Raw genomic sequence first — 138195 nt, forward strand, 5'->3', positions numbered from 1 at the left:
CTTGGTTTCAAAAAGGTTGGTGACCACTTCATTAAAATACACTGTTTTATTTTCCTACATTCATACACTGTTCAAATTGTATGTAATGTTAAAGTGGCTGAAAATATTAAATATACTTGTTAGATATGACCTCCGTCTTGTTTTTAATGAATACTTAGGCGTACTATGCAACTGTATTTTAATGTCGGTAAATAGGGTGGTAATTGGAGAGCCAAGTTTTTTATTAGGTGGTGCTTTGGAAAGAAAAAAAAGTTTGAGAGGCACTGCAGAAGAAAAAACAAAAACAAAAAAGAAGCTTAGGAGTATTTGGGCTTTCGGGACCATGGATATAAGAAGATAGATAAGCAGCTGCCACCTTGTCATTAAAGGCAATGCATTGTACATAATAATAATACAAACCCCGTTTCCATATGAGTTGGGAAATTGTGTTAGATGTAAATATAAACGGAATACAAGGATTTGCCAATCATTTTCAACCCATATTCAGTTGAATATGCTACAAAGACAACATATTTGATGTTCAAACTCATAAACATTTTTTTCTTTGCAAGTAATCATCAACTTTAGAATTTGATTCCAGCAACACGTGACAAAGAAGTTGGGAAAGGTGGCAATAAATACTGATAAAGTTGAAGGATGCTCATCAAACCCTTATTTGGAAAATCCCACAGGTGTGCAGGCTAATTGGGCACAGGTGGGTGCCGTAATCGGGTATAAAAACAGCTTCCATGAAATGCGAAGTAGTTCACAAACAAGGATGGGGCGAGAGTCACCACTTTGTCCACAACTGCGTGGGCAAAGAGTCAAACAGTTTAAGAACTGAATTGATTAACGTGGACCCCGACTTAAACAAGTTGAAAATCTTATTCGGGTGTTACCATTTAGTGGTCAATTGTACGAAATATGTACTGAACTCTGCAATCTACTAATAAAAGTATCAATCAATCAATTAATCAAACAATGTTTCTCAAAGTCCATAATATCATCAAAAGGTTCAGAGAATCTGGAGAAATCACTCCACGTAAGCGGCATGGCCGGAAACCAACATTAATTGACCTTCGATCCCTCAGATGACACTGTATCAAAAACCGACATAAATCTCTAAAGGATATCACCACATGGGCTCAGGAACACTTCAGAAAACCACTGTCACTAAGTATAATTTGTCGCTACATCTGTAGATTCAAGTAAAAGCTCTACTATGCAAAGCGAAAGCCATTTATCAACAACATCCTGAAACGCCACAAGCTTCTCTGGGCCCAAGATCATCTGAGATGAACTGATGCAAAGTGGAAAAGTGTTCTGTGGTCTGACAAGTCCGTTTTTCAATTTTGTTTTTGGAAATATTCAACATTGTGTCATCCGGGACCAAATATATATATATATATATATATATATATATATATATATATATATATATATATATATATATATATATATATATATATGTATATATATATATATAGAACAAACCAAAAGTAGTGAAACAAAAATGAATATTATCAACAACAGTATCAATATTAGTAATAATTTCAGCATAGCAGTGATTAAAAGGCCCTTACTAAAAATTATCATTCGCCATTTATAAAAATGAAAAAAAAGAACAAAAGTGTCACAGTGGCTTACACTTGCATCGCATCTCATAAGCTTGACAACACACTGTGTCCTACGTTTTCACAAAGATAAAATAAGTCATATTTTTGGTTCGTTTAATAGTTAAAACATATTTACATTATTGCAATCAGTTGATAAAACATTGTCCTTTACAATTATAAAAGCTTTTTACAAAAATCTACTACTCTGTTAGCATGTCAGCAGACTGGGGTAGATCCTGCTGAAATCCTATGTATTGAATGAATACAGAATTCTTTTAAATCGTGAAAAAATTGTTTTTGAATCGAGAATCGGGTTGAATGAAAAAAAAATCGATTTTGAATTGAATCGTGACCCCAAGAATCGATATTATCAATCAATCAATCAATGTTTATGTATACAGCCCTAAATCACAAATGTCTCAAAGGACTGTACAAAATCGAATCATGGGACACCCAAAGATTCGCAGAGCCCTAATCTATATATATGTATATATATATATATATATATATATATATATATATATATATATATATATATATATATATATATATATATATATATATATATATATATATATATATATATATATGTATATATATATATATATATATATATACACAGTACATATACACATATATATAAAGAATATTACAACAGACTATACATATATTCTGTTGTAATTTTATTTTCAGAGTATATATATATGTATGTATATATATATATATATATATATATATATATTTAGTAATATTCTTTTCAGAAAATACAACAAATAATACGTTAATGTTAAATCTTACTTCTGAAAAGTAATCCACCGATTCCTATTTTCACCAGTTTTGGCTGCTCGCCGGCTCCTCGTCACAACTTCAAGATGGCGGCCGAATTTCTCGCGTCACAGCAGCCAATGCTTCGTCTATTTAAAGCACGTCTATGGTCATTACACATCCTTCAGTTCTTTGTATACGCGCCCACAAACCCACCACGTGACCTTATATACACATTTCTGCTCAAGCAAACACATCTATTAAACAAAATGAATTACATATTTTAAGATGTATTTGTTATTTTTTAGTTATTATTATCTATATCAATTCATGTATTTTGATTGTTGTGTAATATTTTTCGTTATACTGCTGTCCAGTAGATGGCAGCAATGCGCCCAATAACGTGTTTGCCTACCGCCAATAAAATAAAAGAAGAACCCAAAGAACGCTTAAAGGGAAGAAGAAAAAGGCCAAGGTGGACAACATTCAGAAGGTTATTTGTTGTTTTTGAGGAGTTAAACGTCGGTACGTGGAACCTAAAATCGAGGCGTTGCTGTCAAGGTTTGGAAATGTGACTAAATGTTAAGCTTGTGTAACGCAGACACTCGGAAGGCTTGATGTGCTTTGAAATAGTTAATTGTGACGTCACCTACACGCGAATCTATCTTACTTGTCTTTCAGCATGACGTCATGTTAATGTCGGTAATTTTGACGTCACCTAAATGCGAATTTATTACCTGTCTTTCGGCATGATGAGATAGGCGCCAGCACCACCCGCGACCCCGAAAGGGAATAAGCGGTATAAAATGAATGAATGAATGAATAGATGGGAAGTAATGCCCGTGAAGACAAGTGAAATGCTGTCTCTATGTAAAATTCCAATTAAGGATAGTATTGAGTATTTCTGATTCTGATTAATTATCTAGGAATACTTATTATGAAAAATCTGAGTTCTAGTTCAGTCTTGAACTTAACCCAAATTGTAGAAAAAACAACAAAATATTCAACCAATTGTTGCAGAGAGACTTCTCTATCTTAAAGCAGAAGGTATCTCCATTCTTACTCATGTGGTTATTTCTTTAGTAAACAATAAAATCCATCCATCTTCTTCCGCTTATCTGAGGTGTTGTCGCGGGGGCAGCAGCCTAAGTCTTCTCTCACTATTGTGTTGGATCCACTATGGACTGGACTCTCTCACTATTATGCTAGATCCACTATGGATTGGACTCTCGCACTATTATGTTAGAATCTAACATAATAGTGAGAGTCCAGTCCATAGTGGATCTAACAGATCCACTATGGACTGGACTCTCTCTATTATGTTAGATCCACTATGGACTGGACTCTCACACTATTATGTTAGATCCACTATGGACTGGACTCTCACTATTATGTTAGATCCACTATGGACTGGACTCTCACTATTATGTTAGATCCACAATGGACTGGACCCTCGCACTATTATGTTAGATCCACTATGGACTGGACTTTCACTATTATGTTAGATGCACTATGGACTGGATTCTCACACTATTATGTTGGATCCACTACGGGCTGGACTCTTACACTTTTTTGTTAGATCCACAATTGACTTTGACTCTCACACTTTTATGTTCGATCCACTATGGACTGGACTCTCACACTTTTATGTTAGATCCACTATGGACTGGACTCTCGCACTTTTATGTTAGATCCACTATGGACTGGACTCTCACACTATTATGTTAGATCCACTATGGACTGGACTGTCACTGTTATGTTAGATCCACTATGGACTGGACTCTCACAATTATGTTAGATCCACTATGGACTGGACTCTCTCACTATTATGTTAGATTTACTATGGACTGGACTACCACTATTATGTTAGATTCACTACGGACTGGACTCTCACACTATTATGTTAGATCCACTATGGACTGGACTCGCTCACAATTATGTTAGATCCACTATGGACTGGACTCTCACACTATTATGTTAGATCCACTATGGACTGGACTGTCACTGTTATGTTAGATCCACTATGGACTGGACTCTCACAATTATGTTAGATCTACTATGGACTGGACTCTTGCACTATTATGTTAGATCCACTACGGACTGGACTATCACACTATTATGTTAGATCCACTATGGACTGGACTCTCTCACAATTATGTTAGATCCACTATGGACTGGACTCTTGCACTATTATGTTAGATCCACTATGGACTGGACTCTTGCACTATTATGTTAGATCCACTACGGACTGGACTCTCACATTATTATGTTAGATCCACTATGGGCTGGACTCTCACTATTATGTTAGATCCACTATGGACTGGACTCTCACACTATTATGTTAGATCCACTATGGAATGGACTCTCACTATTATGTTAGATCCACTATGGACTGGACTCTCACACTATTATGTTAGATCCACTATGCACTGGACTCTCACTATTATGTTAGATCCACTATGGACTGAACTCTTACTATTATGTTAGAATCACTATGGACTATACTCCCACTATTATGTTACACTACGGACTGGACTCTCACTATTATGTTAGATCCACTATGGACTGGACTCTTGTAATATTATGTTAGATCCACTCAATGTCCATTGCACCGATCGCCCAGGGGTTGCCCCACATCTGCGGTCCGCTCCAAGGTTTCTCATTGTCACATTGGGTGGAGTTTTTCCTTGCCCTGATGTGGGCTCTGAGCCGAGGATGTCGTTGTGGCTTGTGCAGCCCTTTGAGACACTTGTGATTTAGGGCTATAAAAATAAACATTGATTGATTCCTGTTGCTCTTTCATACTTCCACAAACAAGACTTGCTGGCATGGTCTCTTCTCTACAAGCACAATTGTTTACCTATAGAATACTTCATTTGGAACAATAAAGACATATGTTATTCAAGTAAATGTATTTTCCTCGACAATTGGTTGAAGACTGGTATTATTTTAGTGAGTCAGGTTTTCAAAATAGAAGGTAACATTTTTAATGACCAAGAATCACTCGAATATTTTAAGGTTCTTGTGACTCCCAAACAATTTGCCATTCTATTTGATGCCATTCTATTAGGCGTTGTTATTTTGTACAGGGTTTCCTTATTTCCTCTTTCAGCTGTAGCAATTGTGAATGATCCACTTGACACTCCTGCAGGGGAAACTTTGCTTTGATCAGAAAAATAACTGAAAAATCCGCAGCTTATTCCAAAATTAATGTCTGTCTTCTGTGTACAGTTGTGATCAAAATAATTCAACCCCCACACAATTTTGGTTTTTTAGCAAGTTGGACGTTTATTCCGTCGTTTGTTTATGGTCATATCAAATAAAGATGCATTTAATAGACGAATGCAACTTAAATTACAACATTATATTTTGTAACATACCAAACAGTGTCATTTCTCTTAATATCTCATTGACAAAATTATTCAATCCCTTGAAGATCATAACTCTTAAGAACAGAATTTGAATAAAGTATTTTCAATCAGGTGTTGAAAACATCTGTAGATGTGATTAGAACCATAACGAGCAACAATTAAACTGATTGAAAAAGACTGTGACGCTCAGCTTCTTGTAGATGGTCAATGGTGTATTTGCAACAAGGTGAAGTCCAGGGAGTGGTCAAAGAAGTCAAGAGAGGAGGTAATTTCTCTTTATAAGAAAGGATATGGATATAAGAAAATAGCAAAGACATTACACATTCCAAGAGACACAGTTGGGAGCATAATTAACACGTTTAAAGCTAAAGGCACTGTGGAAACACTACCTGGGCGTGGTAGAAAGAGGATGCTGTGTGTGTACAGTGGGGAAAAACCCCTGGGAAACAGCTGAGGTACCACAACTGGACATTGCAGGGGGGGGGAACGCAGGTTTCTTCCCAGACAATAAGGCGCGCACTACAAGATGAAGGCCTCCATGCCAGAACTCCCAGGCGCACCCCACTTCTGACTACCAGGCACAAGAAAATAGACTCCAGTATGCCAAAAATCATCTGGAAAAACCCCAAAGGTTTTGGTAAACTGTTCTATGGAGTGATGAGACAAAACTGGAACTCTTTGGGCCTATGAATCAACATTATGTCTGGAGGAGAAAAAAATTAAGCTTACAAAGAGAAGAACACCTTGCCTACTGTTAAGCATGGTGGGGAGTCAATCATGATCTGGGGCTGTTTCTCTGCCTCAGGTACCGGGAATCTCCAGCGCGTTCACGGCATTATGAATTCTATTTCCTACCAGGATATATTAGCTGCAAATGTCATAAAGTCAGTGACGAAGCTGAGGCTTGGGAGACGTTGGACCTTCCAACAGGACAACGATCCCAAGCATACCTCCAAATCAACATCAGCGTGGTTGCAGAAGAAGGGCTGGAAGACTCTGGAGTGGCCTTCACAGTCGCCAGACCTAAATCCTATAGAAAACCTGTGGTGGGACTTGAAGAAGGCAGTTGCAGCACGCAAGCCCAAGAATATGAAGGAACTGGAGGCCTTTGCCCAAGAGGAATGGGCTAAAATACCTGTAGATGGTTGCAAGAAGCTTGTGTCCGGTTTTGTGTCACGTTTGAAGGATGTAATTACTGCCTAAGGGTGTTCTACTAAGTACTAAAGATGCATGTAACTAGGGGGTTGAATCATTTTGTCAATGAGATATTAAGAAAAATGTCAATTTTTGGTATTTTGTAAAATACAGTGTTACAATTTAAGTTGCATTTGTCTATTTGACACATCTTTATTTGATATGACTATAAACAAAATAGGGAATAAATGTCCAGCTTGCTAAAACACCAAAATTGTGTAGGGGTTGAATAATTTTGATCACAACTGTAATTGTGCTCTGGGATAATGTTATGAATGACATCTGCTGTGTCAAAACATGGTCTCTCCTAGGGCTGGGCGATATGGCCTTTTTTAATATCTCGATATTTTTACGCCACATCGCGATATACGATATATATCTCAATATTTTGCCTTTGCCTTGAATGAACACTTGATGCATATTGTAGCGGCTACTTTGTCGTTCCAAAAAGGGTTCGAATAAATAAAAATAAAGTTAGCAGAGTAGTCTTGAGGAGGAGGTTTTATGACGCACTAAATTCCTAATAAGCACTCGCGGAGATACTTCCAGTTTCAAAATGTTGATCATTTATTTTCACAAACAAAAAATATTCACCGTGGTTGACTTTCCATATAATACAAACAAACTTATTTAGTGGTAAACAAACAATATCACTCCTCACTCCTTCAATATGACAGACAGACAAAGGCAGCGCCCAGCTGTGCTGTCTTCCTAATTATAGGAGGAGGACGTTGCACACCAGGAGGAGCGTGAGTAGCTGAAAACAATCAGTCAATATAATTTATCTGAAACATCCAATAATCCATCAATATTATCATTGGCATGATTCGATTCCTTTGTCAAAACAATCATTAAATAAATAATATAAATAGGCTCCAACACATATAATCACAGCAGTATGATGATTCTATGTGTCTACATTAAAACATTCTTCTTTGTACTGCATTAATATATGCTTATTTTAAACGTTCATGTTGAGAGGGAAATCACAACTAAGTCAATTTACCAAAACTGTATTTATTATACAGTTATTAAGCAGTTGCACAAACATTCATGTCATTTCCAAAACATAAAAGCGCAAGATTGTCGGAGACATTTTAAAACAAGCTATTAGTGCACTTTTGTGCATGATGTCACTAAGATGACATATCAAAATAACACTAAATTACCGGCACTTTTTGTACGGAACGCCACTACCATAGTTTAAAACAAATAACGTGCACTTTTGTGCATGATGTCCCTAAGATGACATATCAAAACAACCCTAGATTAAAGGCCTACTGAAATGAGATGTTCTTATTTAAACGGGGATAGCAGGTCCATTCTATGTGTCATACGCAATATTGCCATATTTTTGCTGAAAGGATTTAATAGAGAACATAGACGATAAAGTTCGCAACTTTTGGTCGCTAATAAAAAAGCCTTTCCTTTTACCGGAATTAGCAGACGATGTACGCGTGACGTCACGGGTTGTGGAGCTCCTCACATCCACACATTGTTTACAATCGTGGCCACCAGCAGCTAGAGCGATTCGGACCGAGAAAGCGACAATTTCCCTATTAATTTGAGCGATTATGAAAGATCCGTGGATGAGGATAGTGAGAGTGAAGGACTAGAAGAAAAAAAAAAGACGAGGGCGGTGGGAGCGATTCAGATGTTCTTAGAGACATTTACTGGGATAATTCTGGAAAATCCCTTATCTGTTTAATGTGTTACTAGTGTTTTAGTGAGATTATATAGTCATACCTGAAAGTCGGAGGGGTGTGGTGACCGCCAGTGTCTCTGAGGGAAGCCACGGAGGAGGCAAGGGCCTCTTTGACAGCTGCAGGAGTAACGACACAAGCTCTGCTCATGTCTACGATCAGAGCCGACTTATTACCACAATTTTCTCACCGAACCCTGCCAGTTGACCTGTGGTAGAGAACCATGTTCGCTTGACCGCTCTGATCCACATTAAAGCTTCACCGTCATCTTTAGGGAATGTAAACAAAGAAACACCGGCTGTTTTTGTTTTGCTCCAGCCGACCGCAATACACCGCTTTCCACCAACATCTTTCTTCTTTGTAGTCTCCATTATTAATTGAACAAATTGCAAAAGATTAAGCAACACAGATGTCCAGAATACTGTGTAATTATGCGATTAAAGCAGACTACTTATAGCTTGGATCGGGCTGGAAGAACATGTCCGCTACAACCGGTGACGTCACGCGCATGCGTCATCATATCATCATATCGCGACGTTTTCAACAGGACACTTCGTGGGAAATTTTAAATTGCAATTTAGTAAAATAATCAATAATTTTGATCACAACTGTACGTGCACACATAGGTGCCTACACTCCCACATACATACACAAACAGTATAAACCTACACACTCATAGTTTGTACATCCAGACACACATTCTCTGTACAAATATATATATTTCACAGCCTGAGTCAAAAAGTTTGGGGGCCCCTGAATTGAACTGTCTCTCACAGCCCAAAAAACATAAAGCATAAATAAAAACTCACCTATTTATCAACTACCTCATTTGTCATTTCCATTGTTCACTTTTTTTAAATTTGCACAGAAGACAATATTTTCAGAGAACTATATCAATGTGCAGTGTCTTATGCAGCATTTTAAGTGGGGTTACTATTTTTAATTTTTTTTATTTTACTCCTACGAGGGGGAGGAGCCATAGCCCCGCTTTATCATGTACTTGCTCGCCCCTGTATAAACAAGTTACTTGCCTAACAGATATACAGCGAGGATTGTATATTGTAGTGTCCCGGAAGAGTTAGTGCTGCAAAGGCTACTGGGTATTTGTTCTGTTGTGTTTATGTTGTGTTATGTTCTCCCGAAATGTGTTTGTCATTCTTGTTTGGTTTTGGTTCACAGTGTGGCGCATATTTGTAAAAGTGTTAAAGTTGTTTATACGGCCACCCTCAGTGTCACCTATATGGCTGTCGACCAAGTATGCCTTGCATTCACTTGAATGTAAGATAAGCCATAGATATTATGTGATCGGGCCAATAAACCTTTTAAAGTTTATTGGCGGTTTGTACTTCTCCCTACGTCCATGTACCATTCTGTACAGCGGCGTTTTAAAAAGTCATACATTTTTCTTTTCAAAACTGATACCGATAATTTCCGATATTACATTTTTAAGCATTTATCGACCGATAATATCGGCAGTCAGATATTATCGGACATCTCTACTATTTACATTGTAGATAAGTCATAACAAGTGGAGTTACTGTATGTACTTAACAAAAAAAGTGAAATAACTGAAAACATGTTTTTATATTTTAGTTTCTTCAAAATAGCCACCTTTGGCTCGGATTACCGCTTTGCACACTCTTGGCATTCTCTCGATGAGCTTCGAGAACACCTGTGTAGTGAAAGCCATTTCAGGCGACCGACCTCCTCTTGAAGCTCATCGAGAGAATGCCCAAGAGTGTGCGAAAAAGTTTATCAGAACAAAGGCTGGTTATTTTGAAGAAACTAAAATATAAAACAATGCTTTCACCTTTTTTTGTTAAGCGTTCATTCATAGTTTTGATGCTTTCAGTGACAATCTACAATGTAAATAGTCATGAAAATAAAGAAAATGCATTGACTGAGGAGAAGGTGTGTCAAAGTTATGGCCTGCACAGTATATAAAATTTGGTGTACACAAAAACAAAATAATTTGACCTGTTCTCTCCTTCAGACTGGATCTGGATCTGCAGTTCACTACTCCAGGGTCCGTGGACAGCAGCAGGGATGTTGGCGAGACACGTTCTGAGCCGAAGTTTCTCCTCCCACCAGCTAAGTAAAAACATCACCTTCTACATGAGCCAGGAAGTCCCCGGCTCGCCAGCGGGTCCCACGCAAGCCTGTGACCAACATAAACCTCTAACCCTCATGCTCCCATGGATGGGAGCGCGTCCCCAGGCTGTGGCGAAGTACAACGAGATCTACCTTCGCACCGGCTTCGACGTGCTGGTTGTGGAGAGCGAGGTAAGGGTCAATGTTGGACAGTGTTAGGCCCAACCCCAATATGCCCCCTCACCTGCTACCACTACACCAGGGATGTCAAACTGGTTTCCATTGAGGGCCACATGGCAGTTGTGACTCCCATCAGAGGGCCGCTTGTAACAGTGAATGATGTAGGAATATGCCTCTGGATTTCATAGAATAGAATATATCTTTATTGTCATTTTACAACAAAATTGCAAGCAAAAAGTAGTCCAGTGCAAATTCATAATAACACATAAGAACATAGATCAGGGGTCGGCAACCTTTACCACTCTGAGACATTTCGACCCGTTTCACAAAATGAGAAAGACAATGAGAGCCGCAAATATTCTTGTCAATATCTGCTGGTGGTCACCCAGATGACAAGAATAAGGGCATGCTATGTAGCCATTGCCTTAAACACCTTCTACAACATGTACAAACTGCTTGCCAGTCCAACATGTTGTGAGGGGCTTCCGCAGATGCACGCACACGACTGGAAGGCATACTGGGTGACAGAGTACACTGACGGTTGTGATACAAACACCTTTAACACTCCTACTAATATGCGCCACATTGTGAACCCACACAAAAGAAGAATGACAAAAACATTTCGGGAGAAAATCCTCACAGTAGCACACCATAAACGCAACACAACAAATACCCAGAATCCTTTGCATCCATGACAATTCCTGACTATGTTATACACCCCGCGAGCACCAAACCCCGCCCACCTCAACAACACAGGGAGGGGAGGAGGGGGTTTGGTGCTCGCGGGGTGTATAACATAGTCAGGAGTGTCATGGATGCAAAGGATTCTGGGTATTTGTTGTGTTGCGTTTATGTTGTTTTACTCTGAGGATTTTCTCCCGAAATGTGTTTGTCATTCTTCTTTTGTGTGGGTTCACAATGTGGTGCATATTAGTAGGAGTGTTAAAGTTGTTTATATCACAACCGTCAGTGTACTCTGTGTCACCCAGTATGCCTTGCAATCTCATACATGTACCGATAGAGGCAGCGAAATGCATGTGTCCGGTCGGTACGCGAATACCATTCCGTGAATGGCGGGCGTGATGACATTCAAGAGGACGCAAGTAGCATTCCATGAATGGCGGGCGCAATGACTTTCAAGAGGACGTTAAGAGTAATATCATCACGGCACGCCCTTAATATCGCAGTCCGGGTAAAAATTGGAGATGTCCGGGAGAGGCATTGAATTCCGGAATCTACCCGCATCAATCTGGGGGTCGGCGATTGTGCAGCTGAGCCGCATCAGAGTTGCCAAAGAGCCACATGTGGCTCCGGAGCCGCGGGTTGCTGACCCCTGACATAGATGAATAGATAAAAATACATTAAAAAAAAAAAAACAAGCACACAGCTCACATGCACAGTCATTCATTATTTATTATGTAAATTGTTTTAAGTAGACAGTCAATTTTACAGTAAAAATTTTACATTTACAAAATGTTACTGTAAAATATACTGTTTTTTTTTGTTTTTTTTACATTTTACGGTAAACGAAAAAAACAGTACCACAGTTTTTTGGGGGGGGTTTTACGGGATAAAGTGTTTAAAAAGTATTTGTTTAATTTACATTGTTTTTTTTACAACATTATATGTGTGGCCTAGGGCAGTGGTTCTCAAATGGGGGTACGCGTATTCCTGGGGGTACTTGAAGGTATGCCAAGGGGTACGTGAGATTTTTAAAAAATATTCTAAAACTAGCAACAATTCAAAAATCCTTTATAAATATATTTATTGAATAATACTTCAACAAAATATGAATGGCACTTCATAAACTGTGAAAAAATACAACAATGCAATATCCAGTGTTGACAGCTAGATTTTTTTGTGGACATGTTCCATAAATATTGATGTTAATGATGTCTTTTTTTGTGAAGAAATGTTTAGAATGAAGTTGATGAATCCAGATGGATCACTATCACAATCCCCAAAGAGGGCACTTTAAGTTGATCATTACTTCTATGTGTAGAAATCTTTATTTATAATGAATCACTTGTTTATTTTTCAACAAGTTTTTAGTTAATTTTATAACTTTTTTTCCAAATAGTTCCAGAAAGACCACTGCAAATTAGCAATATTTTGCACTGTTATGCAATTTACTAAATCAGAAACTGATTTTTAGTTATTTTTACATCTTTTTTTCCCAAATAGGGACGGCGTGGCGCAGTGGAAGAGTGGCCGTGCGCAACCCGAGGGTCACTGGTCCAAATCCCACCTAGAACCAACCTCGTCACGTCCGTTGTGTCCTGAGCAAGACACTTCACCCTTGCTCCTGATGGGTGCTGGTTGGCGCCTTGCATGGCAGCTCCCTCCATCAGTGTGTGAATGTGTGTGTGAATGGGTAAATGTGGAAGTAATGTCAAAGCGCTTTGAGTACCTTGAAGGTAGAAAAGCGCTATACAAGTACAACCCATTTATTTAAATAGTTCAAGAAAGACCACTGCAAATGAGCAATATTTTGCACTTTTATGCAATTTAATAAATTAGAAACTGATGACATAGTGCTGTATTTTACTTCTTTATCTCTTGTTTACAACCAAAAATGCTTTGCTCTGATTAGGGTGTACTTGAATTAAAAAAAATGTTCACAGGGGGTATATCACTGAAAAAAGGTTGAGAACCACTGGCCTCGGGGTTAGAGCAGGGGTCTCAAACTCAATTTACCTGGGGGCCACTGGATGCAGAAACTGGGTGAGGCTGGGCCGCAAGAAAATAATTCTTAAAAAATCTAACATACACTTTTTAATGAATTCACCTTCTTTGAATGGCTTTCCCGCCCTAGCAACATACTTGCCAACTCTCGCAATCTTTCCGGGAAATACCCGAATATCAGTGCTCCCCTCGACAATCTCCCGGGACAGTCATTTTCACGGTTTTCACCCAGACAACAATATTGGGGGTGTATCATGATGGCACTGCCTTTAATGTCGTCCGCTTTTCCACCATACACAGTGTGCCGGCCCAGTCGCTTAATGTATGAGGCTTCTGCAGACCCATGGAAGTGACTGCAAGGCATACTTTGTCAACAGCTATACAGGTCACACTGAGGGTGGCCGTATAAACAACTTTAACACTGTTACAAATATGCGCCACACTGTAAACCCACACCAAACAAGATTGACAAACACATTTTAGGAGAACATCCGCACCGTAACATAACATAAACACAACAGAACAAATACCCAGAATCCAATGCAGTCCTTACTCTTCCGGGCTAAAATAGGGGGCCGGGGGTGTATATTGTAGCCCGGAAGAGTTAGGGCTGCATGGGATTTTGGGTATTTGTTCTGTTGTGTTTATGTTGTGTTACGGTGCGGATTTTCTCCCAAAATGTGTTTGTCATTTTTGTTTGTGTGGCGCATATTTGTTACAAGATTAAAGTTCTTTATACGGCCACTCTCAGTGTGACCCGTGTGGCGGTTGATCAAGTATGTCTTGCAGTCGTTAACTGCGTCTACAGGAGCCAAATACAACATGTGGCTGGGCTGGCGCGCTGTTAGTTCATGTTGTAGAGGGCGCTAAAGATGGTTCCTCCACGATGCCCCTTTACTGTTGTTGTTAGGGTGAAATTCGGAGGAAATGATTACCCCTGGAGGGGCACTGAAAATTGGGAGTCTCCCGGAAAAATAGAGAATGTTCAAGTATGACGCTGTAAAGCACAATTCATATAAAACTTGTGGGCCGCACCAACATTAAATTTTCATATTAAGATGCGGGCCGCAAAATAACGTTTCGCGGGCCGCAATTGAGACCCCTGGGTTAGAGTGTCCGCCCTGAGTTGGGTAGGTAGTGAGTTCAAACCCCGGCCGAGTCATACCAACGACTATAAAAAAAAAAAAGTGAGTGTGTGAGTGACTTATATTTATATAGCGCTTTTCTCTGGGAGAAATTGTAATGGGACCCGTTACCTCCCTGCTTGGCACTCAGCATAAAGGGTTGGAATTGGGGGTTAAATCACCAAAAAATGATTCCCGGGCGCGGCCACCGGTGTTGCTCACAATCTCCCCTCACCTCACAGATGGGTCAAATGCAGAGGACACATTTCACCACACCTAGTGTGTGTGTGACAATCATTGGTACTTTAAAGCAGTGGTCCCCAACCACCGGGCCACAGCCCGTACCGGGCCGCAGAATAATTTTTTATTAATTTAAAAAAATTAATAAAATTAATATATATCTATATATTTAGTTAATCAACATAAAAAACACAATATACACTTACAATTAGTGCACCAACCACAAAAACCTCAATTTTTCATGACAAAAACATCCCTTTTTCATGACAAAGAAAAAAAAAAAAAAAAAAGGATTCCAAAAAATAACAAAAAAACAAAAAATAAATAACTATAAAACCAATATAAAAATAAATATGATTGAAAACAATTTTAAAGGTTAAAAGCAATTAAAACAGTAAAAAGGAAATCAAAATGTATAAAAAACACAGTTTAAACTTGTTTAAGTCGGGCTCCACGTAAATCACTTCAATCAATTCCTTTTTTGCTGCTTCAACACAGCTTAATAAACACAGATAAAGGTCAAGTGAAATAACTTAGTTTTTAACTGTAGGTCAATAACACTTGTCTTTCTCTCAGACATGGCTTTGCTGTCCGTAACACACACACCGCACAGTGAGCTAACGTTACGTTAAAAGCTAACAAGCCTTCACCTCAAGGACTGCGAGCGAGCTGAGCAGCCGCTTGTTTCTAGAACGTCAACAGGCTCATAGTGATGTTACTAGTAGTTGAATGGGAGGTGTTTATTATCATTTGGGGAGAGTCCGCTGCCTTTCCTGCTAAAAACACCTCTCTGCTCCCTCCACGTTACATGCGCTCTGAATACGCACTGCTGATTGGCTGTTACCACGCCGCTTGTAACCAATCAGATGGTTGTGTGGGTGTGACAATGGTGCAGAAACATACTGACAGAGGCAGACGCAGAACATAGCAGTGCAGCTTGTTAAGACCTTTTTTTTTTTTTAAATTATTATTCAATTTTTTTTTGTTAAGACTTTAGTAATCGGACCTGCAATGGCTCCCATTTTTATAGTCTTTGGTATGACTCGGCCGGGGTTTGAACTCACAACCTACCGATCTCAGGGCGGACACTCAAACCAACACTGCAAACTAACGTCTGGAAATACGTTTCCATTAAAGGAGTTCTTGAAGTGCTTACAATCATGCAGGGTTTAATTTCTGTAATCTTTGTTCCTCAAAGGACTCGGCACAGTCAACTTTCTAAGCTGTTTTTGTCCATTTCAAGATACAAACCTTCCTGTGGCCTCGCTTGAGTTTAGAGCGCGGAAAGAAGTTGCTGGAAGTGCTGCAGAGCGATCGCTTCGTGTCCCGGCCGCTGCTTGTCCACGCCTTCTCCATCGGCGGTTACACTTTTTCCCAGCTGCTGGTTCTGGTGGCCGAGGATCCGCAGAAATACCAGACTCTCACAGGCAGGATCAAGGGTCAGATCTACGACAGCCTGGTGGCCGGGTCCGTGGAGGTTATGGCTTCAGGTCAGTGCAAAAGGAACTCCTTTGCTCCTCAGTTTCGGCAGGACTCATGCAGCCCCAGACCAGGACTGTAGGCAAGACACACTTAACTTACCCTACTTTGCAGGCTATCATTTTAGAAGACCTAAATGTTTTTACTAGAGCTGTGCGATAATAGCTTTTTTGCCGATATTCCGATATTGTCCGACTCTTAATGACCTATTCCGAAATATGCAGTCGTGGAATTAACACATTATTATGCCTCATTTTGTTGCGATGCCCCGCTGGATGCATTAAACAATGTAACAGGGTTTTACAAAATAAATCAACTCAAGTTATGGAAAAAAATGCCAACATGGCACTGCCATATTTATTATTGAAGTCACAAAGTGCATGATTTTTTTATAACATGCCTCAAAACAGCAGCTTGGAATTTGGGACATGCTCTCCCTGAGAGAGCATGAGGAGGTTGAGGTAGGCGGGGGGTGTAAATATTGTAGCATCACGGAAGAGTTAGTGCTGCAAGGGGTTCTGGGTATTTGTTCTGTTGTGTTTATCAATCAAGCAATGTTTATTTATATAGCCCTAAATCACAAGTGCCTCAAAGGGCTGCACAAGCCACAGCAACATCCTCTGTTCAGATCCCACATAAGGGCAAGGAAAACCTCACAACCCAGTGGGATGTCAATGTGAATGACTATGAGAAACCGGATGCAATGGACGTCGAGTGGGTCTAGCATAGGATTGGGCGATATATCTATATACCCAATATATCGCGGGTTTGTCTGTGCGATATAGAAAATGACTGTATCGTGATATTTGAGTATCCGTTCTCACGCAGTTGCTTTTAGCTGCGGGCATTACATTACAGGCGTTTCTCACTCTTTCTTGTCTCTCCTCACAGAGACTTAAAACAAGCGCACCTTCTTACATATGTCACGTGTGCAACGTCGCACGCTCCCGCGGAACAGACAGGTCGCGACATGGTAATGTTAGCTGTGATGCTAACGGTGCGGTGCGGGTGGTAATACGAGAGAGAGAGAAGGTGCGAATCTGGTAACAAATGAAGGAAGAATTAATTCCCCCAAAAAACAGCAAGGGGTCCATCGTCTGGCGGTGGTTTGGCTTCAAGCGGAAAGATGTTGAACAATTATGCGGCAAAAGCGCTGCTACAAAAAGTAGCACCACTGATAATGTAGCATCATTTGAAAAGTCACCCGCTTCAGAATGAAGAGTGCTTGAAACTCCGTATGTCAACATCTTCGTTCGGTGTCACACCAACAAAATGCCGAAGCAACTATCTCCAGATCAACACCGTATGAAAAAAATAGTCAACAACAGAAGGAGATAACGCCCGCAGGAACCTACCACATAGCGAAGGACGAATACTATTTGATTTCATGTAATGCAGCTAATTTTTATTTGACAGTTATTGAAATATCTCAGTGTTTCCCACAGGTCAGGCATCTATTTGCGGTGGTGTGGTCGGGCGGCGGGGCGGACGGGGGTTTTGGGTGGCGGCGGCGATGACCAAGAAGAATGCAGAGTTGGAATATAATTACAACACTTTATGTACCTATTTATATACATATTTCTATAATATTTACATATTTATACCAAATGTAACTACAAGCTCCATTCAAAGACAGAGTCCCATTGCTTTCATGAGCGGTTGAGCGGGTCAAAAGCCGAAAAAATATTTAAATGTTTTAATTTTTTTTTATCTTTATTTTTTTATTTGTGGCGGTCGTAATTCTTTCGTGGCGGTGGCGGGCCGCCACAAATAAATTAATGTGTGGGAAACCCTGTATCTTGTGTGACATCATGCACAAAATTGCACTTTATTTGTTTTAAACTATTGTAGTGGCGTTCTGTACAAAAAGTGCACTTTAATTTAGTGTTGTTTTGCTGTCATCTTAGTGACATCATGCACAAAAGTGCACTCATACCTTGTTTTAAAATGTCTCTGACAATCTGGCATTTTCTGTTTTGGAAATGACTTGAATGTTTAATAAATAACTGTTTAATAAATACAGTTTTGGCAAATTGACATAGATGTGGTTTCCCTCTGCATGAAAGTTTGAAAGTAGCATATATTAATGCAGTATGAACAAGAATGTTTTAATGTAGACACATAGAATCATCATACTGCTGTGATTATGTGCATTAAGTGTTTATTCAAGGCCAAGGCAAAATATCGAGGTGTATATCGTATATCGTGACATGGCCTAAAAATATCGAGATATTAATAAAAGGCCATATCGTCCAGCCCTAGTCCAAAATTTTGGCCTATTCCATACAAAATAAGAAGTATAGTGAATGGAGAATTCCGGCCCTCTGGCCCTTAATGGAATATCCCTGCTGTTAATTATATTCAAGTTTAATTTTTATGTTTTTTTTTGATTGATTGAAACTTGTATTAGTAAATTGCACAGTAATGTACATATTCCATACAATTGACCACTAAATGGTAACACCCGAATAAGTTTTTCAACTCATTTAAGTCGGGGTCCACGTTGATCAATTAATTAAATTCCTTTTTTGCTGCTTCATTACAGCTCAATCAAAACAGAAAAAGGTCAAGTGAAATAACTTAGTTTTTAACTGTAGGTCAAAATTGCTTGTCTTTCTCTCAGACATGGTATTGTCTCCTGAGAAGATGTATTCAGATTGTTTTTGTGACGTACTCTACGTAGAAAGCTGAATCTTGGGTTGTCCGTCCTCTACTCAGGTGTGGCCAAGGTGGTGTTTCCGCAGTGGGAGACGGCAGTGAAACAAGCCAGCCTGCTTTACTTCAACGCGTTCAAGCGCCAAACCACCGACTACTACAACCGGAGCATCGAAGTGTTTTGGAACTCCCCCGTCACCGCCCCCCGCGCTCTTTTTCTACTGCGACAACGACCCGATGAGCGACGCGCGCGCCATGGAGGAAGTGATCGGTTTTTGGCAGAAGCGCGGCGTGGAATTGACCGTGAAGAAATGGGAGCGATCTAAACACGCCGGCCACCTAAAGACCCACCCGCAGGAGTACCTGGAGACTTTGGGTTCGTTCGTCCAGTCACTCCATATGGTTCCTCTGAAGGCCAAGATGTAGCGATGCAGCATTTGTCGATCTTAAAAACGTCTTTATTTGCCGTCTAACTTGAAACTAACTTCTCAGGTGTTTTGTACTACTTACAATAGGTATATTTATTTACAAACCGCGTTTCCATATGAGTTGGGAAATTGTGTTAGACGTAAATATAAACAAAATACAATGATTTGCAAATCATTTTCAACCCATATTCAGATGAATCCACTACAAAGACAAGACATTTGATGTTCAAACTCATAAACATAATTTTTTTTTGCAAATAATAATTAACTTAGAATTTCATGGCTGCAACACGTTCCAAAGTAGTTGGGAAAGGGCATGTTCACCACTGTGGTACATCACCTTTTCTTTTAACAACACTAAACAAACGTTTGGGAACTGAGGAAACTAATTGTTGAAGCTTTGAAAGTGGAAATATTTCTCATTCTTGTTGTATGTAGAGCTTCAGTCGTTCAACAGTCCGGGGTCTCCTCTGTCGTATTTTACGCTTCATAATGCGCCACACATTTTCGATAGACACATCTGGACTGCAGGCGGGCCAGGAAAGTACCCGCACTCTTTTTCTTTTTTTACGAAGCCACGCTGTTGTAACACGGGCTGAATGTGGCTTGGCATTGTCTTGCTGAAATAAGCAGGAAAAAGGCGGCACTTAGATGGCAGCATATGTTGTTCCAAAACCTGTATGTACCTTTCAGCATTAATGGTCCCTTCACAGATGTGTCAGTTACCTATGCCTTGGGCACTAATGCACCCCCATACCATCACAGATGCTGGCTTTTGAACTTTGCTTCCATGACGGTCTGGATGGTTCGCTACCCGGTGCGGATGACACAATGTCGAATATTTCCAAAAACAATTTGAAATGTGGAATCGTCAGACCACAGAACACTTTTCCACTTTGCATCAGTCCATCTTAGTTGATCTCGGGCCCAGAGAAGCCGGCGGCGTTTCTGGATGTTGTTGATAAATGGCTTTCGTTTTGCATAGTAGAGCTTTAACTTGCACTTACAGATGTAGCGACGAACTCTATTTAGGTACAGTGTTTTTCTGAAGTGTTCCTGAGCCCATGTGGTGATATCCTTTAGAGATTAATATCAGTTTTTTATACAGTGCCGTCTGAGGGATCGAAGGTCACGGTCAATCAATGTTGGTTTCCGGCCATGCCGCTTTTGTGGAATGATTTCTCCAAATTCTCTGAACCTTTTGATGATATTATGGACCATAGATGTTGAAATCCCTAAATTTCTTGCAATTGCACTTTGAGAAACGTTTTCTTAAACTGTTTGACTATTTGCTCACGCAGTTGTGGACAAAGGGGTGTACCTCGCCCCATCCTTTCTTGTGAAAAACTGAGCATTTTTTGGGAAGCTGTTTTTATACCCAATCATAGCACACACCTGTTCTCAATTAGCCTGCACACATATGGGATGTTCAAAATAAGTGTTTGATGAGCATTTCTCAACTTTATCAGTATTTGTTGCCACCTTTTCCAACTTCTTTGTCACATGTTGCTGGCATCAAATTCTAAAGTTAATGATTATTTGCAAAAAACTAAATGTTTGTCAGTTTGAACATCAAATATGTTGCGTTTTGTAGCATATTGAACTGAATATGGGTTGAAAATGATTTGCAAATCATTGTATTCCGTTTATATTTACATCTAACACAATTTCCCAACTCATATGGAAACGGGGTTTGTAGTTGCATTAGAAAAGCTAATTCCTAAGACTGTGGATGGAGACTCAACTGCACAGAATACGTGGCTTTTTTTTCCGAGCCATTCAATTTATATTTTGTAATAATTTTCCCTCAAATGATCGTACTCCTATTAACTCACTTTAGAGTCCAGTGAAAAGCAATTGTCATAACGTTGGACTTGGTCCTGATGGTTTCATCTGGCCAGGATCTTCAGCTCTCACTGGATCGGTTCGCAGCCGAGTGTGACGCGACTGGGATTAAAATCAGCCCCTCCAAGTCTGAGTTTGTGGTTCTCGCCCGGGAAACGGCGTGCCATCTCCGGGTTGGGGAGGAGACCTTGCCCCAAGTGGAGGAGTTCAAGTACCTCGGATTCTTGTTCACGAGTGAGGGAAGAGTGAATCGTGAGATCGTCAGGCGGATCGGTGCGGCGTCTTCAGTAATGCGGACGCCATATCGATCCCTTGTGGTGAAGAAGGAGCTGGGCCAGAAGGCAAAGCTCTCAATTTATCGGTCGATCTACGTTCCCATCCTCACCTATGGTCATGAGCTTTGGGTTATGACCGAAAGGACAAGTTCACGGGCACAAGTGGCAGGAAATGGGTTTCCTCCGCCAGGTGGTTCGGGCATCGGGTCAGGACCAGTAGGAGGCCACGGGGAAGACCCAGGACACGTTGGGAAGACTATGTCTTCCGGCTGGCCTGGGAACGCCTCGGGATCCCCCGGGAAGAGCTGGACTAAGTGGCTGAGGAGGGGAAAGTCTGGGCTTCCCTGCTTAGGCTGATGCCCCCGCGACCCGACCTCGGATAAGCGGAATATGGATGGATGGATGGAATAGCATTTGTGAGGGTTTTTTATTTTTATTTTGCATCGAAATGTTTCAGCTTTTGGGTAAAATCAGAAATGTGGCGTGGTATACAAACAAATGCTTTTAATGGGACATTGACAATAAGACTATAGTAAATAATCAATTATTATTAGTATCAGAGTGGAGGCCACTGTAAACAAAATAAGGTTGGCTGGATTTTGGTGTTGGGTTTCATCTCATTAACCAAAAAGCAACACCTTGCACAGACGATTTTATTTATTTCCTTGCATCAGTAACAGTGTTGGGTTAGTTACTGAAAACCAGCAACTACTTAGTTACTAATTACTTTATTTCAAAACTAGCTCAATTACCTACACCAACAAATAATGCGTTACTGTGAAAAGTAACTACTTAGTTACTTATTTTTTCTTCTTTTATTTTTAAGGCTCCCCTTAATGCCCTTTTAGCCTTCATTTCAGTACTGTTATTGCACGGAAGAATAATACAATCTGTTGATCAGCTGCAACATAACATACATAAGTAACATACCGCATTAACACAACATAGCTATAAAGCTGGCTCCACCCAAGGAAGGCACACATGACATACACAAAACCTAACCAGGCATTTTTTTTCTCTCAAGGAATTGTGAAATAAAATCATGTCTTCAGGAGATCAAAACTGTACTGAAGCCCAGAACACTCTACGCATTTCCCCAGTTTTAGTTTAGAGATAAGGAAAGATTGGCCTGGCCCACTAGGATCACTCTTTATGTTTGTGAACTTTATTGTCTATACCAGGGGTCACCAACGCGGTGCCCGTGGGCACCGGGTCGCCCGTAAGTACCAGATAAGTAGCCCGCTGGCCTGTTCTAAAAATAGCTCAAATAGCAGCACTTACCAGTGAGCTGCTTCTATTTTTGCTGGTCTCGCTTTGCTCAACATTTTTTATTCTGAGACAAAACTCAAATAGAATTAGAAAATCCAAGAAAATATTTTAAAGACTTGTTTAAATACATTCATTTATTTTTTTACTTTGCTTCTTATAACTTTCAGAAAGACAATTTTAGAGAAAAAATACAACCTTAAAAATTATTTTAGGATTTTTAAACAAATATACCTTCTTACCTTTTAAATTCCTTCCTCTTCTTTCCTGACAATTTAAATCAATGTTCAATTGTTTTAGAATAATAAATACATTTAAATTTAATTCTTCATTTTAGCTTCTGTTTTTTCGACGAAGAATATTTGTGAAATATTTCTTGAATCTTATCATGATTAAAATTCAAAAATATTATTCTGGCAAATCTAGAAAAACTGTAGAATTAAATTTAAATCTTATTTCAAAGTCTTTTGAATTAAAATTTTTGTTCTGGAAAATCCAGAAGAAATAATGATTTGTCTTTGTTAAAAATATAGCTTGGTGCAATTTGTTATATATTCCAACAAAATGCAGATTGGATTTTAACCTATTCAAAACATGTCATAAAAATTCTAAAATTAATATTAATCAGGAAAAATTACTAATGTTCCATAAATGATTTTTTTAATTTTTTCAAAAAGATTCGAATTAGCTAGTTTTTCTAAATTTTTTTCGGTTGAATTTTGAATTTTAAAAGGTCGAAATTGAAGATAAACTATGTTTCAAAATTTAATTTTCATTTTTTTCGTGTTTTCTCCTCTTTTAAACCATTGGATTATGTGTTTTTTTTCATCATTTATTCTCTACAAAAAAACTTACTGTAAAAGGAAAAAAAAATTACGACGGAATGACAGACAGAAATACCCTTTTTAAAAAAAAAAAAAATATATATAGATTTATTTATTAAAGGTAACCCTGCCTTCCGCCTGATTGTAGCTGAGATAGGCGCCAGCGCCCCCCGCAACCCCAAAAGGGAATAAGCGGTAGAAAATGGATGGATGAACAAATTGGCTTTTTCTGGCAATTTATTTAAGTGTGTATCAAACTGGTAGCCCTTTGCTAAATTTAATCAGTACCCAAGAAGTAGCTCTTGGTTTCAAAAAGGTTGGTGACTCCTGGTCTATACATTTAGTGATGTGATAATCAAACACTCTAGAAGTCTAGAATGAAAGAGTATATAAGATAATTGACAAGAGTGTGTGTACCTTCAGTGATGAATGATGAGCAGAGGCAGAGTTTGGAGTGTTTTCGTTAGCTCGCTCTCCATGTTTTGTTACTCACTGTCCACTCTGTCCAGGTACCTGAAATCGGGTGACTCCACTGTAGAAATAGCCTGCATGTCTTCTACTAACGTGTTAGTCCCAGCACTGATCAGTAATGCATTTTGCTGTGAAACATATGTTTACATCACTTAACTGCCTTTCATATGTTCCCCAAATAACTCTCTTGGACCTCTGATTGAGTATTTTGGTCACAATGGTCAACTACGTCGTCGAACTGACCCGTCTGCGCTCGGGATGATCACCTGCTGGCCCTGCTATGTACTGGACTCTCACCGTTATGTTAGATCCACTATGGACTGTGGCCTGGACTCTCACACTATTATGTTAGATCCACTATGGACTGTGGCCTGGACTCTCACACTATTATGTTAGATCCACTATAGACTGGACTCTCACACTATTATGTTAGATCCACTATGGAATGGATTTTCACACTATTATGTTAGATCCAGTATGGACTGGACTTTCACACTATTGTGTTAGATCCACTATGGATTGGACTCTCACTGTTATGTTAGATCCACTATGGACTGAACTTTCACACTATTATGTTAAATCCACTATGTACTGGATTTTCACACTATTATGTTGGATCCAATATGGACTGGACTTTCACACTAATATGTTAGAGCCACTATGGATTGGACTCTCACTATTATGTTAGATCCACTATGGACTTGACTCTCACGCTGGTGTTAGATCCACTATAGACTGGACTCTCACACTAGTATGTTAAATCCACTCTGGACTGGACTTTCACACTATGATGTTAGATCCACTATGGACTGGACTCTCACTATTATGTTAGATCCACTATGGACTAGACTCTCACTATTTTGTTGGATCAACTATGGACTGGACTCTCACTATTATATTAGATCCACTATGGACTGGACTCTCACTATTATGTTAAATCCACTATGGACTGGACTCTCACACTATTATGTTAGATCCACTATGGACTGGACTCTCACACTATTATGTTAGATCCACTATGGACTGGACTCTCACTATTATGTTAAACCCACTATGGACTGTGGCCTGGACTCTCACTATTACAGTATGTTAGATCCACTATGGACTCGACTCTCACTATTATGTTGGATCCACTATGGACTGGACTCTCACACTAGTATGTTAGATCCACTATGGACTGTGGCCTGGACTCTCACACTTTTATGTTAGATCCACTATGGACTGGACTCTCATTATTATGATAGATCCACTATGGACTGGACTCTCACACTAGTATGTTAGATCCACTATGGACTGGACTCTCACTATTATGTTAGATCCACAATGGACTGGACTCTCACACTAGTATGTTAGATCCACAATGGACTGGACTCTAACTATTATATTAGATCCACTATGGACTGGACTCTCATTATTTTGTTAGATCCACTATGGACTGGACTCTCACTATTATATTAGATCCACTATGGACTGGACTTTCACAATAATATGCTAGACCCACTGGATGTCCATTGCACCGGTCACCCCTAGAGGAGGTTGGGTTTACCCACATTTGCGGTCCTCTTCAAGGTTTCTCAAAGTCATTCTCATCGACGTCCCCCTGGGTTGTGAGTCATTCCTTGCCCTTATTTGGGCGCTGATCCCCGGATGTTGTCGTGACTTGTGCAGCCCTTTGAGACATTTGTGATTTAGGGCTATATAAATAAACATTGATTGATGATTGATTGAACTCTCTACCCGCTCCCGCCTATAACAATTACAAGATTCATGCCAAATCTAATGTTTTTATTTTATTCAACACCTAGTTTCCTGTTTCTAAATTAATCACTGATATTTTCTGTATGTTATTGCTTTATGTGCACTTATTGTAAGGTGTTTTCTAATTATATATTAAGACATCCATCCCTCCATTTTCTACCGCTTATTCCCTTTCGGGGTCGCGGGGGGTGCTGGCGCCTATCTCAGCTACAATCGGGCGGAAGGCGGGGTACACCCTGGACAAGTGGCCAACTCATCGCAGGGCCAACACATATTAAGAGATCCCAGTGAAAATGGCAAGTTGTTTTATTCTTTGGGATGTTAAGGCAGTAGAAACTCTGAAGTTTTCTCGCTATCCATTACTTGACTTCTAGGTTGTTCCTATTTCAAAACAACGTTTTCATGTTTACAAATAAGTGGCTTTCTCAACACAAAGCATTAATTTCTTGTCATAAGTTATGTCATTTATTCACATGTTTGGTTGGTTACATTCTCATGCCTTATGATATATTTGTTTGACTTACCATATTGATTAAAGTGGATGGAATAAATGATTGTGTTTGCCTTTTATTTCATATATATATATATATATATATATATATATATATACATACATTTATGTGTGTGTGTGTATATATATATATATATACATATATATGTTTATATATATACACGTATGTGTGTATATATATAGATGTGTATATATACATATACATGCATTTATGTGTATATATATAATTATATATATGTCTTTATGTGTGTGTATATATATAGATGTATATATACATACATTTATATGTATATATATATAGATGTATACATATGTATAAATGTTTATATATGTACATATATTTATTTATATGTATATACATATGTATGTATATTTAAAGAAAATGTGTATATATATATACATATATGTATATATATATATACATATTTATATATATATATATGTATGTATATATAAAATATGTATATATATGTATGGATATATATATGGGCTTCACGGTGGGAGAGGGGTGAGTGCGTCTGCCTCACAATACAAAGTTCCTGCAGTCCTGGGTTCAAATCCAGGCTCGGGATCTTTCTGTGTGGAGTTTGCATGTTCTCCCCGTGAATGCGTGGGTTCCCTCCGGGGACTCCGGCTTCCTCCCACTTCCAAAGACATGCACCTGGGGATAGGTTGATTGGCAACACTAAATTGGCCCTAGTGTGTGAATGTGAGTGTGAATGTTGTTTGTCTTATCTGTGTTGGCCCTCCGATGAGTGGCGATTTGTCCAGGGTGTACCCTGCCTTCCGCCCGATTGTAGCTGAGATAGGCGCCAGCGCCCCCCGCAATCCCGAAAGAGAATAAGCGGTAGAAAATGGATGTATGTATGTATATATATATATATATATATATATATATATATCCATCCATCATCTTCCGCTTATCCGAGGTCGGGTCGCGGGGGCAGCAGCCTAAGCAGGGAAGCCCAGACTTCCCTCTCTCCAGCCACTTCGTCTAGCTCGTCTATATGTATGTATGTATGTATGTATATATATATATATATATGTGTATGTATATATATATATACATATATATATATTATTGCCAAAAGTATTTGGTCATGCATCCAAATGCTCAGAATCAGGTGTACTAATCACTTGGCCCGGCCACAGGTGTATAAAATCAAGCACTTAAGCATGGAGACTTTTTCTACAAACATTTGTGAAAGAATTGGCCGCTCTCAGTGATTTCCAGCGTGGAACAGTCATAGGGTGCCATCTGTGCAACAAATCCCGTCGTGAAATGTCCTCCCTCCTAAATATTCCAAAGTCAACTTTATTATAAGAAAATGAAAGATTTAGGAAACAACAGCAACCCAGCCACCAAGTGGTAGGCTACATAAACTGACAGAGAGGGGTCAGCGGATCCTGAAGCGCATAGTGCAAAGACTTTCTGCACAGTCAGTTGCTACAGAGCTCCAAACTTCATGTAACCTTCCAATTAGCCCACGAGAGCGGCTGCATCTAAGCCATACATCACCAAGTCAAATGCAAAGCGTCAGATGCAGTGGTGTAAAGCACGTCGCCATTGGACTCTAGAGCAGTGGAGACGCCTTCTCTGGAGTGATGAATCAACACTTTTCCATCTGGCAATCTGATGGACCAGTCTGGGTTTCGGAGGTTGCCAGGAGAACGCTACATTTCGGACTGCATTGTGCCGAGTGTGATATTCGGTTGAGGAGGAATTATTGTGTGGGGTGTTTTTCAGGTGTTAGTTCTAGTGAAAGGAACTTTGTATGCTACAGGATACCAAAACATTTTGGACAAGTCCATGCTTGTGGGAGTAGTTTGGAGCGGGCCCCATCCTCTTCCAACATGACTGTGCACCAGTGCACAAAGCAAGGTCTATAAAGAAATGGATGACAAAGTCTGGAGTGGGTTAACTTCACTGGCCTGCACAGAGTCCTGACCTGAACCTGATAGAACACTTTTGGGATGATTTAGAACGTAGACTGAGAGCCAGGCCTTCTCGACAAACATCAGTGTGTGACTTCACCATTGCGCTTTTGGAAGAATGGTCGAAAGTTCTTATAAACACGCTCCGCAACCTTGTGCACAGCCTTCCCAGAAGCCTTCGACATCTTGTTGAACCTTTTTGGTTAGGAAATTGAATCTGAGTTGGGAAGGAGATCTTGCCCCAAGTGGAGGAGTTCAAGTACCTAGGAGTCTTGTTCACGAGTGAGGGAAGAGTGGATCGTGAGATCGACAGGCGGATCGGTGCGGTGTCTTCAGTAATGCGGACACTGTATCGATCCATTGTGGTGAAGAAGGAGCTACGTTCCCATTCTCACCTATGGTCATGAGCTTTGGGTTATGACCGAAAGGACAAGATCACGGGTACAATTGGCCGAAATGAGTTTCCTCCGCCGGGTTAAAGTTAGGGTGAGAAGCTCCGCCATCCGGGAGGAGCTCAAATTAATGCCGCTGATTGTCAGGTTCAAACACTGATGACATTTATGAAACAGGCAAGAAGCAAGGAATCAAGCAGAGACAGAGTTCAATTTGACTCATGAGGAGAATGCATGGATCTGCACACTTAGTCACAGTCTCGCCCTACGCTCTAAAGTTCAGCTCCCGCGTCCCTCTTTTTATTCAGAGTTCCATAGTCAACATCACTGAGGCCGCCTCTAAAAGGAGTGGTCACATATATTATGCAAAGCAGGTCCAGGACGCACAGTACGTGACGGAATGGGCTGGTGGCTTTGTGATTTTGCCTTGTCCCAGCTTTGTCTGCATGTTGTCATCTTAACTTCGTTGAGGTCCTTGAAGTCCTTGGCTGTTAGCGGCCTAAAAAAAAGATCACATCTGTGGCTGAGACCATCCCTCAGAAAAGAAGTTTTGTCCTTGCACAGATAGAAAATGTCTAACTTGATCCCAATAACAAATAACTAAAGCAACTTTAAGCATGTTAAAGTTGGTGTGATAATTTATACATAATTATTCTAACACTGATCCTCCACATCGAGAGGAGCCAGATGAGGTAGTTCGGGCATCTGGACAGGATGCGACCCGAACGCCTCCCTTGGGAGGTTTTTAGGGCACGTCCGACCGACAGGAGGCCACGGGGTAGACCCAGGACACGTTGGGAAGACCATGTCTCCCGGCGGGCCTGGGAAATGAACGAAGTGGCTGGGTGTTGGGAAATCTGGGTTTATATTGTTAGGCTGCTGCCCCCGCGACCTGACTTCGGATAATCTGATGAAAAGGATAGGAATCACTTTTAGTTTATATGTGAGTCAAGGAATGTGGACAAATATTTTTGGCAACATAGTGTTCATGAAAACTGCTTTCCTTTTTACTGGTACCACAAATATGTAAGCAGACCAGTAAAGAAATTGGATTACGGTAGCTGCCATTCAGTCTTGTCGACACTGAAAAGTATTGATGGCAGCGGTGGGATTTGAACCCACGCCTCCGGAGAGACTGGAGCCTTAATCCAGCGCCTTAGACCGCTCGGCCACGCTACCACTTGTGGAAATGGTGTCATTTTGTCTTTATATAGAGGACTGATACAATCTTCTGATACACTGATATAATGTGGTTACAGATGTTAGATAACAAATATAGACCGACATTGAATCCATTCTGAGCAGACTGTATCAGTATACACCACGAATAGTAAAATCGCGTCTCCTTTCACGCCGACCACTAGATGGCGAAAACGAGTTATGCGGAAATATGCGCAAAGAAGAAACCTGTGACGTCATATCCGTCATTTCCACGATGGCCGCCTCCAACATGTAAACATGCGACATGTTTTTGTCGCGCTCCGTGTAGCTATTTCCACATCTTTAAACATGTATTTGTATGAGGCGTCTCTTTAATATTGTATATTTCGTGGATTAATTTCTGTATTCACCCTTTGTAAGTTGTTATCCAGTCAGAAAGACTAACATTAGCGTGCTAACTTTAGCCCGGGCCAGCAGGGGAGAAGCATGCCGGCGCGGACGCTGTACGTCGGCTTGCTGCCTGAAACCGCCACGAACGATCGCCTGGAGGAGATTTTCTCCGAGATTGGTCCTGTCAAGCAGTGTTTCGTGGTCAAAGACAAAGGTGACTTTATGTTTTAACACGAAAAACAACTATTGGACAAAGCTTAGCGCAGGGGTCACCAACCTTTTTGAAACCAAGAGCTACTTCTTGGGTACTGATTAATGCGAAAGGCTACCAGTTTGATACACACATAGATAAATTGCCAGATATAGCCAATTTAACACTGCTACAAATATGCGCCACACTGTGAACCCACACCAAACAAGAATGACAAACACATTTCGGGAGAACATCCGCACCGTAACACAACAATACCTTTATATATTCATGAATACATCTATATATATATATAAAACAAATGGGTATTTCTGTCCGTCATTCCGTCGTACATTTTTTTCCTTTTACGGAAGGTTTTTTGTAGAGTAAAAAATTATGAAAAAAAACACTTAATTGAACGGTTTAAAAAAGGAGAAAACACACAAAAAAGGAAAGTCAAATTTTGAAATATAGTTTATCTTCGATTTCGACTCTTTAAAATTCAAAATTCAACCGAAAAAAATGAAGAGAAAAGCTAGCTAATTCGAATCTTTTAGAAGAAAAAAAAAAAGGATTTATGGAACATCATTGGTCATTTTTCCTGATTAAGATTAATTTTAGAATTTTAATGACATGTTTTAAATAGGTTAAAAAACAATCTGCCTTTTTTTTTAGACTATATAACAAATTGAACCAAGCTATATTTCTAACAAAGACAAATCATTATTTCTTCTAGATTTTCCAGAACAAAAATTTTAAAAGAAAGTCAAAAGACTTTGAAATAAGATTTAAATTTGATTCTACAGATTTTTTAGAATTGCCAGAGTAATTTTTTTTTTAATTTTAATCATAAGTTTGAAGAAATATTTCACAAATATCCTTCGTCGAAAAAACAGAAAATAAAATGAAGAATTAAATTAAAATGTATTTATTATTCTTTACAATAATAAAAACATAAATACTTGAACATTGATTTAAATTGTAAGGAAAGAAGAAGAAAGAATTTCCATCCATCAGTCCATCTTCTTCCGCTTATCCGAGGTCGGGTCGGGGGGGCAGCAGCCTAAGCAGGGAAGCCCAGACTTCCCTCTCCCCAGCCACTTCGTCTAGCTCTTCCCGGGGGATCCCGAGGCGTTCCCAGGCCAGCCGGGAGACATAGTCTTCCCAACGTGTCCTGGGTCTTCCCCGTGGCCTCCTACCGGTTGGACGTGCCCTAAACACCTCCCTCGGGAGGCGTTCGGGTGGCATCCTGACCAGATGCCCGAACCACCTCATCTGGCTCCTCTCGATGTGGAGGAGCAGCGGCTTTACTTTGAGTTCCTCCCGGATGACAGAGCTTCTCACCCTATCTCTAAGGGAGAGCCCCGCCACACGGCGGAGGAAACTCATTTCGGCCGCTTGTACCCGTGATCTTATCCTTTCGGTCATTACCCAAAGCTCATGACCATAGGTGAGGATGGGAACGTAGATCGACCGGTAAATTGAGAGCTTTGCCTTCCGGCTCAGCTCCTTCTTCACCACAACAGATCGGTACAACGTCCGCATTACTGAAGACGTCGCACCGATCCGCCTGTCGATCTCACGATCCACTCTTCCCCCACTCGTGAACAAGACTCCTAGGTACTTGAACTCCTCCACTTGAGGCAGGGTCTCCTCCCCAACCCGGAGATGGCAGGGAGAGAACCATGGACTCGGATTTGGAGGTGCTGATTCTCATTCCGGCCGCTTCACACTCGGCTGCGAACCGATCCAGTGAGAGCTGAAGATCCCGGCCAGATGAAGCCAACAGGACCACATCGTCTGCAAAAAGCAGAGACCCAATCCCGCGGCCACCAAACCGGAACCCCTCAATGCCTTGACTGCGCCTAGAAATTCTGTCCATAAAAGTTATGAACAGAATCGGAGACAAAGGGCAACCTTGGCGGAGTCCAACCCTCACTGGAAACGTGTCCGACTTACTGCCAGCAATGCGGACCAAGCTCTGACACTGATCGGACTGCCATAATAAGACAGTCCGATTCAGTGTCAGAAGAAAGAATTTAAAATGTAAAAAGATATATGTGTTTAAAAATCCTAAAATCATTTTTAAGGTTGTATTTTTTTCTCTAAAATTGTCTTTCTGAAAGTTATAAGAAGCAAAGTAAAACCATAAATGAATTTATTGAAACAAGTGAAGACCAAGTCTTTAAAAAAAATGTTCTTGGATTTTCAAATTCTATTTGAGTTTTGTTTCTCTTAGAATTAAAAATGTCGAGCAAAGCGAGACCAGCTTGCTAGTAAATAAAGAAAATTTAAAAAATTGAAGCAGCTCACTGGTAACGGTAAGTGCTGCTATTTGAGCTATTTTTAGAACAGGCCAGCGGGCAACTCATCTTGTCCTTATGGGCGACCTGGTGCCCGCAGGCACCGTGTTGGTGACCCCTGGCTTAACCTGTTGCTACTATAACAATCTACAAGGTTAATATAGTCTGTTTCTAGTAATGGGTTAATGAGGCGTCATGAAGCGTTTCGACACATTGCAAAACCGTATTGATACTGTGTCGATACTGTGTCACTAAATACTGACATCTGCTGGACATTACAAATCCCTACAGGCAACCTATGGACCGACTCAACTGATGCTGATTTTATGACCTAGTATATACAAACCCCGTTTCGATGTTGTGTTAGATGTAAATATAAACGGAATACAATTATTTGCAAATCCTTTTCAACCCATATTCAATTGAATGCACTACAAAGAGAAGATATTTGTTGTTCAAACTCATAAACTTTATTTATTTTTTGCAAATAATAATTAACTTAGAATTTCATGGCTGCAACACGTGCCAAAGAAGTTGGGAAAGGAAATGTTCACCTCTGTGTTACTTCACATTATCTTTTAACAACACTCAATAAACTGAGGAAACTATTTGTTGAAGCTTTGAAAGTGGAATTCTTTACCATTCTTGCTTGATGTACAGCTTAAGTTGTTCAACAGTCCGGGGTCTTGTTGTCGTATTTACGCTTCATAATGCGCCACACATTTTCGATGGGGGACATGTCTGGACTGCAGGCAGGCCAGGAAAGTACCCGCACTCTTTTACTACGAAGCCACGCTGTTGTAACACGTGGCTTGGCATTGTTTTGCTGAAATAAGCAGGGGCATCCATGATAACGTTGCTTCGATGACAACATATGTTGCTTCAAAACCTGTATGGACCATTCAGCATTAATGGTGCCTTCATAGATGTGTAAGTTACCCATGCCTTGGGCACTAATACACCCCCATACCATCAGAGATGCTGGCTTTTGAACTTTGCGCCTATAACAATCCGGATGGTTATTTTCCTCTTTGTTCTGGAGGACACCACGTCCACAATTTCCAAATATAATTTGAAATGTGGACTCGTCAGACCACAGAACACTTTTCCACTTTGCATCAGTCCATCTTAGATGAGCTCCGGCTTAGCGAAGCCGGCAACGTTCCTTTGTGTTGTTGATAAATGGCTTTCGCTTTGCATAGTAGAGTTTTAACTTGCACTTACAGATATTGCGACCAACAGTGGTTTTAAGAAGTGTTCCTGAGCTTCTGTAGTGATATCCTTTACACACCGATGTCGGTTTTTGATGCAGTACCGCCTGAGGGATCAAAGGTTGGTAATATCATCGCTTACGTGCAGTGATTTCTCCAGATCCTCTAAACCTTTTGATGATTTTACGGACCGTAGATGGTAAAATCCCTAAATTCCTTGCAATAGCTCGTTGAGAAATGTTGTTCTAAAACTGTTCGACAATTTGCTTACAAATTGGTGACCCTCGCCCCATCCTTGTTCGTGAATGACTTAGCATTTCATGGAAACTGTTTTTATACCCAATCATGGCACCCACCTGTTCCCAAGTAGCCTGAACACCTGTGGGATGTTCCAAATAAGTGTTTGATGAGCATTCCTCAACTTTATCAGTATTTATTGCCACACTTCCCAACTTCTTTGTCACGTGTTGCTGGCATCAAATTATAAAGTAAATGATTATTTGCAAAAAAGCGTTGGTGTTCAGCGGCTTTCTTCTTCCGGGTCGGCGGACTTATTATTTTTTTCCGGTCGGCGGACTGGGTATCGAGACTAGGAATCGAAATTTAAACTTTTGAACGATTCCGGGAGAATCGGAAAGTTAGTCCCTGTTCCAATCGATACTCGGTACCCAACCCTATTTGTAACAGTGTTAAAGTTGTTTGTACGGCCACCCTCAGTGTGACCTGTATGGCTGTTGACCAAGTATGAATTGCATTCACTTCTGTGTGTGAAAAGCCGTAGATATTATGTGATTGGGCCGGCACGCAAAGGCAGTGCCTTTAAGGTTTATTGGCGCTCTGTACTACTCCTTATGTCCGTGTACCACTCCGTACAACGCGTTTTAAAAAGTCATACATTTTATGTTTTGAAACAGATACTGATAATTTCCGATATTACATTTTTAAAGCATTTATCGGCCGATAATATCGGCAGTCCGATATTATCGGACATCTCTATATAAATCCATTTAATAAAGTAAAATACGAATAAGGCAACAAGTTAAATATCCCACACTTCTCTTTTGTAAAGTAAATTTGTACAGCCGGTATGGGCATTTACATCAAATTAAAGTTAAAGTACCAATGATTGTCACACACACACTAGGTGTGGTGAATTTTGTCCTCTGCAATTGACCCATCCCCTTGTTCCACCCCCTGGGAGGTGAGGGGAATCATTTTTTGGTGGTTAAACCCCCAATTCCAACTCTTGTTGCTGAGTGCCAAGCAGGGAGGTAATGGGTCCCATTTTTATTGTCTGTTTGGTTTGAACTCACAACCTACCGATCTCAGGGCGGACACTCTGACCATCATCATCGGCGGTCACTCGAACGAGTATGACGATTCCCCTGGTAGGGGTGTATCCCTTTATGGAGGATGCCTGTGCGTGACTTTGTTTAGCGTGGGGAGACTCGTGCACAGACAGTCACCACATGATCCTTGAGAGGATCGAGTCAGGGTCCGGTGGCATGGAATCCAAGACGACTTGGGACCCTTTTCTGCTGCAGCCTTCTTCCGCCATCGCAGCCGTTGTGGTATTTCTTAAATCTACCGTCTTCCGCCTGCTCCTCCGTTGAGGTATTCACCATATCCCTGACTAGGGGGCAGTCAGGTACTAGGCCTTTGCAGAGGGCCGCCTGGGGTAACAGTAGTAAAGGGGTTAACCTCCTAGTGCCCCAAGACACTAGGCCACTGAATAGGTGTGACAAAATGATTTGCCTGAAGAGCTGGACAGGACAAAAAAACAAGAATTTGAGTGTCTGTTCGTTCAACACCACGTTTCTGTTTACTTTACCAGGCGTAGCAAAATGTCGAGGGTTTGGCTATGTCATATACGCCATGGAGGAGGATGCACTACGAGCACTGAAAGAAATAAAGGATTACGATGGAAAGAAGCTTACAATTTCCGTGGCAAAGAAGAAATTGAAAGAACCAAAGAATCCAGGTGTGTAAGACAAGTCATAAGTCCATTCTGCACCAAGGCTATGTCTACCTTAAAGGAATAATTATTTAGCCTAAGGCCCGTTTCAGCCACACTAAACTATCGTTTAAGGTCCCACTCCTCGGACAATTTTCTACATGGGTAAGTGCGCCGTGTATTTCTTGAATTTCTGGCTCTTAGCTTTGTATGGACTCATTGATCGTTGACAAACTGAGTTAGGAGAGAAAGTGATGCCAGAAAAACTGCGCTCTACACAGGAAGTGACGTCAGAAAGATTGTGCCACTTCATAATAAATCGGTTTCGCAACTCTGAGGTAACCACTGGAAAATTGGAGGCGAGTCATCCAGACATGCCCGTGTTTCTCCTTCTTCTACATGTACAAACGCTTGTGGAATCACACATTAAGACAAAGCGATTGCAGCTATTTGGGATACAACACTTCTCAGACAACAAGAGAACTTTTCAATATCCAGGTCAGCTCTCCCGTCCAAAGGCAAAACCCAGTAACTCAATTTTGGTCAAAACTGAGCTGATAATTTTGGAGTTCTTAGGTGATATGCTTTACATTAGTGTATGCGATATTGTAATGTGTTCCGTAAGTAAGCTGTTACGCGCATGGCAGGACCTAGCAACTACCACATAACCGCGTAGATACAACAGAAAAACCTAGTATCTCAAGGGACCAATCGGAGCTTCTTTGTCAGCCGCCTCATTGTCTTTAATGAGACATTTGCACGAATGGGGGCCGACAATCAACCTGATTATGTGATTTTATGGCACGAGGGGATATTTGGAAGATTGGCCCAGGACGTTGCAAGCACCTTCATTAAATGTATTGTTCTTGATTCTCCCCCTTGCATACTCTTTAGGGCAGATAACTGTGGAGGTCAAAATAAGAAAACTGGACGCTGTACACGGCTCTTGCCCAATGTGCAAACGCAGAATGGGGCCCACCCGAGATTGTGATAAAATATCTGGAGAAAGGGCACACGTTCATGAGAGCAGATTCAATCCATGGCTCAATCGGCAAGAAAATGAAAGCTCAAGAAAACTTCTATACGTTTGATGACTTTGTAGATCTTTGTAAGACAGCATCAAGATAGATTAGTTTTCCTTTGTTTTCTCAAAATCAGCTAGACGTGAGTTACTAGGTTTTGCCTTTGGACGGGACAGCTGTGATTCTACTTACCGAAAAATTTGGTCTATTTGTGGAAGGAGAGTCAACGAGAATGCAGGCTCCCATGGATGTGATGAAAAAGGTACTGTGTGATTTGCATTACCTGGACGTCAAGGGAACACTTTGGAAAACAGCGAATGCTTTTGGAATGGCAAAGCAGACTGGATCAGTTATTGTCCGCCATGTATGTCGCAGACTCAACGTCAAGGTCCAGAGTTTATAAAGTCACCAAAAATGAATATACAATGAAGGTGAAGGCATAAGAGTGAGGAGTGTCCTGACCAGAAATCTACATCCCTAGTTTGTTTGATATAAAATGTTCTTTATCACATTGTTTACTTTCACATGTCCATTCAAGATTTGATTAATTAATGATGGCTCAGGTGTGATTCACTGTAATAGAGCACCACATCACACAGAATTCCAGTTAATTGAAATACCACAACACTGGATAGTGTTCAGGTAAGTTAAATTTAAGAACTTGCACACAAAGCAACACTGGAGGTGACTATGACGTGCGCCTTTTCCGCGCATGCGGACTAGGCCGCGTTGCATCGGCTGACATAGGGGGGAAGGGGGTCCTAAACGGTGGCATTGTTGTGTGTGGACACGGATAAGGTTAGGTGTGATTTACCCTGGATAAACTTATCCAGGTTATCCAGGGTAATTTCATGTTTGATGCTTTACTTGTCCACACATGTAAGAGGGATGTGTGCTATGGCTATGAGTTGTTTTTTCCCTTAGCCTCAGTCTGGACCCCCTCTCCAGGGGCAAAGGCTTAGACCGTTTAAAAAAAAAAAAATATTTCTCATCCAAAACCCCCCCACCCCATGCCCGATTGTTTACCTGTATCTCACCTTTTTTGTAAGGGGCGCCAAAAGTGTGCAGACCCGTCAGTGATCCTGTTCTGTTTCCCAGTAATGTTTGTCTGATCTTCAATGGGATTGTGCTGAAAATTGTAATTTCCTTTTGGGGATTAATTATTTCTGATTCTGATTCTATAAATCCCACCTCGCCTTATCCTTGTCCACACACACATAATGTTTGTTTAAGACCACCCGTCCCCCTCCATTAGCCGCACAAAAATGCGCACTTCATAGTCACCTTCAGTGTTGCTTTGTGTGCAAGTTCTTAAATTGAACTTACCTGGACAATATCCAGTGTTGTGGTATTTCAATGAACTGGAATCCAGTGTGCTGTGGGGCCAAATTGTAGTGAGCCATCATACATTTATCAAATCTTTAATGGACATGTTAAAAATAAACAATGTGATAAAGAACATTTTACATCAATCAAACTAGGGCTGTAGATATCTGGTCAGGACACTCCTCACTCTTCTGCCTTCACCTTCATTAGCCATTCGTTTTTGGTGACTTTATACTCTGGACCTAGACGTTGAGTCCGCGACATACATGGCGGACAATAACTGATACAGTCTGCTTTGCCCGTCCAAATGCTTTCAATGTTTTCCCTAATCTTCCCTCGACGGCCAGATAATACAAAGCACAAGCTACCTTATTTATCACATCCACGGGAGCTCGCATTCTCGTTGACTCTCCTTCCACAAATGGACAAAGTTTTTCTGTAAGTAGCATCACAGCTGATCGGGACATTGGAAAGTTCTCTTGCCGTCTGAGAAGTGTTGCATCCCGAATAGCTGCAATCGCTTTCTCCTAAGGTATTCATGTGGGATTTCCAAAAGAGGAAGGAGAAACACGGGCATGTCTGGATGACTCGTCTCCATATTTCCAGTGGTTACCTCCGAGTTACGAAACCGCTTTATTATGAAGCTGGTGTCGCTTCCTCTCCGAACTCAGTTTGAAAACAATCAATGAGTCCATACAAAGCTAAGAGCCGGAGATTCAAGAAATATCCGGCGAACTTACCCGTGTAAAATTGTCTGGGGAGGGGGACCTTAAAAGATCATTTAGTGTGACTGAAACAGGGCTTAGCCTAAATAATTATTGGTTTAAGGGGTTCTCCGGCTTAGTGTAGACATTGCCCATGGTTAACTTTTCCCACAGTTGCTGTTTGTTCATTGCATTATGTTTTTGTTTAATATGCAGCTACAAAAGAGAAGGATGCAGCAGCAGCAGCAGCAGCAGCATCACCACCAGCAGCAGCAGCAGCAGCAGCAGCAGCATCACCACCGCCAAAAAAGGAGACTGTCAAGAAATCACAAAATTTGGAGAAACATAACTTAAAAGCTCGACTAATCATTAGGAATCTTAGTTTTAAGGTATTGTCGGATGCTTTCATCCGCAGCTACTGTGAGAAGTATTGTGGGACTGAGGACGTGTTTTGTGTTGCAGTGTTCAGAGAACCATCTGAAGCAGGTTTTTGCAGCCTTTGGCTCGGTTCTCGAAGCTAAAATCCCTCTCAAACCAGGTAAAATGCTTGGATAAACATACTCAGACCTAAAAAGCACATATTTGCAATCTAATGATTTCCAGTTGTGGTAACAAATAATTGTATATTTGTTGTTAGGGGTTTTAAATTGTTAGCAGTGGTGTAGATTAGAGCTGCACGATTAATCAACATTAAGGTTTTAAATAGTGCGATAACATAACGGCAAGGGTCTTGTTTTTTTTTTATCTACCGGCATATCAGTGACGGACATGTTTGTCAATTAGAAATGTTGAGCCTTGCGTTTCTTTGTCTCTCAGCACCGTAGCGCTTTTATTTAACAGTCAAATTAACTGAACGCAGTGAGCCCTCTTTACAGTCGTCTACAATCTTTGGCGCGGTGGACGGAGCGCGAGAAAGGAAGCACGGGATAGAGAGAGCCTTGCGGCTCACCGGTGAGAACTTTTGCAAAGAAACAAAAATTAGGAGAGAAATAGCAATCATCAATCAATCGATGTTTATTTATATAGCCCTAAGTCACGAGTGTCTCAAAGGGCTGCACAAGCCACAACGACATCCTCGGTTCAAATCCCACATCAGGGCAAGGAAAAAAACAACCCAATGGGATAATGACATACCTTGGAGAGGACCGCAGATGTGGGGACCCCCCTAGGGCGACCGGTGCAATGGACTACGTTATTTATCACCGGACCTTTATGCCTTAATATATATAAAATATATGCATTTTTGTTTATAAAATATGTATAGGCAATTATATAAATAAAATATAAAAATCGTGAATCGCAATTTTGGAGAGAAAAATCGCAATTGGGTTTTTTCTCTAAATTATTTAGCCAGGACTACGTTATTTACCTCAGGACCTTTATGCATTAATATATGCATTTATATATATAAAATATGTATATGCAATTTTATATATATGTAAATTATAAAAATCGCGAATCGCAATTTTGGAGAGAAAAATCGCAATTGTTTTTTTTCTCCAAATTGTGTAGCCAGGACTACGTTATTTACCTCAGGACCTTGTTTATGCAATGGCAATAATGGACGTAATGTTAGATTAATATGGTTCTGACATAGTCAACTAAAATATAATAATGTTCTACTGCATAAACAGATGTTCGTGTACACTCCTTCTGTTGGATCACATTGGAGCAAACTTTTCTGTCTCTTTCCCAGATGGTCTGATGCGAGGTTTTGCATTTGTTCAGTTTAAAACAGTGGGGGAGGCATCTATAGCGCTTAAAGCCATGAACCTGAAGGAGATAAAAGGTAAATAAAATACCCGTCGCTATTTCTTTTATTTATTTGTAGCGTGGCTAAATTCTTATTGTGTAACCTTTAAAGGTCGGCAAGTGGCTGTTGACTGGGCTGTGCCGAAGGACAAGTATGTTGCCATGCAGACAACCTCCAGCTCAGGTAATTGGCGTTGTAAACCATCGATTTCTCGTTTTCTAATCAAGACCGTGACAAAGAGTCAAGTCAAAGACATTTCCATTTCACAGGGACTACTAAACCTGAAGGCACTGCTGCAGAACCATCAGAGCCTCAGTCGGATGCCGAAGACGAGGAATTGAATCAAGCAGGGAGTAGCAAGTACGGGCTTCAAATCATCACTAAAAGTTCAAATATGCTCTCGCGTCAGGTAGCGTGACTGACCCCGGCTGGCTCCTCCCTGTCCGAAGCCTTCGGCGGACCTTTTACGAGCGCCTCTAAAAAAAAATCTAGCTTTGTACAGCGGTCCGCAGGGCTGTGATTGGTCGGCTTTATTAGTACATGATTCAGTACAGAAATGTCCAATGTGCACCCCAGGGGACATTTGGGCCCCGCAGCAAAATTTTCAGTGCCCACGGCACATTTTAAAGAAGTCACAAAGTGCATTATTTTTTTTTAACATGCCTCAAGACAGCAGCTTGGAATTTGGGACATGCTCTCCCTGAGAGAGCATGAGGAGGTTGAGGTGGGTGGTTAGGGTTTTAGGTGGTGTATATTGTAGCGTCCCTGAAGAGTTAGTGCTGCAAGGAGTTCTGGGTATTTGTTCTGTTGTGTTACGGCGCGGACGTTCTCCCGAAATGTGTTTGTCATTCTTGTTTGGTGTGGGTTCACAGTGTGGCGCATATTTGTAACAGTGTTAAAGTTGTTTATACGGCCACCCTCAGTGTGACCTGTATGGCTGTTGACCAAGTATGCTTGGCATTCACTTGTGTGTGTGTGAAAAGCCGTAGATTTTATGTGATTGGGCCGGCACGCAAAGACAGTGCCTTTAAGGTTTAATGGCGCTCTGTCCTTCTTCCTATGTCCTTGTACCACTCCGTACAGCAGCGTTTTAAAAAGTCATGTACTTTAGTTTTTGAAACCGATACCGATAATTTCCGATATTACATTTTAAAGCATTTATCGGCCGATAATAAAGGACTGCCGATATTATTGGACATCTCTATTTTGAAGCAATAATGTTTCAAGCATAACTCCTCAACCAAACATGCAATATGTCTAATAATGCCCCAAGTCAGCCGGTGTAGGTTCCAGCTTTCCTCGTTTGGGATGAGCAGAAGGAAACGAATAGGGTTTTTCAGGTTGGCTTTGTGAACAAAGTCTTCAACATCCAGTTATGTGCCCACAGGGTTAGTGCTAAAAAATCTGAGCCACCGATGGAGCAGCCACAGCCTGATGATGATGAAAAAGAAGAGAGTGAAGATGATGAAAATAGTGAAGATGATAAAGATGAAAAAGACTCCCAGGAGGGAGACGACGATGACGACCATAGCCTTGATTCAGATGAAGATGACAGTGAGGATGAAGACGAGGATGGAGATGACACATCAGGTATTTTCCTTTATCCTGTGTGCTTTTGCATGTTTTTTCTTAGTGTTCCTCATAACTCTATTTCATTCACACTAGCTCCAAAGAAAAGAAAGCAGCAGCTCCCTTCAGACGTGCAAGAGGGCAGGACCGTGTTCATCAGGTCGGCAGCTTCTCTCGTTGTCTTTCCCTGTTTGTATTCACACGTCTTGTCCTTCTGTAGGAACCTGTCCTTCGACACAGAGGAGGAAGGCCTGGAAGAAGTTCTCCTCCAGTACGGCGAACTGAACTACATCAAGATTGTTTTCCATCCTGCCACTGGACATTCCAAAGGCGAGCCAACCACCGCCCATGCGGGATGCTCTCCTCGCCACTTTTTATGCGTCACACACTTATCCCGGCGCTGCTCTTTCTCTCAGGTTGTGCATTTGCTCAGTTCAAAGCAAAAGAGGCGGCAGACCGATGCATTGCTGCAGCAGAGGACGACAAAGAGGTATCATCCAATCTGTATGACTTCAAAGCACGGCGCACTGTTGCCCTTTTTCTAAAATCAGCCTTATGTTATCTCGTGCAGGCTGGCGGCATCCGAGTGGACGGTAGAAAGCTGCTGATTGTGGCTGCCGTGAGCAAAAACGACGCGGCCAAGCTGAAAGTAGATAGTAAAGTAAAAGTGCAGACGGGCACCAGGAACTTGTATCTGGCCAGAGAAGGACGTGAGTAACATGGTTCTACTCATCAAATCAAATCAACTTTATCTATAAAGCACATTTAAAATTTACCACAGGGGTAGCCAAAGTGCTGTACAATGGACAGGTTAAAAGATAATACCGAGCAAACAACACACAAACAGAACATGATAAAAAATAAATAAATAAAACATAAAAACAGGTTCACAGCAGGTGTATAATGGGGCGCCATTGCAGGATGGATATCACTTAGTGTTAAAAGCCAATGAATAAAAGTATGTTTTTAAGAGAGATTTAAAAACAGGAAGAGAGGAGGCTTGTCTAACACTCAGAGGTAGGTTGTTCCAGAGCTTGGGAGCAGCAGCAGCGAAAGCTCTCTCACCTCTAAGCTTCAGCCTTGTGTCAGGGATCGTCAGTAGTAGCTGATCGACTGATCTTAGGGATCGAGTGGGGCAGTAAGGCTGAAGGAGGTTGGAGAGATATGTTGGCGCGAGGTTGTTTAGACATTTAAAAACAAATAGACATTTCAGAGGCAATTAAAAATAAATAAAGAATAGTGAACAACAGGCTGAATAAGTGTACATTATATAACGCATAAATAAACAACTGAAAAGGTGCCTGGTATGTTAACGTAACTTATTATGGTAAGAGTCATTCAAATAACTATATATAGAACATGCTATACGTTTACCAAACAATCTGTCACACCTAATTGCTAAATCCCATGAAATCTTGCACGTCTAGTCTCTTACGTGAATGAGCTAAATAATATTATTTGATATTTTACGGTAATGTGTTAATAATTTCCCACATAAGTCGCTCCTGAGTATATGTCGCACCCCCGACAAACTATTAAAAAAAACTGCGACATATAGTCCGAAAAATACGGTACTTGTTTTTCCCTTCCCTCACCCCTCGAGTTATTATTTCATGCTAATTCGTGTTATATTTCATCCCTTAGTGATCCGTCCTGGAACCAAAGCTGCGGAAGGTGTGCCTGAAGCGGACATGATCAAAAGAGCCAGAGTGAGTTAGGTGTTTGAAGAAACCACATAAAAGCACGAGTTCCATGCGTTTATTTATGTCTCGTTTTCCCCCAGTTTGAAGAAATCAAAAGGAAAAAGCTCCAGGTCCTTAGTGTGTTTGTGTCCAAGAATCGTCTGTGCGTCCACAACTTGCCAAAGTTGGTGGACAACAAAAAGCTGCGAGCGCTGTGTCTTCAAGCAGTGAAAGGACCTAAAGGAGTGCGGATTCCAGAGGTGCGCTTTTAGCCCCCCACTCTCTTTGTCCACTAGAGGGCGGTGTTGTCACTTTGAATAACTCCCTGTGTTTGTGCTCATTCCATTTCTAGTGTCGCGTCATGTACGACAGGAAGCCTGAGAAGGGTCGGGTGGTGGGCCAATCCCTCGGTTACGGCTTTGTCCAGTTTCAGGAACACGAACATGCTCTGACCGCGCTTCGCTATCTCAACAACAACCCCGACATCTTCGGCCCACATAAGGTGACGGCGTCTTTCCCACTCGTTTTGGTCTATTCAGGCATGTGATTTTTCCGTCTGAAGTCGGAATTCCGTCTTTTTTAATCTCGGGGGAAGAAAAAAATTATCTTCCGTTTTTCCGTTTTTTTTTTCCGACCCTAAGTCAAGATTCGTTTACTTGCCGATTCGTCTTTTGTAATCGAGACGTAGCTTATATTAGGCCGTAGTTGATTGGTCGATATGTTCCTTCTGACCAATCAGGACATATGTTATGAATGATGACGTTATTACCGCCATTTTCAGTCTTTTTCATTGTGGTCAAATCACATGCCTGCTATTGCTTTTTTAGGTGGATGGGCAGGGTCCCCTTTTTTACTATTAAAAAAAGGATTGATTGTGGGGCGGCATAGCTCAGTTGGTAGAGTGGCCGTGCCAGCGACCTGAGAGTTGCAGGTTCAATCCCCACTTCCACCATCCTCGTCACTGCTGTTGTGTCCTTGGGCAAGACACTTTACCCACCTGCTCCCAGTGCCACCCACACTGGTTTAAATGTAACTTAGATATTGGGTTTCACTATGTAAAGCGCTATATGAATATAATTCACTAATTTCTACCTTTGCATTTTGTGTCGCACTCTAGAGACCCATTGTCGAGTTTTCTCTGGAGGATTCCCGGAAGCTCAAAATAAAAGAAATGCGACATCAAAAAAACAAGGTAGGCTGTTTGTTGTATAAGTTTTGAAAGGTCCATTTAACTTTGGATAATATCTAAACTGTTGTTTGTTTTCCTGCATGTTTTTAGTCTGAACAGTTTAAGAAACAGAGTGGCAAAGGCAGCGTGACGTCTCAGCCCCAGACAAGCAGAGACCGCAAAAGAAGCCAAGAAGGTGATACTCAAATGTCCTCAATGCAGCAGACTTGAAAGACTAAATCTATAAATCATGTATTTATCTAATGGGGCTTTTGTTTGTATGCTTGGACGCGGTATGGACAAAAGTACAGAGGCAATTAATTTATCAATAGGGTTTCATCTTATTCCTTCTAACTATAACATACAATTATCATTAGGGTTGTACGGTATACCGGTACTAGTTTAGTATCTTGGTACTAATTAATCAAAAACGGTACTATACTTTGTTTGAAAAGTTAAAGTTAAAGTACCAATGATTGTCTCACACACACTTTTGGTGTCGTGAAATTATTCTCTGCATTTGAATCATGACCCTTGATCACCCCCTGGGAGGTGAGGGGAGTAGTGGGCAGCAGCGGTGCCGCGCCCGGGAATCATTTTTGGTGATTTAACCCCCAATTCCAACCCTTGATGCTGAGTGCCAAGCAGGAAAGGAATGAGTCCCATTTTTATAGACTTTGGTATGACTCGGCCGGGGTTTGAACTCACAACCTACCGATCTCAGGGCGGACACTCTAACTACTAGGCAAGTTATTTCTTAATTTTTTTTAACTGGCATGACGGCGTGCCGTCCCGCGATGACATTGCTGGTTTTACGAGTAGGGGAGCATGTTCGGCAGCGCACAATCACAGAGTACACACAATCAGACACAGTGTAGGTAGACAGAAAAGGGAGAATGGATGCATTTTGGCCTAAAAACTGACAATAAAGGTGAAGTTATAACACTGAAACACCCTCAGGAAGAGTGCTTTAAGACACGGCTAGCTAGCGAGCAACTAACATCTATCCGCAGTCGGCAGTCTTTTAGCTACTTCTAAATCACTAATCTTCGCATCCATGGTGACAAATAAAAAAAGTTTCTTCCAAGTATCATCCCTGCAGGACGAGGAATATCTAGACATGCTTCACTACACACCGCAGGAGGATACAATGGATCACTGCTAACAAAAGATAGCGCTCCTGAATGTAAACAAATGCCATGGGTGGATCTACACCTGACATCCACTGTAATGATACCAAGTACAAGTGTGTATATAGTTGATACTACTCTAATTATATCTATAATTTTTATCGTCACAAAATCTTTTTTCCTATTTTGAAAATTTATATTATGTTTATAAACTCAGGAAATACGTCCCAGGACACATGAGGACTTTGAATATGACCAATGTATGATCCTTGGTACTACTTGGTATCGGATCAATACCTAAATTTGTGGTATCAACCAAAACTAATGTAAAGTATCAAACAAGAGAAGAATAAGTGATTATTACATTTTAACAGAAGTGTAGATAGAACATGTTGAAACAGAAAATAAGCAGATATTAACAGTAAATGAACAAATAGATTAATAATCAATTTGTACAGCTTGTCCATTGTAATTTTGAAAAAATAATAGAATGATAAATGACACAATATGTTACTGTATATGTCAGCAGACCAATGAGGAGCTTTTGTTCGTTTACTTACTAATAAAAGACAAGTTGTCTAGTACATTCGACAAAATTATTCTTCGATTCCAATAATAAATATATGTTTAATGTAGCGTAAGATTTTTTTGTTAAAATAAAGCCAATAACACCATTTTTTGTGGTCCCCTTTTATTTAGAAAAGTATCGAAAAACATTTTAGTACCGTACCAAAATATTGGTATCTCGACCACCCTGGATGTTTGATCCTATTTAGGCATCAAATTATGTTCTTATTGGTATGTGGGCCAGCTATCCTAATACTTACAGTAAGTCTATATGGACCAATGTTATTCTCCTGACTAAGTTAAAGTACCAATGATTGTCAAACACACACAAAAGGTGAGGTGAAATTTGTCCTCTGCATTTGACCCACCCACTTGTTCCACCCCCTGGGAGGCGAGGGGAGTAGTAGGCAGTAGCGGTAGCTGCGCCCGGGAATCATTTTTGGTGATTTACCCTCCAATTCCAACCCTTGATGCTGAGTGCCAAGCAGGGAGGTAATGGGGCCCATTTTTATAGTCTTTGGTATGACTCGGCCGGGGTTGGAACTCACAACCTACCCATCTCAGGGCGGACACTCTAACCACTAGGCCACTGAGTAGGTAACTCTGGCAATGTTCCTGGTCCTGCTCAGTCAACGTTTTGTGTTCCTCAGCTCGTCATGACGACCAAACTTTCGGCAAACACAGCGGTTTCCAGACCAAGCCCGAGGTGGAGCACGTCGATTTGGAGAATGGAAGGAAACGGAGGAAAGTTCTAGCGTTACCGTCCCACCGTGGACCAAAGATCAGGTACAGCTGTGATACTTTTTTATGTAAATGTTTGCAGTGCATCCCCGCATATTTGTCATTTAGTATTTGGGTCCCATCAAATTTGTGGATTTTATGGGGGGAAAAAACCCTCAAAACATTGCGGTAGTACCTCAACTTACAAGCTTAAAAATTAAACCAAGATCATGAGACACGAGCAAAAAAGGTAACATAAAGAGGTCTAAAAGAAGCTCTGAACTCAAAATCCATTTAATCAGTGTTTGCCCCACCCAAAACAGCACAACTTTAACAGAAAAGGTGAAACAAACTTTTAGATAACAAATCTTTTATGAAAACACTACAATATATTGTGTTACAGTAGTTTGATGTAACAATAATGGAGAGTAGATTTCTAAAGTATCTCCTTCCATCTGCTACTCTGTCAAACACAACATAAGCAGCTTTTCCATAGTTCCGTGCATTCATGTCTGCCATTCATACTTGCCAACCCTCCCGATTTTCCCGGGAGACTCCAGAATTTCAGTGCCCCTTCCCGAAAATCTCCCGGGGCAACTATTCTCACAAATTTTTCACAAATTTTCACCCGTGCCAGCCCAGTCACATAACATCTACGCCTTTTGGAGCTCGGTGCACAACTGCACATATATGTCTCCTTTATCCATAGGTTTATCTATAACCCATAAAGTAGGCAGGCACAGAGCTATTTCTCAGCAAGTATTCCAGCCGGCACGTTAATACACTGACACACAACATCCTTATTCCCATCATGCATTGCTTCAAAACTACGGCAAGTAGTAATGTCCAAAAACATAACAGAGACGAAGCAGATGAACGAGGAAGAGACATGGCGACGGCGAGTAAAAAGAAGTACGCTTGCAAGTTTCAAAATGATTGGCAAAAATAATTTCAGTTCATCCAGGACAGCTCGAAGGGGGAGGGGTATGCTGCCTGCAAATTTTGTAGATCATTGATTGATTGATTGAAACTTTTATTAGTAGATTGCACAGTACATATTCCGTACAATTGACCACTAAATGGTAACACCCGAATAAGTTTTTCAAGTTGTTTAAGTCGCGGTCCACGTTAATCAATTCATGGTATCAATTCAGACTTTGCCATTGAACACGGTGGACAATATACTTGTTCATGAATGGATTATTTATTTATTTATATATATATATATATATATATATACATATGTATACAAACCCCGTTTCCATATGAGTTGGGAAATTGTGTTAGATGTAAACAATGATTTGCAAATCCTTTTCAACTCATATTCAGTTGAATATGCTACAAAGACAACATATTTGATGTTCAAACTGATAAACATTTTTTTTTTTGCAAATCAATAACTTTAGAATTTGATGCCAACAACACATGGCAAAGAAGTTGGGAAAGGTAGCAATAAATACTAATGAGTTGAGGAATGCTCATCAAACACTTATATGGAACATCCCACAGGTGTGCAGGCTAATTGGGAACAGGTGGATGGCATGATTGGGTATGAAAACAGCTTCCCAAAAATGCTCAGTCTTTCACAAGAAAGGATGGGGCGAGGTACACCCCTTTGTCCACAACTGCGTGAGCAAATAGTCAAACGGTTTAAGAACAACGTTTCTTAAAGTGCAATTGCAAGAAATTTAGGGATTTGAACATCTACGGTCCATAATATCATCAAAAGGTTCAGAGAATCTGGAGAAATCACTCCACGTAAGCGGCATGACCATGACCTTCGATCCCTCAGACAGCACTGTATCAAAAACCGACATCAATCTCTAAAGGATATCACTACATGGGCTCAGGAACACTTCAGAAAACCACTGTCACTAAATACAGTTGGTCGCTACATCTGTAAGTGGAAGTTAAAGCTATACTATGCAAAGCGAAAGCCATTTATCAACAACATCCAGAAACGCCGCCGGCTTCTCTGAGCCCGAGATCATCTAAGATGGACTGATGCAAAGTGTAAAAGTGTTCTGTGGTCCACATTTCAAATTGTTTTTCGAAATATTCGACATCGTTTTATCCGGACCAAAGGGGAAGCGAAACATCCAGACTGTTATGGACGCAAAGTTCAAAGCCGGCATCTGTGATGGTATAGGGGTGCATTAATGTCCAAGGCATGGGTAACTTACACATCTGTGAAAACACCATTAATGCTGAAAGGTACATACAGGTTTTGGAACAACATATGCTGCCATCCAAGCGCCGTCTTTTTCATGGACGCCCCTTCTAATTTCAGCAAGACAATGCCAATTCACATTCAGCACGTGTTACACCAGCGTGGCTTTATAAAAAAGAGTGCGGGTAATTTCCTGGTCTGCCTGCAGTCCAGACCTGTCCCCCATCGAAAATGTGTGGCGCATTATGAAGCGTAAAATACGACAGCGGAGACCCCGGACTGTTAAACGACTGAAGCTCTACATAAAAAAAGAATGTGAAAGAATTTCACTTTCAAAACTTTATCAATTAGTTTCCTCAGTTCCCAAAGTGTTGTTAAAAGAAAAGGTGATGTAACACAGTGGTGAACATGCCCTTTCCCAACTACTTTGGCACATGTAGCAGCCATGAAATTCTAAGTTAATTATTATTTGAAAAAAAAAAAAAAGTTTGAGTTTCAACATCAAATATCTTGTCTCTGTAGTGCATTCAATTGAATATGGGTTGAAAAGGATTTGCAAATCATTGTATTCCGTTAATATTTACATGTAACACAATTTCCCAACTCATGTGGAAACGGGGTTATATATATATATATATATATATATATATATATATATATATATAGGAAATACTTGAAATTTGGACACTATGTGCCACTATCAAACATGTTTTTTTGATCATTTAAATTGGTAATACTAATTGTCGGGAGTTTTAACGTGGTCATTATTGTTGTTTATCCTTACATCCCTATTCAGTAGATATTTTATATTAAGATTCTGTCTTGGAGACTTTGCATATGTGACAGATAGATAGATAGATGTAATTGAACACACACATAACGCTACAATGTTGTAAATGGACTGCCGATAAATGCTTTAAAATGTGATACCGGAAATTATTGGTATACATTGATGACTTTTTCAAACGCCGCTGCACGGAGTGGTACACGGACCTCGGGAGAAGTACAGAGCGCCAATAAACCTTAAAGGCACTGCCTTAGCCCAATCACATAATATCTACGGCTTTTCACACACACACAAGTGAATGCAACACATACTTGGTCAACAGCCATACAGGTCACACCGAGGGTGGCCGTATAAACAACTTTAACACTGTTGCAAATACGCGCCACACTGTGAACCCACACCAAACAAGAATGACAAAGACATTTCGGGAGAACATCTGCACCGTAACACAACATAAACACAACTAACAAATACCCATAACCCCTTGCAGCACTAACTCTTCCGGGACGCTACAATATACACCCTCCGCTAGCTCGCTATCTCCTACCCCCCCAACTCAACCTCCTCATGCTCTCTCAAGGAGAGCATGTCCCAAATTCCAAACCGCTGTTGTGAGGCATGTTTGTGACTTCAATAATAAATATGGCAGTGCAATGTTGGCATTTTTTTCCATAACTTGAGTTGATTTATTTTGGAAAACCTTTTTACATTGTGTAATGCATACAGCGGGGCATCACAACAAAATTAGGCATAATAATGTGTTAATTCCACGACTATATATCGGTATCGGTTGATATCGGTAATTAAGAGTTGGACATCTGGTCGCTTATCAAGTTGTTCAGTGTGCAGCAGTAGCTTTGCCTCGGCATGCAACACCTGCTACCCGAGTCTATGGCGCCACAAAGGTTATGTTTTCGCCAGGTGTTGATGTTTGTTAACAACATAACTTTAAAAAGTTATGTACGGATTTTAAACCTGTTCATACAGGGGGAAGGGGACGGCGCCCGGGACAGGTGGACGGAGGAGGGGCTAGGTGGTTGTCAGGAACAGTGTTAATCACTGTGGTGAAGTAGGCCGGCTTCGTCGCGTGAAGAAGCCTACAGTTTATGGTCGTGTTTTCCGTTCTGAATGGCAATGTGCGATATATATTTCAATATTTTTTCCGTAAAGTAAAAACTAAACACAAATTATTCCTAGTTACTTGAGATACTAAGTATGTCATTATTTTGACTTAATAAATATTGACTTACTAAGACAAAATAATGACTAAGTCAAATTAATGACTTGCTGATAAGCATTTGCAAAAAACGTTTCAAAAAAAGAGTTAAAAGTGGGGCCACATGTTGACATATGCACAACTCATCATGTTTAATTTATTACAGCATTTGGGAAGCCTGTAGTTGATCCACAAACCACGTTAAACCCAGATTCCGATCTAACAAAGGTCTTAACTCATTCTCTTTCTATGCCACATCAATGTGGAATGCACTCCCAACAGGCATAAAAGTAAGTGCATCTCTATATTCCTTCAAAACCGCTCTAAAACAACACCTCCAGGCAACTTCAACCCTTTACTAATACCCTCCTCCATTCACATCCCATCTCCCCGGATTATAAACAACTCAAATGTACTTCTAATGTATATACTTGTTCTTATGCTATGTGAACTCACTATGTTCTCTGCTGGCTGTACATATCCTACTGTAAGACCTACACTGTTTCAATCTCCACATTTCTCTGTTGATGCAATTGTTGATGACTGAAGATCTGATATCAACCAAAGCTCCCCACCCACCCCCCGGATTGTAAATAATGTAAATAATTCAATGTACATACTATGATGATTAACTTGTGTGATGAATGTATTATGTTGATAGTATATATTTGTACCATGAATTGATTAACGTGGACCCCGACTTAAACAAGTTGAAAAACTTATTCGGGTGTTACCATTTAGTGGTCAATTGTACGGAATATGTACTGTACTGTGCAATCTACTAATAAAAATATCAATCAATCAAAAAACAATCAATTTTTATTATGTAAATGTTATATTTTTATCAACATGTGATTGCAGGCACCCTGTCATTCAAAACTAGACTGCTACATTACTAATGATTAATGTAACTATAGCTGAAAAAATAGTACAATAGCAATAGGAGAGACTATTCATCCTTGAACACCATGGAGTTCATGTCGGCTTTATGATGCAGTTACATTATTATATCAGATACAGTTTCAGGAAACTCTTAATTTATAATTTGCCTGAGAAGCTGGACAGGACCAAAAAAAAAACAATTTTTTTTTTTTTTTAAAGACTTTAGGCGATTGCTCTTTGTTGCTGCGGGAAACCCTGCAAGTTTAGTTTGGGTTATGTCATTTCTTAATGGGGAAAGACGTTATTGCCTCTTGTTTTCATAGTAGTATTTAAGCCAGCGAGCTTGCGCCTGTCTGTCCGTGAGTTTATCAAAGTGCGACTATCAATCACATTTTTTTAGATGATTTTAATTTAAAAATGGTAATGCATTGGGAGTTTTACCACGGTTATCAATAATATTATTTATCGTTATATCCGTGTATGTAAATGGGTTGAATGGGTTATACTTGTATAGCACTTTTCTACCTTTTTAAGGAACTCAAAGCACTTTGACACTATTTCCATATTCACCCATTCACATACACATTCACACACTGATGGCGGGAGCTGCCATGCAAGGCCCTTACCACGACCCATCAGGAGCAAGGGTGAAGTGTCTTGCTCAAGGACACAACGGACGTGACTCGGATGGTAGAAGGTGGGGATTGAACCAGGAACCCTCAGGTTGTTGGCACAGCCACTCTCCCAACTGCGCCACGACGTCCCCATATGTGACAGTCAACTAGTGTCTTGCTCAAGGCCACAACGGACGTGACTCTGATGGTAAAAGGTGGGGATTGAACCAGGAACCCTCAGGTAGTTGGCACAGCCACTCTTCCATCTGCGCCACGACGTCCCCACAGTCAACTATGTTACAATCCTCAAAATTTGCGGCGAGATGGACATAAACTAATCTCGTAAATTGAAATTAACGTGTGGATTTTGTGGTAGAAACGCCCTCTCAGAGACAGTTAGCTGGCACGACCCGTTAACCATTTACTAACGGTGGCTTCTTTTCTCAGGATGCGGGACAAAGGGAAGCAGAGGGCTCCGCCCCCCAAGAAAGCTCCGCAAGGAGGCGGAAGGAAGGAACGGCAAAGACGACAAATGGAAAAGCCCACACGGCCAAGAAATCAGGTTAGTTTCCAGAATCAACTGATGTGCAGATAAATAAAAATGTGTGTAAAAACTGAAAGTAAGACTGCGAAAAACAACATTAAGTTTACACTGGTCATCAATTTGTTTATTTGATTTAAAAAGCAAGTATAGTTGAGAAAACTATTTACAGTTGTGATCAAAATTATTCAACCCCCACACAATTTTGGTGTTTTAGCAAGTTGGACATTTATTGCGTATTTTGTTCATAGTCATATCAAATAAAGATGTGTCAATGCAACTTAAATTGTAACACTGTATTTCACAAAATACCAAAAAAAAGGCATTTTTGTTACTATCTCATTGACAAAATGATTCAACCCCTTAGTTACATGCATCTTTAGTACTTAGTAGAACACCCTTTGGCAGTAATGACATCCTTCAAACGTGATACAAAACCGGACACAAGCTTCTTGCAACCATCTACAGGTATTTTAGCCCATTCCTCTTGGGCAAAGGCCTCCAGTTCATTCATATTCTTGGGCTTGCGTGCTGCAACTGCCTTCTTCAAGTCCCACCACAGGTTTTCTATAGGATTTAGGCCTGGCGACTGTGAAGGCCACTCCAGAGTCTTCCAGCCCTTCTTCTGCAACCACTCTGATGTTGATTTGGAGGTATGCTTGGGATCGTTGTCCTGTTGGAAGGTCCAACGTCTCCCAAGCCTCAGCTTCGTCACTGACTTCATGACATTTGCAGCTAATATATCCTGGTAGGAAATAGAATTCATAATGCTGTGAACGCGCTGGAGATTCCCGGTACCTGAGGCAGAGAAACAGCCCCAGCCCACGATTGACCCCCCACCATGCTTAACAGTAGGAAAGGTGTTCTTCTCTTTGTAAACTTAATTTTTTCTCCTCCACACATAATGTTGATTCATAGGTCCAAAGAGTTCCAGTTTTGTCTCATCACTCCATAGAACAGTTTCCCAAAACCTTTGGGGTTTGTCCAGATGATTTTTGGCATACTGGAGTCTATTTTTTTGTGCCTGGTAGTCAGAAGTGGGGTGCGCCTGGAAGTTCTGGCATGGAGGCCTTCATCTCGTAGTGCGTGCCTTATTGTCTGGGACGAAACCTGCGTTCCCCCCTCTGCAATGTCCTGTTGTAGTTCCTCAGCTGTTACCCTGGGGTTTTTCACCGGTGTTGTCTAGAACAATGTTTTTCAACCTTTTTTGAGCCAAGGCACATTTTTTGCGTTGGAAAAACCCAGAGGCACACCACCAGCAGAAATCACTAAAAAACGAAACTCAGTTGACAGTAAAAAGTCGTCGCCGCAATTGTTGGATATGACTTTAAAGCATAACCAAGCATGCATCACTATAGCTCTTGTCTCTAAGTAGGTGTACTGTGACCACCTGTCAAATCACGCACTAACTTATTTTGTATTTTTTTCGTTTTTCCTGTGTGTAGTGTTTTACTTCTTGTCTTGCGCTTCTATTTTTTTTGGTATTTTCCTGTAGCAGTTTCATGCCTTTCTTTGAGCGATATTTCCCGCATCTACTTTGTTTTAGCAATCAAGAATATTTCAGTTGTTTTTACCCTGTGATGAGGTGGCGACTTGTCCAGGGTGTACTTTGCATTCCGCCCGATTGTAGCTGAGATAGGCTCCAGCGCCCCCCGTGACCATGAAGGGAATAACCGGCAGAAAATCACAGTATGCAAACCTCAGACAATTTTAAGGAAAGGCACTGAGGTCAGAAATCTCCCGGTAAATTCGGGGAGGTCGGCAAGTTTACAGCTGAGCCACACCCGAGTGATCAAAGAGCCGCTTGCGGCTCCGGAACCGCGGGTTGCCGACCTCTGGTATATAGGTATATAAGGTATGTAGAGGATAGGCGTAATATGATCAAACTTTCTTGTTCTTGTCAAAAGTCTAGCAGCCGCATTTTGTACCAACTGTAATATTTTAATGCTAAACATAGGAAGACCTGAAAATAATAGGTTACAGTAATCGAGAAGAGATGTAACGAACGCATGGATAATGATCTCAGCGTCGTTAGTGGACAGAATAGAGCAAATTTTTAGCGATATTACGGAGATGAAAGAAGGCCGTTTTAGTAATGCTTTTAATGTGTGGCTCAAAGGAGAGATTTGGGTCGAAGATAATACCCAGATTCTTTACAGAGTCTCCTTGTTTAATTGTTTGGTTGTTAAATGTTAAAGTTGTATTTTTAAATAGAGGTCGGTGTCGAGAAGAACCGATAATCAGCATTTCCGTTTTTTGGGCGTTGAGTTGCAAAAAGTTAGCGGACATCAATTGTTTAGTTTCATTAAGACAGTCCTCCAGCTGACTACAATCCTGTGTTTTGGTCAGCTTTAGGGGGATGTAGAGTTGGGTATCATCAGCATAACAGTGAAAGCTAACTCCGTATTTGCGTATAATGTCAACGACAACATGACTGCCAATTGTTTATTGCGTCTCTTGGACTGCTTTTTGTGCATGTGCCGTAAGTGACATGCTTGAACGCCAAACAAATTCCTTGGACTGACAAGCAGTTTTTATTCATTATAATTAGTAATTGTGAAAATTATAGACATTTAAGGGCGGCATGGCCTGGTGGGTTGAGCGGCCATGCCAGAAACCTGAGGGTTGCAGGTTCGCTCCCCGCCTATTGACATCCAAATCGCTGCCGTTGTGTCCTTGGGCAGGACATTTCACCCTTGCCCCCTGTGCTGCTCATACTGGTGAATGAATGATGAATGAATGATAGGTGGTGGTGGGAGGGGCTGTAGGCGCAAACTGGCAGTCACGCTTCCGTCAGTCTACCCCAGGGCAGGTTTAAATGAATGATAGGTTCCCACCTCTCTGTGAGCATTTTGAGTATCTAATAATAGAAATGCGTGATATAAATCTAATCCATTATTATTATTATTCCATTTTAAAAAAGTACTGTATTTTCCGGACCATAGAGCGCACTGGACTATAAGGCGCACAGCCGATGAATGGTCTGTTTTTTAAATATTTTTTATTAGACGCACCGGATTATAGGGTGCATTTATGGATTATTATTTTTTTCTAAATGTAAAATACTTCCTTGTTGTCTACATGACATGTGATGGTGGTTCTTTGGTCAAAATGTTGCATAGATGATGTTTTACACATCATCTTCAAGCCGCTTTCTGACAGTCGCTTCTGGACATGCCGTTTTGTGGGCGGTTTTATTTACGTGCCTCCACTTCGACAGCGTCTTCTCCCCCTTAATCTTTGTTGTAGCGGTGTAGCGTGCAAGGACTGGAGTGGAAGAAGTGTCAAAAGATGTAGCTAACTGTCTTAATGACATTCAGACTTTACTTCATCAATAACATAGCAGCAAGACCTCATCCGGAAACAACAACATAAAAAATGTGTCCCGTGAAAAAACGTACAACCGGAACTGTAATAACTAAAGTTCCTTGGGTGAATAAGGAATACGCCGTTATGTTTTAGTGCAGTGGTTCTTAACCTGAGTTCGATTGAAGAGTTTGGCAGAGTAGGTCGAGACACATCCAACTCATCCTTTTCTACCGCTTATTCCCCTTTGGGGTCGCGGGGGGCGATGGTGCCTATCTCAGCTACAATCGGGCGGAAGGCGGGGTACACCCTGGACAAGTCGCCACCTCATCGCAGGGCCAACAAAGATAGACAGACAACATTCGCACTCACATTCACACACTAGCGCCAATTTAGTGTTGCCAATCAACCTGTCCCCAGGTGCATGTCTTTGGAAGTGGGAGGAGGCCGTAGTACCCGTAGGGAACCCAGGCATTCACAGGGAGAACATGCAAACTCCACACAGAAAGATCCCGAGCCCGGGATTGAATCCTGACTACTCAGGACCTTCGTATTGTGAGGCAGCCGCACTAACCCCTCTTCCACTGTAAAAGGAGCACAAAGTATAACTAAAATATTCTCCCTATCGGCATATTATGGATACCCCCAAACAATGTTCCCTCTAATTTTCCATCTGATTTGCAGATGTGTAATTTGTCATGGTTCATGCACAGTTCATTTTGTGAAACATTGTTTTGTATTTGAAAAAAGAAATTGGGCGAGTTAAATGACAAATATAAGTAAGAACTTAGAAATAGCAACAGTGGAGGATGAATGTCACATAACAACTTTTCAGGATTTATGCAGATCCCAAATACAGATCAGCAGGTACCAGAAGGTAAAAAAAGTTGCTTTTGCATAATATTGCGAAACAAAACGCCGGATGATATGTTTTACCTTAAACACACATCTTAATAATACTCCTATGTTTAATGCAGCGACAATCCTTCAATTGATGCGGCTTCATAGCTTACCAAAGTCGTACTAAAACATTTTGATGGATTTTCGAGCACCGTGTGTAAGGTTCTATATTCTCAATGGAACATTTAAACCGAGGAGTTCCCATGTTCTCCCCATGACTGCGTGGGTTCCCTCCGGGTACTCCGGCTTCCTCCCACCGCCAAAGACATGCACCTGAGGATAGGTTGATTGGCAACACTAAATTGGCCCTAGTGTGTGAATGTTGTCTGTCTATCTGTGTTGGCCCTGCGATGAGGTGGCGACTTGTCCAGGGTGTACCCCGCCTTCCGCCTGAATGCAGCAGAGATAGGCTCCAGCACCCCCCGCGAACCCAAAAGGAACAAGAGGTAGAAAATGGATGGATGGTGTTGTTTACTTGATACCCATCATAGTGCAGCCGACACTTATCTCTTATGTTTGACTGCCATCTACTGGTCACACTTATCATTACACTATGTACCAAATAGAAGAGCTTCGAGGTCGGTAAGCTCAACCAAACTTATTCCTTACATTAGGCGCACCCGGTTATTAGGCGCACTGTCGACTTTTGAGGAAAAGAAATAGGTGTGCCTAATAGTCTAGAAATAGTTTTATTAGACCATTAATGTTAACATTGCAAACAGTGTCTTTAAAGGCGTTGACTAAATTTGCTGTGAATCTACAAAGCATCTGTATTCATAAATGCGTATCAATTATTCTACTTAAGTACTAATAATTCTGTTAAGATCATTTTTTTTTATTAGATTGTAATAATTGAAGCACTTTAAGAAAAAATCATAATATAGATAATAATAATGGTTATTGTTTTTAATCATTTTGAATTTTAGCTGACAACTTGTTTTTACACTTGTTCCCGAAGCAACTGTTACACAATGGTGGTGCATTGATTAGTCATTTTTTTAAAGTGTCATAATTCTTTGAAATTCTTATAGGATCGTACGGTATATCGGTACTAGTATAGAACAGCAATACTAATTAATCATATTTGGTACTATATCGCCTCTAAAAAGTACCGGTCCCCGCCCCTTGACTTTGTGTTGTCACGTTGCGACATTGCTGTTTTTACTAGCAGAGGAGCATGTTCGGCAGCGCACAATCACGGAGTACTCGCAAGCAGACACAGTGTGCAGACAGAAAAGGGAGAACGGACGCATTTTGGCTTAAAAACTGAAGATAAAGGTGAAGTTATAACACTGAAACACCCTACAAGAGTTGCTTTAAGACAGCTAGCACCATTTTAGCTACCTCTAAATCACTAATTCTCGCCTCCTGGGCGACAAATGAAGTAAGTTTCTTACAAGTATTATTATCACAGCAGGACAAGAAATAGCTAAGGAGCGTATCTAGTCGATACTACGATGATTACATCAATATTTTTTAGCATCACAAATCTTTTTTCCTTATATTTTTTAAATTTTATATTATGTTTATAAACTCAGTAAATACGTCCCTGGACACATGAGGACTTTGAATATGACCAATGTTTGATCCTGTAACTACTTGGTATCGGATCTATACACAAATTTGTGGTATCGTCCAAAACTAATGTAAAGTATCAAACAACAGAAGAATAAGCGATTATTACATTTTAACAGAAGTGTAGATAGAATATGTTAAAAGAGAAAGTAAGTAGATATTAACAGTAAATGAACAAGTGGATTAATAATCAATTTTTACAGTTTGTCCTTAATAATGGTGACAAAATAATAAATAAATAAATAAATGGGTTGTACTTGTATAGCGCTTTTCTACCTTCAAGGTACTCAAAGCGCTTTGACACTATTTCCACATTCACACACTGATGGAGGGAGCTGCCATGCAAGGCGCCAACCAGCACCCATCAGGAGCAAGGGTGAAGTGTCTTGCTCAGGACACAACGGACGTGACGAGGTTGGCTCTAGGTGGGGTTTGAACCAGTAACCCTCGGGTTGCGCACGGCCACTCTTCCACTGCGCCACGCCGTCCCTTTAGGTAGATAGGTAGATAAATGATACAATATGTCATTGCGTACGTCAGCAGACTAATTAGGAGCCTTTGTTTGTTTACTTACTACTAAAAGACAAGTTGTCTAGTATGTTCACTATTTTATTTATGTATAAATTGTTCTTTTGTTGCAGTAAGAAACGTATGTTTATTGTACTGTAAGATTTTTTTGTTAAAAATAAAGCCAATAATGCCATTTTTTGTGGTCCCCTTTATTTGGAAAAATATCAAAATACATTTTGGTATTGGGACAACCCTACATTCTTAATAGGCATACTTTGACTGGTTATAAGTGTCAAAAACTGTTCTTTTCAACTGGTAACTCTTTTCAGTTTTGATTGAGGCATTCATTTCTCAGTGTTTAGAACTGTGGTTGTAGTTAACATAGTTAACGTTGTAGTTATTGCTTAATGACATCAACCAGATATATTTGGTTATGTGCCTATTACTCTTATTGTTCTTTTTTTTTCCAGAATATTAAAGCTCCAAATAAGCCCCAGAGGAAAGGATCGGACCGTTTTGACAGCCTTGTGGAGCAGTACAAGAAGAAACTTCTCTCAAAAACGGAGAAAAACTCTGGTATGAGAAATAACAAGTGGTTTGATCGTTAATTTAAACGCAAAGTTTGTCGTCTGTACTTGAAGGCGACGTCGGTGATGCTGATTTTAGATATGGTTTTAAACTTTACAATGTGAAACCATGTTGTCCCACCACCAGCGAAGCAAACACATTTTTATTATACTTGTAAGCTTTTTATTAAATATATCAAAACAATTGGGTGTGCATTATTATTATTATTATTATTATTATTATATTATTATCATTATTGTGTTGGCCCTGCGATGAGGTGGTGACTTGTCCAGGGTGTACCCCGCCTTCCGCCCGATTATAGCTGAGATAGGCGCCAGCGCCCCCCGCGACCCCAAAAGGGAATAAGTGGTAGAAAATGGATGGATGGATCATTATTACTATTATCTGTTTGTCTATGGCAGGGGTCACCAACCTTTTTGAAACCAAGAGCTACTTCTTGAGTACTGATTAATGCGAAGTCTACCAGTTTGATACACACTTAAATAAATTGCCAGAAATAGCCAATTTGCTCAATTTACCTTTAACTCTGTTATTATTAATAATTAATGATATTTATCTTTGTGGAAACACTGATCATCTTAATGATTTCTCACAATAAATATATATTTTTGATGACATGTTTTAAATAGGCCCTGCGATGTGGTGGCGACTTGTCCAGGGTGTATCCCGCCTTCCGCCCGATTGTAGCTGAGATAGGTGCCTGCGCCCCCCGCAACCCCAAAAGGGAATAGGCGGTAGAAAATGGATGGATGGATGGTTGTTTTAAATAGGTTAAAATCCAATTTGCACTTTGTTTGAATATATAACAAATTGGACCAGGCTATATTTCTAACAAAGACAAATCATTATGTCTTCTAGATTTTCCAGAACAGATTTTTTTTAAGAAATTCAAAAGACTTGTAATAAGATTTAAATTTGATTCTATAGATTTTCTTGATTTGCCAGAATATATTTTTTTTATTTTAATCATAATAAGTTTGAAGAAATATTTCACAAATATTCTTTGTCAAAAAAACAGAAGCTAAAATGATAATTAAATAAAAATATATTTATTATTTTTTACAATAAAAAAAACAAAATACTTGAACATTGATTTAAATTGTCAGGTAAGAAGAGGAAGGAATGTAAAAGGTAAAAAGGTATATGTGTTTAAGTCATTTTTAAGGTTGTATTTTTTCTCTAAAATTGTCTTTCTGAAAGTTGTAAAAAGCAAATTAAAAAAAATAAATGAATTTATTTAAACAAGTGAAGACCAAGTCTTTAAAAATATTTTCTTGGATTTTCAAATTCTATTTGAGTTTTGTCTCTCTTAGAATTAAAAAAATCGAGCAAAGCGAGACCTGCTTGCTAGTAAATAAATACAATTTAAAAAGTAGAGGCAGCTCACTGGTAAGTGCTGCTATTTGAGCTGTTTTTAGAATAGGCCAGCGGGCGACTCATCTGGTCCTTACGGGCTACCTGGTGCCCGCGGGCACCGCGTTGGTGACCCCTGGTCTACGGTCATTAGAAAAAGTCACTTCATGAAACATGTTTTTTTTTTCCTTAAATAGTTATCAATAGTGTTTATTAAAAAAAATACAGTACAAAAATATACAAAAGGCGCATTTAAAGGCTACAAACAGGAAGAGCTGTGTGTGAATCTGTGATCTCTCCCAGCACAGATGAGCATTTGGAATTTACCGCGACTGTCTTTGCAGAAAAAAGTAAATACAATATATAAATAAATCCGAGCATTTAAATACGTGTGCATTAAAGATGAGTTTTTCAGCATTTCTCCAGCTGGTCCATGTTGTGCAGCAGCTGACCGAGCAGCTCCTTCACTCTCATGAGCGCCTCCATGCTTACGGTGAGGACGAAGGCTCGCTGACTCTGCAGCCGTTGCAGTGGACCGGATACTGACGGCTTGGGCTTGGAGTCGTTGCAGTGACCCCGCCTCCACTGCACCAGGTAACCCTTCAGGGACGAGATATCCGTCTTGACCTGGCACACATTCAGGGAGTCCGAGATGAGGTCGTTGTAGCCCTCCAGGAGCGCCACCACCGAGGACAGCCCGTCCAGTTGGTCCGCGGGCGACGCCAACGTCACGCCGGCGGGAGCCTGCGCCAAGATGGCGGCAATAAGTCAAGTTTGTCGGTTGATTGTTATTTCATGATGCTCATCCTGAGAGCGTTACCTGGATGTTTGTATTCAGCCTCACAACCAGCTGCTCGGCCATCCGTTTCACCTTGGCTTTAATCCTCATGGCGTCCGTCGGCAGGGACACAGCCGTGGTCATGCTCAGCACGTGGGAGAAGGACACCAGGAAGGCCAAGGTGACGTAGTCCATGTTTGCTCACTTTTATTTTCTGAGAGAAACACAAACATTAGATATGATGGAATAGAATAGAATACAATAGTTTTATTTGTCATTATTACAGTGAACAGGTTCAAATTTGCATACACAATAATTGAGTACTATAAGTACAAACCCCGTTTCCAAATGAGCTTGGAAATTGTGTTAAATGTAAATATAAACGGAATAAAATGATTTGCAAATCCTTTTCAACCCATATTCAGTTGAATATGCTACAAAGACAACATATTTGATGTTCAAACTAAAAACATTTTTATTTGCAAATAATCATTAATTTTAGAATTTGATGCCAGCAACACGTGACAAAGAAGTTGGGAAAGGTGGTCATAAATACTGATAAAGTTGAGAAATGCTCATCAAACACTTATTTTGGACACCCCACAGGTGTGCAGGCTAATTGGGAACAGGTGGGTGCCATGTTTGGATATAAAAACAGCTTACCAAAAAATGCTCAGTCTTTCACAAGAAAAAATGGGGCGAGGTACACCCCTTTGTCCACAACTGCGTGAGCAAATAGTCAAACAGTTTAAGAACAATGCTTCTCAAAGTGAAATTGCAAGAAATTTAGGGATTTCAACATCTATGGTCCATAATATCATCAAAAGGTTCAGAGAATCTGGAGAAATCACTCCACGTAAGCGGCATGGCCGGAAACCAACATGGAATGACCGTGACCTTCAATTCCTCAGACGGCACTGTATCAAAAACCGACATCAATCGCTAAAGGATATCACCACATGGGCTCAGGAACACTTCAGAAAACCACTGTCACTAAATACAGTGTGTCGCTTTATCTGTAAGTGCAAGTTAAAGCTCTACTCTGCAAAGCGAAAGCCATTTATCAACAACATCCAGAAACACCGCCGGCTTCTCTGGGCCCGAGATCATCTAAGATGGACTGATGCAAAGTGGAAATGTGTTCTGTGGTCTGACGAGTTTTTGGAAATATACAACATCATGTCATCCGGACCAAAGGGGAAGCAAACCATCCGGACTGTTATCGACCCGAAGTTCAAAAGCCAGCGTCTGTGATGGTATGGAGTTCCATTAGTGCCCAAGGCATGGGTAACTTACACATCTGTGAAGGCACAATTAGTGCTGAAAGGTACATACAGGTTTTGGAACAACATATGCTGCCATCTAAGCGCTGTCTTTTTCATGGACGCCCTTTCTTATTTCAGCAAGACAATGCCAAGCCACATTCAGCATGTGTTACAACAGTGTGGCTTCGTAAAAAAGAGAGTGCAGGTACTTTCCTGGCCCGCCTGCAGTCCAGACCTGTCTCCCATCGATAATGTGTGGCGCATTATAAAGCGTAAAATATGACAGAGACTGAAGCTCGACATAAAACAAGAATGGGAAAGAATTCCACTTACAAAGCTTCAACAATTAGTTTCCTCAGTTCCCAAACGTTTATTGAGTTTTGTTAAAAGAAAAGGTGATGTAACACAGTGGTGAAAATGCCCTTTCCCAGCTACACGGCTGCACGTGTTGTGTTGCAGCCAAAAAATTCCAAGTTAATTATTATTTGCAAAAAAAATGTATAAAGTTTATGAGTTTGAACATCACATATCTTGTGTTTGTCGTGCATTCAATTGAATATGGGTTGAAAAGGATTTGCAAATCACTGTATTCCGTTTATATTTACATCTAACACAATTTCCCAACTCATATGGAAATGGGGTTTGTACTAAAGATAAAAAAGAAGATATATATATATATATATATATTCACACATGTATATAGCCATACATATGCATATATATAAATATACACATATAACATTATTATGATGCATGTCCTTTTATTTATTTCCCTTCATCCCACATTTTCGCGTCACGTATCGTCCAATGACAAAGACCGTGAACTGTCTAAATGCAGACATCTGCTGAGGTATTGCTATCCCGATTTGGATTGTACATAACTTTAGCACACAATGCATGACTGCAAAGTATTGTAGTACACTGCAAAAACTGAAATCTAAGTAAGATTAAATATCTCACATTAGGGTGATGGTTGCTTATTTTCTGTCTGATTAGATCATTCTTCCCACTAAGCAGATTTTATGTTAGTGTCTTACTTGTTTTAAGTGCTGAGATTTGATGACCTATATTGAGTAAAACATGCTTGAAATTAGAATGTCGACTGTTGCAAAGCTGTGTCATCAACACTCACAAGTATAAAACTACTTTTTTAAAGTAATCATTTCTTATTTCAAGCATGAAAAAAAAAATCATGACTTTGACACAATTGTGAAGTGACGTGATTTATATTTATATAGCGCTTTTCTGTAGTGACTCAAAGCACTTTTACATAGCGAAACCCAATATCTAAGTTACATTAAACCAGTGTGGGTGGCACTGGGAGCAGATGGATAAAGTGTCTTGCCCAAGGACACAATGGCAGTGACGAGGATGGCTGAAGCGGGGATCGAACCTGGAACCCTCAAGTTGCTGGCACGGCCACTCTACCAACCGAGCTATTCTGCCCCAATTGTGTCTCATAACAGATGACAGCCAAATGAACTTTGTTGTTTTATTTTCAATGAAACAAGAGAAAATAGGTACTCATATAGTAGTACAGTTGTTATTAGTGAAAATATACTTATTTTACGGTATTTTTAGGTTCATTGAGGTTGGCTAATTTTACTTGTTTTTTAAAGTCTTGATAAGCCAAATTTCCTTGTTCTATTGGCAGATAATTTTGCTTAGTTCAGATAAAATACACCATATTTTTTTTTCTTGTTTTTGAACACTGACTTTTTTAAGTGTAATTAATATTACTAATAATTGTACACTTTTTTAAATTTGTTATCCCTCGCCACTCTGAGCTGCAAATATTGCGGTTTCACCACTTTGCATGTTTTCTTTAAATTTTTTTCAAAGCATATATTGCGGTCAAAATTAAGCACGACCAAGCTTTCAAGTTGCTAAATGAGTTAAAAATGGTAGTAATTGCCACACTGCAAAAAGTCAGTGTTCAAAAACAAGAAAAAAAACACACAAAGGGTATTTCATTTGAATTTAAAAAAAATTATCTGCCAATAAAACAAGAAAATTCGGCTTGTCCAGACTTTCCAAAAACAAGTAAAATCAAAGCTCCAAGCATCGTTGGTCGGGCCCGCTTCTGCTGCTGCCCCTGCGACCCAAGCCCTCGTCTAAGTCAGACCTACATAGAGGTTTTTGTTTCATGTCTACGACATTCTTAACTGAAGTTACAAGCAGTTTTGTCTGTGTATTTTCCTAACGGGGCGCAATTTTTATTTTTTTATTTTTTATTAAATGTCAATTTTCGCCAGTCCTGATGTGTGTGTAAAATTTGGTGAGTTTTAAAGCATGTTAAGGGGGTCAAATTACAGCTTGGCGTTTCTGGATGTTGTTGATAAAAGGCTTTCGCTTTGCATAGTAGAGCTTTAACTTGCACTTTGTAGTATTTTAAGGGGGTCAAATTATAGCTCAAAAAGGCAAAAATGAAATTTTTTAGGTAACTTTGTGCAGGGTTCTTTGAAGGCTCGTAACATCAAAACCGGAGCAGTTTTTAAAACTCTGTGAATAACTTTTAATCAGAACGGTTCAATCTCTGTCCCGTGCGAGTTTGAAGCCGACACGACAAACACGCTCAGAGGAGATAATGTTTGAAAAAAGGTGACGGGTTTTTACAAAACTTTTGGTTTCAAGGGGTAATTGCCAACTTCCTGTTGATTTTTGCTGAAAGTTGTCAATGGTTAAAATGCAGGTCTAAGTGAGACCTACGTAGAGGTTTTTGTTTCATGTCTCTCTGACGTTCCTACCGGAAGTTACAAGCAGTTTTGTCGTTTTTTTCTGTGTTTTATTCCTAGGGGGCGCTAGAGCGCAATTTTGAGTTTTTTTTTTTTTTTTATTAGATCGCAATTTTGGCCAGTCCTGATGTGTGTGTCCAGTTTGGTGAGTTTTGAAGCATTTTAAGGGGGTCAAATTACAGCTCAAAGAGGCAAAAATGACATTTTTTTAGGAAAATTTATTTTGAAAGGGTTTTTGCCAACTTCCTGTTGATTTTTGTTGAAGAAAGTGAGTGTATGAAATCAAGGTCTAAGTTAGACCGACATAGAGGTTTTTGTTTCATGTCTGTACGACATTTCTAACGGAAGTTACAAGCAGTTTTGTCTGTGTTTTCTTCCTAGGGGGCGCTAGAGCGCAATTTTTATTTTTGGGGTTTGGTTGCTTAATAAGTTGGGAAGGTTTGCCCTACCGATGTGTGTGTGAAATTTGGTGAGTTTTGAAGCATGTTAAGGGGGTCAAATTATGGCGCGAAGGTGCGTAATACGAAATACAATAGGGTCCTCTGTCCCTATTGTACCACTAAGGACATTGCGGTCCCTAATTAGCTAACCTCAATAAACCCAAAAATACTGTAAAATAAGTATATTCTCACTAATAACAGTTGCACTTTTCTTGGTAGAAAAAAAAATGAGACCTTTTTGCTCAATATGTTGAAAAATATTCTAAATGAAGTAAATGCTAGTACCATTATCTTGACATAAAGATATTCGTTCGGCATCATGATTTTTTTCATGCCTGAAGTAAGAAAGTCTTACTTTAAAAAAGTAGTTTTATACTTGTGAGTGTTGATGACACAGCTTTGCATCAGTTTTCAAGCATGTTTTACTCAATAAAGGTCATAAAATCTCAGCTACAAGCTGTAATATTTTACTGAGATCATTTAGGACCAAAACCCTTAAAACAAGTAAAACATTAACATAAAATCTGCTTAGTGAGAAGAATTGTCTTATCAGACAGAAAGTAAGCAAATATCACCCTTATTTAAGATATTTAATCTTACTTACATTTCAGTTTGTGTAGTGCACTAGAGGAGACCAAACCAATCAGTATCGTGGCCACTGATTGGCTCAGCCTCATTTAGCATTATTATATTGCATTAAAAGAATGTAAAGATGACTAAAGGGTGACATTTCATGTCCAGAGGGCTCTCATAATATTTAAGATTGATAATACACAAATAAAACAGGCAACAGATTCAAAATATGAAAATACTATTACCTGCTGCATGTAGCATGCATTTGTTTTTATTTTAATTCACGATTCACAATTTAAATAAAAACATACTTAAAATGGACCACACAGAGGTCCTGGAGGATACTATTTATTTGTCAAAAAAAATAGAAAATGCAGATTTCAATAATATATTTTATGTACAGTACCGGCCAAAAGTTTGGACACACCTTATTTATTTTTATGACTATTCACATTTTAGATTGTCACAGAAGGCCTCAAAACTATGAATGAACACATGTGGAGTTATGTACTTAACAAAAAAGGTGAAATACTTGAAACATGTTTTATATTCTAGTTTCTCCAAAATTGCCCTGATTAATTTTTTGCACACTCTTGGCATTCTCTCCATGAGCTTCAAGAGGTAGTCACTTAAAATGCTTTTCACTTCACAGGTGTCACAGTTTCGATGCCTTCAGTGACAATCTACAATGTAAATAGTCATGAAAATGAAGAACAGGAATTGAAATGAGAAGGTGTGTCCAAACTTTTGGCTTGTACTGTACATAATTATATTAACATCCTAAGTAATATTATACTAAAAATTATAGTTAATTTTTATTTTAGTTTATAGTATTTATAAATAAAAAATTGGAAAGTAACAAATAGGTAGAGAAATTATCTCATAAGTACCACAGATCAAAATGAATAATGACCTAAATCAAATCAATTGAGCCAATTGAACATAAAACACTATCACTCGAGTCACATGACTACTTATCCACAGGCATGCAGAGAAATGAAGGAAATAGTTTAAAAGTAATGACATAATTCCGTACTCACACTTTTACCCTCATAACTAATAGCTGATGTCGGTAACCGTAACCAACAAGGATGCTTTTACAGCTCAATACAACATTTAAGCGTCCCATAAAAAAAAGGCATGTATTTTACAAACACACATTAAAATGGAGCTGAGAAGAAAGTTGCGCTTACCTTTACTTGGTTGTGTGTCCACTGTTGGGCGTCCATCAGCATATCTTATAGTGGTGGGATGTTGAGTCATCTCTTACTCATCTCTTTCCCCAACCATTCCCCCCCCCCCCCCCCCCTTGTCCATCCCCTCACCTAGCTCTTCCCATCGCACCCCCCTGGTTGCAATGCAGAGAGGGGCGGGGTAAATATGCAACAAAATTTTCGGAACAATTACCGCGCCATTTTTGAGTCAGGGGTCAAAAATGCCTCCAAATGCGTCCTTAATGTTCTTTGAAGAAGCATAGCTCATGGATTTCCAATGCCTAATTAACCCAAAACCTATTAACAACAGTTTCATTTCACATAAAGTCCCACGTGCAAATAATCACCGTACGTGTTTTATGCTGTGTTGACCTCCTCTGTCTGTGGCTCATTCTAAATATTGCCCAACGCCACTAGGTCAGGTCTATTTGTTTAGAAAGAAACTTCACACAAGGCGAGTCGCTGAACTCTGCCGTAGATTATCATTCAGGAAAAATCCATCTACAATGTCAAAGATTATTGAGTTATCAAATTAATTATAATTGTATTTATTTGTTTTATTTCTGATATTATGTTGTAATATGTAATTTCGCTGTGCATGCGTATAGTGCAGGGGTCGGGAACCTTTTTGGCTGAGAGAGCCATGGAAGCCAAATATTTTAAAATGTATTTCCATGAGAGCCGTATAATATTTTTTAACACTGAATACAACTAAATGCGTGCCTTTTTAAGTAAGACCAACATTTTTAGAGCATAATAAGTCTCTTATTCTTTTTAATAACATTGATATTCTAAAGTTAACCAATGATAATTGAAATACTTCTCACCATTAATGCGACTTCTTGAACAAGTGCGGTAGGAAACGGATGGATGGATTAAAATGCATGAAATGTTTTATATTTTAAATGTTATTTTTAGCACTATGATTACCAGCGGAATTATTCATAATTATGCTGTTAAGCAATGTCAGCTAAGATTTATCTGAGAGCCAGATGCAGTCATCAAAAGAGCCACATCTGGCTGGCGAGCCATAGGTTCCCTACCCCTGGTATGGTGACAGTAAAATACATTTTGTTCTACAGTGGAGGGGAGTGGCTGGGTTGGTAGAGCGGCTGTGTCAGCAACTTGAGGGTTCCAGGGTGGAAACCCGCTTTTGCCATCCCAGTCACGGCCGTTGTGTCCTTGGGCAAGTCACCTAACCCACCTGCTTCTAAGCGCCACCCCGCATTGGTTTAAATGTGGTTTAAATATATAGATAATACATACATAAGTGTGCGTGTGTGTGTACTGTATGTATGTACTGTATGTATATATATATCTGTATGTATGTATGTACTATATGTATATACATATATGTATGTATGTACTATATGTATATACATATATGTATGTATGTACTATATGTATATACATATATGTATGTACTGTATGTAAATATGTGTATATGTATGTACTGTATGTATATACAGTATGTGTATATATATGTGAATATGTATGTATATATATGTATGTATGTATGTATGTATGTGTATATAGGTATGTGTGTATATGTATGTATGTATGTATGTATGTATGTGTATGTATAAAATGTGTGTATAAATATGTGTATATGTATGTATGTGTGTATATGTATATACATGTGTATATTTATGTACGTATATGTATAAGTGTATGTATGAGTGTATATGTATGAAATTGTGTGTATGTATATATGTATGTATGCATATGTATGTATGTAAATGTGTATATATGTGTGTATATGTATGTACTTGTCTGTATATATGCATGTATATGTGTATATGTATGTATGTATATATTTGTATATATGTATGTATATATATATATATATATGTATGTATGTATATATCTATATGTATGTAGATATGTGTATAAAAGTATGTATGTGTTTGTGTATATATATAATATATATATATTTGTATATATATTTTTTATATATATATGTATGTATGTATATAAGTATGTATGTATGTGTATATATATTTATATATATATATATATGTATGTATGTATGTATATATCTATGTAAGTATATATGTACAAATATACTGTATAGATGTATACACTTATTTTGCATATGTTTTTAATTACTTTACACCAGTTTATAAGAATCTGCCTTTATTTTGACTCAAAAGGAGCTTTTTTGAAGAAAAAAAAATACTGTTTAAAAGGCCACAGTAAATTGATATAAGGGTGAAGTATCCAAATGGAGTGAATACTTTTGCAAGGCACCATTTCTAATTTTATTATATCATATTTATTGGGGGCCTGCGATGAGGTGGCGACTTGTCCAGGGTGTACCCTGCCTACCGCCCGAATGCAGCTGTGATAGACTCCAGCGAGCCCCCCGTCACTCCAAAAGGAACAAGTGGTGAAAATGGATGGATGGATATTTATTAGGGGGTCCCAATACACATTTTTCAATACCGATTAGATACCAATATTGGAGTCTTGAGTATTGGCCAATATTAATCCGAAACAATAAAATCACAAATCCTTTTTATTATTTTGCAGTGTCAAATGTGATACAAAGCTTGCTGAAGTAAAATTACCCCGACAACAATGGTAGAGGTATGTAAAACATTTTATTCTTCCGCCCATTTTACTCCACTGCAGGGGGAAGACCTGTATACCAAATGTTCTTTTTGTTCTACAAACTCCGTTTCCATATCAATCAATCAATCAATGTTTATTTATATAGCCCCAAATCACAAATGTCTCAAAGGACTGCACAAATCATTACGACTACAACATCCTCGGAAGAACCCACAAAAGGGCAAGGAAAACTCACACCCAGTGGGCAGAGAGAATTCACATCCAGTGGGACGCCAGTGACAATGCTGACTATGAGAAACCTTGGAGAGGACCTCAGATGTGGGCAACCCCCCCCCTCTAGGGGACCGAAAGCAATGGATGTCGAGCGGGTCTAACATGATACTGTGAAAGTTCAATCCATAGTGGCTCCAAGACAGCAGTGAGAGTCCCGTCCACAGGAAACCATCTCAAGCGGATCAGCAGCGTAGAGATGTCCCCAACCGATACAGGCGAGCGGTCCATCCTGGGTCCCGACGAGCGGTCCATCCTGGGTCTCGACTCTGGACAGTCAGTACTTCATCCATGGTCATCGGACCGGACCCCCTCCACAAGGGAGGGGGGGACATAGGAGAAAGAAAAGAAGCGGCAGATCAACTGGTCTAAAAAGGAGGTCTATTTAAAGGCTAGAGTATACAGATGAGTTTTAAGATGAGACTTAAATGCTTCTACTGAGGTAGCATCTCGAACTGTTACCGGGAGGGCATTCCAGAGTACTGGAGCCCGAACGGAAAACGCTCTATAGCCCGCAGACTTTTTTTGAGCTCTAGGAATCACTAATAAGCCGGAGTCTTTTGAACGCAGATTTCTTGCCGGGACATACGGTACAATACAATCGGCAAGATAGGCTGGAGCTAGACCGTGTAGTATTTTATACGTAAGTAGTAAAACCTTAAAGTCACATCTTAAGTGCACAGGAAGCCAGTGCAGGTGAGCCAGTACAGGCGTAATATGATCAAACGTTCTTGTTCTTGTCAAAAGTCTAGCAGCCGCATTTTGTACCAACTGTAATCTTTTAATGCTAGACATGGGGAGACCCGAAAATAATATGTTACAGTAATCGAGACGAGACGTAACAAACGCATGGATAATGATCTCGGCGTCTTTAGTGGACAAAATGGAGCGAATTTTAGCGATATTACGGAGATGAAAGAAGGCCGTTTTAGGAACGCTTTTAATGTGTGACTCAAAGGAGAGAGTTGGGTCAAAGATAATACCCAGATTTTTTACAGAGTCACCTTGTTTTATTATTTGGTTGTCAAATGTTAAAGTTGTATTATTAAATAGAGGTCGGTGTCTAGCAGGACCGATAATCAGCATTTCGGTTTTTTTGGCATTAAGTTGCAAAAAGTTAGCGGACATCCATTGTTTAATTTCATTAAGACACGCTTCCAACTGACTACAGTCCGGCGTGTTGGTCAGCTTTAGGGGCATGTAAAGTTGGGTGTCATCAGCATAACAGTGAAAGCTAATACCGTATTTGCGTATGACGTCACCTAGCGGCAGCATGTAGATGCTGAAGAGTACAGGGCCAAGGACCGAACCCTGGGGAACTCCACACGTTACCTTAACATAGTCCGAGGTCACACTGTTATAGGAGATGCACTGCATCCTATCAGTAAGATAAGAGTTAAACCATGACAGGGCTGAGTCTGACATACCAATTCGTATTTTGATACGCTCTAATAAAATATTATGATCGACGGTATCGAAAGCAGCGCTAAGATCGAGGAGCAGCAACATAGATGACGCATCAGAGTCCATCGTTAGCAATAGATCATTAGTCAATTTTGCGAGGGCTGTCTCAGTCGAGTGATTTGCCCTGAAACCGGATTGAAAGGTTTCACATAGATTGTTAAACGCTAAGTGCTCATTTAGCTGCTCTGCAACAATTTTTTCGAGGATTTTCGAAATAAAGGGAAGGTGAGACACCGGTCGGTAGTTTACCATGAGGTCAGGATCGAGGTTAGGTCTTTTAAGGAGAGGATGAATAACCGCTTTTTTGAATGCAACGGGAACAGTGCCCGAGGAAAGTGATAAGTTTATAATATTTAGCACTGATGGACCTAATAATACAAAAAGCTCCTTGATAAGTTTCCCAGGAAGTGGGTCAAGTAAACATGTTGTTTGTTTTATTCCATTTACACGTTGTAACAATCCTTCTAATGTTATTTCATCAAAACGAGAGAAACTATTTTGGATATTTGCAGTATCCGCCGTATATACAATCGTATCTGTGTTACTATAACCCCGTTGTAGCTGGGACGCATTGTCTTTAATCTCCTTTCTAATAAGTTCAATTTTCTTATTAAAGAACTTCATAAAGTCATCTGCCGAATGGGTGGAGCTACTGGAAGGAGTCCCTTGTTGGGTTAGCGATGCTACTGTACTAAACAAAAATTTTGGATCGTTTTTATTAATGCGGATGAGATTTGAGTAATAATTAGTTTTAGCTAAGGTAAGCATGCGTTTATAATTTATTAAACTATCACTCCATGCTTGATGGTGCACCTCAAGTTTAGTCGTGCGCCATTTGCGTTCCAGCTTTCTACATAATAATTTCTGAGCTCTAGTTTCTTCAGTAAACCATGGCGTACGCCTTTTTGGAGCCTTTTTTAACTTCAGCGGTGCTATACTATCAATGGTTTCGCGCAGGGCGTTGTTAAAGTTGTTAGTGAGGTTATCAATAGAGCCCACATACTTTGGGAACGGTGCCATTACCGAGGGCAGTAGGTCAGCAAGAGTCGTCGTTGTGGCAGCATTAATGTTGCGGCTGCTATAGCAGTTATTATTATTATTAGCTTGCCGAACATGAGTCTGAACTTCGAATTTTATGTGAGTTGGGAAATTGTTTTAGATGTAAATACAAACGGAATACAATGATTTGCAAATCCTTTTCAACCCATATTCAATTGAATGCACTACAAAGAAAAGATATTTGATGTTCAAACTTAAAAACTTTTTTTTTTTTTTTGCAAATAATATTAACTTAGAATTTTAAGGCTGCAACACGTGCCAAAGTAGTTGGGAAAGAGCATGTTCACCAATGTGTTACATCACCTTTTCTTTTAACAACACTCAATAAACGTTTGGGAACTGAGGAAACTAATTGTTAAAGCTTTGAAAGTTGAATTCGTTTACATTCTTGTTTTATGTAGAGCTTCAGTCGTTCAACAGTCCGGGGTCTCCGCTGTCGTATTTTACGCTTCATAATGCCCCACACATTATCGATGGGAGACAGGTCTGGACTGCAGGTGGGCCAGGAAAGTACCCGCACTCTTTTTTTACAAAGTCACTCTGTCTTGCTGAAATAAGCAGGGGCGTCCATGATAACGTTTCTTGGATGACAACATATTGTATGTTGCTCCAAAACCTGTATGGACCTTTCATTATTAATGGTGCCTTCACAGATGTGTAAGTTACCCATGCCTTGGGCACTAATACACCCCCATACCATCACAGATGCTGGCTTTTAAACTTTGCGCTTATAACAATCTGAATGGTTATTTTCCTCTTTGTTCTGGAGGACACCACGTCCTCTGTTTCCAAATGTAATTTGAAATGTGGACTCGTCAGACCACAGAACACCTTTCCACTTTGCATCAGTCCATCTTAGGTGAGCTCGGGCCCAGCCAAGCCGGCGGCGTTTCCGGATATTGTTGATAAATGGGTTTGGCTTTGCATAGTAGAGTTTTAACTTGCACTTACAGATGTAGCGACCAACTGTAGTTACTGACAGTGGTTTTATGAAGTGTTCCTAAGTCCATGTGGTGATATCCTTTACACACTGATGTCGGTTTTTGGTGCAGTACTGCCTGAGGGGTCAAAAGTCCGTAATATCATTGCATACGTGCAGTGATATCTCCAGATTCTCTGAAATTTTTGATGATTTTACGGACCTTAAATGGTAAAATCCCTAAATTCCTTGCAATAGCTCGTTGAGAAATGTTGTTCTAAAACTGTTTGACAATTTTCTTACAAAATAGTGACCCTCACCCCATCCTCGTTTGTGAATTACTTAGCATTTCATGGAAGCTGCTTTAATACCCAATCATGGCACCCAACTGTTCCCAATTAGCCTGCACACCTGTGGGATGTTCCATATAAGTGTTTGATGAGCATTCCTCTACTTTATCAGTATTTTTTGCCACCTTTCCCAACTTTTTTGTCACGTGTTGCTAGCATCAAATTCTAAAATTAATGATTATTTGCAAAAAACATCAAATATGTTGTCTTTGTAGCATATTCAAATGAATATGGGTAGAAAATGTTTTGTATTCCGTTTTATATCTACATCTAACACAATTTCCCAACTCATATGGAAACGGGGTTTGTATAAACAATGCAACTTTGTGCTTTTACCTCATCTTCTCCTACTCTCGCTTTTTCTGCTCAAATGTCTGAGTCCATTCTGTAGTGTTGTTTGTCTGGTGTAGAGATGTCCGATTATGGCTTTTTTGCCGATATTCTGATATTGTCCAACTCTTAATTACTGACTCTAATATCAACCGAGACCGATACATACAGTCGTGGAATTAACACATTATTATGCCTCATTTTGTTGTGATACCCCGCTGGATGCATTAAACAATGTAACGAGGTTTTCCAAAATAAATCAACTCACGTTATGGAAAAAAATGTATATGGGTGTATACTGTAGCGTCCCAGAGGAGTTAGTGCTGCAAGGGGTTCTGGGTATTTGTTCTGTTGTGTTTATGTTGTGTTACGGTGCGGATGTTCTCCCAAAATGTGTTTGTCATTCGTGTTTGGTGTGGGTTCACAGTGTGGTGCATATTTGTAACAGTGTTAAAGTTGTTTCTACGGCCACCCTCAGTGTGACCTGTATGGCTGTTGACCAAGTATGCCTTGCATTCACTTGTGAGTGTGAAAAGCCTAAGATATTATGGAATTGGGTCGGCACGCCCCCAAAACTGTTGTCGGGGTGGAAATCGGGAGAAATTTCGAGAGAATGGGTCCCCCGGGAGATTTTCAGGAGGGGCGCTAATATTCGGGAGTCTCCTGGGAAAATCAGGAGGGTTGGCAAGTATGACTGTGAGATGCAACTGCTTACTTCTCCCTACGTCCGTGTACCACTCCGTACAGCGGCGTTTTATAAAAGTCATAAATGTTACGTTTTGAAACGGATACCGATAATTTTCAATTTGACATTTTAAAGCATTTATCGGCCGATAATACTGGCAATCCGATATTATAGGACATCTCTAATCTGGTGTCATACCTCCTACCTAGGTGTCCTTCACACCCCCATTTCTGTCTTAGGTCTTTATTTGACACCATGTCCTTCTTTAACCTATCATTATTGTTTCCACAGCCCGTTCCAGGTATTTGACACCATATGAGAGAACAGGTATGGTCAAATACCGTCCTCTTCAGGGACTTTTGGCTCGTACCACTAAGACGGTATTTCTTCCTCATGCAAGATTCTTGTTGAATAGGGCAGTGAATACTGTAGTGATCTCTTCAAAATGTCTGCTGTTAATTGGTCCTCTCCAAGGTTTCGTTTACCTTAGGGTTTGTTTGACTTCATCTAGTACACAGGTGTCAAACTCGGTTTCACTGAGAGCCACATCGCAGGTATGGCTACCATTGGAGGGCCACCTCTAACAGCGAAAAATGTTTGAATTTGCCAAATGATTTTGATTACTATTTACTAGAGATTTCCTATAATATGGACAGTCGATAAATGCTTCAAAATGTAATATCGGAAATTATCGGTATCTGTAAAATGTATGACTTTTTAACACGCCGCTGTACGGAGTGAAACACGGATGAAGGGAGAAGTACCGAGCAGTTGTGTCTCCCAGTCATACTTGCCAACCCTTCCAATTTTCCCGAGAGACTCCCGAATTTCACTGCCCCTCCCGAAAATCTCCCGGGGCAAGCATTCTCCCGAAATTCTTCCCGATTTCCACCCAGACAACAATATTGGGGGCGTGCCTTAAAGGTACGGCATTTGCGTGCCGGCCCAATCACATATTATCGACGGCTTCTCACACACCCACTTGAATGAAGCGCATACTTGGTCAACAGCCATACAGGTCACACTGAGGGTGGCCGTATAAACAACTTTAACACTGTTACAAATACGCGCCACACTGTGAACCCAAACCAAACAAGAACGACAAGCACATTTCAGGAGAACATCCGCACCGTAACACAACGTAAACACAACAGAACAAATACCCAGAACCCCTTGCAGCACTAACCCCGCCCACCTCAACCTCCTCATGCTCTCTCAGGGAGAGCATGTCCCAAATTCCAAGCTGCTGTTTTGAGGCAAGTTAAAAAAAAAGTGCTTTGTGACTTCAATAATAAATATGGCAGTGCCATGTTGGCATTTTTTTCCATAACTTGAGTTGATTTCTTTTGGAAAATCTTGTTACATTGTTTAATGCATCCAGCCGGGCATCACAACAAAATTAGGCATAATAATGTGTTAATTCCACGACTGTATATATCGGTATCGGTTGATATCGGAATCGGTAATTAAGAGTTGGACAATATCGGAATATCAGCAAAACAAACATTTTTGGACATCTCTACTATATGTTGTATATATTCTTTACGTATAAAACTTTTTGTTTTTTAAATCTAGATTTTACCGTAAAAGACTGGCAACTCAGTCACCAGAATTTCACTGCAAACATTATTTTTTTTACATACTACATATTACTGTTAATATGAAAACAATATAAAAACTGTTACTGTTTTTACATTTACAGTAATACACCATAAAAACAACAAACGTAGATTTTGCGGTAAAAAAAATAAATTTGTCCATCGACAGATTTTACCTTTGAAAAAAAAATGTAGTTATTTCAATTTACTGTAAAAACCACCATCAATTGTACCGTAAAATCTCTTGTAATTTTTACAGTGTACAATTTAATGGATCAATTGTTTTACAATCATAAGTAAGGCAGATGATTATTTATTTTTATTTTTGATATGAAGACCATTTTTTGGAAATTATGATATAGTATTTATTTCAATGTTGGATAAAGTTTAAAAGATGTCAAATTTGATGCAGTTCATACCGTATTTTTCGAACCATAGGGCGCACCGGATTATAAGGCGCACTGCTGATGAGTGGGTCTATTCAGGTCCATTTTTATACATAAGGCGCAGTAAAGGAGTTAGGATTTTTTTCTAAATGTAAAAGACTTCCTTGTGGCCTACATAACATGTAATGGTTGTTCTTCGGTCAAAATGTTGCCTTCATGTTTTACAGACCATCTTCAAGTCACTCCAGGATGCGCCGTTTTTTCTTTTTGTAGCGGTGTAGCGTGCAAGGACGAGAGTGGAAGAAGTGTCAAAACATGGAGCCAACTGTCTTAATGACATCCAGACATTACTTCAATCAATAATGGAGCAGCATCTCCTCATCCGTGGCTCACTAGTGCAACAACGACGCGGGAAATGTGTCCCGTGAAAAAACATCCGACCGGAACTCTCTAATAACTAAAGTTCCTTGGGTGAATAATTTAAACTCACTACACCGGTATGTTTTAGTGCTTCCATAGCGAGCTGTACAGTAAGTTAGAACTTTACGCTACTTTATATTAGAAATACTCCATAACAACAAGGTAGAGAAAAAGAAGAAACTTATCGACTAAGTCGTCAGCAGGGACTACAATGAGCAAATTTTCAATACGTATGCAGATCCCAAATACACATCAGCAGGTACCAGAAGGTAAGGAAAATTGCTTTTGCATAATATTGCAAAACAAAGTAATGATAATGTGTACACTAATAGGTGCCATTTTGCGTCTTTATACACACACCTTAATAATACTCGTACTTCTGACTACGGTAGCGGTAATGCGCCAACAATCCATCAAGCGGTGCGGCTTCAAAAGTCGTACTCAAACATTTTGAAAGATTTTTGAGCGCCGTGTGTATTGGTTTATATTTTCAATGGAACATTTAAAGTTTTGGTGTTGTTCATTGGCATCATATTCTAGTCTACACGTATCTCTTAAAGTAGTGCTCATAAGTTTCCATACCCTGGATAACACAAAAACCTTTCTTCCACTCATGCTTAATGGTTGTGTGAAGCTATTTATTGGCAAACAACTGTGTTTACTCTTTTTTAAATCAAAATGACAAAAGAAAGTACCCAAATGACCCTAATCAAAAGTTTACATACCCCAGTGACTGTGATCTAATAACATGCAAAAAAGTTGACACAAACAGGTTTGAATGGCTCATCAAGGTTCCAATCTTCACCTGTAACATGTTTGTTTGTAATTAATGTGTGTGTATGAAAGGTCAGTGAGTTTCTGGGATTCTGACAGACCATTGCATCTTTCATCTAGTGCTGCACAGATATTTCTGGATTCTGAGTCATGGGGAAAGCAAAATAATTGTCAAAGGATCTGCGAGAAAAGGTAATTGAACTGCATAAAACAGGAAATGGGTATAAAAAGAAATCCAAGGAATTGAGAATGCCAATCAGCAGTGTTCAAACACTGATTAAGAATTGGGAAATGAGGGATTCAGGTAGACCAGCAAAGATTTCCGCCACAACTGCCAGGAAAATTGTTCGAGATGCAAAGAAAAATCCACAAATAACTTCAGTGTGACTGCCATCTACTGGTCACACTTATCATTACACCATTTACCAAATTAAATTGCTACAAGGTCGGTAAGCAAAACCGGAATCATTCCGTACATTAGGCGTACCGGGTTATAAGGCGCGCCGTTGATTTTTTTTTAGAAAATGAAAGGATTTTCAGTGTGCTTTAATGTCAGAAAAATACGGTATATTATTTCATGCAAGAATGGAAAAAATCCATGTACTAAAAAAACATATAAGAAACTTTGAAGCATATAATTTCCGAATAAAATGACGCGGCGGGCCTTGAGTTTGACACATTTGATCTAATAGGATCGGTGGTACATCCTCTGGTCTATTTGACCAATCTTCTCTTGTTCAATTTCCTTTATCTAACCAGGTAAAGTTTAATTGATATGAAAATCTCTTTTTCAAGAGCGACCTGACCAATGTGGTTTACCACTATTGCATAGAGTAGAGGTCTCAAACTCGTTTACGTTGAGGGCCACATTGCACTTATGGTTGCCTTCAGAGGGCCGCTTTTAAAGGGGAATATTATCATAATTTCTGAAGGGTTAAAACCAGTAAAAATCAGTTCCCAGTGGCTTATTTTATTTTTCAAAGTTTTTCTCAAAATTTTACCCATCATGCAATATCCCGAAAAACGGCTTCAAAGTGCCTGATTTAACCGTCGTTATATCCACCTGTCCATTATCCAGTAACGTCACAGCGTGACCACACAGAAACAAACATGGCGGATAGCACAGAAAAGTATAGCGATATTAGCTCGGAATCAGATTTGGATTTCAGCGCTGTAAGCGATTCAACAGATTATGCATGTATTGAAACGGATGGTTGGAGTGTGGAGGCAGGTACCGAAAACAAAATTAAAGTAGAAACAGAAGCTTTTCAGCCATATCATGACAGACAGCGGCACGGGAGGAAGCGCGGACGAATTCGGCGATCGCCTTCTAACCAACGATTGGTATGTGTTTGTTTGGCATTAAATGTGGGTGGAGGGAAAGGTATGTGTTTGTTTGGCATTAAATGTGGGTGGAGGGAAAGGCTGGATGCAAATATAGCTACAAATGAGGCATAATGATGCAATATGTACATAGAGGTAGCCTAAATAGCATGTTAGCATCGATTAGTTTACAGTCATGCCATGACCAAATACTGTATGTCTGATTAGCACACTCCACATAAGTCAATAACATCAACAAAACTCACCTTTGTGATTTCGTTGACTTTATTGTTAGAAATGCATCTGCTTTGAGTGTCGCAGGAAATCCACACATTCTTGCCATCTCTGTCGTAGCATAGCTGTCGTCGGTACAGTGTGCGGAACAAACGAGGGACTTTTGCATCTTTTGACCACTGTTGCAACTTGAATCCGTCTCTGTTCATGTTACACCCTCCGACAAAAACACAGACGAGGCATGATGTCTCCAATGTACAGGAAAACAGTCGAAAAAACGGAAAATAACAGAGCTGATTTGACTTGGTGTGTGTAATGTGTTTGAGAAAATGGTGGGTCGCTTCACGATGTGACGTCATGGGTGAAAGGTCATTGCTCAGACAGGCGAACAATTGAAAGGCGTTTAAATCGCCAAATTCACCCCTTTAGAGTTCGGAAATCGGTTAAAAAAACATATGGTCTTTTTTCTGCAACTTCAAGGTATATATAGACGCTTACATAGGTCTGGTGATAATGTTTCCCTTTAACAATGCACAATATATGAATATACATGTGTATAAGACTAGAGTGGAAACCATGGCGTGGCAGGGTTGGGAGAGTGGCCGTGCCAGCAACCTGAGGGTTCCTGGTTCAATCCCCATCTTCTACCAAGCTTGTCCCGTCCGTCGTGTCCTTGGGAAAGCCACTTCACCCTTGCTCCCGAGTCCTGATAGGTCGTGGTTAGGGCCTCGCATGGCAGCTCTCACCATGAGTTTGTGAATGAGTGTGTGTGAGTGTGTGAATGGGTGAATGTGGGAATAGTGTCAAAGCGCTTTGAGTACCTCAAAGGTAGAAAAGCGCTATACAAGTTACCATTTATTTCCGTAAACATTGCATTCACACTAGAAATCGCATATTTTTTGGGTAATGTGGACAGCCACTAAAAAGATGAGATTTGACCAAATAATCTGAATTGGACCCTGCAGTGTGAAAGTAGTCCTACACTCAAGATACATGTTAACAGTTTGAGCTATTTAGCTGTATTTATTTTGTAAATAGCAGAAGAAAATCAGTCAATTTCTGAAATGGGGCAGCACGGTGGACGGGGGTTAGTGCATGTGCCTCACAATTCTTTGGAAACTACCAGCTCAATGACCAGAATTTTTTAGTATAAGCAGTGTTTTTTTTTTTTTTTACAGCATACCGTATTTCCTTGAATTGCTGCCGGGGCGCTAATTAATTTAAAACCTTTTCTCACTCCTGCGCTTACCAAAGGCATGCGGTAAAAGTAAGCATGCGCTAATTAATTTAAAACCTCTTCTCACTCCGGCACTTACCAAAGGCATGCAGTAAAAAATTGAGTGTGATGTAAGCTTGGACCTTAAATCCTACTGAATAGCTCTTAATCTTCTTCCCTTTATGCGATTTCAAATTACCGGTATTGAAATCAGCCTCCTCCATTTTGAAAATGATGACAGGGGAAGTGTCACTCGTGACGTCACGAGTTTGACCAGGCTGTAATACTAAGCACGCGCTAATTATTTTGCGAAGCGAGTTTGACCCGGCAGTAATTCAAGGCGGGTGCACACTATATACCCTGCGGCAATTCAAGGAAATACGGTATATTAAAATGGAATGGAGAAACAATACCACTGTTTTTAGCGGTAAAATTTAGGCAACAGAGCTGCCAGTTTTTTTTAGTTTTTTTTTTTAGCATAAATCTTGTTTTAACGTCTTTGAAAAAAAAAGTTTATTGTCTTACTCTATATGGAAAAAAACAGTACCAAAATGTATTTTACGGTAAAAAAAAAAAAATTCAGTCGGCAGAATTTACAATTTTACAGTCTACAATTTTATTGATAATTATTTTTGAAGTGAAGCAGATATTTAAGTACAGTGTTTATCTTTATTTTAACAACAAATATTTTTGGAATCGGATCGCAGCCGAGTGTGAAGCGACTGGGATGAGAATCTGCACCTCCAAAAGTCAGAGTCCACGGTTCTCCCCTGGAAAAGGTTGGAGTGCCATCGCCAGGTTGGGGAGGAGACCCTGCCCCAAGTGGAGGACTTCAAATACCTTGGAGTCTTGTTCACGAGTGAGGGAAGGATTGATCGTGAGGTCGACATGCGGCGTCTTCAGTAATCCGGACGCTGTATCGATCTGTTGTGGTGAAGAAGGAGCTGGGCCGGAAGGCAAAGCTCTCAATTTACCGGTCGATCTACGTTCCCATCCTCACCTATGGTCATGAGTTTTGGGTTATGACCGAAAGGACAAGATCACGGGTACAAGCGGCGGTAATGAGTTTCCTGCGCCGGTTGGCGGGGCTCTCCCTTAGGGTGAGAAGCTCCGTCATCCGGGAGGAGCTCAAAGTAAAGCCGCTGCTCCTCCACATGAAGAGTAGCCAGATGAGGCACTTCCGACCGAAGACCCAGGACACGTTGGGAAGACTATGTCTCCCGGCTGGCCTGGGAACGCCTCAGGATCCCCGGGAGGAGCTGGACTAAGTGGCTGGGGAGAGGGAAGTCTGGGCTTCACTGCTTAGGCTGCTGCCCCCGCGACCCGACCTCGGATAAGCGGAAGAAGATGGAGGGATGGATATTTTTGGAATACGTATGGTATTTTGATTTTGATCATGTTAGATTTTAAAAGATATGCAAATGCGTGCAGTACATGATTTTTTGCGGGAAAGAGCAGATCTGTTTAGTAAGAAAAGATTAAGCATTTTATTAACGCATATTATTTCCAGGCTTTCGCGGGCCACAAAAAATAATATGGCTGGCCAGATTTGGCCCTCGGGCCTTGAGTTTGACACCAGTGGAATAGAGCTATTAAAAAAAAAACCCAAAGTATTTCACTTGATCTTATGTTTGTCACTGGTCTCTGTTCCATTGATGTCCGTTATGGTGGACATGAGTTGGCTTCCACTCCGCAGCTTTCTATAGATGATCTTTGGGCATTTATGTTTTTTCATATTTGTTCCGTGCTTTCTCTTCTGCTCTCATATTTTCTGTTTGTAAATCTTGTCTGAGTGGTTCGAGTACTTTCCTTTTACGATTCAGTTATTCTCCATGTTATCTACTGTCGGTATACTCCAGAATCATTATCCGGAAGACTTGAACCAGGTCACTCCAATAGATCTTTTTATGCCGCACTGCTTATTTGATTATGATTTTTTAGGTGCGCCTTATAGTGCGGAAAAATACGGTAGTTTTCACGTCTGAAGATGAGAACCACAGAAGGCCGTGTGATTTCAAACAACCAAGAGTGCGAACAAATTTGAAACACATTTTGCTTGTCTGTTGCTGGTGTGAAAGCATGGAATTCTTTTAACAATGTTGTAAGAATATCTTTGAATTTATAAAAAGTAAAAAAAAAAAAGAGACAACTGGAATTATATCAAACTGAATTTGGATTTTGATTGCACGTGTCATTGGGAAAATGCTTAAACGAAAATTTAAAAAGTATGTTGGAGTCCGGGTGTTGGTGGAGGGAACGGTTATAAAGGCATCTAAAATAATTGGTGTTAAAAAGGGCGCAGGTAAATATAAGAATAGAATTCTTCCATCTGCTCCTTTCTGATGATGGAAATGTATAAGAAACAAAAAAACAATGCACATTGCTTGTATATATGCATTTTCATGAAAGGAATAAAAAGAAGTGACGATGTGGTAAGAAAAGATTAAGCATTTTATTAACTCATATTACAAACCCCGTTTCCATATGAGTTGGAAACTTGTGTTGGATGTAAATATAAACGGAATACAATTATTTGCTAATCCTTTTCAACCCATATTCAATTGAATGCACTACAAAGACAACATATTGGATGTTCAAACTCATAAACTTTATTTTTTTTTTGCAAATTATAATTAACATAGAATTTCATGGCTGCAACTTGTGCCAAAGTAGTTGGGAAAGGGCATGTTCACCACTGTGTTACATCACCTCAAACGTTTGGGAACTGAGGAAACTAATTGTTGAAGCTTTGAATGTGGAATTATTTCCCATTCTTGTTTTATGTAGAGCTTCAGTCGTTCAACAGTCCGGGGTCTCCGCTGTCGTATTTTAATGCGCCACACATTTTTGATGGGAGACAGGTCTGGACTGCAGGCGTGCCAGGAAAGTACCCGCACTCTTTTTTTTACGAAGCCACACTGTTGTAACACGTGCTGAATGTGGCTTGGCATTGTCTTGCTGAAATAAGCAGGGGCGTCCATGAAAAAGACGACGCTTAGATGGCAGCATATGTTGTTCCAAAACCTTTTAGCATTAATGGTGCCTTCACAGATGTGTAAGTTACCCATGCCTTGGGCACTAATGCGCCCCCATACCATCACAGACGTTGGCTTTTGAACTTTGCGTCGATAACAGTCTGGATGGTTCGCTTCCCCTTTGATCCGGATGACACAATTTCGAATATTTCCAAAAACAATTTGAAATGTGGACTCGTCAGACCACAGAACACTTTTCCACTTTGCATCAGTCCACCTTAGATGATCTCGGGCCCAGAGGAGCCTGCGGCGTTTCTGGATGTTGTTGATAAATGGCTTTCGCTTTTCATAGTAGAGCTTTAACTTGCACTTACAGATGTAGCGACAAACTGTATTTAGTGGCAGTGGTTTTCTGAAGTGTTCCTGAGCCCATGTGGTGATATCCGTTAGAGTTTGATGTCGGTTTTTGATACAGTGCCGTCTGAGGGATCGAAGGTCACGGTCATTCAATGTTGGTTTCCGGTCTTGCCGCTCACGTGGAGTGATTTCTCCAGATTCTCTGAACCTTTTGATGATATTATGGACCGTAGATGTTGAAATCCCTACATTTCTTGCAATTGCAATTTGAGAAACGTTTTTCTTAAACTGTTTGACTATTTGCTCATGCAGTTGTGGACAAAGGGGTGTACTTCGCCCCATCCTTTCTTGTGAAAGACTGAGCATTTTGTGAGAAGCTGTTTTTATACCCAATCTGGGTATCCACCTGTTCCCAATTAGCCTGCACACCTGTGGGATGTTCCAAATAATGTTTGATGAGCATTCCTCAACTTTATCAGTATTTATTGCCACCATTCTCAACTTCTTTGTCACGTGTTGTTGGCATCAAATTTAAAGTTAATGATTATTTGCAAAAAACAAATGTTTATCAGTTTGAACATCAAATATGTTGTCTTTGTAGCATATTCAACTGAATATGGGTTGAAAAGGATTTGCAAGTCATTGTATTCCGTTTATATTTTCATTTAACACAATTTCCCAACTCATGGAAACGGGGTTTGTATGTCCCTAAATCACAAGTGTCATGATTTTAAACGTCAGCACGTACAGTAAAAACATTGCTTAACCATTGGGGCCCTCTAATGAAAACAACCTCCGTCGAAGTTTTCTAACGGAGCTTCTCAGCCATTTTTGATGTCTCAATTCTCTTTTTTTTTTCTTCGCTCATAAGAGAGCTGTTCTTGGATGTTGTGACTTAGATACCGTCAGGGGAAAAAAAAGGCCTTCGAGGAGGTCTACAAGTCCTTATGGGAAATTAAAAGCCAAACAAGCCTCGTATGCTTGTTTTAGTTTTCTCTCAAGGTAATTTACTGTAAAGCCTGCATACCTCACACACACTTACACTAATCCACACACACACACACACACACACATGGAAGGGGGGAGAGAAAACAGAGGTCCAATAAAATTCGAACATCATCTTTGCAGCACGCTTAACTTGAGCAGAAATATGATCGAAGCTGCAAATTGACGAGAAAAGGCACACGAAAGGACACATTTCTGGGAATTAGAGTCAACCGGTGGCAGGCAGGGTCCCACTTAAATCTTTCAACGGGAATAGTCTATTATTCATTAAAGCAAAAACATGGATGGGGTTTCCAAATACACACACACACACACACACACACACACACACACACACACACACACACACACACACACACACAAAAGAAGGTCTTTTTACTTTTCTGTGCCAGCAACAAACTGACTTATTAAATGCTGACATCTGGGATGAATAACAGCTGCCGGTCATTGAAATCTTTTTTTTTCTTTTTTTTTTTAACAAGGATTTTGCCTGCAGGAATACAACACCATGGCTAACAGGAAACCTTTTAAGGTAAGTTTTGTCACGGTAAGATATTTTACTTCTCACTTGCAGGGAGGTGAATAGATAAAAATTAACCTTTTTTCTTCATATACCTTTAATCATAAGGTTCAACATTTATAAACATATGAACAAGGACAATTAAAACAAGTACAAAAGCAGTGCAATGCAGCACCAGGAGGTTGTTAATTCAATAAAGTAATTATAGTTGTATATATAAGTATATATATATATATATATATATATATATATATATACATACATATATATATATATATATATATATACATACATATATATATATATATATATATATATATATATATATATATATATATATATATATATATACATTCATACATACATACATATATATATATATACATATATATATATATATATATATATATATATATATATATGTAGGTGTGGGAAAAAAATCACAAGACTACTTCATCTCTACAGAATTGTTTCATGAGGGGTTCCCTCAATCATCAGGATATTTCCCGATGATTGAGGGAACCCCTCATGAAACAGTTCTGTAGAGATGAAGTAGTCTTGTGATTTTTTTCCCACACCTACATATTGCGCTCTACCACGGTATCGAGCACTATTCTCTGGATAATCCAATCAAGACATATATATATATATATATATGTATATATATATATATATATATATATATATATACATATATGTATATATATATATATACATAAGCGCCCCCCGCGACCCCGAAAGGGAATAAGCGGTAGAAAATGGATGGATGGATATATATGTATTTGTATATATACAGTCAAGAAAATAAGTATTTGAACACCTTGTTATTTTGCAAGTTCTCCCACTTAGAAATCATGGAGGGGTCTGAAATTTTCAAGGTAGGTGCACGTCCACTGTATGAGATAACCTAAAAAGAAAAATCCAGAAATCACAATCTATGATTTTTAAACAATTTATTCGTGTGATACAGCTGAAAATAAGTATTTGAACACCTGTGTATCAACTTGAATTCTGACCCTCAAAGACCTGTTAGTCCGCCTTTAAAAGTCCTCCTCCATTCCACTGTATTATTCTGAATCAGATGCACCTGTGTGAGGTCTTTAGCTGCATAAAGACACCTGTCCACCCCATACAATCAGTAAGACCCAAACATTCAGCATGGCTAAGAGCAAAGAGCTGTTCGAAGACACAAGAGACAAAATTGTACATTTCCACAAGGGTGGAAAGGGCTACGGAGAAATTGCCAAGCAGCTTGGTGAAAAAAGGTTGGAACAATCATTAGAAAATGGAAGAAGCTAAACATGACGGTCAATCTCAATCGGAGTGGACCCCATGCAAGATATCACCTCGTGGGGTCTCAATGATGCTAAGAAAGTTGAGGAATCAGCCCAGGACTACACGGCAGGACTTGGTTAATGGCCTGAAAAGAGCTGGGACCACTGTTTCCATGGTAACTGTTGGTAATACACTAAGATGTCATGGTTTGAAATCATGAATGGCACGGAAGGTTCCCCTGCTTCAACCAGCACATGTTAAGGCCTGTCTTAAGTTTGCTAATGACCATAACGATGATCCAGAGGAGTCATGGGAGAAAGTTTTGTGGACAGATGAGACCAGAATTTACCTTTTTGATCATAATTCCACTTTGCGTGTTTGGAGGAAGAAGAATGATGCGTACCATCCCAAGAACACCATCCCTACTGTGAAGCATGGGGGTGGTAGCATCATGCTTTGGGGGTGTTTTTCTGCTCATGGTACAGGACGACTGTACTGTATTAAGGAGATGATGACTGCAGCCATGTATTGTAAGACTTTGGCCAAAAACCTCCTTCCCTCAGTCAGATAATTGAAGATGAGTCGTGACTGGATCTTCCAACTTGACAATGCCCTAAAGCACACAGCCAGGAAAACTAAGAAGTGGCTTCGTAAGAACCATATCAAGCTTCTGGAGTGGCCTAGCCAGTCTCCAGACCTAAATCCAATTGAAAATCTTTGGAGGGAGCTGAAAGTCTGTGTTACTCAGAAACCTGACTGATCTAGAGAAGATCTGTGTTGAATAGTGGGCCAAAATCCCTCCTGCAGTCTGTGCAAACCTGGTGAAGAACTACAGGAAACCTTTGACCTCTGTAATTGCAAACAAAGGCGACTCTACCAAATATTAATGTTGGTGTTCAAATACTTATTTTCAAGTTTATCACACAAATGAATTGTTAAAAAAATCATCATAGATTGTGATTTCTGGATTTTTCTTTTTAGGTTATCTCTTATACAGTGGACGTGGATTTACCGTGAACATTTCAGACCCTTCCATGATTTTTAAGTGGGAGAATTTGCAAAATAGCAGGGTGTTCAAATACTTATTTTCGTCACTGTATATACTCGTCGTCAAAAGTTGACATACACTTGTAAATAACATAATGTCATGGCTGTCTTGAGTTTCCAATAATTTCTACAACTCTTATTTTTTTGTGATAGTGATTGGAGCATATACTTTTTGGTCCCAAAAAAAAAAAAAAAACATTCATGAAGTTTGGTTCTTTTGTGAATTTATTATGGGTCTACTGAAAATGTGAGCAAATCTGTTGGGTCAAAAATATGCATACAACAATGTTAATATTTGGCAAGTTTCACTGCAATAAGGCGCTTTTGGTAGCCATCCACAAGATTCTGGTTTAATTTTTGACCATTCCTCTTGACAAAATTTGTGCAGTTTAGCTAAATTTGTTGGTTTTCTGACATGGACTTGTTTCTTTAGCATTTTCCACACGTTTAAGTCAGGACTTTGGGAAGGCCATTCTAAAAATGTAATTCTAGCCTGACTTAGCCATTCCTTTACCACTGTTAACGTGTATTTGGGGTCATTGTTCTGTTGGAACACCCAACTTCGCCCAACCTCCAAGCTGATGATTTTAGGTTGTCTTGAAGAATTAGGAGGTAATCCTCCTTTTTCATAGTCCAATTTTACTCTCTGTAAAGCACCAGTTCCATTGGCAGCATAACAGGCCCAGAGCATAATACTACCACCATCATGCTTGACGGTAGGTGTGGTGTTCCTGGGATTAAAGGCCTCACCTTTTCTCCTCCAAACATATATCTGGGTATTGTGGCCAAACAGCTCAATTTTTCTTTCATCTGACATCACATGGACAAAGATAAGACTTTCTTGAGGAAAGTTTTGTGGTCAGCATCAAAACTATGAATGAACACATGTGGGGTTACAGTATTGGCATTCTCTCGATGAGCTTCATTTCACTTCAAGTGAAGTGAAATGGTTTTCACTTCACTTGAAGCTCATCGAGAGAATGCCAAGAGTTTGCAAAGCAATAATCAGAGCAAAAGGTGGTTATTTTGAAGAAACTGGAATACAAAACATATTTTCAGTTATTTCACCTTTTTTTTGTTAAGTACATAACTCCACATGTGTTCATTCATAGTTTTGATGCCTTCAGTGACAATCTACAATGTAAATAGTCATGAAAATGACGAAAACACATTGAATTGGTGTGTCCAAACTTTTGGCCTGTACTGTATAAATGACTATGGGCTGTTGTATTTGCGCTTGTCTGTATAGAATTCTTGTTTTTAAGACATGTGTGTGTATAATCATTCCACTCTGAAAAATGTGCAATTCAAAACAATACTTAAGTGAATAATAGCAGACCTTATAAGGTGTACCTCCAGGGTATACCCTAATCTTTTTGACTCAGGGGGCCGCATTGGGTTGAAAACATTTGGCTGGGCTTTTTGTGTGTGTGTGTGTGTGTGTGTGTGTGTGTGTGTGTGTGTGTGTGTGTGTGTGTGTGTGTACAGTATGTATATATAGGCCTTCACCCTAACCAGGAAGGCGCTATCCTTGTCTCGGAACATAGATTTCGCATTGAGCCACATTTGACTAACTGCACTAGAGCAAGCCCGGTCACAGGCAATTACAGAGCCTGCTAGCCTGGGTATGGAGTCAGTTAAGCTAGAACTAGCCAGCGCCAGGCTGGATGATCCCTGTACACATAGCAATTTCCGTAGAATAATACACAACTCACAAAATGTTTTTTCTGCTGTGTCTATGACTACGTCAGAGTTAGACATGCGTTCTACTGAGGTGGCAAATTATGATGCGTTCAGTTTATCGCAGCGCCAAGTAGACAATCTGAAAATTCCCGTAATATCAATTCCTAGATATGGTCGTAATTATTTTAAGTACACTGCGCATAATAAACGCAACATTATTAATATTGCTACTACGGATAATTTTATCAACAACTCCTTAAAACAGCCCACTACCTATAATATGGGCTTTCTAAACATCAGATCTTTGTCTCCCAAAACGTTATTAGTCAATGAGGTCATTAGAGACAACAACCTTAACGTCATCGGTCTTAGCGAAACCTGGCTTAAACCAGACGACTTTTTTGCGATAAATGAGGCATCCCCTCCTAACTATACGAATGCGCATATTGCCCGTCACCTCAAAAGGGGAGGGGGTGTCGCACTAATATACAACGAAAACTTTAACTTTAGTCCTAACTTAAATAATAAATATAAATCGTTTGAGGTGCTTTCTATGAAGTCTGCCACACCTCTGCCTCTGTGCCTGGCCGTTATCTACCGCCCCCCAGGGCCCTATTCGGACTTTATTAGTGAATTCTCAGAGTTTGTTGCTGATCTAGTGACGCACGCCGATAATATAATTATAATGGAGGACTTTAATATCCATATGAATACCCCATTGGACCCACCGTGCGTGGCGCTCCAGACTATAATTGATAGCTGTGGTCTTACACAATTAATAAATGAACCGACGCATCGCAGCGGTAATACGATAGACCTAGTGCTTGTCAGAGGTATCACCGTTTCCAAAGTTATGATACTCCCGTATACTAAAGTAATGTCCGATCATTACCTTATAAAATTCGAAGTTCAGACTCATGTTCGGCAAGCTAATAATAATAATAACTGCTATAGCAGCCGCAACATTAATGCTGCCACAACGACGACTCTTGCGGACCTACTGCCCTCGGTAATGGCACCGTTCCCAAAGTATGTGGGCTCTATTGATAACCTCACTAACAACTTTAACAACGCCCTGCGCGAAACCATTGATAGTATAGCACCGCTGAAGTTAAAAAAGGCTCCAAAAAGGCGTACGCCATGGTTTACTGAAGAAACTAGAGCTCAGAAATTATTATGTAGAAAGCTGGAATGCAAATGGCGCACGACTAAACTTGAGGTGCACCATCAAGCATGGAGTGATAGTTTAATAACTTATAAACGCATGCTTACCTTAGCTAAAACTAATTATTACTCAAATCTCATCCGCATTAATAAAAACGATCCAAAATTTTTGTTTAGTACAGTAGCATCGCTAACCCAACAAGGGACTCCTTCCAGTAGCTCCACCCATTCGGCAGATGACTTTATGAAGTTCTTTAATAAGAAAATTGAACTTATTAGAAAGGAGATTAAAGACAATGCGTCCCAGCTACAACGGGGTTATAGTAACACAGATACGACTGTATATACGGCGGATACTGCAAATATCCAAAATAGTTTCTCTCGTTTTGATGAAATAACATTAGAAGGATTGTTACAACGTGTAAATGGAATAAAACAAACAACATGTTTACTTGAACCACTTCCTGGGAAACTTATCAAGGAGCTTTTTGTATTATTAGGTCCATCAGTGCTAAATATTATAAACTTATCACTTTCCTCGGGCACTGCTCCCCTTGCATTCAAAAAAGCGGTTATTCATCCTCTCCTTAAAAGACCTAACCTCGATCCTGACCTCATGGTAAACTACCGACCGGTGTCTCACCTTCCCTTTATTTCGAAAATCCTCAAAAAAATTGTTGCAGAGCAGCTAAATGAACACTTAGCGTTTAACAATCTATGTGAAACCTTTCAATCCGGTTTCAGGGCAAATCACTCGACTGAGACAGCCCTCGCAAAATTGACTAATGATCTATTGCTAACGATGGACTCTGATGCGTCATCTATGTTGCTGCTCCTCGATCTTAGCGCTGCTTTCGACCGTCGATCATAATATTTTATTAGAGCGTATAAAAACACGAATTGGTATGTCAGACTCAGCCCTGTCATGGTTTAACTCTTATCTTACTGATAGGATGCAGTGCGTCTCCCATAACAGTGTGACCTCGGACTATGTTAAGGTAACGTGTGGAGTTCCCCAGGGTTCGGTCCTTGGCCTTGTACTCTTCAGCATCTACATGCTGCCGCTGGGTGATGTCATACGCAAATACGGTATTAGCTTTCACTGTTATGCTGATGACACCCAACTCTACATGCCCCTAAAGCTGACCAACACGCCGGATTGTAGTCAGCTGGAGGCGTGTCTTAATGAAATTAAACAATGGATGTCCGCTAACTTTTTGCAACTTAATGCCAAAAAAACGGAAATGCTTATTATTGGTCCTGCTAGACACCGACCTCTATTTAATAATACAACTTTAACATTTGACAACCAAATAATAAAACGAGGTGACTCTGTAAAAAATCTGGGTATTATCTTCGACCCAACTCTCTCCTTTGAGTCACACATTAAAAGCGTTACTAAAACGGCCTTCTTTCATCTCTGTAATATCACTAAAATTCGCTCCATTCTGTCCACTAAAGACGCCGAGATCATTATCCATGCGTTTGTTACGTCTCGTCTCGATTACTGTAACGTATTATTTTCGGGTCTCCCCATGTCTAGCATTAAAAGATTACAGTTGGTACAAAATGCGGCTGCTAGACTTTTGACAAGAACAAGAAAGTTTGATCACATTACGCCTGTACTGGCTCACCTGCACTGGCTTCCTGTGCACTTAAGATGTGACTTTAAGGTTTTACTACTTACGTATAAAATACTACACGGTCTAGCTCCAGTCTATCTTGCCGATTGTATTGTACCGTATGTCCAGGCAAGAAATCTGCGTTCAAAAGACTCCGGCTTATTAGTGATTCTTAGAGCCCAAAAAAAGTCTGCGGGCTATAGAGCGTTTTCCGTTCGGGCTCCAGTACTCTGGAATGCCCTTCCGGTAACAGTTCGAGATGCTACCTCAGTAGAAGTATTTAAGTCTCACCTTAAAACTCATCTGTATACTCTAGCCTTTAAATAGACCTCCTTTTTAGACCAGTTGATCTGCCGCTTCTTTTCTTTCTCCTATGTCCCCCCCTCCCTTGTGGAGGGGGTCCGGTCCGATGACCATGGATGAAGACTCTGGCTGTCCAGAGTCGAGACCCAGGATGGACCGCTCGTCGAGACCCAGGATGGACCGCTCGCCTGTATCGGTTGGGGACATCTCTACGCTGCTGATACGCCTCCGCTTGAGATGGTTTCCTGTGGACGGGACTCTCGCTGCTGTCTTGGATCCGCTTGAACTGAACTCTCGCGGCTGTGTTGGAGCCACTATGGATTGAACTTTCACAGTATCATGTTAGACCCGCTCGACATCCATTGCTTTCGGTCCCCTAGAGGGGGGGGGTTGCCCACATCTGAGGTCCTCTCCAAGGTTTCTCATAGTCAGCATTGTCACTGGCGTCCCACTGGATGTGAATTCTCCCTGCCCACTGGGTGTGAGTTTTCCTTGCCCTTTTGTGGGTTCTTCCGAGGATGTTGTAGTCGTAATGATTTGTGCAGTCCTTTGAGACATTTGTGATTTGGGGCTATATAAATAAACATTGATTGATTGATTGATGTAAGTATATATATACATATATGTATATATATATATATGTATGTATATATACATATATATATTTGTATATGTATGTATTAATATACTGTATATACAAACCCCGTTTCCAAATGAGATGGGAAATTGTGTTAGATGTTAACATAAACGTAATACAATAATTTGCAAATAATTTTCAACCCATATTCAATTGAATGCACTACAAAGACAAGATATATTTATTGTTCAAACTAATAAACTTTATTTTTTTTTTGCAAATAATCATTAACTTAGAATTTCATGGCTCCAACACGTGCCAAAGTTGGGAAAGGGCATGTTCACCACTGTGTTACATCACCTTTTCTTTTAACAACACTCAATAAACGTTTGGGAACTGAGGAAACTAAATGTTGAAGCTTTGAAAGTGAAATTGTTTCCCATTCTTGTTTTATGTAGAGCTTTAGTCGTTCAACAGTCCAGGGTCTCCGCTGTCGTATTTTATGCTTCATAATGCCTCACACATTTTCGATGGGGGACAGGTCTGGACTGCAGGCGTGCCAGGAAAGTACCCGCACTCTACGAAACCACGCTGTTGTAACACGTGGCTGAAATAAGCAGCGGCGTCCATGATAACGTTGCTTGGATGACAACATATGTTGCTCCAAAACCTGTATGGACCATTCAGCATTAATGGTGCCTCCACAGATGTGTAAGTTACGCATGCCTTGGGCACTAATACACCCCCATACCATCACAGATGCTGGCTTTTCAACTTTGCTCCTATAATAATCCGGATGGTTATTTTCCTCTTTGTTCCGGAGGACACCACGTCCACAGTTTCCAAATATAATTTGAAATGTGGACTCATCAGACCACACAACACTTTTCCACTTTGTATCACTCCATCTTAAATGAGCTCGGGTCCAGCGAAGCCAGCGTTGTTCCTTGGTGTTGTTGATAAATGAGTTTTGCTTTGCATAGCAGAGTTTTAACTTGCACTTACAGACGAAGTGTTCCTGAGCCCATGTGGTGATATTCTTTACACACTGATGTCTGTTTTTGATGCAGCACCGCCTGAGCCAGGGGTCGGCAACCCGCGGCTCCGGAGCCGCATGCGGCTCTTTGGCCACTCTGATGTGGCTCAGCTGCATAATCGCCGACCCCCCGATTGTTACGGGGGGAATTCCGGATTTCGGTGCCTCTCCCGGACATCACCCGGGGTCAACATTCTCCCATTTTTACTCGGACTACAATATTGAGGGCGTGTTGTGATGGATTTACTTTAAACGGATTTACTTTTAACGTCCTCTACAACATGTCATCGCGCCCGCCTTTACGCCATGCTATGCTATGCTATCTGCGTGCCGGCCGGAAGCAGGCATTTCGCTGCTTCTATCGTCACACGTACGAGATTGCAAGGCATACTGGGTGATACAGGTTACACTGAAGGTTGTGATATAAACAACTTTAACAATCTTATTAATATGCGCCACACTGTGAAGCCACACCAAACAAGAATGACAAACACATTTCGGGAGAACATCCTCACAGTAACACGTTATAAACACAACATAACAGTTACCCAGAATCCCGTGCATCCATGACTATTCCAGGCTATATTATACACCCCCGCGCCCTCAACCCTGCCCACCTCAACCGACGCACGCTGTCGTATTTTACGCTTCATAATGCGCCACACATTTTCGATGGGAGACAGGTCTGGACTGCAGGCGGGCCGGGAAAGTACCCGCACTGTTTTTTTATGAAGCCACGCTGTTGTAACACTTGCTGAAATTTCCCAACTCATATGGAAACAAGGTTTGTATATGTATATATATACATACATATATATGTATATATATATGTATGTACGTATGTATGTATGTATCAATCAATGTTTATTTTTATAGCCCTAAATCACCAGTGTCTCAACGAGCTGCACAAACTACAACACAAACCACGACGACATCCTCTGTAGAGCCTACATAAGGGCAAGGAAAACTCACCACTGTGTGACGACGGTGACAGTGACAATTATGACTATGAGAAACCTTGGAGAGGACCGCAATTTCTTATTGAAGAAATTCATAAAGTCATGTTCTGAGTGGGTGAAGCTACTGGAAGGAGTCCCTTGTTGCTTTAGCGATGCTACCGTACTAAACAAGAATTTAGGATCGTTTTTATCAAGGCGGATGAGATTTGAGTAATATTTAGCTTTAGCTAAGGTAAGCATGCGTTTATAAGTTATTAAACTATCACTCCATGCTTGATGGAAAACGTCAAGTTTAGTCGTGCGCCATTTGCGTTCCAGCTTTCTACATGATCATTTATGAGCTCTAGTTTCTTCTGTAAACCATGGGGTGAGCCTTTTTGGAGCCTTTTTTAACTTCAGCGGTGCTATACTATCAATGGTTTAGTTAAAGTGGTTAGTGAGGTTATCAATAGAGCCCACATACTTTGGGAAAGGTGTCATTACCGAGGGCAGTAGGTCAGCAAGAGTTGTCGTTGTGGCAGCATTAATGTTGTGGCTGGTATAGCAGTTATTATTATTATTAGTTTGACGAACATGCATCTGAACCTCGAATTTTATAAGGTAATGATCGGACATTACTTTAGTATACGGGAGTATCGAAACTTTGGAAACGGTGATACCCGTGACAAGCACTAGGTCTATTGTATTACCGTTGCGATGCGTGGGTTCACTTATTATTTGTGTAAGACCACAGCTATCAATTATAGTATGGAGCGCCACGCACAGTGGGTCCGATGGGGTATTCATATGGATATTAAAGGCCTACTGAAATAAGATTTTCTTATTTAAACGGGAATAGCAGGTCCATTCTATGTGTCATACTTGATCATTTCGCGATATTGCCATATTTTTGCTGAAAGGATTTAGTAGAGAAAATCGACGATAAAGTTCGCCACTTTTGGTATTTCCTGAAAAAGCCTCGCCTTTACCGGAAGTCGCAGACGATGACGCCACATGTGTGATGGCTCCTCACATATTCACATTGATTTTAATGGGAGCCTCCAACAAAAAGTGCTATTCGGACTGAGAAAACGACAATTTCCCCATTAATTTGAGCGAGGATGAAAGATTCGTGTTTGAGGATATTGATAGCGACAGACTAGAAAAAAAAAAAAAAACGCAATTGCATTGGGACAGATTCCGATGTTTTTAGACACATTTAGTTGGATAATTCTGGGAAGTCCCTTATCTTTCTATTGTGTTGCTAGTGTTTTAGTGAGTTAAATAGTACCTGAAGTGTACGTCCACGGGAGTCTTAAGGCCAGTGTCTCAGGGGATTCGACGGCAGCTATGGACGACACAAGCTCAGCTTTTCTCCGGTAAGAAGCGAGTTTTTAACCACAATTTTCTCACCGAAACCTGCTGGTTGACATTCGGTCGGGATCCATGTTCACTTGACTGCGCTCTGATCCATAGTAAATTTTCACCTCCAGCAATTTTAAACAAGGAATCACCGTGTTTGTGTGGCTAAAGGCTAAAGCTTCCCAACTCCATCTTGCTACTTTGACTTCTCCAATATTAATTGAACAAATTGCAAAAGATTCAGCAACACAGATCTCTAAAATACTGTGTAATTATGCCGTTAAAGCAGACGACTTTTAGCTGTGTGTGTGCGTAGCGCTCATACTTCCTAAAAACCCGTGACGTCTTGCGTACACGTCATCATTACACAACGTTTTCAAGACGAAACTCCCGGGAAATTTAAAATTGTAATTTAGTGAATTAAAAAAGCCGTATTGGCATGTGTTGCAATGTTAATATTTCATCATTGATGTATAAACTATCAGACTGTGTGGTGGGGAGTAGTGGGTTTCAGTAGGCCTTTAAAGTCCCCCATTATAATTATATTATCGGCGTGCGTCACTAGATCAGCAACGAACTCTGAGAATTCAATGTATGTATGTATGTATGTATGTATGTATTTATATATATATATATATATATATATATATATATGATTGTAGCTGAGATAGGCGCCAGCGCTTCAGGCGGGCCGGAATTCGGACGCTGGCGGGCCGTATACAAAGTTTGGGGACCCCCATTACACGACGTTTTCAAGACGAAACTCCCGGGAAATTTAAAATTGCAATTTAGTTAACTAAAAAGGCCGTATTGGCATGTGTTGCAATGTTAATATTTCATCATAGATATATAAACTATCAGACTGTGTGGTCGGTAGTAGTGGGTTTCAGTAGGCCTTTAAGAAAATTGGATTTTGGGGACCCATGGTGTATACCAGGCCTGGGCAACTATTTTGACTCAGGGGCCACATTTAGAGAAAAAAATGTATCTGGGGGCCGGTGTATCTATTTTTATGGACACTAATACAAAACCTCAAAATAATGTCTGATTGAATGCTAAAAATGGTTATGACAGACCGCCTTAAAAAACATAACAGAATTTTACATTTTCCTATGAAGGATAAAACACTGAATATTGACAAAACATGAACGTCACACCACCTTTCGATTGACATCTTTTACAATCAAGTGAAACGCTACGAAAATGCAACAAACAGTGAAATGTGAACGCGAAGGGTACTAAATAAACCCACCTGCAATCTGATATTTCACTAAGCTTTAGAACTTTGTTGTGAAAATCTCCATCCGCGTCTGTGGAAACGCTCCTCACCCACACTGCTTGGTGCCTCGTCTGAGCTGCTGTGACTTACATTACCATAGTAACTAACTAGATGAACATAGTAACTGGTATATCATCCATAAGCGCAGATTCCAAACATAGAAATACTTTGTATAGTTCAAGACTTACGGTCGTTAGAAAACATCACTGCACATCATAATGGCAGCTACACTTTCCATCTTAACATATAAAAAAAACTATTTGGGAATGTCTAGCAGGCCAGATTGAAAAGCTCAACGGGCCCCATGTGGCCCCAGGGCCTTCATTTTCCCAGGTCTGGTGTATACTTTACTTGGGAGCCCATCCAAGGAGCTTAAAGTGAAAACTGGACTGGTTTATGCAGTTTAAAAACCAGTTAGGTGGTTGAGGCTTGCATTCCTTGTCTATTTCAGACTGTTTGCTACTGCTGACCTTGGTGCATCTGTGTTTGCTGTTGAACGCACGGGTTCGTTTAGTCTGAACTCCGTTATCTGTATTTGCCGTGTATTTCTAAACACTGATGCAACACACTTCTGTTTCCGCTTACATCACCACCATAAACTGAAACACGCCTTGCTTCGGAGTCATTCATAAAGTCAATCATCATCTATAATCCACTTCACAGAGCAATGACATGGCGACTTAGTTCTACCTTCATTGGTTCTGGGACAGACATTTTTGACTCACCACACTTATTTGCCTGCTCAGTGGCCTAGTGGTTAGAGTTTTCCGCCCTGAGATCGGTAGGTTGTGAGTTCAAACCCCGGCCGAGTTATACCAAAGACTATAAAAATGGGAGCCATTACCTCCCTGCTTGGCACTCCGCATTAAGGGTTGGAATTGGGGGTTAAATCACCAAAAATGATTCCCGGGCGTGGCCACCGCTGCTGCTCACTGCTCCCCTCACCTCCCAGCAGGGTGATCAAGGGTGATGGGTCAAATGCAGAGGATAATTTCACCACACCTAGTGTGTGTGTGACAATCATGGGAACTTTACCTTTGTTTCTCAAATTCGAATGTATCGACCCGCCTAAAACCTCTTTTTCTCTGAGGGCCACGTCGCAGTTATGTTTGGCCCCAAAGAACCGCTTTGAACAGTGAGTACTATTATTACACAATTTTTTAAGTGCGTTTTCTTTGTAGATTTTTTTAAATACTAAAATGCAAAAACAAAACATGTTAAGTTGCAATAATTTCACCTCAAAATGTAGTGTATATGACTGTAAATGGAGAAACCCTACTGCTGTTTTTATGGTTAAAAAAATAAAATAGGCAGCTCAGATGCCTGAATTTTACTGTAAAATTTACATTAGTTTTTTTTACTGTAAATATAACCCCCCTACCAGCAATTTTACAGTAACATTTTGGCACAGCAAATCAAAAACTGTAGATTTTCCACTGTATTACTGTCATACTGGCCAACCTTGAGACCTTCGAATTCGAGAGATGGGGCGGGGAGAGGTTGGGGGGTGTATACTGTATATTTTCAAGTATTTCTTTATATATGTATATATATATCCATCCATTTTCTACCGCTTATTCCCTTTTGGGGTCGCGAGAGCGCTGGCGCCTATCTCAGCTACAATCATATACATATATATATATATATATATATATATATATATATATATATATATATATATATATATATATATATATATATATATATATATATAAACTTTATTTGTCGCCACGGAGATGAGGATTAGTGATTTCGAAGTAGCTAAAATGCTGCTAGCTGTCTTAAAGCACCTCTTGTAGGGCATTTCAGTGTTATAACTTCACCTTTATCTTTACTTTTTAAGCCAAAATGCGTCCGTTCTGCCTTTTCTGTCTACATACTGTGTCTGTTTGCAAGTACTCTGTGCGTGTGCGCTTCCGAACATGCTCCTCTGCTCATGAAAACCAGCAATGTCACGCCGCGCCATCATAGAAGGGAGGGGAGGACTGGTACTTTTTAGAGGCGGTATAGTACCGAATATGGTTCATATACAGTACTATACTAGTACCTGTATACCATAAAACTCCTACTTTGGACACGTGCATTGTTACAGTGCACATGTGGGGGAAAAAATGGATAAAGTGCACAATAGTGAGTTTTGCTCATTAGCATTAAAGCTACAGACTCCCAACATCTCCAAATTTCCGCCTCAAGGCTAAAACATATTTTTAATGCTCTATTCATTGACTTATGTGAATTGTTGTTGATTAATAATGAAGGGCCTTTTAAGGGAAAATACAAAGGGTGGGGGCCACTATCATCAATCTTCACTATGACGTCATTCTGATTGACATTCATGGCCTCATAATTAAGAAAAAACGACCGACAGGAAGGCGAGAAACACTTTTTTATTTCAACCGTACCTCCCGTCAAAACTCTCAGTTCCTGTCTTCACAATAAAAGCGCCGCTTCTTCCCGCCTGCGCTAACAAAATAAGAGCCTCAGAAAGCCAGCCAGCTACGGAGATTGCCGCCGATGTTCAGTCGTGGTCAAAATTTTACATGCACTTGTGAAAAACATAACTCCATGGCTGTCTTGAGTTTTTCAATAATTTCTACAACTCTTATTTTTTTGTGATAGAGTGATTGGAGCACATACTTGTTGGTCACGAAAAAAAACATTCATGAAGTTTGCTTCTTTTATGAAATTATTATGGCGCTACTGAAAATGTGCTCGGTCAAAAGTATACATACAGCAATGTTAATATTTGCTTACATGTCCCTTGGCAAATTTCACTGCAATAAGGCGCTTTTGGTTGAAATTTTGACCACAAAATTGGTGCACTTCAGCTAAATGTGTTGATTTTCTGACATTGACTTGTTTCTTCAGCATTGTCCACATGTTTAAGCCAGGATTTTGGGAAGGCCATTCTAAAACCTTAATTCTAGCCATTTCTTTACCACTTTTGACGTGTGTTTGGGATCCTGTTGTGTCCTTGGCATGACGTTAAAGTGCATCCAGCAGTGGCGGCTCTTCTATGGGGTCTTGGGGCACTAGAAGGTTAACCTCTTTACTACTGTCACCCCAGTTGGCCCTTGGCAAATGCCTAGTACCTGACTGCCCCCTAGCCAGGGATATGGTGAAGACCTCAACGGTCAGAGCAGGCGGATACGGTCTATTTTAAGAACAACCACAACAGTCGCGAAGGTGGAAGAAGGCTGCAGCAGAAAAGGGTCCCCAGTCGTCTTGGGCTCCATGTCACTGGACCCTGAGCCGGTTCTGTCAGGGATCGTCTGGTGACTATCTGTGCACCAGTCTCCCCACTTTAAACTAAGTCACGCACAGGGATCCTCCGTAAAGGGATACACCCCTACCAGGAAGATCTTCATACTCGTTCGAGTGACCGCCGATGATGATGATGTCCTGTTGGAACACTCAACCATACTTGCCAACCTTGAGACCTCCGAATTCGGGAGAGGTAGATGTTTGGTGGTAGGAAGGGGTGTATATTGTAGCGTCCTGGAAGAGTTAGTGCTGCAAGGGGTTCTGGACATTTGTTCTGTTGTGTTTATGTTGTGTTACGGTGCAGATGTTCTGCCGAAACGTGTTTGTCATTCTTGTTTGGTGTGGGTTCACAGTGTGGCGCATATTTGTAAAAGTGTTAAAGTTGTTTATAGGGCCACCCTCAGTGTGACCTGTATGGCGGTTGACCAAGTATGCCTTGCATTCACTCATGTGTGTGTGCGCAAAAGCCGCATATATTAAGGCACACCCCCAAAATTGTTGTCCGGATATAAATCGGGAGAAATTCAGGAGAATGGTTTCCCCGGCAAATTTTTGGGTAGGGGCACTGAAATTTGGGAGTCTCCTGGGAAAATCGTGAGGGTTCACATGTATGCACCCAACTGTGCCCAAGACCCAACCTCCGGGCTGATGATTTTAGGTTGTCCGGAAGAATTTGGAGGTAATCCTCCTTTTTTATTGTCTCTTTTACTTTCTGTAAAGCACCAGTTCCATTGGCAGCAAACCGGGCCCAGAGCATAATACTACCACCACCATGCTTGACGGTAGGGTTGGTGTTCCTGGGATTAAAGGCATCACCTTTTATCCTCCAAACATATTGCTAGGTATTGTGGCCAAATAGGTAAATTTTTGTTTCATCCGACATCACATGGACAAAGATAAGACCTTCTGGTGGAAAGTTCTTAGGAGCCAAAACATTGGGAGCAAAAAGACGCGTTAAAGTACCCTCTTGGGAGCCAAAAGGCGTGTTAATGTGCCCTCTTAGGAGCCAAAACATTGAGAGACAAAAGGTGTGCTATAGTACCCTCTTGGGAACCAAAAATGTGCTAGAGGGCCCTCTTGTGAACCGAATGGCGTGCTAACATTTCCTCTTAGGAACCAAATGTTGTGCTAAAGTGTCCTCTTAGGAACCAAAACGTTGGGAGCCAAGAGACGTGCTAAAGTGTCCTCTTTGGAGCCAAAACATTGGGAGTTCAACAGCCCTCTTAGGAGCCACAAGGTGTGTTAACGTGCCCTATTAGGAGCCAAAACGTTGGGAGCCAAAGGGCGTGCTAAAGCGTCCTCTTAGGAGCCAAAACATTGGGAGCCAAAACATTTGCAGCCAAAAGGCATGCTAAAGTGTCCTTTTAGGAGCCAAAACCTTGGGAGCCAAAAGACGTGATAAAGTGTCCACTTGGGGGCCAAAACAAGTGCTAACGTGTCCTATTAGGAGCCAAAACATTTGGAGCCCAAAGGCGTGCTAAAGTGTCCTCTTAGGAGCCAAAACACGTGCTAAAGTGTCTTCTTTGGAGCCAAATCGTTTGGAGCCAAAATACGTGCTAAAGTGTCCTATTAGGATCCAAAAAGTTGGGAGCCAAGACACGTGCTAAAGTGTCCTCTTAGGAGCCAAAACGTTTGGAGCCAAAAAAGTGCTTAAGTGTCCTATTAGGAGCCAAAACGTTGGGAGCTAAGACACATGCTAAAGTGTCCTCTTAGGAGCCAAAACACGTGCTAAAGTGTCCTATTTGGAGCCAAAATATTTGGAGCCTAGAGGCGTGCTAAAGTGTCCTCTTAGGAGCCAAAACATTGGGAGCCGAAACATTTGCAGCCAAAAGGCATGCTAAAGTGTCCTTTTAGGAGCCAAAACGTTGGAAGCCAAAGGACGTGATAAAGTGTCCTCTTAGGAGCCAAAACACGTGCTAACGTGTCCTATTAGGAGCCAAAACACGTGCTAAAGTGTCCTCTTAGGAGCCAAAACGTTTGGAGCCAAAACATGTGATAAAAGTGTCTTCTTTGGAGCCAAATCGTTTGGAGCCAAAATACGTGCTAAAGTGTCCTATTAGGAGCCAAAACGTTGGGAGCCAAAAAAGTGCTAAAGTGTCCTACTAGGAGCCAAAACGTTGGGAGCCAAGAGACGTGCTAAAGTGTCCTCTTTGGAGCCAAAACATTGGGAGTTCAACAGCCCTCTTAGGAGCCACAAGGTGTGTTAACGTGCCCTATTAGGAGCCAAAACGTTGGGAGCCAAAAGGCGTGCTAAAGTGTCCTCTTAGGAGCCAAAACATTGGGAGCCAAAACATTTGCAGCCAAAAGGCATGCTAAAGTGTCCTTTTAGGAGCCACAACGTTGGGAGCCAAAAGACGTGATAAAGTGTCCACTTGGGGGCCAAAACAAGTGCTAACGTGTCCTATTAGGAGCCAAAACATTTGGAGCCCAAAGGCGTGCTAAAGTGTCCTCTTAGGAGCCAAAACACGTGCTAAAGTGTCCTCTTAGGAGCCAAAACACGTGATAAAGTGTCCTCTTAGGAGCCAAAACACGTGCTAAAGTGTCCTCTTAGGAGCCAAAACACGTGCTAAAGTGTCCTCTTAGGAGCCAAAACACGTGCTAAAGTGTCCTCTTAGGAGCCAAAACACGTGCTAAAGTGTCCTCTTAGGAGCCAAAACGTTTGGAGCCAAAACACGTGCTAAAGTGTCTTCTTTGGAGCCAAAATACCTGCTAAAGTGTCCTATTAGGAGCCAAAACGTTGGGAGCCAAGACACGTGCTAAAGTGTCCTCTTAGGAGCCAAAACATTTGGAGCCAAAACACGTGCTAAAGTGTCTTCTTTGGAGCCAAATCGTTTGGAGCCAAAATACGTGCTAAAGTGTCCTATTAGGAGCCAAAACGTTTGGAGCCAAGACACGTGCTAAAGTGTCCTCTTAGGAGCCAAAACATTTGGAGCCAAAAAAGTGTTAAAGTGTCCTATTAGGAGCCAAAACGTTGGGAGCTAAGACACGTGCTAAAGTGTCCTCTTAGGAGCCAAAACACGTGCTAAAGTGTCCTCTTAGGAGCCAAAACACGTGCTAAAGTGTCCTATTTGGAGCCAAAATATTTGGAGCCCAAAGGCGTGCTAAAGTGTCCTCTTAGGAGCCAAAACACGTGCTAAAGTGTCCTATTTGGAGCCAAAATATTTGGAGCCCAAAGGCGTGCTAAAGTGTCCTCTTTGGAGCCAAAACGTTGGGAGCCAAAAGGCGTGCTAAGATACTGTCTTGGGAGCCAAAAGTGTGCTAGAGGGCCCTCTTGTGAGCCAAAAGGCGTGCTAACGTGCCCTCTTAGAAGCCAAAAAGATGGGAGTCAAAAGGCGTGCTAAAGTGTCCTCTCAGGTCAGGTGAATCAAAAACATGTGGACAATGCTGAAGAAACAAGTCCACGTCAGAAAACCCACAAATTTAGTTGGACTGCACCAATTTTGTCGAGAGTGGTCAAAAATTTCCACCAGAAGCTTGTGGATGGCTACCAAAAGCGCCTTATTGCAGTGAAACTTGCCAACGGACATGCTCACATTTTCAGTCGACGCATAAGAAATTCATAAATCCATGAATAATTTGTGGTGACCAACAAGTATGTGCTCCAATCACAAAAAAAAAAAAAATAAGAGTTGTAGAAATGACTGGAACCTCCAGACAGCCATGACTTTTTGTCCTTTAAAAGTGTATGTAAACTTTTGACCACGACTGTATTTTACAAACAGACGTCCTCTATACGACGCCATCAAATAGGCTCATTGAAGCCCCGCCCCCCCGCTGAGGTATGCTTCATGAATTATTCATGAGGTCACATGACTTACGGTAGCGCATGAGTCACATCTTTAGAAGAAATGCACGCAGCATATATCTCCCTATGTAATCATGGGGGGGGGGGGGGGTAAACCTGTGCAGGGGTGCTGCATGCCGACCGACCTCCGACCCCGCAGGACCGCCCGCAGGCGTGCTGGTAAGGGGCTCCGCACGTCACGCCGTCACTTTTCCAGATGCCGGCTTTTAAAAAGAACAACAGGGACTCCGCTTAGCGGGACTCGCTCGGGTGAGTCACAGGAATGACGGGAATTTCCGATCCTGCGTGTGTTGCAGTTGCTGAAGTTTAAGCCCGACCTCCCCGACGCTTGAGTGACGTCCCCTTGCTATAAAGCTCGCTGTGAAAAAACCCGAGTCAGCTTTTCGTGACGTGCATGGTCCTGAATGGGAATCCAACAAGCTGGCTTTAAAATACAGTAACACATGAATTATGTACAAACCCCGTTTCCATAAGAGTTGGGAAATTGTGTTAGATGTAAATATAAACGGAATACAATGATTTGCAAATTCTTTTCAACCCATATTCAGTTGAATGCACTACAAAGACAAGATATTTGATGTTCTAACTCATAAACTTTAATTATTTTTTTTGCAAATAATAATCAACTTAGAATTTCATGGCTGCAACACGTGCCAATGTAGTTGGGAAAGGGCATGTTCACCACTGTGTTACATCACCTTTTCTTTTAACAACACTCAATAAACGTTCGGGAATTGAGGAAACTAATTGTTGAAGTTTTAAAAGTGGAATTCTTTCCCATTCTTGTTTTATGTAGAGCTTCAGTCGTTCAACAGTCCGGGGTCTCCGCTGTCGTATTTTACGCTTCATAATGCACCACACATTTTCGATGGGTCTGGACTGCAGGCGGGGCAGGAAAATACCCGCACTCATTTTTTTTTAAGAAACCACGCTGTTGTAACACGTGCTGAGTGCGGCTTGGCATTGTCTTGCTGAAATAAGCAGGGGCGTCCATGAAAAAGACGGCGCTTAGATGGCAGCATATGTTTGTGCCAAAACCTGTATGTACCTTTCAGCATTAAAGGCCTAATGAAACCCACTACTAGCGACCACGCAGTCTGATAGTTTTTATATACTAATGATGAAATATTAACATTGCAAATCATGCCAATACGGCCGGTTTAGTTGACTAAATTGCAATTTTAAATTTCCCACCAAGTTTCTTGTTGAAAACATCGCGGAATGATGACGCGTGCGCGTGACGTCATAGACTGTCAGCACCATTTGCGCCTAAGTCGTCTCTTTTCACCAGGCAATTAAACAGTATTTTGGAGATTTATGTTGCTGAATCTTTTGCAATTTGTTCAATTAATAATGGAGAAGTCCAAGTAGAAAGATGGAGTTGGGAAGCTTTAGCCTTTAGCCACACAAACACACGGTGATTCCTTGTTTACATTTCCGGAGGTGAAGCTTTACTATGGATCAGAGCGGTCAAGCGAACATGGATCCCAACCACTTGTCAACCGGCAGGTTTCGGTGAGAAAATTGTGGTAAAAAGTCGCCTCTTACGGGAGATCAGCTGAGCTTGCACTGTCTATGCAGCTGCCGTCAACTTCCCTCAGACACTGGCCTCAAGACACCCGTGGACACACACCTCCAACTATCAGGTACTATTAAACTCACTAAAACACTAGCAACACAATAGAAAGAAGGGATTTCCCAGAATTATTCTAGTAAATGTGTCTAAAAACATCTGAATCCGTCCCAATGCAACCGCCTTTTTTTATCTAGTCCTTCGCTATCAATATCATCATCCATAAATCTTTCATCCATGCTCAAATTAATGGGAAAATTGTCATTTTTTCAGTCCGAATAGCTCTTGCTGCTGGAGGCTCCCATTATAAACAATGTGAGGACGTGAGGAGCCCTCACCCTTGTGATGTCATCGTCTGCTACTTCCGGTAAAGGCAAGGTTTTGTTATTAGCACTAAAAGTTGCCAACTTTATCGTCCATGTTCTCTACTAAGTCCTTTCAGCAAAAATATGGCAATATCGCGAAATGATCAAGTATGACACATAGAATGGACTTGCTATCCCCGTTTTAATAAGAAAATCTCATTTCAGTAGGCCTTTAATGGTGCCTTCGCAGATGTGTAAGTTACCCATGCCTTGGGCACCAATGCACCCCCATACCATCACAGATGCTGGCTTTTCAACTTTGCTTCGATAACAGTCTGGATGGTTCGCTTCCCTTTTGGTCCAGATGACACAATGTCGAATATTTTCATAAACAATTTGAAATGTGGACTCGTCAGACCACGGAACACTTTTCCACTTTGCATCAGTCCATCTTAGATGAGTTCGGGCCCAGCGAAGCCGGCGGCGTTTCTGGGTGTTGTTGATAAATGGCTTTGGCTTTGCGTGGTAGAGTTTTAACTAGCACTTACAGATGTAGCGACCAACTGTAGTGCTTGATAAAAGCAGTAATATGCTATCAGAGAAAGCATAGAATTACACAAATTAATGAATGACATGAAAACAACATTCTCAAATCCTTACAGGAAAATAAATTATATATCAATCATGTATGACGTCAGAAAATCTCTTTAAGCTTTTTTTTTTTTGCTTTTTCTTTGGCTTTTGTGGGGGTTGTAATGACACCACCAAAGATTGACGGCAAAGATGAAATTCAAATGTCCTTAAACGCACTAAATGCAACATAGGACAAGCTGCTCAATAAGAAATGCAAAATGTAAACAATTGTAAACAAATGTAAACAAACAAACAAGTGAAGTGGCACCTTGTGTAAATGGTAAATAAAAACAGAATACAATGATTTGCAAATCCTTTTAAACCCAAATTCAATTGAATGCACTACAAAGACAAGATATTTAATGTTGGAACTTAGAAACTTAATTTTTTGTTTGCAAATAATCATTACCTTAGAATTTAACGGCAGCAACACATTGCAAAAAAATTTGTCACAGGGGCATTTTTACCACTGTGTTACATGGCCTTTCCTTTTAACAACACTAAGTAAACGTTTGGGAACTGAGGAGAACAATTTTTTGAAGCTTTTCAGGTGGAATTATTTCCCATTCTTGCTTGATATACAGCTTAAGTTGCTCAACTGTCTCCCTTCTGCTATTTTAGGCTTCATAATGCGCCACAAATTGTCAATGGGGGACTACAGTCTAGTACCCGCACTCTTTTACTAAGAAGCCACGTGGCTTGGTGTTGTCTTGCTGAAATAAGCAGGGGCGCCCATTATAACGTTGCTTGGATGGCAACATATTTTGCTCCAAAACCTGTATGTACCTTTTCAGCATTAATGGTGCCTTCACAGATGTGTAAGTTACCCATGCCTTGGGCCCTAATACACCCCATACCATCACAGATGCTGGCTTTTGAACTTTGCGCCTAGAACAATCTGGAAGTTTTCTTTTCCTCTCGTCCACAGTTTCCAGTTTCTCGTCAGCCCACAGAGCACTTCCCTACTTTGCATCAGTCCATCTTAGCAAAGCCGGCGGCGTTTCTGGGTGTTGTTGATAAATGGCTTTGGCTTTGTGTAGTACAGTTTTAACTTGCACTTACAGATGTATCGACAAACTGTAGTTACCGACAGCGGTTTTCTGAAGTGTTCCTGAGCCCACGTGGTGATATCCTTTACACACTGATGTCGCTTTTTGATGCAGGAATCGAAGGTCCGTAATATCCCAGTCATTTCTTCATATTTTCTGAACTTTTTGTTGATATTACGGACCATAGATGGTGAAATCCCGAAATTCCTTGCAATGTGTGGTTGAGAAATGTTATTCTTATATGGTTTGACGATTTGGTCTGGCTATTGTTCACAAAGTGGTGACCCTCGCCCCATCCTTGTTTGATTGGAAGCTGCTCTTATACCCAATCACGACACCCGCCTGTTTCCAATCAGCCCGTTCACCTGTGGGACGTTCCAAATAAGTGTTTGATCGAGTTTCTCAGTCTTTTTTGCCACTTGTGCCAGCTTTTTTGAAACATGTTGCAGCCATCAAATTAAGAGTTAATATTTGCAAAAAATAAAATAAAAAATTTAGTTTGATCGTTAAATATCTCGTCTTTGCAGTCTATTCGATTGAATTTAAGTTGAAAAGGATTTGCAATTATTGTATTCTGTTTTTATTTACCATTTACACAAGGTGAAAACTTCACTAGTTTTGTAATGCAAGAGCTCAATGGAAATAATTATGCTTGTATTTAATCGATTCATTATCATGTTCCTAGTTTATACCAAATTTCCGAGAGTTATTTTTAATATTTTATTATCTTACTTAGTTATATGAAATGATAATATTTATCACCTTCCAGTATGATGTTCAATGCACCTTGCAAACCATCTACAAATTAAACTTTTTCAAAAAATAAAAAATAAAGATGGGGGAAAAAAAATAATAATTTATGTTTAAACACAATAATATTGTTTTTATATTGTTCTTTCTTTTAGGTTTTGCACTCGATTAAGTAAGATTTCTTTTTTTTTAATATTTCTATTTCTTTTTATTCCGTCTAAAAATAAAGACATGATGTTTACTCAAATACAATGATGTAATGAATGATGCAATACTCAAACCGGGCCACAATAACATGTCTTCAATCAAAACCTCAAAATTCACAATATTTTAAAATACATTTCTATATAATATATTCCTTAAAAAATAGGCAATTTGGCAGCAACTTACTATTATTTTTTTAAATTAACATATAATTTATTTACTGTATTACTACCATTTTTCACCAAATACAGCTCTTGCACTGCATGTGTAGGTGTTCCTTTTAAAAAGCAGTTCAGATGCCCCAAAAAAATAAGACACTTAAATCTTTTTTTTCACCAAGAAATAATTGATAAACTATTTTAAGGAATGTGCTGAGAAATGTGCTTGACTGGAAACAACGTGGGGTCACATCAGTTATAAATAGAAATGATTAATACCTGTTTTTGTCCAACTAAAAGCATGTTTTGACTAGGCTTGTAGGCTACACCGGTACTAGTATAGTATCACGGTACTAATGAATCAAAAACGGTACTATACTCTATATACAGTGGGGCAAAAAAGTATTTAGTCAGCCACCGATTGTGCAAGTTCTCCCACTTAAAAATGATGACAGAGGTGTGTAATTTTCATCATAGGTACACTTCAACTGTGAGAGACAGAATGTGGGAAAAAAATCCAGGAATTCACATTGTAGGAATTTTAAAGAATTTATTTGTAAATTATGGTGGAAAATAAGTATTTGGTCAACCATTCAAAGCTCTCACTGATGGAAGGAGGTTTTGGCTGAAAATCTCACGATACATGGCCCCATTAATTCTTTCCTTAACACGGATCAATCGTCCTGTCCCCTTAGCAGAAAAACAGCCCCAAAGCATGATGTTTCCACCCCCATGCTTCACAGTAGGTATGGTGTTCTTGGGATGCAACTCAGTATTCTTCTTCCTACAAACACGAAAAGTTGAGTTTATACCAAAATGGATACATGGATGATACAGCAGAGGATTGGGAGAATGTCATGTGGTCAGATGAAACCAAAATAGAACTTTTTGCTATAAACTCAACTCGTCGTGTTTGGAGGAAGAAGAATACTGAGTTGCATCCCAAGTACACCATACCTACTGTGGAGCATGGGGTGGAAACATCATGCTTTGGGGCTGTTTTTGGGGAATACTTTATTTTTTATTTTTTTGGGGGGGTTGGTGCACTAATTGTAAGTGTATCTTGTGTTTTTTATGTTGATTTAATAAAAAATAAAAAATAAAAATTAATTTTTTTTTTTCAAAAATTTATAAAAAATTCTTCTGCGGCCCGGTACCAATCGAGTGGTTGGGGACCACTGTGCTAAAGTACTCTCTTAGGAGCCAAAAGTGTGCTAGGGGGACCTCTTGTGAGCCAGAAGGCGTGCTAACTTTCCCTCTTAGGAGCCAAAACGTTGGGAGCCAAAAGAAATGCTATAGTGTCCTCTAAGGCTGGGTTTTTCAACCGCTGTGCCGTGGCTAGTGTGCCGTGAGATACAGTCTGGTGTGCCGTAGGACATGATCTAATTACACCCATTTGGGTTAAAAATATTTTTTGCAACCAGTAATTATAGTCTGCAAATTGTTGTTGTTGCGTGTCACTGCTGTCCAGAGCTCGGTAGAGTAACCGTGTAATACTCTTCCATATCAGTAGGTGGCAGCAGGTTGTGAATGGCTTTGTAGATGTCGGAAACAGTCGGAGGCACAGTGCAGGTAAAAAGGTGTCTAATGCTTAAACCAAAAATAAACAAGAGGTGAGTGCCGCTATAAAAAGGAATTGAAGCTTAGGGAAGGCTATGCAGAACAAAACTAAAACCAAACTGGCTACAAAGTAAACAAAAACAGGATGCTGCACGACAACAAAGACTTACTGTGGAACAAAGACGGTGTCCGCAAAGTACATCCGAACATGACATGACAGTCAACAATGTCCCCACAAAGAAGGATAAAAACAACTGAAATATTCTTGATTGCTAAAACTAAGTAGATGCGGGAAATATTGCTCAAAGGAAGACATGAAACTGCTACAGGAAAATACCAAAAAAAGAGAAAAAGCCACCAAAATAGGAGCGCAAGACAAGAAGTAAAAGACTACACAGGAAAAGAACAAACAAGTGAAAACAAGTCAGGGTGTGATGTGACAGGTGGTGACAGTACACCTACTTTGAGACAAGAGCTATAGTCATGCATGCTTGCTTATGCCTTAAAGTCATATCCAACAATTGCCACAACCACTTTTTACTGTCAACTGAGTTTTGTTTTTTAATGATTTCTGCTGGTGATGTGCCTCCGCATTTTTTCAACGCAAAAAATGTGCCTTGGCTCGGAAAAGGTTGAATAACACTGCTCTAAGGGGCCAAAACTTTGGAAGTTAAACAGCACTGTTAGGAGCCAAATTGCTAAGAGCCAAAAGGTGTGCTAAAGTACCCTCTTGGAAGCTTAAAGTGTGCTAGAGGGCCCTCTTGTGAGGCAAAGGGCGTGCTAACTTACCCTCTTAGGAGCCAAAACTTTGGGAGCCAAAAGGCGTGCTGAAGTGTCCTCCCAGGAGCAGAAAACGTTTAGAGCTAAAAGGCGTGCTAAAGTGTCCTCTTAAGAGTAAAAAAGTCAGGTGCCAAAAGGCGTGCTATAGTGTCCTATTAGGAGCCAAAAGGTGTTCTAAAGTACCCTCTTAGGAGCCAGAAATGTGCTAGAGGCCCCTCTTATGAGCCGAAAAGTGTGCTAACTTGCCCTTTTGGGAGCCAAAACGTTTGGAGCCAAAAGGCGTGCTAAAATGTCCTCTAAGGAGCCAAAACATTGTGAGCCAAAAGGCGTGCTAAAGTGTCCTCTAAAGAGCCAAAACATTGGGAGCCAAATGGTGTGCTAAAGTGTCCTCTTCGGAGCCAAGACATTGGGAGCCAAATGGTGTGCTAAAGTGTCCTCTTAGGAGCCAAAACATTGGGAGCCAAAAGATGTGCTAAAGTGTCCTCTACGGAGCCAAAACATTGGGAGCCAAAAGGCGTGCTAAAGTGTCCTCTTCGCAGCCAAGACATTGGGAGCCAAAAGGCGTGCTAAAGTGTCCTCTTCGGAGCCAAAACATTGGGAACCAAATGGTGTGCTAAAGTGTCCTCTAAAGAGCCAAAACATTGGGAGCCAAAAGGCGTGCTAAAGTGTCCTCTTCGGAGCCAAGACATTGGGAGCCAAATGTTGTGCTAAAGTGTCCTCTTCGGAGCCAAAACATTGGGAGCCAAAAGACGTGCTAAAGTGTCCTCTTCGGAGCCAAGACATTTGGAGCCAAAAGGCGTGCTAAAGTGTCCTCTTCGGAGCCAAAACATTGGGAGCCAAATGGTGTGCTAAAGTGTCCTCTAAAGAGCCAAAACATTGGGGGCCAAAAGGCGTGCTAAAGTGTCCTCTTCGGAGCCAAGACATTGGGAGCCAAATGGTGTGCTAAAGTGTCCTCTTAGGAGCCAAAACATTGGGAGCCAAAAGATGTGCTAAAGTGTCCTCTACGGAGCCAAAACATTGGGAGCCAAATGCTGTGCTAAAGTGTCCTCTTAGAAGCCGAAACATTGGGAGCCAAAACACGTGCTAAAGTGTCCCCTTAAGAGCCAAAACATTGGGAGCCAAATGGTGTGCTTAAGTGTCCTCTTTGGAGCTAAAATGTTTGGAGCCAAAAGGCGTGCTAAAGTGTCCTCTGAGAAGCCAAAACATTGGGGGCCAAAAGGCGTGCTAAAGTGTCCTCTTCGGAGCCAAAACATTGGGAGCCAAATGGTGTGCTAAAGTGTCCTCTTCGGAGCCAAAACATTGGGAGCCAAATGGTGTGCCAAGGTGTCATCTAAAGAGCCAAAACATTGGGAGCCAAAAGATGTGCTAAAGTGTCCTCTTAGAAGCCAAAACATTAGGAGCCAAAACACGTGCTAAAGTGTCCCCTTAAAAGCCAAAACATTGGGAGCCAAATGGTGTGCTAAAGTGTCCTCTTTGGAGCTAAAACGTTTGGAGCCAAAAGGAGTGCTAAAGTGTCCTCTAAGGAGCCAAAACATTGACAGCCAAAAGACGTGCTACAGTGTCCTTTAAGGAGACAAAAGTTTGGGGGCCAAAACGCGTGCTAAAGTGTCCTCTTAGGAGCCAAAACATTGGGAGCCAAAACGCGTGCTAAAGTGTCCTTTGAGGAGCCAAAACGTTGGGAGCCGAAACACGTGCTAAAGTGTCCTCTTAGGAGCTAAAACATTGGGAGCCAAATGGTGTGCTAAAGTGTCCTCTTAGGAGCCAAAACATTGGGAGCCAAAAGATGTGCTAAAGTGTCCTCTACGAAGCCAAAACATTGGGAGCCAAAACACGTGCTAAAGTGTCCCCTTAAGAGCCAAAACATTGGGAGCCAAATGGTGTGCTTAAGTGTCCTCTTTGGAGCTAAAATATTTGGAGCCAAAAGGCGTGCTAAAGTGTCCTCTTCGGAGCTAAAACATTGGGGGCCAAAAGGCGTGCTAAAGTGTCCTCTTTGGAGCTAAAACGTTTGGAGCCAAAAGGAGTACTAAAGTGTCCTCCGAGGAGCCTAAACATTGGGAGCCAAAAGGCATGCTAAAGTGTCCTCTAAGGAGCCAAAACATTGAGAGCCAAAAGACGTGCTACAGTGTCCTCTTCGGAGCCAAAACGTTGGGAGCCAAATGGTGTGCTTAAGTGTCCTATTTGGAGCTAAAATGTTTGGAGCCAAAAGGCGTGCTAAAGTGTCCTCTAAGAAGCCAAAACATTGGGGGCCAAAAGGCGTGCTAAAGTGTCCTCTTCGGAGCCAAAACATTGGGAGCCAAATGGTGTGCTAAAGTGTCCTTTTCGGAGCCAAAACATTGGGAGCCAAATGGTGTGCTAAGGTGTCTTCTAAAGACCCAAAACATTGGGAGCCAAAAGGCGTGCTAAAGTGTCCTCTTAGGAGCCAAAACATTAGGAGCCAAATGCTGTGCTAAAGTGTCCTCTTAGAAGCCAAAACATTGGGAGCCCGAACACGTGCTAAAGTCTCCCCTTAAGAGTCAAAACATTGGGAGCCAAATGGTGTGCTTAAGTGTCCTCTTTGGAGCTAAAATGTTTGGAGCCAAAAAGCGTGCTAAAGTGTCCTCTAAAAAGCCAAAACATTGGGGGCCAAAAGGCGTGCTAAAGTGTCCTCTTCGGAGCCAAAACATTGGGAGCCAAATGGTGTGCTAAAGTGTCCTCTTTGGAGCCAAAACATTGGGAGCCAAATGGTGTGCTAAGGTGTCCTCTAAAGAGCCAAAACATTGGGAGCCAAAAGGCGTGCTAAAGTGTCCTCTTCGGAGCCAAGACATTGGGAGCCAAAAGATGTGCTAAAGTGTCCTCTACGGAGCCAAAACATTAGGAGCCAAATGCTGTGCTAAAGTGTCCTCTTAGAAGCCAAAACATTGGGAGCCAAAACACGTGCCAAAGTGTCCCCTTAAGAGCCAAAACATTGGGAGCCAAATGGTGTGCTTAAGTGTCCTCTTTGGAGCTTAAATGTTTGGAGCCAAAAGGCGTGCTAAAATGTCCTCTAAGAAGCCAAAACATTGGGGGCCAAAAGGCGTGCTAAAGTGTCCTCTTCGGAGCCAAAACATTGGGACCCAAAAGGCGTGCTAAAGTGTCCTCTTCGGAGCCAAAACATTGGGAGCCAAATGGTGTGCTAAGGTGTCCTCTAAAGAGCCAAAACATTGGGACCCAAAAGGCGTGCTAAAGTGTCCTCTTCGGAGCCAAGACATTGGGAGCCAAATGCTGTGCTAAAGTGTCCTCTTAGAAGCCAAAACATTGGGAGCCAAAAGATGTGCTAAAGTGTCCTCTTAGAAGCCAAAACATTGGGAGCCAAAAGGCGTGCTGAAGTGTCCTCCCAGGAGCAGAAAACGTTTAGAGCTAAAAGGCGTGCTAAAGTGTCCTCTTAAGAGTCAAAAAGTCAGGTGCCAAAAGGCGTGCTATAGTGTCCTCTTAGGAGCCAAAAGGTGTTCTAAAGTACCCTCTTAGGAGCCAGAAATGTGCTAGAGGCCCCTCTTGTGAGCCGAAAAGTGTGCTAACTTGCCCTTTTGGGAGCCAAAACGTTTGGAGCCAAAAGGCGTGCTAAAATGTCCTCTAAGGAGCCAAAACATTGTGAGCCAAAAGGCGTGCTAAAGTGTCCTCTTAGGAGCCAAAACATTGGGAGCCAAAAGATGTGCTAAAGTGTCCTCTACGGAGCCAAAACATTGGGAGCCAAAACGCGTGCTAAAGTGTCCTCTTCGCAGCCAAGACATTGGGAGCCAAAAGGCGTGCTAAAGTGTCCTCTAAAGAGCCAAAACATTGGGAGCCAAAAGGCGTGCTAAAGTGTCCTCTTCGGAGCCAAAACATTGGGAACCAAATGGTGTGCTAAAGTGTCCTCTAAAGAGCCAAAACATTGGGAGCCAAAAGGCGTGCTAAAGTGTCCTCTTCGCAGCCAAGACATTGGGAGCCAAAAGGCGTGCTAAAGTGTCCTCTAAAGAGCCAAAACATTGGGAGCCAAAAGGCGTGCTAAAGTGTCCTCTTCGGAGCCAAAACATTGGGAACCAAATGGTGTGCTAAAGTGTCCTCTAAAGAGCCAAAACATTGGGAGCCAAAAGGCGTGCTAAAGTGTCCTCTTCGGAGCCAAGACATTGGGAGCCAAATGGTGTGCTAAAGTGTCCTCTTCGGAGCCAAAACATTGGGAGCCAAAAGACGTGCTAAAGTGTCCTGTTCGGAGCCAAGACATTTGGAGCCAAAAGGCGTGCCAAAGTGTCCTCTTCGGAGCCAAAACATTGGGAGCCAAATGGTGTGCTAAAGTGTCCTCTAAAGAGCCAAAACATTGGGGGCCAAAAGCCGTGCTAAAGTGTCCTCTTCGGAGCCAAGACATTGGGAGCCAAATGGTGTGCTAAAGTGTCCTCTTAGGAGCCAAAACATTGGGAGCCAAAAGATGTGCTAAAGTGTCCTCTACGGAGCCAAAACATTGGGAGCCAAATGCTGTGCTAAAGTGTCCTCTTAGAAGCCGAAACATTGGGAGCCAAAACACGTGCTAAAGTGTCCCCTTAAGAGCCAAAACATTGGGAGCCAAATGGTGTGCTTAAGTGTCCTCTTTGGAGCTAAAATGTTTGGAGCCAAAAGGCGTGCTAAACTGTCCTCTGAGAAGCCAAAACATTGGGGGCCAAAAGGCGTGCTAAAGTGTCCTCTTCGGAGCCAAAACATTGGGAGCCAAATGGTGTGCTAAGGTGTCATCTAAAGAGCCAAAACATTGGGAGCCAAAAGATGTGCTAAAGTGTCCTCTTAGAAGCCAAAACATTAGGAGCCAAAACACGTGCTAAAGTGTCCCCTTAAGAGCCAAAACATTGGGAGCCAAATGGTGTGCTTAAGTGTCCTCTTTGGAGCTAAAACGTTTGGAGCCAAAAGGAGTACTAAAGTGTCCTCCGAGGAGCCTAAACATTGGGAGCCAAATGGTGTGCGTAAGTGTCCTATTTGGAGCTAAAATGTTTGGAGCCAAAGGGCGTGCTAAAGTGTCCTCTAAGAAGCCAAAACATTGGGGGCCAAAAGGCGTGCTAAAGTGTCCTTTTCGGAGCCAAAACATTGGGAGCCAAATGGTGTGCTAAGGTGTCCTCTAAAGACCCAAAACATTGGGAGCCAAAAGGCGTGCTAAAGTGTCCTCTTAGGAGCCAAAACATTGGGAGCCAAAAGATGTGCTAAAGTGTCCTCTACGGAGCCAAAACATTAGGAGCCAAATGCTGTGCTAAAGTGTCCTCTTAGAAGCCAAAACATTGGGAGCCAGAACACGTGCTAAAGTGTCCCCTTAAGAGTCAAAACATTGGGAGCCAAATGGTGTGCTTAAGTGTCCTCTTTGGAGCTAAAATGTTTGGAGCCAAAAAGCGTGCTAAAGTGTCCTCTAAGAAGCCAAAACATTGGGGGCCAAAAGGCGTGCTAAAGTGTCCTCTTCGGAGCCAAAACATTGGGAGCCAAATGGTGTGCTAAAGTGTCCTCTTTGGAGCCAAAACATTGGGAGCCAAATGGTGTGCTAAGGTGTCCTCTAAAGAGCCAAAACATTGGGAGCCAAAAGGCGTGCTAAAGTGTCCTCTTCGGAGCCAAGACATTGGGAGCCAAAAGATGTGCTAAAGTGTCCTCTACGGAGCCAAAACATTAAGAGCCAAATGCTGTGCTAAAGTGTCCTCTTAGAAGCCAAAACATTGGGAGCCAAAACACGTGCTAAAGTGTCCCCTTAAGAGCCAAAACATTGGGAGCCAAATGGTGTGCTTAAGTGTCCTCTTTGGAGCTTAAATGTTTGGAGCCAAAAGGCGTGCTAAAATGTCCTCTAAGAAGCCAAAACATTGGGGGCCAAAAGGCGTGCTAAAGTGTCCTCTTCGGAGCCAAAACATTGGGACCCAAAAGGCGTGCTAAAGTGTCCTCTTCGGAGCCAAAACATTGGGAGCCAAATGGTGTGCTAAGGTGTCCTCTAAAGAGCCAAAACATTGGGAGCCAAAAGGCGTGCTAAAATGTCCTCTTCGGAGCCAAGACATTGGGAGCCAAATGGTGTGCTAAAGTGTCCTCTTAGGAGCCAAAACATTGGGAGCCAAAAGATGTGCTAAAGTGTCCTCTATGGAGCCAAAACATTAGGAGCCAAATGCTGTGCTAAAGTGTCCTCTTAGAAGCCAAAACATTGGGAGCCAAATGGTGTGCTAAAGTGTCCTCTTTGGAGCTAAAACATTGGGAGCCAAATGGTGTGCTAAAGTGTCCTCTTTGGAGCTAAAACGTTTGGAGCCAAAAGGAGTCCTAAAGTGTCCTCTAAGGAGCCTAAACATTGGGAGCCAAAAAGCATGCTAAAGTGTCCTCTTAGGAGCCAGGACATTGAGAGCCAAAAGACGTGCTACAGTGTCCTTTAAGGAGACAAAAGTTTGGGGGCCAAAACGCGTGCTAAAGTGTCCTTTAAGGAGCCAAAACGGCGGGAGCCGAAACACGTGCTAAAGTGTCCTCTTAGGAGCTAAAACATTGTGAGCCAAAAGGCGTGCTAACATGCCCTGTTAGGAGCCAAAACGTTGGGAGCCAAAACATGTGCTAAAGTGTCCCCTTAAGAGCCAAAACATTGGGAGCCAAATGGTGTGCTTAAGTGTCCTCTTTGGAGCTAAATTGTTTGGAGCCAAAAGGCGTGCTAAAGTGTCCTCTAAGAAGCCTAAACATTGGGAGCCAAAAGGCGTGCTAAAGTGTCCTCTAAGAAGCCAAAACATTGGGGGCCAAAAGGCGTGCTAAAGTGTCCTCTTCGGAGCTAAAACATTGGGAACCAAATGGTGTGCTAAAGTGTCCTCTTTGGAGCTAAAAAGTTTGGAGCCAAAAGGCGTGCTAAAGTGTCCTCTTAGGAGCCAAAACATTGAGAGCCAAAAGGCGTGCTACAGTGTCCTTTAAGGAGCCAAAACGTTGGGAGCCAAAACACGTGCTTAAGTGTCCTCTAAGGAGCCAAAACGTTGGGAGCCAAAAGGTGTACTAAAGTGTCCTCCCAGGAGCCAAAACGTGTGCTAAAGTGTCCTCTTAGGAGCCAAAACGTTAGGAGCCTAAAGGTGTGCTAAAGTGTCCACTTAGGAGCCAAAACGTTGGGAGCCAAAACGCGTGCTAAGGTGTCCTCTAAGGAGCCAAAACCTTGGGAGCCTAAAGGTGTGCTAAAGTTTCCTCTCAGGAGCCAAAAGGTGTGCTAAAGTGTCCTCTTAGGAGCCAAAACATTGGGAGCCTAAAGGTGTGCTAAAGTGTCCTCTTAGGAGCCAAAACATTGGGATTCAAAACGCGTGCTAAAGTGTCCTTTAAGGAGCCAAAACCGTGGGAGCCTAAAGGTGTGCTAAAGTGTCCTCTCAGGAGCCAAAACATTGGGAGCCTAAAGGTGTGCTAAAGTGTCCTCTTAGGAGCCAAAACATTGGGATTCAAAACGCGTGCTAAAGTGTCCTTTAAGGAGCCAAAACCGTGGGAGCCTAAAGGTGTGCTAAAGTGTCCTCTTACGAGCCAAAACATTGGGAGCCGAAACACGTGCTAAAGTGTCCTTTCAGGAGCCAAAACGTTTGCTAAAGTGTCCTCTTAGGAGCCAAAACATTGGGAGTCTAAAGGTGTGCTAAAGTGTCCTCTTAGGAGCCAAAACGTTGGGAGCCAAAACACGTGCTAAAGTGTCCTCTCTGGAGCCAAAACGTTGGGAACCAAAAGGCGTGCTGAAGTGTCCTTTAAGGAGCCAAAACGTTGGGAGCCAAAAGGTGTACTAAAGTGTCCTCCCAGGAGCCAAAACGTGTGCTAAAGTGTCCTCTTAGGAGCCAAAACGTTAGGAGCCTAAAGGTGTGCTAAAGTGTCCACTTAGGAGCCAAAACGTTGGGAGCCAAAACGCGTGCTAAGGTGTCCTCTAAGGAGCCAAAACTTTGGGAGCCTAAAGGTGTGCTAAAGTTTCCTCTCAGGAGCCAAAAGGTGTGCTAAAGTGTCCTCTTAGGAGCCAAAACATTGGGAGCCTAAAGTTGTGCTAAAGTGTCCTCTTAGGAGCCAAAACATTGGGATTCAAAACACGTGCTAAAGTGTCCTTTAGGAGACAAAACCTTGGGAGCCTAAAGGTGTGCTAAAGTGTCCTCTCAGGAGCCAAAACATTGGGAGCCTAAAGGTGTGCCAAAGTGTCCTCTTAGGAGCCAAAACATTGGGAGCCTAAAGGTGTGCTAAAGTGTCCTCTTAGGAGTCAAAACATTGGGAGCCTAAAGGTGTGCTAAAGTGTCCTCTTAGGAGCCAAAACATTGGGAGCCGGAACACGTGCTAAAGTGTCCTTTCAGGAGCCAAAACGTTTGCTAAAGTGTCCTCTTAGGAGCCAAAACATTGGGAGCCTAAAGGTGTGCTAAAGTGTCCTCTTAGGAGCCAAAACGTTGGGAGCCTAATGGTGTGCTAAAGTGTCATCTTAGGAGCCAAAACGTTGGGAGCCAAAACACGTGCTAAAGTGTCCTCTCTGGAGCCAAAACGTTGGGAACCAAAAGGCGTGCTGAAGTGTCCTTTAAGGAGCCAAAATGCGTGCTAAGGTGTCCTTTTAGGAGCCAAAGCAATGAGAGCCAAAAGGTGGGCTAAAGTACCCACTTGGGAGCCAAAAGTGTGCTAGAGGGGCCTCTTGTGAGCCAAAAGGCGTGTTAACATGCCCTGTTAGGAGCCAAATCGTTGGGAGCCAAAACACATGCTAAAAAGTCCTCTAAGGGGACAAAACGTTGGGAGCCAAAATACGTGCTAAAGTGTCCTCTAAGGAGCAAAAACGTTGGGAGCCTAAAGGTGTGCTAAAGTGTCCACTCAGGAGCCCAAACGGGTGCTAAAGTGTCCTCTTAAGGAGCCTTAACGTTGGGAGCCTAAAGGTGTGCTAAAGTGTCCTCTTAGGAGCCAAAACGTTGGGAGCCAAAATACGTGCTAAAGTGTCCTCTAAGGAGCCAAAATGTTGGAATTCTAAAGGTGTGCTAAAGTGTCCTCTCAGGAGCCCAACGGGTGCTAAAGTGGCCTCTTAAGGAGCCAAAACATTGGGAGCCTAAAGGTGTGCTAAAGTATCCTCTTAGGAGCCAAAACGTTGGGAGCCAAAAGTTGTGCTAAAGTGTCCTCTAAGAAGCCAAAACGTTGGGAGCCAAAAGGTGTGCTAAAATGTCCTCTCAGGAGCCAAAACGTGTGCTAAAGTGTCGTCTTAGGAGCAAAAACGTTTGGAGCCTAAAGGTGTGCTAAAGTGTCCTCTCGGGAGCCAGAAGGCACCCCTTTGCCAGTTAAAACGAGTGTTAAAGTGCCATTTAGGAACTGAAAAGGCACGCAACATTTTCCCCTTGCGAGTTAAATAATGTGCTAAAGTGCCCTCTTGGGAGCCAAAATGCAAGCTAAAATGCTCTCTTAGGAGCCAATATGTTTGCTAAAGTGTCCTGTTGGGAGCCAGAAGGCACCCCTTTGCCAGTTAAAACGAGTGCTAAAGTGCCGTTTAGGAACTGAAAAGGCACGCTACAGTAGTATCCCCTTGCGAGTTAAATCATGTGCTAAAGTGCCCTCTTGGGAGCCAAAATCCAAGCTAAAATGATCTCTTAGGAGACAATACAAGTGCTAAAGTATCCTCTTGGGAACCAAAAGGCATGCTAAAGTACCCCCTTGCGAGCCAAAACATGTGCTAAAGTGCCCTCTTAGGAGCCAAAATGCACGCTTAAATGTTCCTTCAAGAGCCAAAATGCAAGCTAAAATTCTCTGTTAGGAGTCAAAACGTGTGCTGAAGTGCATCCTTGGAAACTAAAACGCGTGCTAAAGTGCCCACTTAGGAGCCAACATGTATGCTAAAGTGCCAATGTCTCCTTTAGTTAAATCACAGTTTTTGTTACATTATACACATGGTTTATGCCTGGGGGCCAAATCCTGTCCCCCGACTTCAGTTCAAAACTTGGGAGACACTTGAACATTTTTGCATGAAATATAAAGAAGACATTAAAGTGCTCCTGTTGTAAAAAAACAGCGTCCACAGCAGTTTGGATTTTTCACAAATGGGCTATGTTGTGTTTTTTTTGGACCCTGAAAAATTTTTGGGGGGACAAAAAACTAATGTCCACTGCAGAGGATGCTGGTTGTCAATAATAATAATAATCATAATAATAATAATAATTATAATGGTAATGAATAGAGACATCCCTGGTTATATATATATATATATATATATATATATATATATATATATATAGTTCTTTTTCTTAATATGATGTTTTCAGTTCACACAGCTGAGCTATGCTGCCCTCTTGTGGCTGAAGTATCACATGCATGCTATAGATTTCACACATAAGCACAAAACATGGACAGAAACTTAACTTTAATGCACTGAAATCAAAAAAGTACATTTTATTTCTCATTAATTTACAGCCATCTTGACAGGAAAAAAAAAAGATATATGTCTGCAAAGGTATTACAAATAAAACAACTCAAAAATAACATGTATTAAGACCTTTGGCAGCAGTTACAGCCTCAAGTCTTTTTGCAGCGAAAAAGACTCTCAGGCCGCGAGAAACTTAATTATCTGGTCTGATGGGACAAAGATGCAAGTCAGGCGTCATGTTTGGAGGAAATATAGGCCAATAGCATCCCTACAGTGAAGCAGCATCATGGTGTGGGGTTGTTTTTCAGCAGGAGGAAATGGGAGACAAGTCAGGATAGAGGGAAAGATGAATGCAGCAATGTACAGAGACAACCTGGGTGACAACCAACGCTTCCCATCCAACCTGGGCGAGCGTCAGAGGTGTTGAAAAGAGGAATGAGAGAAAGTGCCCAAAGATGGCCCATAATTGCTGCCAAAGGTGCATCAACAAAGTCTGAATACTTTTGTGATTTTTGAGTTAGTTTTTTTAAATGTCTACATTTCTTGTTTTTAGTCAGGATGAGGTGATGACTGCTGAGTTTACATCGATGAGAAATAACATTAACTTTTATGATTTTAGCAAATAGCTGCAATGGAACCGAGTGAAAAATGTATATGTGTAAAATATGTGCTAAAGTGCTCCCTTTGGAGCCAAAATGCTTGCTAAATGGCTCTTTTGCATGCCAAGGTTGCCTCTTGAAAGCTAAAGCATGTGCTTAAAGGCCCTGTTAGAGGCAAATCATGCTAAAGTGCTCTCTTAGGAACCCTTTTGCATGCTAAGGTGCCCTCTTGGGAGTCAGAGCTTGTGCTAAAGTGCTCTCTTAGGAGCCAAAATCTGTGCTAAAGTGCCCTTCCGGGAGCCGAAATGCATGCTTAAGTGTAAATCTTAGAAGCCAAAATATGTGCTAAAGTGTCCTCTTAGGATCGAAAATGCATGTACTAAAACCTAAAGTTAAAGTACTCCCTTGGGAACCAGAAGTGTCCTAAAGTGCCTTTTTGGGAACCAAAATTGTCCTAAAGTGTCCTCTTGGGAACTAAAAGTGTGCTAAAGTGCCCTCTTGGGAACCAAAAGTGTGCTTAAGTGCCCTTTTGGGAACTAAAAGTGTACTAAAGTGCCCTCTTGGGAACCAAACGTGTGCTTAAGTGCCCTCTTGGGAACCAAAAGTGTGATAAAGTGCCCTCTTGGGAACCAAAAGTGTGATAAAGTGCCCTCTTGGGAACCAAAAGTGTGCTGAAGCGCCCTTTTGGGAACCAAATGTGTGCTACAGTTCCCTCTTAGGAGCCAAAATGCGTGTTACAGTGTCCCTATTGGTAACCAAAAGGCATGCTAAAGTACCCCCTTGGGAACCAAAAAGCATGCTAAAGTATCCCCTTGGGAACCAAAAAGCATGCTAAAGTACCCCCTTGGGAACCAAAAGACATGCTAAAGTACCCTTTTGGAAACCAACAGGCATGCTAAAATACCCCCTTGGGAATCAAAATACATGCTAAATTACCCTTTTGGGAACCAAAAGGCATGTTAAAGTACCTCCTTGTGAACCAAAAAGCATGCTAAAGTATCCCCTTGGGAACCAACAGGTGTGCTAAAGTACCCCCTTGGGAACCAAAAAGCATGCTACTACCCCCTTGGGAACCAAAAAGCATGCTAAAGTACCCCCTTGGGAACCAAAAGGCATGTTAAAGTACCCCCTTGTGAACCAAAAGCATGCTAAAGTATCCCCTTGGGAACCAACAGATGTGCTAAAGTACCCCCTTTGGAACCAAAAAGTGTGCTACTACCCCCTTGGGAACCAAAAAGCACGCTAAAGTACCCTCTTGGGAATCAAAATGCATGCTAAAGTACCCTTTTGGGAACCAAAAGGCATGTTAAAGTACCCCCTTGGGAACCAGAAGTGTCCTAAAGTGCCCTCTTGGGAACCAAAAGTGTCCTAAATTGCCCTCTTGGGAACCAAAAGTGTGCTTAAGTGCCTTCTTGGGAACCAAAAGTGTGATAAAGTGCCCTCTTGGGAACCAAAAGTGTGCTGAAGTGCCCTTTTGGGAACCAAATGTGTGCTATATTTCCCTCTTAGGAGCCAAAATGCGTGCTAAAGTGTCCCTATTGGTAACCAAAAGGCATGCTAAAGTACCCCCTTGGGAACCAAAAAGCACCCTAATGTACCCCCTTGGGAACCAAAAGACATGCTAAAGCACCCTCTGGGGAACCAAAAGACATGCTAAAGTACCCTTTTGGGAACCAAAAGGCATGTTAAAGTACCCCCTTGGGAACCAAAAAGCATGCTAAAGTATCCCCTTGGGAACCAAAAAGCATGCTACTACCCCCTTGGGAACCAAAAAGCATGCTAAAGTACCCCCTTGGGAACCAAAAGACATGCTAAAGTACCCTCTCGGGAACCAAAAGACATGCTAAAGTACCATTTTGGGAACCAACAGGCATGCTAAAATACCCTCTTGGGAATCAAAATGCATGCTAAAGTACCCTTTTGGGAACCAAAAGGCATGTTAAAGTACCCCCTTGGGAACCAGAAGTGTCCTAACGTGCCCTCTTGGGAACCAAACGTGTCCTAAAGTGCCCTCTTGGGAACCAAAAGTGTGCTTAAGTGCCCTCTTGGGAACCAAAAGTGTGATAACGTGCCCTCTTGGGAACCAAAATTGTGCTGAAGTGCCCTTTTGGGAACCAAATGTGTGCTACAGTTCCCTCTTAGGAGCCAAAATGTGTGCTAAAGTGTCCCTATTGGTAACCAAAAGGCATGCTAAAGTACCCCCTTGGGAACAACAAAAGACATGCTAAAGTACCCTCTCGGGAACCAAAAAGCATGCTAAGTACCCCCTTGGGAACCAAAACAGATGCTAAAGTACCCTTTTGGAAACCAACAGGCATGCTAAAATAACCTCTTGGAAATCAAAATGCATGCTAAAGTACCCTTTTGGGAACCAAAAGGCATATTAAAGTACCCCCTTGGGAACCAGAAGTTTCCTAAAGTGCCCTCTTTGGAACCAAAAGTGTGCTAAAGTGCCCTCTTGGGAACCAAAAGTGTGCTTAAGTGCCCTCTTGCGGACCAAAATTGTGCTGAAGTGCCCTTTTGGGAACCAATTGTGTGCTACAGTTCCCTCTTAGGAGCCAAAATGTGTGCTAAAGTGTCCCTATTGGTAACCAAAAGGCATGCTAAAGTACCCCCTTGGGAACAAAAAAGGTTTGCTAAAGTACCCCCTTGGGAACCAAAAAGCATGCTAAGTACCCCCTTGGGAACCAAAACAGATGCTAAAGTACCCTTTTGGAAACCAACAGGCATGCTAAAATAACCTCTTGGAAATCAAAATGCATGCTAAAGTACCCTTTTGGGAACCAAAAGGCATGTTAAAGTACCCCCTTGGGAACCAGAAGTGTCCTAAAGTGCCTTCTTTGGAACCAAAAGTGTGATAAAGTGCCCTCTTAGGAACCAAAAGTGTGCTTAAGTGCTCTCTTGGGAACCAAAAGTGTGATAAAGTGCCCTCTTAGGAACCAAAAGTGTGCTTAAGTGCTCTCTTGGGAACCAAACGTGTGATAAAGTGCCCTCTTAGGAACCAAAAGGGTGCTGAAGTGTCCCTATTGGAAACCAAAAGGCATGCTAAAGTACCCCCTTGGGAACCAAAAGACATGCTAAAGTACCCCCTTGGGAACCAAAAGACATGCTAAAGTACCCTTTTGGGAACCAACAGGCATGCTAAAATACCCTCTTGGGAATCAAAATGCATGCTTAAGTACTCCCTTGGGAACCAAAAGGCATGTTAAAGTACCCCCTTGGGAATCAATAAGCATGCTAAAGTATCCCCTTGGGAACCAACAGGCGTGCTAAAGTACCCCCTTGGGAACCAGAAAGCATGCTACTACCCCCTTGGGAACCAAAAAGCATGCTAAAGTACCCCCTTGGGAACCAAAAGACGTACTAAAGTACCCCCTTGGGAACCAAAAAGCATGCTAAAGTACCCCCTTGGGAACCAAAAGACGTACTAAAGTACCCCCTTGGGAACCAAAAAGCATGCTAAAGTACCCCCTTGCGAGTTAAAATGTGTGCTAAAGTGCCCTTTTCGGAGCCAAAATGTGTGCTAAAGTGCTCACTTAAGCGCTAATCACAGCTCTCCCTCAGCTACCAACAAAGTCATCTGAGTAGTGGGCTACTTGGTCTGTTGTAAAGCTCCAAAATGTGCAGTTTGTGTCACATTTGATACATGTTTCTGAAGGATTGAACGGCTGATGAGTTTTCATTGGATCCACTGAGACCGTGCAGGTGAGTCTCCCCAGGTGGGAAACACACAAGTAACACTCTGGAGGCAGGCAGGGCAGACTTTGATGTTTCTGGGGCGCAAGTATCCTTTGCAGATGCTTTTTGGGGTAAGGGCTTCCTGGATTATCCACTTGACAGCAAGCCAAGACCGCAAAAAGACCTGAGAAGGACCAGAAGTCCCTGGTGTGGTTGCGGCAGCGTCTGAAACACACATTGGGAGGATCCATGAGAGCGAGCACAGATGACGCTCATATGTCACAGGTAGAGAAACATTTGATTATATGTCATTTCTATCAAGTGTGCACAATAACTTTGGAGTAAATAGTAATTGTGTGAATGCTCCAAAGCATTCAGACAAGGTTTTCTACACCAATTGTCATCGGTTTAGTGTGTGAATGCTCCAAAGTTCTTCTTCTTCTCCAGATTTTTCATCCCACTCCAATCGTTCCAACTTCAAACTGTTCAGCCTATTCTAGAATGGCAGGTTTTTCCTTGACAAATTCCCAAAAATTCCCAGATTTCCAGGTTTTTTGGCAATTTTTTTTTTAGAATTGTTGTAGAGCACACAATTTCCTGACCAGGCTGAATATTGTGAGGTTAGAACATTCTTAAACAGATGAAAAATGTGGAACTTTGAAGAATGTCACATTGATTTCAACGGGAATTTCAGAAAAATCCGGGAATTTTTTTTAGAATTGTTGAAGTAAAGAACAACATTTCCTGAATAGGCTGAACAGTTTGAAGTTGGAACAGTTTGAATCAGATGAAAAATGTGGAAAATGTGGAACTTTGAAGAATGTCCCATTGATTTCAATGGGAATTTCGGGAAAAGCGAGAATAAAAAAAAAAAAAAATGGTAGAAAAACAAAACAAAACCTTGAATCATTTGAATGAGTTGAAATGGTTGGTGTTAACATTTTTAAAATCGGTCGAGAAATGTTTTTCAAGTTTTAAAAAATGCCGGGATTTTCCAGAATTCCTGGTTTTCCAAAGCCCTATGTCCATTGATTTCAACGGAAATTTCAGAAAAATTGGGAATTAAGGGAAAAGGGTTTTTTTTTTAAAATGGGGAAAAAAAAAACCAACCTTGAATGGTTAGAATGAGTTGAAATGGTTGGTGTTGAAATTTTTCAAATCGGTCGAGAAATGTTAAAGTAATAACATTATTGAATTGAGAAATGGTGAGAAATTCCTGGAATTTTGAAAAAAAAAAAGTGAATTTTTCCAATTCAAAATACAATTCCTTTTTTTTTCCTGATTAAGAAGAAAGTTTGGACAGGGGAACGGTTGAAATGTGTTGAAAATCGTGGAAGTAGTAGTCACCAGAAAAAAGGGTGGGAATAGGGTTTTGGAAAACCAGGAATTCAAGAAAATTTGGGAAATGTATTTTTAACTGGAAAAAAGGGTAGTTTGTGTTGCAGTTGGAAAGGTTTGAATTGGTTGAAAAATGTGGAAATGGTGAACGTTTGAAAAGTGTCAAATTAATTTTGAATGGCAATAATGCATAAAAAAAAGGAATTATGGGAAATCCGGGAATTTTTTTTTAGAATTGTTGAAGTAGAGCACACAATTTCCTGACCAGGCTAAATATTGTGAAGTTGAACAGTTTGAATTGGATGAAAAATGTGGAACTTTGAAGAATGTCCAATTGATTTCAACGGGAATTTCAGAAAAATCCAGGATTTTTTTTTTTTTTTAGAATTGTTGAAGTAAAGAACACAATTTCCTGAATAGGCTGAACAGTTTGAAGTTGGAACAGTTTGAATCAGATGAAAAATGTGGAACTTTGAAGAATATTCCATTGATTTTAACGGGAATTTCTGAAGAATTGGGAATTACGGGAAAAGCACGATTTTTTTAAAATGGTAAAAAACAACAACCTTGAATGGTCTGAATGAGTTGAAATGGTTGGTGTTTAAATGTTTCAAATCGGTCAAGAAATGTTTAAGTAGTAACATTATTGAAATGAGAAATGGTGAGAAATTTCTGGATTTTTGAAAAAAAAAAACAACGGAATTTTCCAGTTAAATAAAACAATTTCCTTTTTTTTTCCTGATTAAGAGGAAAGTTTGGACGGTGGAATTGTTGAAATGCGTTGAAAAATGTGGAAGTAGTAGTCACCAGAAAAAAGGGTGGAAATAGGGCTTTGGAAAACCAGGATTTCAAGAAAATTTGGGAAATCTATTTTTAACTGGAAAAAAGGGTAGTTTGTGTTGAAGGTTGAAATGTTTGAATCGGTTGAAAAATGTGGAAATGGTGAACGTTTGAAAAATGGCCAATTCATTTTGAATGGCAACAATGCATAAAAAAAAAGGAATTTTGGGAAATCCGGGATATTCTTTTTAGAATTGTTGAAGTAAAGCACACAATTTCCTGACCAGGCGGAATACTGTGAGGTTGGAACAGTTTAAATTGGGTGAAAAATGTGGAACTTTGAAGAATGTCCAATTGATTTCAACGGGAATTTCAGAAAAATCCAGGATTTTCTTTTTTTAGAATTGTTGAAGTAAAGCACACAATTTCCTGAATAAGCTGAACAATTTGAAGTTGGAACAGTTTGAATCAGATGAAAAATGTGGAAAATGTGGAACTTTGAAGAATATTCCATTGATTTTAATGGGAATTTCAGAAAAATTGGGAATTACGGGAAACGCACGATTTTTTTAAAATGGTAAAACAAACAAGCTTGAATGGTCTAAATGAGTTGAAATGGTTGGTGTTGAAATTTTTCAAATCGGTCGAGAAATGTTAACGTAGTAACATTATTGAAATGAGAAATGGTGAGAAATTCCTGGATTTTCGCAAGAAAAAAACGTGAATTTTTCCAATTCAAAATACAATTTCCTTTTTTTTCCTGATTAGGAGGAAAGTTTGGACGGTGGAACGGTTGAAATGCGTTGTAAATTGTGGAAGTAGTAGTCACCAGAAAAAAGGGTGGAAATAGGTTTTTGGAAAACCAGGAATTCAAGAAAATTTGGGAAATGTATTTTTAACTGGAAAAAAGGGTAGTTTAAATTTCTAAAATGGTGAAATGTGTTGAAGTTGGAAAGGTTTGAATCGGTTGAAAAATGTGCAAATGGTGAACGTTTAAAAAATGACTGAAATTAATTTTGAATGGCAATAATGCAACCAAAAAAGGAATTATGGGAAGTCCGGGCATTTTTTTTTAGAATTGTTGAAGTAAAGCACACAATTTCCTGAACAGACTAAATATTGTGAAGTTGAACAGTTAAAATCAGATGAAAAATGTGAGAAATGTAGAAATTGGAAGAATATCCCAGAGATTTCAATTGGAATTTGGGGAAAAGCAGGAATTTTTTTTCAAATGGTAAGAAACAAAAACAAAACTTTGAATGGTCCGAATGAGTTGAAATGGTTGGTGTTGAAATTTTTCCTATCGGTCGAGAAATGTTAAGTAGTAACATGTTGAATTTAGAAATGCTATTACGGAATTCTTGGAATTTCGGGTAAAACCGGGAATTTTTCCAGTTCAAAAAACAACTTCCTTTTTTGTTCTGATTTAGAGGAATGTTTGAAATGCGTTGAAAAATGTGGAAGGAGTAATCACAAGAAAAAAAGGGTTGAAATAGGGCTTTGGAAAACCAGGAATTCTGATGAATCTTGGAAATTTTAGTTTTACTTTATTTTAGTTTGAATGTTTAGAATGTGTTTAAGGTGGAAAGTTGAATCGGCTGAAAAATGTGGAATAGGTGAATGTTTGAAAAATGGCCAATTCAGTTTGAATGAGAAAAATGCCAAAAAAAAGTAATTATGGGAAATCCGGTAATTTTTTAAAAATTGTTGAAGTAAAGCACACAATTTCCTGAACAGGCTGAATATTGTGAAGTTGGAACAGTTTGAATCAGATAAAAAAAATGTGAGAATTGTGGAACTTTGAAGAAAGTCCCATTGATTTCAATGGGAATTTTAGAAAAATTGGGAATTTCGGGAATAGCGAGAATTTTTAAAAAATTGGTAAAAAAACAAAACCTTGAATCGTCTGAATGAGTTGAAATGGTTGGTGTTGAAATGTTTCAAATCGGTCGAGAAATTTTTTTCAAGTAAAAAAAAAATTCCAGGATTTTTTTCCATAATTTCTGGTTTTCCAAAGCCCTATTTCCACCCTTTTTTTCTGGCGACTACTCCTTCTCCATTTTTCAACGCATTTTAACCGTTCTACTGTCAAAACATTCCTCTTAATCAGGACAAAAAAGGAAGTTGTTTTTTGCACTGGAAAAATTCCCGTTTTTTTTCTGAAATTCCAGGAATTCCGTAACACCATTTCTCAATTCAATAATGTTTCTACTTTAACATTTCCCGACCGATTCGAACGATTTCAATACCAACCATTTCAACTCATTCAGACAATACAAAGTTTTGTTTTTTTAATAAAAAAAAAAAAATAATTCCCGCTTTTCTTGAAATTCCCAATTTTTCTGAAATTCCCATTGAAATCAATGGAACATTCTTCAAAGTTCCACATTTCCCAAATTTTTCATCTGATTCAAACTGTTCGTCACAATATTCAGTCTGTTCAGGAAATTCTGTGCTGTACGTCAACAACTCTAAAAAAATTCCCGGATTTCCCATAAGTCCTTTTCTTTTTTCATTTTCCCCATTCAAAATGAATTGTACATTTTTCAAACTTCCACATTCCCAAAATTCTTCAACCGATGCAAACCATTTCACCTTCAACACATTCCACCATCCTGAACATGCAAAATCCCCTTTTTCCAAGTAAAAAAATAAAAATTCCAGGATTTTCCAGAATTCCTGGTTTTCCAAAGCCCTATTTCCATCCTTTTTCTGGCGACTACTCTTTCCACATTTTTCAACGCATTTCAACCGTTCCACTGGCAAAACATTCCTCTTAATCAGTATAGAAAAGGAAGTTGTTTCTTGAACTGGAAAAATTCAATATTTTTCCGAAATTCCTGGAATTCCTAATACAATTTCTTAATTCAATAATGTTACTACTTTAACACCAACCGTTTCAACTCATTCACACCATTAAAGTTTTATTTTTATTTCTTTACTATTTAAAAAAAATTCCCGCTTTTCCCGAAATTTCCAATTTTTCGGAAATTTTTATGAAATTATGAAACTTTCTTAGAAGTTCCACATTTCCAAATTTTTCCATCTGATTCAAACTGTTCAACCTCACAATATTCAGCCTGTTCAAGAAATTGTTTGCTTTAAAAAAATTCCCGGATTTCCCATAATTCCTTTTTTTATTTTTTTTGTTTTTTTTAACATTTTCTCCATTCAAAATGAATTGGCCTTTTTTCAAACTTCCACCCATCCATCCATTTTCTACCGCTTATTCCCTTTCGGGGTCGCGGGGGAACTTCCACAATTCCCAAAATTTTTCAACTAATTCAAATCATTCCACCTTCAACACATTCCACCATCCTGGACATTCAAACTACTCTTTTTCCAAGTTAAATTTTTTTCCAGGATTTTCCATAATTCCGGGTTTTCCAAAGCCCTATTTCCACCCTTTTTTCTGGCGACTACTCCTTCCACATTTTTCAACGTATTTCAACCCTTTACACTGTCCAGACATTCTTCTTAATCAGGACAAATAAAGGAATTAGTTTTTTGAACTGGAAAATGTTCCTCTTTTTCCCAAAATTCCAAGAATTCAGTAATACCATTTCTCAATACAATAATGTTACCACTTTAACATTTCTCGACCGATATGAAAATTTTAAACACCAACAATTTCAACTAATTCAGACCCTTTAAGGTTTTTTTTAATTATGTTTACTATTTTAAAAAATGTCCCACTTTTCCCGAAATTTCCAATTTTTCAGAAATTCCTCTTGAAATCAATGGAACATTCTTCAAAGTTCCACATTTACCACATTTCTTATCTGATTCAAACTGTTCAACCTCACAATATTCAGCTTGTTCAGGAAACTGTGTGCTTTACTTTAAAAATTCAAAAAAAAAAATTCCAGATTTCCCGTAATTCATTTTATTTTTTTTTATTTTTTCTTTTTTCCCATTCAAAATGAATTGGCCATTTTTCAAACTTCCACAATTCCCCAAATTTTTCAACCAATTCAAACCATTCCACCTTCAACATATTCAATTAATCCTGAACATTCAAACTGCCATTTTTCCACATTCAACACATTTCCAGGAATTCCTGTTTTTCCAGCCTTCTTAAGTTCGGCTACTCCTTTCATATGCTTCAACCCATTTGAAGCGTTCCACTGTCAAAACACTTCTCTTATTCAGGACAAAAACCAAGTTGGTTAAGGAACTAGAAAAAATCCTGGTTTTCAAGAAATTCCCGGAATTTTTTCCATTAAAAACTATTACTAATTCAACATTTCTTGGCCGATTTGAACAATTCCAACAACAACCAATTCAGCTCATTCAGGACATTCATGCTCCTAATCATTTAAAAAAAACAACCGAATTTTCCAAAAATCCCCAAATTTCCAGGAAGCTCCCATTGAAATGAATGGGACACTTTTCCAAGTAGCATAATTCCCACATTTTTCAACCTATTCAAAACATTCCAACATCAACACATTCCACTGGACATTCAAACTACCATTTTTCCACATTCAACACATTTCCAGGAATTCCCGTTTTTTTGGTAACCTATTTCTACCCTTCTTAAGTTTGACTACTCCTTTCACATTTTTCAACCCATTTCAACCATTCTACCGTCAAAACACTCCTAACATTTAGGACAAAAAGCAGGTTGGTTAAGTAACTAGAAACAACCCAAGTTTTCCCGAAATTCCAGGAATTTCTCCATTAAAAACTGTCACTAATTCAACATTTCTTGACCGATACAAACAATTCCAACAGCATCCAATTCAGCTCATTCAGGACATTCATGCTCCTAAAAAAAAATCCTGCTTTTTCCCAAAATTCCCAAATTTCCAGGAAGCTCCCACTGAAATGAATGGGGCATTTTCCCAAACTGCACAATTCCCACATTTTTCAACCTCTTTAAACCATTCCAACATTCAAACTATTCTTTCATTCATACTACATTCTGTCAGCATCCCACTTCAAATTCAGCATTGGAGCATTCACACGCAATTCCTTGTGGAATTGCCTTTTCTAGCTCCAAAAATGCAGCACAACCACACATGGCTGTTGTACAACAATACAACTAACTCCAAAAAACAAATGATTTTAACATTTTTGACCAAACATTTACACTATGGGGGGCACCAGGGCCCCCACTCAAATATCAATACTGAATTAGTAATCCCATTTTGATTTGAATTATATTTAATAACTATATCGAACTTACTTACAGTTTAACAGGATAAACCTTGTCAAATGATATGAGTTATTCACAAAGATTATAATCAAGGCTTTGGCCAGGCTGATTACAAAATAAATACTAACTGAATCCATCCATTTTCTACCGCTTATTCCCTTTCGGGGTCGCGGGGGGTGCCGGCGCCTATCTCAGCTACAATCGGGCGGAAGGCAGGGTACACCCTGGACAAGTCGCCACCTCATCGCAGGGCCAACACAGATAGACAGACAACATTCACACTCACATTCACACACTAGGGCCAATTTAGTGTTGCCAATCAACCTATCCCCAGGTGCATGTCTTTGGAAGTGGGAGGAAGCCGGAGTACCCGGAGGGAACCCACGCATTCACGGGGAGAACATGCAAACTCCACACAGAAATATACTGCAAAAAAGGAATTAAAAAACTACGGAAAATAAATGTAACATACAATCACAAAGACCTATAATAAATTAATTCGAACAAAAATATTGATAAATAATCAAATGTTTTTGAATTAAGCCGTCAATAAAATCGAAATGCAAATGAAAACAGAGCTTCACCGCTTTAGTCGTAATTTTTGCGCTTTAAGAAACTTCTCTATGACTTTAGCTCCAGACTTCTTGTGTTTGTTCGAGATTCCCATCCATTCCGCTACAGTGAAAAAACATTGGGCTATAATAGACTTAAATGCACTTTACATCGTGCAAAATTCATCATATGAAATCTACACGTTTACATACCCATGCTGTGAATATACGGTTTACTTTCAGTTTGACCAAGAAAATTTGTCGAAATGGGAAACTATTATTTTTGTAAAGGTTATATGACCTAAACGTGTAGTGGGGTGCTGTTTCTTTGTAATCAGAATACAACCGAACACATATAAATTTAGTAACGTGGCATCAGATAGTAAAAATGCGTTTGTTTCAATATGCATCATAACAAAAACGGTAATATTAAAAAACAGTTAGGTATTGGTAGTCCTACTCATACTGACCGGTATACACACATACTTGTAATACATACTTATGGGTTTGCACACATAATAAAAACTGACTGGTATACACACACAATAAAACTGACTGGTATACACACATAATAAATACTGACTGGTATACACACATACTTGTAATACATACTTATGGGTTTGCACACATAATAAATACTGACTGGTATACACACACAATAAAAACTGACTGGTATACACACATAATCATTACTGACTGGTATACACACATAATAAATACTGACTGGTATACACACATACTTGTAATACATACTTATGGGTTTGCACACATAATAAATACTGACTGGTATACACACACAATAGAAACTGACTGGTATACACACATAATAAATACTGACTGGTATACACACATACTTGTAATACATACTTATGGGTTTGCACACATAACAAATACTGACTGGTATACACACACAATAAAAACTGACTGGTATACACACATAATCATTACTGACTGGTATACACACATAATAAATACTGACTGGTATACACACATACTTGTAATACATACTTATGGGTTTGCACACATAATAAATACTGACTGGTATACACACACAATAGAACCTGACTGGTATACACACATAATAAATACTGACTGGTATACACACATAATAAATACTAACTGGTATACACACATACTTGTAATACATACTTATGAGTTTGCACACATAATAATAACTGACTGGTATACACACATACTTGTAATACATACTTATGGGTTTGCACACATAATAATTACTGACTGGTATACACACATACTTGTAATACATACTTATGGGTTTGCACACATAATAATTACTGACTGGTATACACACATACTTGTAATACATACTTATGGGTTTGCACACATAATAATTACTGACTGGTATACACACACAATAAAACTGACTGGTATACACACATAATAAATACTGACTGGTATACACACATACTTGTAACACATACTTATGGGGTTGCACACATAATAAATACTGACTGGTATACACAATAGAAACTGACTGGTATACACACATAATAAATAATGACTGGTATACACATATGATAAATACTGACTGGTATACACACATAATAAATACTAACTGGTATACACACATACTTGTAATACATACTTATGAGTTTGCACACATAATAATTACTGACTGGTATACACACACAATAAAAACTGACTGGTATACACACATAACAAATACTGACTGGTATACACACATAATAAATACTGACTGGTATACACACATAATAAATACTGACTGGTATACACACAATAGAAACTGACTGGTATACACACATAATAAATACTGACTGGTATACACACATAATAAAAACTGACTTGTATACACACATAACAAATACTAACTGGTATACACACATAATAAATACTGACTGGTAT

General features: G+C 40.4%; 3 protein-coding genes and 1 non-coding gene across 4 annotated transcripts; 2 read left to right on the forward strand and 2 right to left on the reverse strand.

Annotated features, from left to right (window-relative positions):
• Positions 1 to 2766: 2766 nt before the first annotated feature.
• si:dkey-5i3.5 (uncharacterized protein LOC565091 homolog) lies at positions 2767 to 26500 on the forward strand. The gene is given in 5 exon segments (XM_061916784.1): positions 2767 to 2885; positions 10622 to 10911; positions 16192 to 16438; positions 19146 to 19285; positions 19287 to 26500. Coding segments are annotated over 4 exon segments (846 nt in total). The 5' UTR covers positions 2767 to 2885; positions 10622 to 10674; the 3' UTR covers positions 19509 to 26500.
• Positions 26501 to 29884: 3384 nt separating this feature from the next.
• Positions 29885 to 29966, reverse strand: trnal-aag (transfer RNA leucine (anticodon AAG)). The gene has a single exon. It is a non-coding gene; the product is annotated as a tRNA-Leu (tRNA).
• Positions 29967 to 30195: 229 nt separating this feature from the next.
• rbm28 (RNA binding motif protein 28) lies at positions 30196 to 60909 on the forward strand. The gene is made up of 20 exons (XM_061916785.1): positions 30196 to 30552; positions 35877 to 36023; positions 39265 to 39437; positions 39511 to 39586; positions 40745 to 40837; positions 40913 to 40984; positions 41071 to 41161; positions 42189 to 42391; positions 42467 to 42530; positions 42591 to 42700; positions 42787 to 42860; positions 42942 to 43080; positions 44015 to 44079; positions 44154 to 44312; positions 44405 to 44554; positions 45170 to 45244; positions 45332 to 45416; positions 47568 to 47703; positions 53754 to 53868; positions 60609 to 60909. The coding sequence occupies exons 1-20, from the start codon at positions 30435 to 30437 to the stop codon at positions 60744 to 60746; spliced, it is 2283 nt and encodes a 760-aa protein (XP_061772769.1). The 5' UTR covers positions 30196 to 30434; the 3' UTR covers positions 60747 to 60909.
• A 1364-nt stretch (positions 60910 to 62273) lies between these two features.
• Positions 62274 to 69162, reverse strand: LOC133563772 (leptin-like). The gene is made up of 3 exons (XM_061918061.1): positions 69064 to 69162; positions 62900 to 63071; positions 62274 to 62823 (listed from the first exon to the last, which is right to left on the reverse strand). The coding sequence occupies exons 2-3, from the start codon at positions 63050 to 63052 to the stop codon at positions 62491 to 62493; spliced, it is 486 nt and encodes a 161-aa protein (XP_061774045.1). The 5' UTR covers positions 63053 to 63071; positions 69064 to 69162; the 3' UTR covers positions 62274 to 62490.
• Positions 69163 to 138195: the final 69033 nt, after the last annotated feature.

Source organism: Nerophis ophidion, linkage group LG12 (genome assembly GCF_033978795.1).
Source record: "Nerophis ophidion isolate RoL-2023_Sa linkage group LG12, RoL_Noph_v1.0, whole genome shotgun sequence".
Taxonomy (NCBI): Eukaryota; Metazoa; Chordata; class Actinopteri; order Syngnathiformes; family Syngnathidae; genus Nerophis; species Nerophis ophidion.

Bases quoted from the DNA above. Each gene is read 5' to 3' on its own strand.
- rbm28 (XM_061916785.1), top strand. From the start codon at position 30,435: ATGCCGGCGCGGACGCTGTACGTCGGCTTGCTGCCTGAAACCGCCACG. The intron at 42,531-42,590 runs GTCGGCAGCTTC...GTCCTTCTGTAG, and splicing joins GGCAGGACCGTGTTCATCAG to GAACCTGTCCTTCGACACAG. The intron at 42,861-42,941 runs GTATCATCCAAT...TATCTCGTGCAG, and splicing joins CAGCAGAGGACGACAAAGAG to GCTGGCGGCATCCGAGTGGA.
- LOC133563772 (XM_061918061.1), bottom strand. From the start codon at position 63,052: ATGGACTACGTCACCTTGGCCTTCCTGGTGTCCTTCTCCCACGTGCTG. The intron at 62,824-62,899 runs GTAACGCTCTCA...ATCTTGGCGCAG, and splicing joins GGCTGAATACAAACATCCAG to GCTCCCGCCGGCGTGACGTT.